Here is a 144,179-nt window from a genome sequence, read left to right as displayed (position 1 = left end):
CTTCTGATGCAACCGGAAAGGCTTAGTGCTGGTTGGTCTCCTCTCTCTCTCCTTGTCAATCAGCGAGACCTAACACCAACTGGGCCTTCTCCCTCTTCCTCTGTCGGTCGGTGAGACCCAGTGCCGGTGGGTCTTCTCTCTTTTCTTCTACCAGTCAGTGAGACCTAACGTCGACTAGTTTTCTCTCTCTTCCTCTCTCAGTCAAAGAGATCTAGCATCGACTGGTTTTCTCTCTCTTCCTCTGTCAGTCAGTGAGACCTCAAGCCGATTGGTTTTCTCTCCTTTCCTCTGCCAATCGGCGAGACCTAACATCTGTTGGTCTTCTCTCTCTTCTTTTATCAATCTGTGAGACTTAGCACCGACTTGTTTTCTCTCTCTTCCTGTTTTAGTCGACGTGACCTAATGTTGACTGAGTTTCTCTCTCTTCCTCTGTTAGTAGGCGTGACCTAACGTCGACTGGTTTTTTCTCTCTTCCTCTGTCAGTCAACGAGACCTAACGTCGACTGGTTTTCTCTCTCTTCCTTTATCAATCGATGAGAACTAGCCCCGATTGAGTTTCTCTCTCTTCCTTTATTAGTCAGTGAAAACTAACGTCGATTGGTTTTATCTCTCTTCCTCTGTCAATCGATGAGACCTAGAGCCGACTAGTTTTCTCTCTCTCTTCTTCTGACAGTCAGGGAGACCTAGCGCCGACTGGTTTTCTCTCTTCCTTTTTCAGTCGGTGAGACCTCATGCCGATTGGGTTTCTCTCTCTTCCTCTATCAGTCAGCGAGACCTAGTGCCGACTGGTTTGGTCTCTCTTCCTCTGTTAGTTGGGGAGACCTCGTGCCGATTATTTTTCTCTTTCTTTCTTTGTCAGTCTGTGAGACCTAATGCCGATTGGTTTTCTCTCTCTTCTTCTGTCAGTTGGCGAGACTTAGCACCGATAGCTTCCTCTCTCTCTCACCTCCTGAAACAATCGGCAATGTCTAGCGCGTACTGCATCTTCTCTCCCTTCTTCTCCCTCCTCTCTTCCTTCTTCCCTCTCCTTCTATCTATTCCCTTCTTTTCTTCAACCATTTCTCTGCTATTGTTGCGTTCGACCAAGAGGGATTGAGGTTAGCATCTCATGGCAGGCCTATCGTCTTGCCATATTGTTGTTGTGTCAGGATCACTTGGCCCGCTTTACTTCCACGACAGACCGACCATCGTGCTTAGCTAGTCGATACTAGTAATAACCTCTAATGGTGATTCTGTGAGCCGGTCTTCGTTATCAAGCCCGTTTTGTTACCATGTTAGGCCAATTATCATCCAGCATAGTCACTGCTCTGATCTTCTCACTTGGTCAAATTCTTCTCTCCCCCCATCTTTCTTTCTTCTTTTTAAATGCGCATGCTTGTGTACATTCATCAGAGAGGAAAAGGGTGAGGTCTGACCCCCCTATCCCATAACCTTTTCCATATACGTGTGATGACAGAAAAGTAGAAAATAAGAAAAATACGAGCCAAGGGAGGTGATTCCGAGCCAGTTTTATTATTGGGGGCTTTCTTCATGATCTAAGAGGGCGCTCACATGAGTCAGCCTGAGTAAGTCTTGAACCCACCTTTAAAATTCCTCTCTCATGGTTGGTAACACCGGCCCCCATTATCGAACAAGGTTCCCAGAGAGCGATCTCATAAACGTCCCCGGTCTCCCCTGAAACCCTAGACGTGCACCGCCCGATCCTCCAGGATCCGGAGGGCGAGATCGAGGCACCTAACTAGCAGGGACTGACCTTATGATGGATAGTAGTGAGGCGCCTACTTTTGGCGTATTGCAGGGCTTGACCTATGTTTATGTGTGTGTCAACTAGTTGGCAATGGTAAAATGGAATGATGGAATATCTGAAATGCTAAGGCATCTGAGTGATTAGTGCACGACACTGTGTGTAAGATATAAAGTATAGACCATGTGATTTCTGGAGATGAAGCTATAGATAATTGTATGAGACAGTTGTGGATGTGTGGGTGCCCTCCCCTGACTGTTGGGTTTCATAAGTATGATTTTAAGGATAAAATCCCCTTTTAGGGGGGGATGATATAATGACCCAAATTTCTTGAGCATGGTGAGCACATACGGCTACGAGAAGAAGAGATAAACATCATGCACTGAAGAAGTCTCTGCCGAGAGTGAAGCGAGAGGTGCACCGCACATGAATTAGGCCATTGCTGGCTGAGAAGTGAGCTATCGCCAGCTGAGAAATGGACTAGTGTCGGTTGTATTGTGTGTAGCACCGGCTGTATTGAGTGTGTAACGCCGGCTGTGTCGTGTGTAGCGACGGCTGTGTCAGGTGTAGCACCGGCTATGTTGAGTGTGTAGCGTCGGTTGTGTCGGGTGTAGCACCGGTTGTGTTGTGTGTAGCGCCGGCTGTTTTGTGTAGCGCCTGTTGTGTTGCGTATAGTGCTAGCTGTGTTGTATGTGTAACACCGGTTGTGTTGTGTGTAGTGTCAACTGTGTTGTGCGTGTAGCGCCGGCTGTACTGATTGATGAGCATGTGGCCACATGCTGGTGGTGTATAGTAGTCTAGGGAGTTTCTTCTCTCTCATGTGTGCTAAGTGGCAAAGGTTGTTGTTCCCACAATGATGCTTATCTCCCATGCTTGCTGAGTCCATAATAATGATGTCCCCCATGCTTGCCCTTCTCTGTCTCCCCTTGCATACCACTTGTTATTTGTGTTTTGTCACTTGTCCCATGCTACCACCACTTGTCCATTGCATGCTGGCACCATATGTGATTATTTATACACCCCACCACCCATGAAATGGGGTATCTAGCTTCACCTCTCCTCCCTTTGTCATTTGACCTCTCTAAGCCTTGTCCCTTAAGCTTGGACCTAAGCCTTTGGAGCTGGGCAGTCAAGGTGAAGTTGGAGGAAGACTTTGGAGTTTCATTTACAGTAGGTAAGTGGATCTATCTTCCATGTTTTCCTACTGTGTTTTTATGCACGCTATTTAGATCATCAAAGTGTGAAGTCTAAGCATGAATATGGATGTGATCGTAAGTATGTGTGTAAATGTGTGACATTGAGATCTGGCTGGAATGTGCTCTGCATTATCCATAACTGTTACTCTTATTCATGTGATAAGTAGAGTATTTAAAGTATCTATGATGGTAATGAAATTTCCTGGGAAAGAACCTCTGTGAATCTATTTTAAATTGGAAAAGACCTTGTTTTAATATCTATTTTAGTTTGGATGTTAGTAGTCATTTTCACAAGTATGCCAAAACTGCTCCATTTCATGGAATTTACATACTTTTGTGATGAAATTTTGACTAAGAAAATGATATCCAATTGGTCTCAAATTGCCACCATGTGAAGAACCTATGAGTATACTTTCAGTTTGGTGTTTATGACTAGCTGAAATTATTGATAGTTTGAAAGATATAGCTTGTTTTATGCATGTATGTCACTGTTAGCGGACTGTGTTAATTTCCAGGAATATTACTTCTGTTGTTATGAGAGTTTGACTAAAAATTTGGAGTTCAAATGACACAAAATCACCACCATTCGAAAGATTTCTGATTCTATTTTAATATTCATGTTCATATCTTGCTTTGATTATTTATTTATGTAAAGTTATACTCTAAAACATGCTAGTAGATCACTGTGGACAATTTCGGTAAAACACAAAATTTATGTCTCTGATGTCCATGGTTTTGAGGTACAGATTCTTCCAAACCATAGCCGTTTGAAATATTTTTTAGTAAGCTTGAGATCACATGTTTAGCACTTTTCGAAATTCTCCTTAATTTGAGTGTTATATGATTAATTATAACAATATGTCACTGTGGACAGCTTTTATAAAACTCAGAATTTATACCTCTGTCGCCAAGGATTTTGGCTAACCAAAATGGATCCATTTTCATCCAAACAACTGCCATTTGAACGGTTCATGAGTAAGATTAAATTTACATATTGAGTACTTTTTGGAATTTCTTCTTGATTGTGAGTTATGGAGTAAATTTTCAAGGTATATCACTACCTTCATTGGACAACAGATTTCAGATTAAATATCTTCATTCTTTTGAACTTTTGAGGGGCTAAATAGGGTCCAATTGTTTTGAAAGATAGGTGTGTCTAGTGTAAAATTGGTTTTGGAACCGTCTTAAAATTCCAAACGAATCAAAATTTATGACTCTATTTATGACCAGATCTCACGGCTTGAAATTGAAGCCGTAACATCTACTCTGTGATATAGGCACCGTCATTCAGTGATCTACTTACTGGGCTTTTTAGCTCATTCCTTTGCTTCCACCCTTATAGATTGACGGCTGCAAGTTGAAGTCAGGCGGGCAGTGATCGTGTTTGGTGCATTGAAGGCCTGAGCCAGACTAAAAGATCTCCTTGTTTTAGTAGGTGTTAGCTAGCCATCGGCCGTACTGTGTTGTTTGTGAAGATTTGTAATCTTGTTAATAGGCCTTGGTGTGTTGGTTGCATTGTAATATTCTAGATATTGTTGATGACCTTGGATATTGTATATGAATAATTTAATGGTTTTAATTTATTTCAGTTTTTAGTGCTTGGTGGATGCGTTTTATTGATTTATCATGGTTTTCCTTGATTCTGCAATTATGACACGCATTGATGCCACTCCCACCTGAATGACGTACGCGATCTTTGTGATTGCGATCCCGCATTCAGTATCCCTCCGGTATGGGACGACATGGATCAGGGGGTGGGGTCGTGACAAGCAGTCAGTGCATGTAGATCACAAACCGCATTGAAGTGCGACGCGTTCCTAAAAGTTTCCAGGCATTAATGCTTTGCAACATTGAGTTGGTAATCCTCTAATGATCATCAGATAAGGCGAAACTTGATGCACATGATAGAGCTCGGGTTGGATGAGAATATGCTCACATTTGTCAAGTTCATACTTGTTTATGTGCTTGAGAGTTAAGTTTGATTGTTGTTGTATTTCCTTCTAATAAAGGTATCTTAGACTTTGCTTGACAGAGTCTCAAACTGTATTTAGAGTCTTCTATGTTCTTTGTTCATCATAGAATTCAGTGCATACAACCCATCGTCACCTTGGTTAATGTGTTGGGGGAATAAGCTTGGCGTGGAAAATATTTTGCATGGAATCCTAATGGTAGGCATAATCCTTATTGAATGGTGTCGAGATGCCTAAATCGGCATAGCTCTCATATTATCTTTGGAACCCATAAGGTCTCACTCGTGTGCTTCTAAAGCGTAGCTCATATTAACACACATGAGATCTAAATGGCTTGATATTGATCCATGCTCTTGTGCTTTTGAGGCTCACATTGACCTGCATATGTTTGAGTAGCCCATTGAGCCCTAAACCGATATTGATCTGTATAACTGTTTTATGTGACACATCATTGGATGTGACAATTGGACCAACTAAGTTTTGTTAGGATTTAAGAACCCTCTAAGATGTGGAAACAAGATCCTACCAAGATCGTGTACTTATCCAGCTAGAAAAAAAAAAATCGAGAGCATGAGCCATAAAACGTGAAATAAAGCATAAAACAAACACACCCCAAAAGATCACGAAACAAAATAGGCGAGAGCACGAGCTATAATGAGAGAAATAAAGTATAAAACATACACACCACAAGAACATCACGATTTACGTTGTTCTCCCAAAGAGGGCTACATTCATGGGCACAACATACTGAAATCCACTATACCAATGAAACTTACATTAAAAATTTTGGAACAGAGAGTTACCTCTCTAACCCTCGACAAAACCCAGTCGAGCAAACCCATTTAGATTTGCTCTTCTAACCGGCACAACCCGATGATCTCTCATCTCTATTCCATAGCGAAATCACTGTCCAGGAAAAGACTATCACCATTCCATAAGTAAACCACTGTCCAAGAGGAGAACCTTAAGAGCAACCGATACTTTCTCTCACTAAAAGCGGAAGCCGCCCATAATCTTCATGGGAATTTCTTCACAACAAGAAACTACCCTCTCAATCTACTTGAGGCACAACACAGAGTTTCTCTCCATAGGAAGCTCTCTTTCCTCTAAGGGGAGGCTTTGCCTCTCATGTGGATGAGGCCATGCCTCTCTCTCTAGAGGAAACCACATTTCCCATATGGTGACTCAAATAGGGCATACAAATGCTCTTTACTTTCATACCATATGTATAAAGTTAGGAGCCCACACCAAATAGGAAACTTCCTATAGATGTTACACATCAAGAACAAGAGATATATCCATGGCTCCTAATCTTTTTGTATTTTTATTTCCTTTAGAAAACTGATCAATATCAATATCAAATCCCACATAATATGGGATTTTCTAATGTTGGGTGATTTTGGATAATCATCATATCCAACAATATCTACCTTAATCTCAAAATCACCTACTCCTCATGCCAACATCCATTGTATAGCTTTATGAATTCTTCATCATTTGCCATATAAATTCTTTCACCATTCTTGCAGTAAAATAGTGCCTGCCATCATATTTCTCCAGCTCAAATAAAATGCTCGCATACTTTGCCTTGTACTTTTCTTTAACCGAATGCACAAACACTAGCTTTGTACTAAACCATGCGCGCTGATACCACTTGTTAAGATTTAAGAACCCTCTTAGATGTGGAAATAGGAATCCAAAATATTGGATCCTACCAAGACCGTGTACTTATCCAGCTTGAAATAAAATATGCAAGAGTACGAGCCATAATACGATAAATAAAACATAAAACACACACACCACAAGAACATGAAACAAAATAAGAAATATCATGAGCCATTATATTAGAAATAAATTATAAAATATACACACCACAAGAACACAAAGATTTATCTGGTTCACCCCAAGCGGTCTATATCCATGGGTATGGGAATATGAAATCCACTATATCAATGAAAATTACATTACAAATTTTTGAATAGAGAGTTACATCTCTAGCCCTACCCAGTCCAACAAAACCTTTTAGATCTGCTCTTCCAATCGGCACTACCCACTGATCTCTCATCTCTATTCCAAAGCTAAACCAATGTCCAGGAAGAGACCATCTCCATTCCACAGCTAAACCACTGTCTAGGAGGAAAAGCTTAAGAGAAACCGAGACTTCCTCTCACTAAAAGGGAAAACCATCTAAAATCTTCATGAGAACCACTTCACTACAAGAAACCACCCTCTCAACCAACCGGAGGCACAACATAGTGTTTCTCTCCATAGAAACTTGTCTTGTCTCAAGGGGAGGCTTTGACTCTCATGCACAAGAGGCCCTGCCTCTATCTCTAAAGGAAACCATCTTTCCAATATGGTGACCCAAATAGGGCTTACAAATTCTGTGCACTTTCATACCATATATATATATATATATATAAGAAAAGTCTTTCCAACACTTTTAGGTGAAAATGAACAGTGATTTCACGTACTCTCATCACCGTCCAAAGTTCATCGTACGGTCACGATTATCTGGTAGTGATTTATTTTTCATTTTTTGTCTACAAATCAAAATGATTTGAAATTTAGAGTGTGAGTACATATTTGTAATACGCACCCAATAAAAATAAAAAAATAATAATTCGTGAAAAAATATTGACAAAAATATCCTTAAAGCATTTCTAGGGTATTTTGGTTAATTTATTTCATGTAAAATACTTTTTTGATATTTTTCCTAGATTTGTCTATTTTTTATGAACATACGGTTTAAATTTCAGAGTATTTTGATTTGTAGAAAATAAAAAAAAATAAAATACTACCAAAAAATTGTGACCATGAGATGAACTTTGGACGACGATGAGGATAGGCGAAATCACTGTTCAGTTTCGCCTACAGTATTTTGTAGTATCTTCCATATATATATATATATATATATATATATATATGGAAAAGTCTTCCCAAAGCCTATAGGTGAAAATGAATAATGATTTTGTCTACCTTCACCACCATCCAAAGTTCATCGCAAGGTCACGATTATCTGATAGTATTTTATTTTTCATTTTTTTCACATATAAGAATGATCTAAAATTTGGAACATGTGTACATCATAGGGAGACACACCTAATAAAAATATTAAAATATTAATTCATGAAAAATAAATTGACCAAAATACTGCCAAAATTTATCGGGAGTATTTTGGTCAATGTTTTCATATAAAATATTTTTTGATATATTTCATATATTCATTTATTTTTTATGAACATACGCATCAAATTTCAGGTCATTCTGATTTGTAGAAAAAAAATGAAAAATAAAATACTACCTGACAATCAATACCTTGTGATGAACTTTGGATGGTGATGAGGGTAGGCGAAATCACTGTTCATTTTTTCCTAGGAAACCTATCAATATCACTCCCAATCTCACATAATATGAGATTTTCTTATGTTGGGTGATTTTGGATAATCACCATATCCAACGATCTCTACCTTGATATCAAAATCATCTGCTCACCATGTCAACATGCATCGGATAGCTTTATGAATTCTTCATCTTTTGCCAAATAAGTTCTTTCACCATTCTTGCAGGAAAATAGTTCTTACCGTCATATTTTGCACCTTAAATAAAATGCTTGCATACTTTGCCTTGCGCTTTTCTTCAAACAAATGCACAAACACTTGCCTTATACTAAACCTTGTGCTCTGACACTGCTTGTTTAGATTTAAGAGCCCTCTTAGATGCAGAAATAGGAATCCCAAATATTGGATCATACCAAGATCGTGTACTTATCCTGCTAGAAACAAAAAAAGTGAGAGCACGAGCTATAATACGAGAAATAAAACATAAAACACACACATCATAAGAGCAAGAAAAAAAATAAGCGAGAGCACGAGCCATAATACAAGAAATAAAGCATAAAACGAACACATTGTAAGAACACAAAGACTTACATGGTTCAAATCAAGAGGGCTACATCCAAGGACACGACAAACTGGAATCCATTATACCAATTAAAGTTACATCACAGATTTTGGAATAGAGTTACCTCTCTAACCCTCAACAAAATCCAATCGAGCGAACCCTTTTGAACCTGCTCTCCGACAGGCACAACCCATCGATCTTTGATCTCTATTCCATAGGTAAACCACTGTCTAGGAAGTGAACATCTTCATTCCACAACTAAACCACTGTCCAGGAGGAGAACCTTAAGAGCAACCAAGACTTTCTCTAACTAAAAGGGAAACTGCTCAAATATTCATGGGAACCGCTTTAGTACAAGAAACAACCCTCTCAATCTATAGGAGGCACATCGCGGAGTTTTTCTCCATAGGAAGCTCTCTTTTCTTTCAGAGGAGGTTTTGCCTTTCAAGCACAAGAGGCCATGCCTCTCTTTCTAGAGGAAACCACCTTTCTCATATGGTGACCCAAATAGGGCACACAAATTCTTTACACTTTCATATCATATATATATAAAATTAGGAGTCCATACTAAATAGGAAACTTCCTATATATGTTACATATATCTCAAAAACCAAGAGATATATCCAGGAGTCCTAATCCTTTTGGATTTCTATTTTCTTTAAGAAACTTATCAATATAAATCTCATTCCCACATAATATGAGATTTTCTTATGTCGGGTGATTTTGGATAATGACCATGTCCTACAAATTTTGGTATCTGTGATTGAGCCCACTCTCTCACTATGATTTACTCCCACTTATGTAGTCATATTGTGGTCCATTGATGTATTGCAATTGAGGCACTTGATTGTGCATGTGGTCAATTGTTTATTATCCGAGTGAATGGCTTCCAATTTGAATAGATATCCTGCGCCCCATTTTGTGCCATTGATAGTGGGTGATAACAAGGGTTGGACTGAGACCAAAGATGTAATCTTTAGCACCCTGATATTTGGAAATTGGCTTCCCATTTCTTCTAAGTTCAGCAGCTGCATATTTCTCTCACTTTTCTTAGTTGATAAATGTTGTACTAATATCTTCTGATTTTCGCAAATCTACAATTCTCTCATTCTGGCTATGTAATAAAGTTTGTATAATGTTCGAATTAAAAGCTTCAAGTTGAGAGAACAATTCGGTGAGATATTGTAGTGAGAATAGAGCTATACTTTATCTCTTTTTCTGACTAACGTTTTTGTAAGGGGCTTCATGAGTACTTGTTATTTTTTATGGGATTTGTAAGTTATTTTGCTCCATGGATATTAAAAAGCTATGTTGTGTATAGGAAAAGTTATGAAATTTTTTTAATATTCTCTTCTATTGGCACACTCGATACATATCATATCTCACGCAAGCCCAATCTAGTATTTGATGACCATGCCTGATCAGTCAAAGTGTTTGCCTAAATAGGTGTTACTCCTAGTGGACTTTTATATTACCTATGTCCCCACAAAAGGCCATCAAAGGACAAGCTCGAGAAGATTTTATTGCCATATTGATTTAGGAAACTTCAGAGAGTGTGCATCAGTAAATTTTGATGCAACATCTATAAACCTATAAGGCAAAGCCCATAATGACTCATCAAGATCTTGTCGGGTGGCGACCAATTCGCTAATAGTCATTGGTCATTGTCTGTTCCCACGATATTGCTAGACTAAATGTCAAAACAGTTCATCCGAGAGTTTGATCCAGGTATTTATTATCCGTCTCTCGAAAGCAAGTTAGTCGTCATCTAGAGAGGGTATGCTGAAACATCACCTTGAGTCAGTGAGGTCTATTTTCAAGAGATGGAACAAATAAAAAGCAACTGGTGACATAATTTTGAAGGTCACCCTTCCAACTAAGCTTGTTTTTTCATTGGGCAAATTTGAAACCCGATGGGAGGGGTTCCACATCCCAAGAATGTCCTTGAAATATGGTCTAGGTGGGAGAATATCAAGGACTCCCACTTTTTCCATGGTTTGTTTAAATGTGGTCAATTCGCCTTTCAGTTGGGCGAGCTCAGTTGACTGAGAGGTCTTAGGCTTATTGGCCTATTAGTTGCTTGATGTTGATGGCATAGGGTGTGTCAGTGAGGCAACTGACGTGGGCTATACAAGAGTAAAAGAGGGAGCAGGCTGAGCTTTTGAAGTAGCCGGAGCTGGATAGAAAGGTGGCACAGATCAAAGGGGCCTGAGTTAGAGTGTGGCATGAACAAGTCTGAGGAATGACTTGGCCTGATGGAGCTAGGGATTGGTAAGCCAAGTCCAGTGGCTGGAAATGGACTTGCTAGATAGAGTCTCCTTCATCAAGTGAGAAGAGAATGAAGAGAAGGCACATGATGGTGAAGACATGGGGTCCCGATGGTACTAGGCATCGCCACCCACAACCATGGAGGAGCAATGTCACGACCCTTGGATGGCGCTAGACACTACTGCTCATGACTGGAGGGTGAGCAGTGAAATATAGGCGGCGCTAGGCATCGTCGTTGGCAACATGTGAGGGCAGCACATCCCTTAGCAAGCAGCAATAGCTTCTTGTGAAGTGTACGGTGATAGCCACTTATGAAGCGTGTGATGACAGTTCCTTCTGAGGCACACGATGATAAGCGTGGAATGTAAGAGAAACCTACAGACGACAATAGGCACCGAGCACCCGAAGGAAGCTTGCGGACAGCGATAGGCACCGAGCTCAAGGAAAGAGCTTGCGGACGATGATAGTGTAGCCGCGACCTTTCGCGGGCGACGATAGGCATCACCGTCTACGATAGGTGTGCAACAGGAGAAGTTCCCTGCGGGTGGCAATAGTCTTCGCTATCTGTGCTCCTCGCTGAGACATCGAGGACACATCTGCGGAAGGCGATAAGAACCGCCGTCTACGAGCCTTATTGAGAGATAGAGATGAATGAAAAGAAGGGGAAAGAAGCTCGAGCATAACACTACCATTGCCATGCACAACCTGTGAAACCACAGGAGGGGGAAAAAGAAAAGAAAGAGGCATGCACGGCACTGGCACTGCAGTGCATGGTCTCTGAGGGAAGCTCAGACGAAGAAGAAGAAGAAGAAAGAGAAGAAGAGAGAGAAGAAGAAAGAGAGGAGGAAAAAAAAAGAAAAGATAGAAAGATTTACCTTGAGCCTAGGGCTACCGCCCAAAAGTTTATTTCTCCTTCCCCTCTCTCCAAACGAGACCCAACAACATGAAGAAATAGATTGAAAATTTTCTAATTAGGTATGAAAATAAATTTTAAGATAATATTAAGAATTTTTTATAACAAAATTACATGTTATGATAAAATTTCAAGTGCGCCTTAATTGGATTTTTTAAGGCTGCTTCCTTATAGAAATTGCACCCTTTAAGTTATTTATCTCTTGTTTTATTTTTATTTGACATAGATTAAGTTTTAATTCCTTATGTTTAATTTATCCTTGTCTTGCCAGTTAAATTATGACATTTTTAAATTTTTTATCTCTTGTTTTCTCTGTATATATAAATATATTAGATTTTAAATTATTTATCTTCTATTTTATCTTTACATGAGATAGGTTAAGTTTTAATTCCTTGTGTTTGCTTTATCCTTATTTTCCCATTAATTATGCTGTAGCTCCTTATCTATTTGTTAAATCTTCATCCGATTAGATTAGTTTAAATCTTTATTTGTTTGTGTTGATTTTATCTGATTAGATTTGGACTTTTCATCCTTATATTTCCCTAATATATCTTTATCTTTTGCATTAGTAGAATACACTGAGTGCATGTGCCTGCTTGATCATACCACTTATATCCACCACTATTGTTGATTTACCACACATTTTCCACACACATTCTGATATAACCAACAAAGTTTTCAAATTTTTTGAACCTCTCTATACTGAAGCTGAAGTCGTGCGACCACCTAGTTTTGTAGCGGGACAATTGGTAGTATGTTAGAAAATAAGCGTGTACCCCTTTATGGAACTCCTGACCATAAAACAAACCCACAATAATAAAGCTAAACCTCTCGCACGTGAATTATAGATAAGCCTTACATGGGTACCTGTCAAACGTATCCGAGTTTTTAGCATTTTCCTTAGTTAAGACCTCATGGCCAGATCTAGCATACATATAGTCCTAGGACAAATTGTTTTCAAATGCTTTTCATGTGCCTGGATTTGAGATAGTTCAAGTCTAGAACTAAGCTAGGTTCGAGTCTAAGTCTAATCAAATTCCAGTAAGGTCTAGCCCATTGTAAGTCTTGATCCATCCAGGTTCTAGTCTAGGTTTACTTGGGTTTGAGTTTAGGTTGTAAACTAAGTGCAAATCTAGATCCATGTCCAAGTCTAGGTCTAGCCAAGTTCGAGTCTAGGTCTAGCTAAGTCCAAGTATAGCTAAGTCCAAGTCTAGGCAAGTGAGGTTTGAATTTAGGTTCACCTGGGTTTGAGTGTCGGTCTAGTAAGGTTTGAATCTAAGCCTAGTTAAGTTTGAGTCTTGGTTAAGTCTAGGTCTCTAGCCCTAGGTCTAAATCTAAAGGTCTAAACCTGGACCCACACTTAGGTCCATATTTAAGGCTCAGTCCAGTCCAAAGTCTAGGCTAGGCCTACTCTAGGTTAAGGCCCAAGTTCTAAGCATAGGCTGGTCATAAGCTATATATCTAGGTTCAAATTAAGTCCAGGTACATTCTAAGTGAGGTTCAACCTTTTATCCAAGAGTCATGGCTCCAGACCAGATCAATATGTGGTTTAACACTTTCCATCATTGGTTTAAGGAGCTAGGTCAGTCTTGGGGGCATCACTAAGGTGCATCCCCAAATCATAAGACCCATGATAGTAAGTCTAATCAGAACCCACATTGAGCCACATCTAGTCACCTAGGTTTCCAAGCTATCAGTTATCCTTCTCATAGCAGGAACTAGGGGCCACCAAGTTAGTAAGGTCCATAACAACCCAAATGATAAACTCATCAGGCAGGCTAACCTGCAAGATCCAGAGTATTGTAAAAAATTAAGTTGACATGACCAAGGTAGTCGAAAGTTAAAACCCTAAATCCCTTAGGTCAGTTGACTAGAACTAGGTTACTATTGGTGCCCAACCGCCTTCTAAATATAGTTATCAGTTGGTACAATGTCAACACTCTCAGGAAAAAAATTTAGGCCAACAGGGTTAGGGCTTGTCTAAGACCCAATCTAGAGGCTGTAAGAGTCAGAACCCGAGCCACCACAACTCATCTAGTGCTGGCATGCACCCCGAGCTACTAAGGCATGACCTTGACCACAACTTTAATTTTTATGAGTTATTGTCTACCAAACATCTTAGGGATCAGCCCTAGGTCAGAGCCTTCTTTCAACACACTAGCTTTGTTGAACCCCATGACATATCTCGCGCCTCAGGTATGCGTCTGAGTCAAGGCCAGGGGACCTCTTCTGCCCTTAATCAACACAATCAGGTCTATTCCACCCTGTTAGCAAGCCGGCCTCGCCAGACCATCTTACCTTAATCTCTTGTCGGGCCAGCTCAACCACGAAACCATTTACCTTGCAACCTTCCATCCAGGCTTGACCCACCTCAGGCTTCACACCATCACCACCGATGTAGTCTTTTCTGGATGCCTCAGTTCTATACTATCACCCACAGGCAACGTACTCAGCTCTTGCGCCACTTTATTATCCATCTGCCCAGCCGTACTTGCTGGCTCAATCATTTCTTGTTGCACCTCTGACCTACAGCCCACCGTGGTAGCTACCATAGTGGTCTTGCTGTCAAGCAGTATTGTTATCGTGCTGGTTTTGAGTACCGTGCCTATATCGCTGCGACACCAGATTAGGAAAGTCATATCGGCCTTGGTTTTGAGTGGTATTATCGTCGTGCTGGTCTTGAGTACCATGCCCGTCTTGTTACCACGCTGAGTCAGTTACTGATCCAGCTATCATGCTAGTCTCGTCCCCTTATCAAGTTCTATTTTCTGCCTTTATTCGAACTTTCCACTTCAGAATCCTCCCTTCTGAACGTGCATTGCCCTAAGACAAGGCTGGGTCCTTCAGCCCACTTGTCCTGCAAGTTAACCATGATAATGTTGTGTAGAAAACAAGGTAATCACAAGTCAAGGGAGGCGATTGCGAACCAGCTAAAGCAGCTGGGGGGCTTTCCGTCATGATCTAAGAGGACGTTCATGAGAGCCTGCCCGAGTAAGTCCAAAACCCACCTTAAATTCATCTCTCATCAGTTGGTATACCTGCCCTTGTTCTTGAGCAAGATTCCTGAGAGAGCGATCTCAAGTCCCGAGTTGCCTAAAAACCCGAGACACGTGCTGCCAGATCATCTAGATCCAGAGGGCATGATCGAGGCACCTAACTAGCATGACGACTCCACTGGGGACTTATTACCCTCGATTTGCTCTTGTTTGATCAGTATCATCTTTTATTTTCTGCATCGCATTTCATGGCATCTGGGTTATTCAACCTGTTTATCTGAGTTGGGGATTTTCTCATCCTCACACTCATGACCGTCCCAGGGAAGCGAGCCTCTCAAGATTCATTCCCTACATTCCTCTTGAGTCAGGACTAACAGATCGGCTCCCAGGTCCTTTCTTGGATTAGCGCGAGAAGGGACACAAGGGTCCCTAACTCCCCACTTCTTAATTCTGACAGACCTTCCACCAAGGCCTCTCACATTGGTAGCACGCCTACTGCCCATGTCACGCACCCTGCTACTGGCAACTCCCTTGTCAGTAACATTATTTAGGTACACTGGAAGGCTGCCCTGCCCTCTTTTGCGAAAAGCAAGCAGGCAGACATCGCTTTTGAGGGTCACAATAAGGCCACCCCCATATCCCTTCACCACGTCTAGCTCCTATTCTTAGAAGCTCGACACACCAAGGCGTAGACTTTGGGGCCTCCACCTATTGCACACATCCAAAGGCCTGTGGTCCACCCACTCGAGCCACACCTCAGGGCAATGCTCATGCTGCGCTGAGCTTGCCTCTAAGGCTAGGCTTTCTCAGCTCAAACCCTGCACACGCCATGCATCTACATCCCACAGGTCGGGGAAACACTAGTCTTGCGCCAGCTGGAGCACATGAGGGTCCATCACTTCGTTCTCCCTCTCAGGACACACAACATCACCCCGTGAGAGACAGGTTCTTACTCGTTCCCACACATAAACAAGCTCATAGGTCCTCGGCCTCCTAAGGTCGAACCAGCTGATCGAGCCCGGGTTGACCCCCAAGTCAGACGGATAGCTACCTCTAAGGGTGCACACGAACAAACTTTGCAGGTTCCTGCCTGACCCCGACTCAAGCGGAGTCACGAGCCAGCACCTTCTCCTGTCACCCTTCCTTCACCAGGAAAACACCTCGAGACCTGATACTCAAAGGTTTTCCTTAAGAGTACCATCTTGAGTCAGCCGCCCCAACTCAGGTATGCACCCGGACCCCACAAAGGTACTCGGGGCAAGGCTCTATGGCAGATAGAGGCCTACAGCCTCTAAGGAAGCAGCCCAGATTGCCTTCTATCCCTAGACCACACTCTCTTCCTCAGCTGCTAGACATGGCCCTCACATGCTCAAGAAGGACGGGGCAATCTAGATATCGGGCTCAATTCTGGAGCAGATTTTATTGCAGCCGTAGGATCAAGCAGAAGAGAGGCATGTAGCTCCTGACTATGGAGGCCTCTAAGGCAGTAGAGGTTACTGCTCTCGATAGCCTCTTGTCCTACAATCCCTTTTCCCCTCTTTAGCTTCGAGAACCTAAACCAGAAGTCAAAGAGTATTGCTCTGACCACCACAGGGAAGGACCGAGTTACCAAGAAGGCACGATCCCAAGACCGTCAAGAACCAGTTCTCATACAAGACCCAAGTCCAGTTGAGGCATTCTAAGCCCTTACAGACCGACTTGCCACAGACAACTCGCTAACCTTGGCAGTCCATTACCCCACCTGGCTCTAACCCTTCAGAAGAGACGGTCAGCATCATGGTGATCGACGACCAGTTTGATACTCAAGAGGAGGAGATGAATAGGTTCGAGGTGATGATGCAATCCATCCTCGAGAAGATGGATCATCTAGAAGCATCACGATCCCCTTCTCCTCACCATGCCCGCCTGCTGAGGACACAGCTCCCAAGCAAGCTTCTCCACCGACCTCTTAAGACAGCATATAGCACACTTGTTCAACGGTACTACGTCCCCACAGTAGCATATAGCACACTTCCAAGCGGCATGTCAAGAAACAACATCTAACGAGTGACTCATGCTTCATCTGTTTGTCGAAACTCTCGAAGGGCTAGCCTTTCGTGGTATGCTAGGCTACCTCCAAGATAGATATGCACATGGAGAGAAATGGAGAAGTTGTTCTACCAGTGTTTCTACAAGGTCTAGAGAAATGTGGAAACCATTGAGCTCCTTACCCTGACTCAAGATCCTGGTGAACTAGTGAACAAGTTCATTGCTCGATGGAGAGAGTTGGCAACCTATCACGCCACTCCTATGACTGAAAAAGAGGCGGTTCAAACCTGCATAAGAAATATGTTGCCTGAGATCGCTCTACATATCGAGGCTTCCAATCCAACCTCCATGTCAGAGATCATCTCTAAAGCAGTTCGTATTGAAGGTCTGTCCAAGCACCATTGAGGATCCTGTCAACAACACCATTGAGGATCCTGTCAACAACCTTCTAATTCGGGAAATGGTCAGGGCAATAGCAATTCTCGCTCCAACAATCGGGGCAACCAGCAAAAAGGGGTGATTAGAGCAACCGTTATCATGACTGATACCAAGAAAGCCTCCCCTCAAACCTTGGACCTCTCTAAAGCGGTAGTCACGACAAAGACACAAGCAGCATAGTAGTCCTATAACAAGGTCCCATCCCTTAAAAATCTAAATCGAAGTGGCTACTGGGTCCAGCACCAAAACAAGGTGTATCGCTTCAAGAAGGAGTGGGTCCTTGTGCTGCTTCGATTTCTGTTGGAGCATAACATGATCCAACTGACGAAAGTCAAATCCCCAGAGCAGGCTGGACATGAAACACATGAGAAATATTGTGCCTATCACAGGAGTGTAGGCCACCCCACTCAAGAATGTTATATGCTCAAGGACATTATCGAAGCCCTCATCAGCAAAGGCCAGATAAAGCTCGAAGAGCTAAAGAAAGCATTCAGGGCAACTGAGGCCTCCCACATAGTGACAATCTAAGAGGATGACGAAGCACCCACCATCCTCCGTGCACTATTCTCCATAATGCTTGAAGAAGTCTCATCATGCCAAAGCCAGCAAGGCAGCCCAAGGTGCCACCCCCATGAACTGAGAACCTCTGGTGTCTGTATCATCTTATATGAGGTCATGATATGAGTGAATGCACTGGCTTCCACGAGATCCTAGTAAATAAGATGCAGCAATGCTAAGAAGTTCATGGCAACCCAGGAACTCACCCTCAGATCCCCCTCCACTAGCACAAGAAGATCTCTCGGCACAAGCTCAGGAAAGTGTTGACCCTAACCCTTTGCAAGACCTCTTCGAGGCAATGCTCCAACAAGGTCTTGTTACTCTCAAACCCTCTAGGCAACCGAGGCGTCTTGCCCAGGCTACCGAAAATCTCTGGTGCCCATATCACCAGGTACAAGGCCACGAGCTAAGGGAATGCTCTGGCTTCAAAGTTGTAGTCACGAAAAAGGTGCAAAGAGGTCATATTGTTTATGTCATCCACCTAGAACATTTCCAAGCCACCACTTGCATCCAAAAGGAAGTGTCGATACGAGTCCCCTACGAGGATACCCTAGACCCTTCTGAGCCCTCAACCTCTCAAGCATGGGAAGTCTACCATGGATGAAGCAAGCTCAAATCCCTAAAGCGTGAGGCAGTCCGTCAAGCCTGGGCTACTCATCAGCCCATCATGATAGAACATTCACCTCCCAAGGGATCCAAAAGGAGACGGCACCCAGGTCGGCTCGCCGAAGAAACCACATCCCTCAACCACCAGTTGAGGAAGCATTTCTTGGGCCCCTTCCTCCACTGCAAACCTTGCAGGATTTCATCCCAAGCACAACTAACATTATCCCATTGTCCAATAAGGTGACGATGTTAAAAGCACCCCCCAATGGTCGGAGCCTAGGCACGACCTAAAATACCCCCTCCACTCATCCAATATGGGTGATGATGTTAAAAGTACCCCCCAAGGGTCATAGTCAGGGAAAGACCTAAAATACCCCCTGCATTCGTCCAATACGGGTGATGATGTTAAAAGCACCCCCCAAATGTCGGAGTCAGGGCAAGACCTAAAATCCCCTCTGCACACATCCAATTTTGGTGACGACGTAAAAAGCTTCCCAAAGCATTCTAACTCTTCTTATTCTCCTCCCTCCTCTTCTATTTCTTTCGCAGGTGTAGCTCGAGAGTGCGTAGACTTCGACGCTCTAAATAGAGAGCTCGAAGGCACCAACATCAGCAGATCGCATCGAAAACACCTAATAAAGATGCTTGCCTAGGCAATTGCCTTCATAACAGTCACCGACGCCCTGACATCCCATGCTAAGATCGAGCCAACTTCAAGCTACCATTCCAAAGTGGCCTCCTCCCACATGGTGTAGACCTTGGAAGTGTCATCCAACAAAGGGAAAATGAGCCTAAGATATGGGTGAGAAAGAAACTGTACCCACGTTCAAGGTCATGGCAAGCAGTCAAAAGAGGAAGCAAGGAGTGGGCTATCCTTTTTTGTCTCACACAGTAAAAGGGTAGAAGTAATCATAAAGAGAAGGAAGAGTAAAGGACATGCCTCACAAAGAAAGAGAAAATAACTATTTCATTCATCAAAGAGACTATTACAAGCTGACAAGAAAAGAGAAAGAAGGCATCGTCAAAATCGATCAATTGCTTCATTGATCTTCCCCTTTTATGTTGCAGCTGATACCTTCGCCCGCTCGATTTCTCCCCTCAACTCTGCCACCAGCTCCGCCTCATGCTCCATCAAGGTGGTCCCTTCTCCCAAGGAATATTCGAGAGCCAAAATATTATCAACAAGCATCTTGTTCTTCGTTTCCCATGTCGCAGTCTCCTTCTCCAACTTGTCAAGATGTTGCATCAGTTGTAATATCTCCTCCTTCAGGGTCATCACCTTGTTGTGGCGGGCAACTACCTCTTCAGCAAGGTTGGATCTCAGGGAGACTGCGGCATCCTTCTTCTTCAATTGGGTTTCTACTAGTTTGCGGTTGCGCAAAAGTGAGGACTCCAAAGGGGTTAACTGCGAGCTTTTCAGCTGTTGCGTATGCAAGGCCTTTGTTCTCCACCCTTCTAGTTCATTTACAACACCATCAAAGTAAGGGATGATCTTTGGTACTCCCCCTGCAATGGCGACCTGCCTCAACTGCTAGATTGCACCATCAAGTTCCTTTAGCCTCTGCACGCCTAAATGAAGCATGTTCATCATTATGTTGGACATCCCATCCCACTCAAGCTAGCCTTAGGAAGTGTTGTTGAGACCACTGCGACAAAAGGAGTATCAGCCCAGGCTCTCATCAGTTGTAGGTTCAGAGGGGGGCATAATTTCAACCTACTCGGCCCTCGCAGCCTCCTCACTTGGCTTGTCAGCCTCATCATTAGTAAGCTTGATCCCTCCAAGGCCAACCTCCTCTCCTTGACCCTCATTTTTTGTTGCAGTCGCAGCATGTTCCAAAGCAGCTTCAGACCCTGCAGGGCCAACTCCTTCTCCCTCCTCCCGAACTGCCATCTCCGCCCTAGCAAGTTAGACACCTTCCTCCTTTTCTTCATCGCCCTTGTCCTCCACGACATCTATTTTAGCTACAAGCTCTCCCATAGGGATCGCCTCCTCTACAGCCAATGGTACCGCCTCTAGGCCCTCAAAGTCTGACCCTGAGGATGTCCTTCCTCTTCATCCCCTACAGTTACATCACCGAGGCAGCAACTTCTTACAGCTCGGGTGGCCCCTCTTTAGTCCCTGGGGCTTCATCGTCTTCTATGACCACAAGCTCTACTGGAGCACCCCTTTCCTCGGTAGGCATAGCAACCTCCTGAGTTCCAAAGGCCCTCTTTGCCTCTACCGTCTCATCAAAGCCGACCTCACCAACCCCGTTCACCTCCATTGAGACTGGACCCTCCCCTTCAGCGACGGATGTCACTTCCTGGTTTGAAACAATTTCGATCAGGGCAGTGGGATCTAAGACATCAGCCTAAGCCTTTGAAGGGTCAAAAGAAGGTTCAAGAGTTGGAGACGGTGAATCCTCCAGGGCAGAGGGTGAGTTTGAAAAGATCGGAGACACGTAGTCCTTTGAAGAAGCCGAGGGTGAGGAACTGTCCTCTGGCTCGCAGACCACTGGAATCTTAGGCCCCTTACGTCTACGAGCCTTGGTTGCCTTCTTAGCTAGAGTGTGGGGAGCCGCTGATCTAGCTCGCTTCCTCTTCTTCCATTTCACCTGCTCAGGTGTAACAGCCTTGGAGGTGCCGGTTTTGGAGGAACTGGTGACTAGCTTGCTATGTGGGCCGCTCCCTATGAGTTCATTCAGGTCCTGGACCGGGCGCATCTTGAACCCGGGAACCTGGCGACCTTCATTCCATTGAAAGATCACAGAGAGATTGTTATAAATACTCCCGGTCTACTTCTCCATAATGAGAAATCTGGGCATGGACTTGTCTCCGGCAATTTGACGCAGTCACCCAATCTTGCACCAGTCATGAGGGAAGCCAAGAGTGAATATCTCGCCTAGGGTAGGAGTCATCGCCATCTTCCACTGCCTCGTTTCTTGACTCCAATGGCTACTCTCCCCCTTTCAAGGATGGTCCACGTCCCAATACCCCTTATTGGTGATCCGCCACTAGCATTCTTGGGCTTCTGTCTCGCGCACTGTTGCAACACATAGTTGTTGATTTTGGTAGCCTCTAAGCATGTGGCCTAAGTAATGCGAATATACCTTGGGAGCCAAGTCTCACTGTGGGTTCTCAACTGGTCCTTCTTTCAGTGAGCAGCCTTGCTATGTCGCTTCTCGAAGAACACTAAGAATGGGCATCCTTGATCGAGCCTATGCTGCCGGGCGAATTGATGACAGAAGTATCCCTCAAGCTTCGTGTTATGGATGGTGCGGTAGGCAAGGACTCCACCCCTCACGCTCAGCATAAACATCAGCTCTTTTGGGCTGGTGAAATCACTGTCTAAATGGTGGCCCAGCTCATCAATGAATGCACTCTCTGTAAGGCCTTTGACTCGAAATGCAAGTCGGGTCATGTGAAGATGGTTGTTATAGAGCAAGCTGCGCGCATGACCAGGTGTGTGGAAATTTTCCCTCTACCGGATAATCTTCAAAAGGAATGGGCACATGGTATCTTCCAACACCTTATTTTTGAGAGAGCTGTCGAGGAAGTAAGCTCCTAGCCAGCCATAAACATAATGGATTGGGAAAGGGATTTTTAAATCCCTTGGGAAGGCCTCACCATCTACTATGTCATTCCCTCCTTCCTCTCCTTGATACAGTCTCCCCCTAAAAATGAGTCTTAGGCCATAATAGATGTTGCACAGGAGTAGTTGTGCGAGTACATACTCTTTTCCCTGCGTTATGTCACAGGCCATATAGAACGTGTCTAGACAAATGATGTCTGCCCCTCCAGGCAGAGAAAACTTGCATAAGAAAAGTACTAGGTAAGCTACAAGGAAGATATGCCCATTCTCCTTCTGCAGCTCAAAGACTGGAGGGGCTTCCTTTAGGGGCGCCTTCTTCTGTAGTACTGAACCAACTTCATCTGTGCAGTCGCCGTAGATAAATGCTATCCATTCGGCGAAGGAGACCCATCCACTTTTGAGCTCATCGTAGAGTTGCTGGTAGATCTCAAACAGTTCTTGAAACTCGACCGGTGGGGCTTCTTTCCCTACTTTTTTCCCTCCAAAGATGACTGAGTTCGGGGGTACAAACTCGTCATACATAGTGCCGAGGAGCAGAAGCCCACTAATGAAGTGCAGGTCCATCAGAGATATTCCCACCTCCCCATGACCAAATAGTCACATATTTCTAACATCGCTTCAAGTTTTCAGCAATACTTTGACTGTGTTTGAGCAACAATCATAATAGCCTGCCGAGCATTGGATGGTGGCTAGTAGGGAAGCCTGTCTCAAAGTGGCCTTGAAATGGACTTTCATAGTCCATGATGAGTAACCCTTCAAATACTGGTACTCCTCTTGCACCCGCAAACCAGCAGAGGACAATTTCATGCATGTGGTTTTCACCATCCTCTTGCCTAAAGTCAGCAAGTCCCCGTTCGAGGCTATATTCTGGTGTAGGCAATGCAAGGGGCCTACCCCTTTCTCTACCCTCAAATTGTCGTCGTTATCTTCTCTCACCCCAAATCGGATGGGGTCGCTTACAAAAGTGACGCTCAAAGGCTACCTTAGTTCACATAAAGCCTTGGTGAGCCAGATTGGCTCACCTCTTACTAAGTTTTCACAGGTGAATTCGTCGGCTCCTTTGCTCGTGGGAGGTTCTTCAAGTCTGGAATAGCACCTGAAGGCTGGGCCATTAGAAGAAATGCTTCATTGCCAAAGGACGCTAAGGGGCCATGTAAAACTGCGCTCACAAGGGCATTGACTGATAACTTAAGGGGTAACACTGTCAGGATATCACCGTCAGCCCCCTGAGATGGTATCTTCGTGCGAAGTAGTTAGTGTTATCGCTGTCTGTTGAAGTAAAGAACTTGACATCGCCTGTGCTCCAGCTATTCGCACATTCGAGACATGCCACGTCCCTCAAAATCTGGGTACGCCACCTGACAATCGCGACGTGGCCTATCACCGCACGTGCAGAGGGTGACTATTTGCCGTCTCACAACGCTTCTCCTCCCTGATTGTTGCAGGTCCACAACACCTCGAGTTCTCACCGGCGTTTGCTCTTCTCGCCGAGAAACCCATCCTTGTATGTTCCCTCTCCTCCACCGGTGACCAAGCTATCGTAAAACCACCAGAATTCCTGTGGAAGTTGCCTTGCGACCCTGTGGGTTTCCTTTCTCCCTTCATCGCACTCCCATGTCTGTTGAAAACAAAAAAATCATAGAGTTTCGAGCAGAGAGCCTTCTCCTTCCTTGTCGCTGAACACTAGACCGTTAGAGTCCCTGGACCTCTCTGCAACTTGATGGCCACCACAGAACTATCGAAAAAACACTGGAGTTCCGGCAGAGCACCACTTCGACTCTTGCAGTTTTACCGAAAATGTCTCAGCAAAACATTGAGTAGCCCCTATTCCCAACTCAGAAAGTCGTGGCACTATCCAAAAAACACTCGCAATCACAATGCGAAGGCCCACGACCTGCTCACGCTCGTTAGAAACTCCTGAAGGCTTGTATCCTACGAGTATTGGCCAGGAAACTCTTTCTAGAAGTCTCTTGGTGGAAGCCCTGTCTCTCTCTCTAAAAAACTCTCTTTCACTATTTTACCTTTTGGTGAAATAGTAAAATGGGGTTTTCCCCCCTTTAATACACAGCAGTGCTGCAAACTGCCCCTCACAAGTTTGAAATGGTACTGTAGTCCTCGTATTCACACAGCGAAGCAACCAGGCCGGGTCGGGTCAGCCCGAGACCCGAGCGCAAGTTACAGCTGCCCAACACCGTGAGCTTCTCTAAGCGAATTATCGTCGCTCGCTCCTTTGAAGGACTATCATTGCGCGCTCCTTTAAAAGGGCTATCGTCGCGCACTTCACTGGGGACTTTCGCCGTGAGCCTCGTTAAAGAGCTATCATCGCACGCCTCTCTAGTGACTAATGACATGTGCCTGTATTGTGCTTCTGCCTAAGCTGGCGGTGGTCCTCTTCAGCTGCCCCAGGCCGTGACCAGTAACCCCTAATGAAGTAGGGAAGCCGGCCTCCACCATATATCCCCAGGGAGTCCCATTTTTTTTCTAAGATAACACCAAAGTCGTCATATCCCCAAGGGGTCAATCCACCAGCTACGGTCCGACTTCCCTTGGAATCACACCATGGTCCATACTGTGTGACCTTAAACTGCAAAGCCATGACCCGTGTTGTATGACCTTAAACTACACAGTCATCCGTGCTGCGTTAAACTGCACAGCCATGGTCTAAGTGCACGACCCTAAACTACATGATCCAAGCTATATGACCTAAAACTATAGCGGAGGTCAAGTTGCACGACCTTAAACTACATAGTCCTCATTGCATGACTTTAAACTGCATAACCGTGGTCCAAACTGTATGACCTTAAACTATAGCGCACGTCCTGGCAGAATGACGTTAAAACACTTAGCACTATGGTCCGAACTACATGACTTTAAACTGTAGCTTGCACAACCTTAAACTGTATGGTCCTAACTGCATGACTTTAAACTGCATAGCTATGGTCTGAGCTACCAGACCTTAAAAATGTAATGCATGTCCCTATAGTAAGACGTTAAACTGCGGACATTTAGTCTGTTCGCATGACTATAAACTGCTTCCTGTGCTTATGTGGCTCTATGGGGTTATCAGATGACACCCTTCTACATATCCCCTATTATATCCTTCTTCACAAGCCCTCGGGGAAAAGACACCACCCCTTCAAGGTATCCTCCCAAATCAAGGTGTACCTTGATCGTGACTGCGAGGCTTCGAAGCAGAGCGCGCACTTCAAAGCATGATCCTTAGCATACAACCTTCAAGGCATGCACTCGCCTCTACAAAGTAATATCTCAAAGAGGTGTACCGCAGTCTCAACTGTATATCCCTACACCTGATAAGGCGCTTTCACCACCCATTGTACCCATTCCACTCACCTCAAGACTCTCCTGGCCTCCATTCTCCCAGTTGAGTCACACCACTCATTACCCCCTTAAGCCTCCATCATATTGCCTATGACCCCACTTCTTGTCATGCTAGACCCCGTTACCGTTGAGCGTGTTCTACCACTATCCCCACTGGGGGGTTATACCTATGTTCCGACTTGTCATCCCAAATGGAGTCAGGAGCAGGCCCCTACCCCTCATCCCTAGTAGGAGTCACATCCGTATTGCAGCCCATTATCCCCAGTCGAGTTAGGGTTATGCTTATCTCTTCAATACTCAGTAGGGGTGCATTTGTGCTCCGGCCTGTCAATCTCAGCGGAGTTACACACAAACCATTGCCCATTATCTCCGTGGAGTCATGCTTATCCCTTCAATCCCTTAAGGGTTAGTCGCACACCAAGCTATCCTATCCTCAAGAGTCGGGTTACTTTCCATAAGCCATGGAGTTCCATCTCTCACCTTAGAGAGTCATACTTGTCCCCTAATTCCCAATGAATTCTGCTTCTCCATCTAAACCTCTTACTGGTCCTAGCCATTTTATCCTCAAGGGAGTCGAATTGTTATCCATAGACATATTTCCCATGGAGCCGCACCTACATGGCGACCCACACCATGGTCCATGCTACATTGTCACGACCTCGCCCCCTGACCCCCACCGGAGAGCGACAGAGTGCGGGATCGCAGCCAGAGGTCATGTATGTCACTCAGGTGTAAAAGGCATCAACACATATTAAAAGTGTATAATCAAAGCAAACCACAAAAAGAAGATAAAACTCATTCAACAAGCACTGGAAACTGAATAAATTAAAACCATTCACTTCATTCATCCTCAAAGGTCTTTACAATAAAGTTTAAGGCTTACAAGCCTAATATTCATCTCAAAATATTACATCAAAAAGAATAACACGTGGCAACATCACCAGACACCTACAAAACCAAAAGAAGCCCTGGACCCTTTTGAACTCTGAAAACCTGCTATCACTGGTGAGCTGCTCGCCACAAGCGGTCAACTACTAACACTCTACACAGATGAAATAAGTTAAGTGACCAATAAGACCAGTAAGTAGATCACTTCCCTAGCATTTTCGACTATCAGTAAATACATAATAACATGCTCATTGTCCATCAGATATCGCATTTGTCACACAGAGTATGGTCAAACATCAGAGTACATATAATTGCTGTGTAAAGAGGGTAAGATTCAATTATTGGAACATTACTTGTTCTCAAGATGGCATTCACCTTTATGAATATCATAGTTATAGTCAAATGTTCATATAGAATATTGAATTCAAACAAACAGACTAGATTAAGATACTCCTAAAGTAGAAGCCACATCGATCAGGCTAGGCCATTCCAGAACTTGGGACTTCTACCCTCATTCAGGAGGGAGGACAATGACAAGTAGTTCGCAATGTCCTCACTTACGCACACAATCCCTAGCGCATTTGGGGGTTTTTGATAGACTGCGGCCTTGCAAGACACGACCCTCCTTATGCCCTCAGGAGGGAGGGTGTTACACTACCATTGGAGAACCCAATGCATAGTGCCTATGACAATTGGGGGGCACTATTTGAATACATTTTTCAGCACCTTGGTCCCCAATGTGGAATAAAGAGGAAGTAGGTCAATAAAGGCAACAAAACAGTGTAAATTTTGGTAGTCTTAGAATGGCCCCAGAATTGGTCAACATCTTCATCAGCACTCCAAACGACAAGATACCACGTTTCATCATGATCAAACATTTCTAAGGCAGTGAACGCAAAGAAACAATTTTGGCGAAATCAGCCTCTAGCAACCTGAAATGGACCCCATAACTAGAACTATATTTTCAGTGTGTCAACCAGCTATAAGACTACCTCCATTGGATCTGACACGGTCAAAAACACTTTTGGATAACATTTCAGCTTAATCGGGAACTCCAAGACAAAGTTATGGGTAAAATATAAAAAAGGGCTAAGCCGCACACTATTCCTTTGTAGCCACCTTGCACCAAAACACCATTAAAGGTGGCTAGTTTTATTATCACGGGCAGTGACTTTTGAGGCCCATATCTCACTCATTTTGAGTCGGAAGCTTGAGCCAGGAGAAAAGCTAGAGAGAAGTTGCTGATCCATGAAGAAAGTTGCAGAAAATTCAATAGCAGCACGCCTCACTCGAGCCACCAAATAACGATGCTCACGTACCCGATCGACATGAAACCAATTGCATTATGTGCGTAAGGTCTGTGGCTACCTCCGGTCTTAACCTTGCATACGATGAATGGTTGGATTTCACACATGTAGGTGTCAAAATTTCATGTAAATTTCGGCCATCGAATTTCAAGATTTCGGCCAACTCATGATTGCAAAATCTTTATCCAGACACAAAATTGAGTTGCGCTTGTTGCAACATGATCATGACAACATGATTAGTGTCATTCAGTAAAGAAACGAAAGAAAACATCAAGGAACGAGGATACAATTGATCCAAAGTTTTCAAGATTCATCCAAAATTTAAGTCTCATGATCATGGCTAAAAAACATGATTCATGGCTCGAAATTGGTATCAAATCAATCATCATGCTGAGTCCTCTAAGAAAATATTCATCTTTGGATCAAATGGGTATCAGAGCAATCCCAAATAAGTCATGAAAGATCACACAAGTTCTCGGGCAACAGCAGGGACTGTTCTGAAATTCTACACATTATTAGGCAGGAGCAAAATAGTCCTTTTGCACCTATTTTTAGAATTTCTTTTAATTCAATTAAATTTTAATTATCTTTAATTTTAGGTAGTTTTTTGGCATCCACTCATGTTTGGGCCTAATTCTATGTAAACATGCAAAGCCAATTTGTAAAGGACCTTCGGTTCATTTTACAGAAGCACAAATAAAGGTTCACCGCTTGTTGATTCCTCATTTTCCAAGACTCCTTGTTTTAAGGGGCCTAAGCCATTTTGCCTCCTCAAGGGTTGCACGATTTCTAATGAACCGTCACCACCTACGACGGTCCACCTCTTGTGACCATCCGTTTCCCTATACCCTTCAGTTTCCCTCCGGAACTCCCTTAACACTGCCAAAAAACATATCCAAACGCTTCCAAGTTACCTGAAAACCGTCAAAAAATCCCTCGAAAAATTCCCAAAACTAACAGGAATGGCCATTGTTGTAGTTCCCACCTCTTTTACCCTTAAAAACCACGGCCAAAACTCCTTATCGTCCAAGAAAACTCCTCGTTGAATTCCGTTTGCTTGCTCCCTTCCTGCAACTTCACCAATACCCTGCAAACTTCTCCTAAGTTTGCCGAAGCCTTCCCTGCAAATCATGTCTGGACACCCACTATTTACCGGAGCTTCCATCGGGAACCCTCTTCTCACCTTAAATGTTTTTTTCTTAAGTCCTTTTTACCTTCAGTGGAAAGTAGTGGAAAAGGGGTTTTACCCCCTTTATCTAGCCGAGATTTCCCTCAAATGTCCCTAGCAAACTGAGAATTTCAACCACGTCTTAGAAAGCCAAGCGACAAGCAAGCCAGACCAGGTCAGGCTTTGACCCGTTGCCCAAGTAAAGTTTCATTATCGCCTCATCAAATGCCACATGACATAGACCAGGACTGGGTTGGACTCAGGTCATGGCTCGAGTATCAATCCCTCCCCAGCACCGGCCACGTGGTCCAAGTTACCTAGCACCGGCTGCATTTCAACAACCCTAGCATTGGTTGTGTGCTTGGCAACTTAGCGTCGGCTGTGTTCACGCGATAACACGAGCCGTCCACAGCGCCGACTATGTTTTTAACAAATTTAGTTTTATCTTAGTTTTGTTGATTGGCACCTCTCTTTACATAAAAAATAGTTTTGATGAATGTGCTAGCATGAATTTTTGTTGCAATGGTCCATGCCATAACATTTAGGTTTTCTCTTGTGGTTGCAAATTGTCTTAGTCCAATTGTAAGTTTAATTGCCCATGGAATACAAAATCAATAATTGATTAATTTGATGAGCGAGGGTTTAGATTACCATTGATTTAGTGATTCAGCTTATCAATTTATCCCTTATCATGTATAGTAAAGGTTGAATTTTTCTTTTAGTGTGTATTGTTGATCAGAGAATGGTAGATGGTAGGACAAAGATCATGGATACCATGGACCTACAAATAGCTGTTGAAGAATCTGTTGTGCATGCACAGGATCAGCCCCCGTGCGCGTGAGATGCCATTATGCGTGCACAGGATCAGCCACCGGGCACATGAGATGCCGTCGTGAGTGTAACGATCAGCCACTGTGCACGTGAGATGTTGCCGTGAGTGTAAGGATCAGCCGCCATGCGCGTGAGATGCCGCCGTGCGTGCACAGGATCAGTCGTCGTGAGTGTTTTGCCGTGAGTGAATGCCTGAAGGGGGATTGCTAATAAGTGCCTTGTGGCCCATGTTAGCCACTTGGACATCGGTAGAGACAATCTCTTTTTTATTGGCTTGAACAAGATTAGGGTTTCTTAGGGTTTTCCTTAGCTTATCTCTTCTTGTGAGATTGAACGTAGACCGTCGATCAAGAGTGACTTGTGGGGTGAGAGATATGAGCCATCCATTCCATAGATGGGCCATCAACATTATGGAAGGCGCATGGACCATTATGCCCCTTTTCTTAACCATTTTCTCATCAATAAAAAGTAGATAAATTAAATCTAATTAAAATATTATGCATTCCATAATTCTTCATAAAATATTCCAAAGATATATCAAGTCAATATACACTTTCAATATTTGGTCAATATATGGTCAAAATATTCCCTATCTTATTTGACCACATGTCATAACATAATATTACCAAAACATGAAATAACTTAAACTCCAAGAAAGAATCCAATGGGTGGGGTGTGTCACCCATGTGAGGCACATGTGAGCCCCACCCACTTGACACATGGTGGGCCCATGTGCACTATGGGCCCCTCCATGATATTTTATATAATTTTAAATTATAAAAAAAAATTCTAAAACATTATTTGAATTTTATAATTTTGTAAAATCAATATTTTCATTTTTATAAGTCCAAAAACAAATTATAAATAAAATATCAAATGACTCATGAAAATTTAAATAATAATTCTAGAATAATTTCTATCATAAAACAAACATAATTAAATTAACTTGATGCAAAATGGATCCATATGGTTGATGAATTTAATCTACAATCATGGGGCACTCTACTTTAAACTCTGGACTACAGACTACATTTGCCTTATCGAACCGGCTCAGTGTTTTCCATGACCCATAGTCCAAGCAATGGCTCATAAGCGGGTCACCAAAGTCTGGCGGATGAGCCAAGGGGTCGCAATCTCAGTCTGTGGACTACAGGTCCTCCCCTAGAGACAAGTCAAGGTCACCAAGACCTTATGCGACCACAACTCTATAGTGCATAGGGGTATCTCTCGCACATGCATACGCTTCACCCTAAAAGGTGGATTTCCAAGAAACTGCACCCCCTCTAAGCATGAACACATATCCAGATGTAGACTTCGCATTATCTGGATCTGTGAGATATCTTGCACCTGTATATCTGAATATCCAAGTAGCTAAAAAAACGTGGGACTGTAGCAGCTTCCACTCAATTATTGCACATACAACATATACATTCTCAACATTCTTATGCATATATCATGAGGTAGCATATCAAGTTTCATGCAAGATGTAATTCAATACCCATTGGTTTCACAATATGCAAAAACCTTCATTAACCACAAATGTTCAACCACACTAGACATCTTGGTAGTAAATTCATACAAATAAAGTTATCTAATCAACATAATATGTATCAAGAAAGCCCAGCATGATGGCATTCCTACAACATTCTCTATGGTTCAAAGTCTTAGGTAATCGAGGATTCTAAATAACAAGAAACATGGGTCAAGGCATATAGGTATTTAAAAAAAAAACAGTGCATGATAGTTTTCTCCCACTTTTATAAATACCTTCAAGACATAATGTTTTTCTTTTTAATGAAAAAAAAATTGACTTGGTGTATATATAGATGCATTCATAAGCAATAGTTATATAATAGTAAGACGGTTTTAAATGATTTTCATAAAAGACTTAATGGACCTTGCAAGACATTGTGGTTTTCTCAAAACCATATTTCTAGACTTAGGCTTTTCTTAAATCATCCAATTTAATTATAAAATACATGCTTAGCTTTCATAAATCATTTTACCTTATTCACCTTTAATTTCTTACCAAGTCAAGTTCATGGCCACAAAAACAAATCATATATACCATCTTATAATTTTATCCAAAATAAAGCACGACTAAATATTGTCTATTAAAGCCTTGACAAAATACTTCCTTTTTGGTAATTATAGAGAATTTCTCAAGAGATCATCATCACATGCAACACATCATATTATAGACATTATTGAGAGGATGGTCACCAAGACCGAGTTCCATCAAAACACTCCTTTTGTGCTTACATATTTGAATGAGCCACACCCATCTCTCGTGTTTCTTCTTTAAGGCTGAAAGCCCTTGATCAAATCACATCTCCATGTGTATCACTATCTTAAGTAGTTCATATTCAAGCACAAGGAGGCACAAAAATACAAGGTATTCAAAACCGACAGTTTCAAATTTGTTAGCACTTATCACTTAATGTCTATACACTCCATACATATTCATAAAACAATTAGCCAAAATATAACAAAAACACATTAAACAAAGTTATTGATCATCTTTCCCTATATGACATTTCCCTATATGATCTTACCATATAATGTGGGATAGATTTCATACCTCAAAACCATGTAGTGTGGTATCTGGGATTTCTTGATTCATCGTTTTTACTTGTTTGACAAGCGTTTGTGATCTTGAAAGTGCACACAACTGATAGAGAATATATTGGTCATTGGTTTCACATATCATGAAGTGTCCATCTCTTTGGCCCTTGGATTCTCCTATCTTACACCATGAAGAAAATATCTTCTTCATCTCATTATTTCAAATATCACAATTTCGATTCTCTCATTGATCTTTAGCGTTTCTATGGTACCACCAAGTCTCTCTATATATTCCTTCATTCGAAGAAACAAAGATGTTTTTATAGGTATTGTGTTTCTTCTTCTTTCTGCTATTCCCATATCGAATACTATTCACATAGAGTGTCATATCTTGTCAACTCTGTATTACCTCTCTCTGAAGTTTTATTATAGTAAACTATACTCATAGCACACTATAAAACCTTTTTAAATGAGCCTTAAAAAATGTCTTCATAATTAGGATTCCAAAGATGTGTCTTAACATGCCACATCTTTTTTATTTACTGCATAATAGAGCTTGAGCATCCCATGATAAAAATATGATATCTCTCAACTCATAAAGAGTTAATCTTAGAATCATTTTGAGTATTGAAATAGACTAAAAAAAATATAAAATAGTGCTCAGCTCCATCCCTAAATCATACTATTTAGTGAATATTCATTTTAGTAACATTTATATTACCATGCAATTTTTTCAATTGAAAATCAGGTCGAGCACATCTTAATAAAAAATTTGTTTCTCTCAATCCTCAAATAATTTCTTCTTGAAATCTTTTGTGTTGAAAATTAGACTCAAAACCAAATTATAACATCATAATTTGAATCCCAAATAATATTTTCCTTTAGAGAAATAAGTAAACGACATTCACCTCACAAAAGAAATCATATTAAAGAATTCCAGGATGAACACTATCTAGTAAAATTGTTTTTTCTCTCTGCCACCATGGAGTTTCTCTTTCAAATCAATTTTATTTGAAATCAGACACATAATAGTAACACATATATTTTCACAAGCCTTATATCACTATGGTAAGTAGGCTTGATAAATATAGTTATTCATGTCTTTAATAAAGGACGCATCAAATTACAGAAAATTAAGGATGACCTCTCTTCAATCCAAAATTTTTATTCCTCTTTTTCCATAGATATTTCTCTCTTAAATAAATTTTACTACAAATTAGACTCAGAATGGAAGTATAAAAACTTAGTGTGAACCATAAAACATTCTGTCAATAATAGAAATTAAACCTTAACTTCCAAGTCATGAAAATAATTTTCATTTCAGAAAACAAGACTTGCACATCCTTCAATAAATTGATCTTATCTTTCAAACCACAACAAATTTCTTAATGAAACGTTTTTTGTTTGAAATTAGACTCCATTTTATGAGTCACAGTCCAATTTCAGTTAGAAAAAAAATCATATGATAGGTGGGAAAAATCACGGAACTCAATGGATAGTTCCTGAATTTTGCATGATCAGAACTGATACTCTTCATTGTTGAGTCCATAACTCTCAAATCCTATAGGATCTCCAATTGAAATTTTGTAGGTAAATCCTACTCTTAAATACACAAATATCGTTATAGTATGTAATAAAAAAATAGCTCATTATAGTCTTCATATCACTACTCCAAAATAGCCCAGAATACTCATTATGCAAAGTACTTTTTCGGTGTTGAAATATTTCAATAATTCTTGACCGTGGGTATATTTCTTGATCACAAAGGTCATTAATTTTCTTATCTCATTCTCAAGCTTGATCTCAACTCAATAAAGAGAAAAAATAACTAATGACATCAAGTATCAATAGCTCTAACACCAACGAAAGAAAGACCTATGTGATCTTTTACAGGGGAATACATTTATTATTTTTTTTCTTCACCTCTTTCTTTTGGCAAAAGATCACTTACATGTAGTCTTTATTATAATAAGATAAATTTTGAAATAAAATCAACATAACAATAAAAACAAGATCTTAACAACTTGATGCCATTGAAACAACTATATACTATGCTTGAGAATAAAAAATAAGATTGCAAGAAACAAAAGGAAGAGTGTCGGAGATTACCTCAACCGAGTCACCACCATCAGATGGTGAGCGAACAACAGTCTAGCTTCAATCTCAAACCGGAAAAGCAAATTTGGGCCAAGCCACACCAATGGAACAAGAATCCCTTTGATCACAAACTCAAACCCTAGGTGAATTCTCTTAGCAACCTAGTTTGAGAGAGATAGATTCTCTTTTGCTTAAACCCTAAAATCCTTAGCCATAAATCTATATTTGATAGATAGGAGAGAGAAGATCTCCATAACCTAAACCCTTAGGTTCTTTCTCAATGTGGTAGAGAGAGATCAAACATGAGAGAGAGAGAAACTTTCTTAAGAGAGAGATAGAAAGATAAGGTGTACTTGAGTAAAGACAATCCCTTTTTTATAGGCTTGAATAAGATTATGATTTTTTTTAGCTTGCCTCTTCTTGTGAGATTGAACGTGGACCGTCGATCAATGGTGACTTGTAAAGTGAGAGATCAGATCCTTCTATTCCGTAGATGAGCCATCAATATTATGGAAGGTGCATAGACCATTATCTCCCTTTTCTTAACCATTTTCCCATCAATAGAAATTAGATAAATTAAATCTAATTAAAATATTATGCATTTCATAATCTTTCACAAAATATTCTAAAGATATATCAAGTTAATATACACTTTCAATATTTTGTCAATATATGGTCAAAATATTCCATATCTTATTTGATTACTTGCCATAACATAATATTACCAAAACATGAAATAACTTAAACTCCAAGAAAGAATCTAATGAGTGGGGCATGCTACCCATGTGTGGCACATGTGGGCCCCACCCACTTGACACATGGTGAGCCCATGTGCACTATGGGCCCCTCCATGATATTTTATATAATTTTAAATTATCAAAAAACTATGCTAAAAAAAATTAGGGGTTTCTTATTCGATGGTGTTGTACTTTTCTTCTTGATCCCTATGAGCCTCTATTTGTTAAATTGCACAGAATAAGTTCATAGATTGGCTTTGTTGGATCTCTTGAACAACATGCGGCACATTCTTTGAACAATATGCGACATATTCTTTGAACAATCCATACAGTTTCAATCGAATTTATCTCATATTCTTCTTTTAGTTTTATTTTTTTTATTTTTTTTGGCTTCATGTGATCTTCCTGGTTGCATTTTTTTTTATGAGGTTATAATTTCTAAAGTGTACCATCATAAACAATAATTGTTTAAAGAAACAAAATTTAAATTTCAGAGTCTAATTAAATTTATAAATTTAAGAACTATTTTTACTCAAGATGAAATTATTATTTTTAATAATGCAAAATCTTAATGTGTATTTTAATTTCAAAATTAGAATCCCATTATAATTTTGAGGAATAAAATTTATGGTGTTCGAATGATTGATTATCTCTAATTAGGACAAAGTCTCTATGCACCTAAGGATACAAATCACTTGATAGTTGCATGGGCACCTACTATTTAATCGATATATGGTCATATGATACTTTTAACATATTACCATCATATTTATTTACTTAGTATACATAAAACTTTATCCGCACCAATATCCAAACCTTATAAGCTTCAATTTTCTAATATAAAATGGTTCAGAACTTGAAGTTTACTCTATTGAATCTATTTGTCACTAAAAGTATTTAAAATTTTGAGATTAATTTTTATGTTAATCGATAGTATTACTCAATTATACACTTTTAATTATAATCATAAATTTAAATTTATTGCTAATCTCTCTCACTATTTTTATATGAATATTTTTCTTCATAGTAAATCAATAGAATTTTTAGAGTGGCCATCTATTTTTATGCATGAAAAATGTATGATGGCACTCACATATCCTTTTAAAGTAAATTATGACCATCATACAATATGAAGTAGAGACCTAAAATTTTGGGATCTTCTAACATTGTATAGCTAATCGGCTTACTACGATTTTTAAAGATCGTTTGTAAATATTAATCTTAAGTAAACTACTTCTTAGAGTAATGCAGGGTGTTATGTTTGTGGTGTTACTACTTTTGATCATCATATTTGTGTCATGAATTTAGGTGTCAACTCTAACTAGCTAGTTATTAAAGGTACTTATGGATTTGAATTTGTTTTTGTATATAAATATTAATCAATAATATTTTGAGAAAATTATAAAAAAACCCCAATATACACTATGTATGCCATTTACCCCCATCCAACTTTTTTCTCTCACTTTTTTCCCCACAATAACCTTTCTTAGGAAAAAGCCCCCCAACCCAAAAGGAATAAGAAAAAAGACTAAACCACCTTTTTTTTCACATGCCCTTCTCTCTCATGTTTCCCATTTTTTAATATACCCAATGGGCTCCTGCAGTACAAAGACGCGCTTCGACAGTACAATTTATGGAGATGACGCGCTCCGGCAATCCCAAAGAACGCTCAGGCAGTATATGAACGGGCTCCGGTGGTACACCTTCTGGAGACATTTCACTCCAGCAGTCTATAAAGGCACTCCGGCAATAGAGGCTCTGGAGCCACAACACTTCGGCAGTGTAATAGCACTCTTCGATAGTGTATTCAATGCTCCGGTAGTATATGAACACGCTCTGACAGTGCATACGACGCTCTGGCAATCGTTACAAAGCGCTTTGGTGCTCGATACATACATGCTCCGACAGTATGTTCTAGACAATTCACTACGACAGTTGTTTACTGCGCTCCGGCAATACACAACTTGGGACCGATAGTCAGCGCCAATTGATTTTTTTTGTACGAGAAGGGCATTTATGTCCAAAAAATAATGACTATTTACCTTGGAGGGTTTTTGCGAAGAAAAGTTGTTGTAGGGAAAAAAAGGAGAGAAAAAGTTTGGATGGGGGGCAAGTTGCATAGATAATGTATATTGGGGGGTTGTTATAATTTTTCCTAATATTTTTTATTTTTATAATACTTAAAATCTAGATTTATTAATCAAAATTTTTAAAAAATGAAATTTTAAAATTATGCCTATAGAATAAAATTATTCTAATTATGACTTAAATTTCCAAGAATTAACTTTTTCTTTAAATTTTTAGCCTCTAAAGTAAAATATTGCTAAACAAATTAAGTCTTGTTTTTTACTATATAATTCAAATTTATTTCACTGTATGTTGTTTTTAAAGAAATTATGACAATGGTAATATATTATTTAAATCGATAAAGGGCTATGTTGTCATTTAGTATTTAAATAGTCATACTTTTGGAAAAAAGCAAATTGTTAGATTGTAGGACCGTGGTGGGACTATTGTTCGCAAAATCGCCCGATCTAACCGCTAACCGCCGGGTTAGATCGGAAGCGGCCACTGACTGGTTCTAGTTTTGGGCGGTTAGAGTGATCAACCGGTATGTTTAAAAAAAAAGTATATAAATTGTAAAAAATAATGAATTTGGTTTGTTAATACATTTTTAAATATTCTTTACATTATGGTAAGGATTAAAAATTGTTTTGGTCATTAATACTCACTTTTACATTTTCCCATCTTTTTTAAAAAAAATTTAGAAATAGCCTTTGAAAAATATAAAATTGGTTAAAATCTATTTTTTTTCATTAATTTTGAACTTCATTTGAATGTGTTTTGTTTTAATCATTCTTTATATGCTCTTCATATTTTAGTAGATTTTTTTTGTATCTTTTTTATTGTTTTAATACTTTTTTGACTGCCCAGGACTTGACCAGTTAGAGCGATTGAATCGACCGGTTTACCGGTTAGGCTGGTTAAACCACTTCTAGGTCCATGTCCAGTTAACCATTCCGGTTTGATTTAACAAACACTGGGTGGGACAATAAATGCATGTGATAAAAATGCATGTAATACTTGGTGGTCGTCAGAATAACAAAAATGTTGTATATATTCTCCCGTGGGAGCAAATTGTATCCCTCAAGATAACGACCTATTAAGTTTTTTTTTTTTTTTTTATAGAAAGTCTAACCATCTTCTCTAAGAATGTATTCAAGAAATAAAAATGAAATTTAAAATTTTAAAATAGATAAAATATGATATTTATTTGAAGGAACATATACCTGATGGATCATAAAATCTCTCGACTTTTTGATGTAGGGCATTACTGATTTAAATTTTTTTTTTTAAATTTTTTTTAAGACTATCCAAGTTATTGGTCTTCCTAATCAACCTCCAGCCGATGATGAAAAAAGCCTCAATCCTTTTAAAGCGCTCTTGCTCTCTCGGATTCAAAGCAGAGGATCCCTCTCTCTCTCCAGCCCTCTTTCTTTGCCCCAAATCCCTCTCTCTCTCGACTCTATTTCTCTCCCACAAATCCATTTGTCTTTCTCCCCATCTCTACCCCAAATTCAGCGCTCGTATTAAATATTAAATATATAAGTAGTATATATCAAAAAAAAATTATTACATAAATCTATCCATTAAATACTTTAGAAAACATCACACCTACTTATTACGTATCAAAAAATAAATATATTATATAAATTTATTCATTAAATACTTAAACATCATCTTAGTAGGTACAAAAATATACGATTTTTATTTTCTCGTTACAATGATTTAACTATGGTATAAAAAAAAAATGCTTTGTTTTCTCGTTACGATGATTTATGGCCATTCCATAATTAGGGTGATTTTTGTTTTTTCATTACAATGATTTATGTCACTCCATAATTTTGGTTAAAGGTTTATAAATTTTTTTAAGTGAAAAGAGGCTCGTGGGTTTCAGAGCTGGTTTACCCTTTAGAGATAGAAAAGGAGGAAGAAGGAAGAGAAGAAAATAGGGCTGGGCTCATCGCCATTAGGGCGCTCATAGAGAGAAGAAGGAACAAGGAATTTGGGTTTCACATCTCTGTGTTTACGGTTTAGAGAGAGAAAATGAGGAAGGAAGAGAAGAAAGTAGGGCTGGGTTCATTGCATTAGGGTTTATAGAGAGAAGAAGGAAGAAGGAAGAGGTCATCGGCTTCACAAACCCTAATGGAAGAGGCTCTAATTGATTTTTAGAGAGAGACAAGGAAGATGGGATGCTGATTTGGGATAGTTTGAAGAGTTTTTTCTCTCTGATTTGGGATGTTGTTTTGAGAGAAAACCTTAACTATACTGATATGTGAAGAGGCCCTCACTGATTTTTAGAGAGAGAAAAGGAAGAGGGTTTTTCATTTTCTGGAGAAAACAGGTAAGCAGAGCTGTAGGATTAGGTTTGGGGAACTAATCCGTACCTTGCTTCTGTAAGTTTACAGTTTACACTATGTTGTTTATCTTTGTTATCACATTATGAAAAATAAAATATTGATTACTTGGTCCTGTAGTCACACTCTCTGCTTCTCATTCCTCAGTAAAAGACAATGTTTTGAGCTCTAATTTGCGCCATAAACAGTACTTTCATAAAAACAATTATCACAAATAATCACATAAATCTGCATGTATAAGATTTAATGAATTACTTTACAAAATGATTTGCTATAAACAGTATTTCATTTACACAATGATTTTCCATAATGACAACTGAAATCTGCATCTAGTTGTTTAAGTTCAAAAAAAAGGGAAAAAAAAATATTCATGCCTTCAATATGCAACTGTGGCTTTGAAGAAGACAGTGGGCATAAAATTTTCTATTTTAGGTTTTTTTTTAAATAATATTTTTTTTTCAAAAGCATGAAAGTAGCAATGGCTGCAATCTTGCAATTTTTTTTTTCACCTTTTTACCCATTTCAACTCAAGGGAGAAATCTTTGTCTTTCAAAGAGAAAGGTTTGACAGGTTACAAGACCGGTGCGCCGTGACCTCTGAAACAATGGAAAGCCCCCAATTTGATGAAGAAGATATGCATTTTATGGTATTTTTTTTCTTATTTTCTATTTTTGGTATTTTTAATTCATTTTAGTTGGAAATCTCTCTCTCTCTCTCTCTACGGTCTTCTGGTTTAATTTTCTTAAAACTTGTTGTGGTTATCTCTCTTGCTCGGATGAGGAAGAATCTCTCTCTCTCTATCTGCGTAATGCTTATTGACTTCTAGTTGAATATCTCTGAAATTGATTGGATTTCTCTCTCTTGATAGCATGTGAAGAATAAATAGCTAAATACCATTGTCATGTTCTTCTTACTCCTCTTCTGTCTCTGTGCTTATGTGCTTATTTCCTTTGTCTTAATATCTATTAAAATTATGGGTTTCTCTCTCTTAACAGGATGGTGAGGAATACCTTTTCTCTTCACCAAAATTGGGTAAGTATTTATTTTCCTGAACTTCCTTTATTTTTTTATTTGTACTCTTGTCAAATTGGAAGAACTCAGCATAGTTAAATTGAATTGGGTTTTTTTGTGCAGATAAAAGTGAGGCTAGAAAGGGGAAGACTTCGAAGAAATCACGATCTGAATCTGAAGAACACAAGAAACAATTAGAGAGACTGAAAGAAAAGGTGAGTTTTTTGAAGCGTGAATTGCTTAAAATGATCATCTTTGGTTTGTAAAACAATGTACTGTGTGCTTTTGCATAAGCATTCCAAATGAAGTACAAAAATTATACATAATATATGGATGTGGTTGTTGACATTGTGTATGATTAATATTACTAAAACTTAAAGGTACTTCTGAGGAGAATTCAGGAACTTTTACTCACAAGGAAGAATGCAATTTGTGTAAACTTATGGAAAAGAATTGTGTATTTGTATCAATTTTACAGTTTGTCAATTTTTTAATCTTATTTTTGTATTTGATTGTCCTTGTTTTAGTTTTGGCTGTGGTGTCTTATTTTAATCTTCCCTCCAATTTTCCATATATATTTCTTTGTTCTATGATGAATATTTTGATCATGAGAGATTAAAGGCATCTTGGTTGGTTGTGGTATTTACCGAGGCAATTAATTTTTGAACACTAGGAAGTATGATGGCTTTGTGAAGGTTGACTGGAAGTAGGGAGATCTATTTTGCTGGTGTAGTAGGGTGTCTACTCTGTCTATATTGCAAATGGTTACGACTAAGATCTTCTCAACTACTACAACAACAAACTAGTTTAACACCGCTACTTATGGGGGTCTAACGAGCACTCCTAGTTTGCCCCCTAGGAAACTTGACACTAGTAGTAACTTGTAATGATGTCCTCTAGTCTCCTCTTCGCAATTGGTTGCTTGGTATTTGGGCTTTTAGTCTCCTCAAGACTTTCAAACCTATACTTGGTAGTTGGGCACTTTCCACCAACATTAAGATATGGGCGACCCATTTTATATGAGAATATTAAATAGTTATTATACTTCGGATAAAAGAAATGAAATTCTCATCATGCTTTGGTGTTCTTTTTATTCTTATGTATGTTCTTATTTTAGGGATACACAAGATAATTGAGTATGATGAACCATCTGAGAGTTGCTCATTCTAAAATCACATTTATGTTTGTAGTGAATATATATTTGTATTTAATATACCAATTGGAGTTATTTATTAATTCTGTTATATGGTGTTTTTGAAATTGCGATATTTGATTCCTCTGTGTGGCTCATATTGTACTCCTGTCTGATGTTCTGTATTTGAAGATGAGGTTGTTGGACTCATAATTTTTTCACTCAGGACTAGGACTTACGCTATTTAAATAGAGATTTTATTTCCTGATACCCACATATTTGAATTTTTTTTAGTCTTGTTATTGAGATTATTATGCCATTTTCATTTAGCTTGTTCCCACCTGTAGGATCCAGAGTTCTATAAGTTCTTGGCAAGTCATGACAAGGAGCTTTTGAAATTCAGTGATGAAGATGCAGATGGGGATGTGGATGAGACAGTATGTACATTTGTATAAGCTATCATATCTCTCTACTCTTTGCTGTGAATGTTCTATACACCTCGTTTTTGCATTTTATGTGTTCCTTTCCAGGAGGATGCTGAAATTGATGAAGTCAGTCAACGGCCTGGAGCACTTGCAGAAATGGCTGAGAAACCATCTGTCAAGATTATCACAACTGCAATGGTTGATTCTTGGTGTAAAGTTATTCAGGAAGAAAAAGGTATAAGGCCTCTTCGTATGCTCATTCAAGCTTTCAGATCTGCATGCCATTATGGTGATGGCGATGATGACTCTTCCTCAAAGCTTCGCATCATGTCGAGCAGTGTATTCAATAAAATAATGGTGTTTGTTCTAAGTGAGATTGATGGCATTTTCCGATCACTTTTTATACTTCCTAGTTCGGGTGGGAAGAAGGAGACCATTGTAGAATTGATGGCTCAAAAGGCTTGGAAGAGTTATGGATCTTTAGTGAAATCATATCTTGGAAATGCCCTTCATGTACTGAACCAAATGACGGACGGGCAGATGATCTTGTTCACATTTAAGAATCTTAGACATTCAGCCATATTCTTGACAGCATTTCCAAACCTCTTGAGGAAGTATATTAAGGTAATGCAGATTTTGTAGTTAATAGAGCAGACTGGCGGACCAGGATTCGTGTAGCTTAACCCAAATTATTGAGAAAAGGCAATGATGATGATGATGATGATATTTCGTAGTTAACTTTTTGGAATGGAGTAGATAAAGATAAAAATATCTTGATTGCTATTATCTCTTACTTATCTTTTGCTGATGTAGATTTCACAGTTACTATGAGCTAGCATAATTGCTAGAAACATTATATTTTCTTTGGTCAATTTGTTATTCAAATTTTAAACTTCTGAAATTTAACACCATTGAATGTGCCCCGTAGTGATTTGTTTTGCTATGATATTATGTGATATCATGGACGAGGGTTGTCTATCTTGTGCCGTGCTGCCATGCATTGAGAGGAGCTAATATGCATGAGAAATTATCTTTCAAGGAGATAGTCATGGTGATTATTTTGTTTTGTTTTTCATTTTTTTGGGAATTAAATGTGGGGATTCTCACATAGTTGGGGTCTCTTTTCTGCTCACATGAGCTTCTTCATCTGGTCTTTTGTTTCTTTTTCCTTTATTTTCTTCCTTATGTTCTTTTTTCTGTTAAGTTTCTCTGGTTTTTATGCTCATTTCATTTTTAATCTAACCATCCTACGTGACCATTAAAAAATGCAATTGTCTTACTGATTGTCAGAGAGAATGAGTTTTTCGTTCACTTTGTATCTTTAGGTTGCGCTTCATTTTTGGAGCACTGAAGAAGGAGCTCTTTCAGTTGTTTCTTTCCTGTTTCTACGAGATTTATGTATTCGGATTGGTTCAGATTGTATGGAACCATGCTTGAAAGGCATATACAAGGCCTATGTCTTGAATTGCCGATTTGTTAATGCGACAAGATTGCCTCATATTCATTTTCTTGGGAACTGTGTGATTGAGCTTTATGGTTTGGACACATCAAGTGCGTATCAGCATGCCTTTATGTTTATCCGTCAACTGGCGATGATTTTGCGAGATGCGCTCACTGTCAAGACTAAGGTAATCTGTTTTCTCCTTTGATAGGATAAGGCGATGGTAATATTTGGTAAATTTTGCATCAATTTCTGGTAATCTTTGGATAAGAATGTATATGATTCTAGTAACTATTCCCTGTGAGTTACGAGGACTCTCTTGGGTGGACTGAAAGCTAGCTGCCAATCACTATCACTCTTGCATAGGTACAGCTTGCATTGAGCATCATAAGTTGGGATATTATGCGAAGATTCAATAGATTGGACAAAATTTGTCCATTGGGTGATCTATGAACCTTTTATACACATTTGTCATTACTCGCAGGGTAAAACATCATGTAGTTGGGATGTTATGCTACAATTCAATGGACTGTGGAAGATTCGTTATATATATGGGTGATTGCAAACTTTCTATACAGAGATTTGCCTAGACTAGCTATGGAAAACAACTCTGTGTGTGTTTGTGTGTGTGTGTGTGTGTGAGAGAGAGAGAGAGAGAGAGAGAGAGAGAGCATCAATCTACCAACGTGTATAAGGTTATGAGCATCAAATTCCCTTTGTTTAACAGGAGGCGTTTCGGAAGGTTTATGAGTGGAAGTACATGAATTGCCTTGAACTTTGGACTAGAGCTGTCTCCACATACAAGGCGGAGCATGAATTCGGGCCCTTGGCTTACCCACTGATGCAAATAATATTTGGGGTGGGACGTTTGGTTCCAACTGCTCGATATTTTCCTTTGCGCTTGCAGTGTACTAGAATGCTTAATCGTATTGCAATTGCCACTGGGACTTTTCTTCCTGTTTCATTTCTTCTCTTGGATATGCTGGAATTTAAAGAGCTGAACAGAGCTCCAACTGGAGGTGTTGGAAATGCAGTAGACTTTCGTACCACATTGAAGGCATGTTCATCTCTCTCTCTCTCCCCACACACACATACAAAAAAAAAAAAAAAAAAGGAAGAAAGAGTAACTCCCTAGGAAATGACCAAGCCACTGAGGGCTCATGTATTGCAGGTTACCAAACAGATGGTGAAGACACGCCCTTTCCAGGAGGAATGTGTCTTCTCTGTAGTCCAAGAACTCTCTGAGCATTTGGCTCAGTGGAGCTATTCTATGGCCTTCTTTGAATTGGCATTTATTCCTCTCGCTCGTTTGCGATGCTTTAGTAAATCTACCAGGATTGAGAGGTTCCGACGAGAAGTAAAGCAGCTTGTAAAGCAGGTATATATGTGTGTGTGTGAGAGAGAGAGTAAATGCAACTATGAGAGAGAGAGTATCTCAGTGTGGCCTTTCCTTGTCACAGGTGGAATCTAATGTTGAGTTTATAAGTTCTAGACGATCAAATATCAATTTTTTTCCAAACGACCCCGCTGCCATTGGTCCATCTTCTGAGGTTTGGCTGAATGTTTTTGATATTTTTGCTTTTTATTTGTTGAAAAGATGAAGAAACACTTTTTAAGTGTTTGCTTTTTGTGATAGGTTGAGGAGGAGTTTGGAGTGAGCCCTTTGTCTAAATATGTTGACAGTTTGCGGCAAAGAGAACAGCAGCGAAAAGCTTCAATGGTGGGATCCAGGTGGGTTTTACCCCTTCCTCAATTTATGAAAGTAACTGACTTGTGTCCTTTTGCTTCTAATTGTTATTTGAAACTTAGTATGGAGGAAATTAGTCCTAAGATTCAAAAAGCAGAACTTCTTTATTTACCGCACTCTGACTGAATTCAAACTTGTCCTTAAACTACCTATCAGTTATCAATTCCCCACATGTTTGACTTGCTTCACATTTTAGCATCAGTGCAATGAATGTTTGAAACTACCTTATGTAAGGTGGACAATGTGATTGGGTAAGTCAATACCATTTAAAATTTTTCTACTATTTTATTCGTATTGCCACCCGGATCACTTACAAGTGTCCAAGATACAATTTTAACTCAATGAAATAGCTAAAACTTCTCACTTGCATGCCATTAAAAGAAAGTTTGCATTCATAATGTAGAACTGAAAATTACATAAGGAAGCAATAGAAGCAACAGAAACACGAAATATGAAATACTACGTACCTTGCCTCAAGTTACCCCCAAGAACTTCGTACAACCCAAACCGGGTCTCCTTCACCGTTGGCACACAGGATTTTGGTTCAAGAACACACCTCACAATTAGGGAAGCCTAGGTAAAACCCTCAGAGAGCATCACATGCGATTTCCTTAATCAAGGCTCAACACATGAGCATGAGGCAAGGACCTAGGGCTAGGCTTGTGTGGCTTGGGCGTGCCACCCTTTAGGGTTAACTCTTTCCTAAACCCTAATTTGGATGAGTGAAGAAGAGAGAGAAGGCTTGAGTGGGGCATGCCCCCTTTGGTTGCACACACAGAGAGAGAGAGAGAGAGAGAGAGAGAGAGAGAGATGAAATAGAATCCCCATAGCTAGTATTTATAGACAAGAGGCTAGGTTTCCTAGGGTTAGGGTTTTACCATCATTATGAGGTTTAATCTTAAACTTTGATCTTGGAGACATATGGGGTGAAGAGATTTCAACCATTCATTCCTTAAATCAGCCATCATGATTAAAGGAATGATGTGAAACCTTATCCCTCAGTTTCCATAACTCCATTCCCATCAAATATTTTGTGTAGAGAAAATATTTAATTCATACTATTTAATATCTTACACTTTTCTATCTTGATTCAATTCAAATCTCGACACCTTAATTTTCCATACACTTTAAATCATCACAAGCCTTAGAAGATACATAACACAACAAGGAAAGTTGTGTGGGGTGGGGCACACCACCCATGTGATGTCCATGTGGGCCCCATGCTCCACACAATGGTGGGCCCATTGAACCCCATTGGGCCCTCAATACATTAATATTAATTTTTAGATATTAAAACAAATTTTACAAAATAAATTCAGAAAATTGATTTTTCCTTATATAAAAATCATTCTAAAGAGATCTAAAAATTCATTTTAATTATCTATAAAATAATTAGAACTTATTTAAACATATTGAAGAAGATTTGATGGGAATTGGATACATAGATTTAGGATTATGACAAATATACTGAGGACTCCATCCTCTCTAGAGACTGCATCTCACTGCACATTTTCAAACTGACCCAATAGATCCCATGACCCACAACTCATCGTAGGGTTTCATGATTGGACCATCAAAGTCAGCCAATAAGTGGAGATGATTATTAGACCATGGATTACAGGTTTCTCCATGAGGACGAGTACAGGGCCCATTGCAGCAGTATATTCCATGGGTCCTTCCAATACAATCCAATGTTGCAGGGAGTTATCTTTTTCGCACATGTACACGTTACAACTCTTATTCAATGGCTTCCCGGATGGCTATCTAGTGTGCATACCATGTGATGGTAATGATGAGGATTTAAGCCCTTGTCCTCTCGGGCCATCCATCACACACAGGGGTCAAATCCATGTCCCCTAGTCAACTGTCTCAGGCACATCTCCGACTTCATCTAGGGATAGCCCCACATCGAAACCCTTATCGGTTGTGCTTATATGATGCCCAGGACTATGGGTTTTTGACTTTCACATTGAGTCATTGCCAGTCAAAACTCATGTGAGTCTTAAGACATTATCAATGCCCTACAGTCCAAGCTAGACCATACTCCCACTGGAGCAATGTTCGCAAAATCGAACTAGAACGGTTAACCGGACAATGGGCTTGGAAGCGGTATAATCGGCCTAACCGGTCAACTGGCCGATTCAACCGCTCTAACCAAGCAAGTCCTGTGCGGTCAAAAAAGTGTTGAAAAAAAATAAAAAAATACAAAAAGAAAATCTACTAAAATATGAAAAGCATATAAAGAATGATTAAAACAAAACACATTCAAATGAAGTTGAAAATTAATGAAAAAAATGGATTTTAACTCATTTTATATTTTTCAAGGGCTATTTTTAAAAATTTTCAAAAAAGATGGGAAAATTAAAGGTGAGCATTAATGACCAAAACAATTTTTAATCTTGACCATAATGTAAAGAATATTTAAAAAAGCATTACAAATCAAATTCCTCATTTCTGAGAATTTATATACATTTATTTGATTTTTTTTTTTTAAATACCGGTTGATCACCCTAACCGCCCAAAACCGGAACCTGCTGCCGGCCGGTTCCGATCTAACCGGGTGGTTAGCGGTTAGATCGGGTGATTTTGCGAACATTGCATTGGAGTCGATAATTCATTATATATTTTCCATATATGCTCTCATATGGCCTTTAAATGGCCACAGAAACCCAACCATTTTAGCATCAGTGCAATGAATGTTGGAAACTACCTATGGGCACCTGCTGGAGAGAGAGAGAGAGAGAGAGAGAGAGAGAGACAGAGAGGTAGTAGTCTTCTCGAGAGAGAGAGAGAGGTAGTAGTCTTCTCTGGCAATACCAATGCAATAAACCTTTTTTTACTTTATGAGTTGTACTAATGCAATTAATCGTTATCAGGTGCTGACAGCTTTTGTGTTTTCAGTGTTCTTGTAGGTGAGACTGGAGCATCATTTTCTTCCAAAGAGATCACGAAACTGGAGGAGGAAGATAAGGGGATGGGGAAAGAAGAAGGTGCCGCAGTTTTCAGCTCATCATGGTTGCCAGGAGGGAAACCTCAGTAAGATTCTTGGGCCCAATGCTCTGTGTGTGTGTGCGCGTGTGCGCGCAGGGGCGCACTTGCACGCATTTGTGTGATTTTATAAAACAACTGGCATATATGATAACTAAGCCTGTTGGATTTATGTTTCTTTTTTCTGTTCGACCCCAAAAGGTGGATGTATGCTCTAATCGTCCCGGTGATCGAATTAGAAAAAAAAAAGACAAGAAAATAAAAATTCACACTTTGGAAATGGTCGAAATGAGCCTTGCCACGAAGAGTGACACACACTGTCCACTCCATGGATGGTCGATCTAGATCTTTAGGTATTCAAATTATTATTGTTACGTGTTTTTTTTCTTGTTTTTTAAGAATCTCTCATTTGTTGAATCATTTAAGTACAAACTTCTGGGTCAAAAAAATTATTTAGGTGTTTTGACCTTCGAATTACAGTGCAGCTATAAGCTTGTTAGCTTGCAGAATCTTTTCCTCTGTATTTGTGTATGTGTGTGTTTGGCAATGGAGCTATAAAATGACTCATGTTTAAAAAATTATAACCTGAATGACTCGTGCTTTGAGTATTTTACTGAACTACCATTGGTTTTGGAAGCTTGAAGAAAACAGAAAGATGTAGAGCTCTCTACTCCTATCTTAGCGTATGCATGCATGTGCACCATTCAACACACATGAACAATGTGTGTGTGCATGAGAGAGAGAGTGAGACCTGCACACACACTCTTTGAGAGAGCATCGGCCAGAATTACTCAGTTGTCTAATTCCAATAGACAGTTTCCCCTTGTAGAACCTATGCAGTGAATGGAGCCATATTTCTTTCTGTAACAAGTGGCCATCGTCGGGATATACCCCATTTTGATATTTTCCTTTCTTTTTCAGTGATCTAATTTTCTCTCATTTAGTAGTAGGATGATAAACGAAGAAATATGTTTATCCCTCTGACTAATACGAATCTACTAAAAGAAAACCTAATCTTCTATCACGACAGGCGCAAAAGTTCAAAACCCAAACATTTGGAGTATGAACAAGTGCAGAACGCTGATGAGGACTTGGTCTCAGAGTTGGAGCTCTCTTCAGATGATGAAGAAGAAAACACGCCAGAGCTCGAACCACGCTCTGCCTCTGAAGAGCCGGAAGACAAGATGACTCCAAGAACTAAAGGCAAGAAACGAAAACCTGAGTCCCTAATTTCCAAACAAAAATCTCGAAAACCCAATGCCGGTGGGAGGAGGAAGAAGATGAAGAAGAGCGCAAGGTGATTTTTAATGAGCTTTGTGATATTGTAACATGGGTTGTACAATTTTCATGAAAATTTTGTAGTGTTTTGCTTTGTTTTTGCAATTTTGGTGTTTGTTCCTTCTCCCATTTTGATTTTCTTTTTGCTTGATGTCCTTATGGTTTCTCTATCCTTGGCCCTTTGATTTTTTATATATATTGGTTTTAGTGAAACATGGTTTTCACAATTCAAGAAGAAGACTCATTATCAGTTTTAGTGACATATGGTTTTCACAATTCTAATTCTGTTTGTAATATTTTTGGGTGCCTGCGTGCCCTCGCACCGGAAATCTGATTTCTCCGAGGGTCTGGAGCACCAATTTCAATGACCTGGCTGTAACCAGCTATTGTTTCTCTTGAAGTTAGTGGTCGTTATGTAACGGCCATGGTGACAGTAATGTGGTGCTGATGTTAAAGCCTTGCATTTGCCTGTTAACAGTCTTAAGACTCTTTTTAAGTTCAGGATGAATAAGGTAATCTCTCTTATTTAATGGACGGATGAGAGGCAAATTTATATAATGTATAGATGCCAAACATTGATAGAGACAGAACTGGATTCATATAGCCAGACTCTAAATAGCTAGGATAAGGTTGATGAGGATGGATGCCAAATATTTTTACCCAGTATGCTCCCAAGAATTCCCCTTCTAATGACTCTCTCTCTCTCTCTCTTTGCAAAATCTTCTTACCCCCTGTCTCCCTGCAAAAGTTTCTTACCCCCTCTTTGTCTTCCTGCAAAATTTTCTTACCAACTCTCTCTTTCACACCCAGTATGCTCCCTAGATAGAGGTGGCAATGGGCTGGACCTGGCCTAAGCCCGACCCTAGTCCCTGTAGGGTTGGGCCAGTTTAGACTTGGCCCTAGTACCTATTAGTGCCGTGCTAAATAAAATAAAATAAAAAAACAAAACGAAAAACAAATAAAAAGAGGGCTGGGCTGGCCTTAGCCGATCCTAGGCTGGCTGCACTATTGGGCAGTGATTGCTCGCCGTACTCTTGGCCCGTAATTGCCCGGCCCTAGCCCATCTCTCAAGCCACATTACATGGCCCGTGCCTTAGTTTTAGGGCTTGGCCGACCAGGCCAAGCGGTCGGCCCAGGCACCTAGCCCATTGCCACCCTTATCCCGGGTTTCCCCTTCTGATGGCTCTCTCCCCCTCTCTTTCTCTCTCAGCAAAACCTTCTTGCCCACCAAGCTTCCTAGAACTACCTGGTTTGATGATATTCACTCTCTCTTCAATATTATTCATGACCTTTGGGGTAGCTTTTGATTCTCTTTTCGTTTGTCTAAACTATGTTTAAAGTTACTTGGCTTTATTGTTAATTTCCCAAGCTGTATTTGTAATTTGTGGTAGTCCATTTGGTTGATTCACTTTTTTGGTGCTGTGGGTTGGTTGGGTGATTTGTTTTTTTAAGTCTTTCCGTTGGATCTCTCTACAAGGTTTTTTCAAATTGTTAGATGTGAAATTAGGTGACAAGATGTAAAGTTGAGTGGTCAGGAGTACGTCATTAATTGTGCTGCAAGTGCAAATAACATATTCTCAATTTTGTGTGGAGAAAAGGCATACCTCTGATTTCACATCTACAAGGAGGGGGAAGAAATGACTTTGATATATCAAAGATAAATAGTCCTTTGCTATAGGTATCTCAACATGTTTAATTGCAAATTAAAATTGACGATGATGCAAGGTTCCAAGCTCTATAATTAGATTCTAAGAATGACAAAAGCTCTATAATTAGAGTGTAAGGATGACAATGGCCTTGGAGCCTACCTTTGAAATACTAGGGCCTGAGACACAAAATGTGGCCAGACAGTTGGAGGCCTGTGTGCGGGCCAAGGCCATGATAGGGCTAGCCTGGCCTAACTCCAATGTTTTTTATTCTTTTTTTTGTTTGTTTTGTTTAAATCTATTAGGATAGGTAGTATTTTTCCATTCCTTTTTTTGTTTTGTTTTGTTTGAATCTATTAGGATAGGCACTGCCTGGCCTGAACATGCCTTGGCCCCTTTAGCCCGGTGTGGATGGGGCTCTGTCCAGCCTTAGCCCGGCCCATTGTTTGCCCAAGATACTACATAATAGTTTCTTTGGGAATAGGACTTCAGCTTAGTCGTGTTAGTTGTTGGTGATTCCCAATTGATGATTCCCAAGTTCAATTCCTAGAACTGAATTAAAAAAGGAAAGAAGCAAATCATTAATAGACAAAAGATTGACAAATAGAAGAGAGAATGTCGACAAAAGGATAAAAGGTTTTAGAAAAAGGAAAAAGTTTATACAAGGTTGTAACATGTAGAATTAAAGATGCACCTAAAAAATCCATCGGAAAGGATTGTTTTAATGTTGAAAAGCCCTTTAATTAATCATTTCGACATTGAGATATATATATACGAAAAAAAAAGTTTTGGAGTCCCAGAAATATTGCGTCTTGCAACACATTATCTAGACCGTTCATTTTCAAGATTTTTATATGTTTATAGATCTACTTGATTTTGACTATTTTTGAAGTTTAAAATTTTATAATTAGAAATGAAAATAGATTTTGAGATAATCCTAAGAATATTTTATACCAAAATGACATGTTATGATAAAATTTGGAGGTGCACCTTAATTGGATTGTTTAAAGTTGCAACCTTATAGAAACCACACCCTTTAAATCACCCAATAGATTGGGAATAAGTGGGAACCGACTTGGTTCGTAATTGAAATCAAGAATCAAACTGGTTCCCACATATTCATTTGGTTCCCTGAGGACAGGTTTGATAGGGAACCATGCGAGCTAGATCACCTGGTTCTCACGATCTATATTTTTTTTTATGAGAAATTTTGTCAAATTACCATGAGAGATGAACAATTTAACACTTTGCCTGCATTTTTAATTTATTTTCAAAATACACATCAAAACATGGCCTTGTGTTGGAAGTGGACAAAATATAATGCATTCATGGGTATCTAGATAATTTGCCATATTTTATTATGTTTTTATTTTTTATTTTTATTTTTTATTTTTTGTTTTTTTATCGACCGATTCTTTAGGCGAATTCGTTGGATCCTGGGTGCTCGGTTCACCATTGGTTCTAACTCTTAAAACTTTAAACACAAGTAGCACTATTTAAAAGTTTTAACTTTTATAATTACTGATGAAAATATATTTTAAGGTTATCACAAAGATTTTCGGTATTGAAACCATAACGACACGGTTTGAGGGTGCGCTTTAATTTGATTGTTTAGATCCTGGCTCTATTCAAATCGTACCTTTCTCTAATCTACAATTTTTATAATATGTGGTAGAAATAAATTCCAGAGGGTGAGGATTAACTTTTTCTTTATAGGAAAATAGTTTGATAGGGCTGCAACCCTATCAAAATAAGTACTGCATCACGTCATAAATCATCAAAAATTACAATTCAAGCATTGGAAAACCTTTTTATCGATCATCTCAGCTTGAACATATTAGTTGTGAAGACAAAAAGGATTTTAAGCCCTAAAAATCGTGTATATTAACAAATTATCTAGACATTCCATTTCACCATAAAATTAGGTGTTCATAGATCCGCAAGATCTATACCTTTTTTTTAGTTTCAAATTTATTATCGGTATTGGAAATTGATTTAAATCCATCATGCAGATTTTCGTGGCCGAAAGTGCTTTTCAGACAAGGATTTGAGTGGAGGCTTTATTTTGTTTTCATAAAGCCTAAGCCCTATAGAAATTTCATCCTTCTTTGTAAGACATGCCTTTTATATCCGGGATTGTATACTATGAAACCGTTTATCTTTGTTACAAAGGGTTTACAACTACTCTTAATCATTAGATTTCAAATCAGATGGCTTGAATTTTTCACAAAATTCGATAATTTTTTTTTTTAATTTTGAGTCTAGTTAATGGCACTCTTACAACCATCCAATTTGAAATCTGATAGACAATAATAATTGTGACCTCCTTGTATGAAAAGTAAATGGCCTCTTTGTATAAAAACTGCATCATAAGATCAAATTTCGAAGGAAAACTAGCGTAAATTGTTCTTTTTACAGCCCCCAAACCTCTCAATAGCTGTTGATGACGGGTAGCGGTTGCTGAAATGGACAATCAAGATTCAATAACTATTTTGCACCACGTGATCTTGATTGTCAGATGTGCGTCCACCTTCCCTCTCTGCCAACCCAGTGCATCCATGGCGAAGTAGAAAAGCAATCTTTTGCGTTGTGTTTTTGCCCCTCTATAACTAGGGTTTATTTAGCTGGTTTTACCAGATTTTTGTAAATTAGGGTTTTGGAAGCCATAGAAGAGATTCAGAACAAGCAGATGATATTTCGGAACTTCATCACTGGATTGCCCAAAGAGACAGATATGGAATTAAGGACTTTAAAGATTTCGCTGAAAGTTGTAGAGAGTTTCAGAGCATTGATTCTGAAGAATCTGCACCTCTCTTGTGATCCTTATATGAGAGGAAGGATGGAATAATTTATTAAGTCTTACATTCTTCCATTTCAGCCTGGAACTGTAAGGCTTCTATTTCTCTCTTTCTTATTTTTAGCGCATTTTCTCTCTCTACACAGTACTAAACCAGAAACTAAAAACTTGGTACTTCTCTCTACAAAGGAGACCAGAAACTAGACACTATAGACTGGCATGTTGAGGACTCTGTTTGCCTCTTTTCCAATTGATAATGCATTTTCTCTATCAAAAAAGTAAACCAGAATTTAACTAGTTTTTTTTCTCGAAAATTCTTTTTTTTTCTGCTCTAAAATCCCTGTAATCTTTCACCTGAAATTATTTGCTCATTCTCTAAAAACTCGTGAAAAATAATATACATTAAGAGCATTTATCTTTGTACAAGGAAGTCACCTAGAGTCTTGCCCTTTAGATTTCTAATTGGGTGTTTAGGTGCTCAAAATAAATTTCGCAAACTTTATGTTCTCCTGTAGTCATCATGTTTGACATCTTGTACCAAGAGTAAATGATTTTATAATATATATATATATATATATATATATATATATATATATATATATATATATATATATATATAATTCGTAACCCTAATTAGGGGTGGCAACAGGTAAGGTCTGAGTCAAATCCGGCTGGACCTGGAGCCGAATACTCTCGACATTTTGGGTAAAAAATTTGAACCCCTACGTCGACCTGAGGTCGGGTCTACCAGTTGGGTCCATTTCCACCTCTAACTCTAATAAATATTTCATCATAAATCCATAAATCCTGAGAGAGTCCTAACAAAATACAAAATATCAAATTTGTCCTAAACTTTAAAACAACCAATTTCTACAAACTAGTGCATTCTTCCACAATTATGGGAAAAGTGAGTCTAAAGGTTGGCATAGTCTCATCTAGCTACCCAAATTGATATATTATAATAGCAATTTCTTAGTCAATTTTGTTTTTAAAAAGTCACAAATGAATTATATAAATAAGGAAAATTTATCTAAAGAGCTATGATAGATAAACTATTTAGCACACTACTCATATTTTTTATTTAATATCAAAATGGCTATCAAAAGATACATGAGCATAAGTTGGAATAGTTGCAAATATGTAAAATGTTGAACAGTTAAGAGAAATTATCATAAATATATCTTAATTTATGTCGAATTAGAAAAAAAAAACTCTCAACTTTCATAAACCTCGTCCACACCTTTTTTCCTCAATTTTGACATTTGTTTTTACCAAAATATCCTTTATGGTAGTCATATTACCGTAATGACTACTGCATTACGGTACTTTAAGTACTGTAATGATCAGACTAAGCATTACGATACTTTAAATGCCATAATGACCAAACTAAGAATTACGGTACTTGAAGTACCATAATGACCAAGCTAAGCATTATGAAACTTTAAAGACTGTAATTTTCAGATGTGGCAATTGAGGGAGCAAAAGACCCAGTGAGCATTAAGGTAATTAAAGTACTATAATGCTTAGCCTGGTCGTTACGTTACTTAAAGCACAATAATACTTAGCCTGGTCATTACGGTACTGAAGGCATCATAATATGGTAGTCATTATGGTAATACCACTACCATAAAGGCTATTTTGATAAAAAAAATTCCAAATTGAGAAAAAAAATGTGTAGATGAGGGGTTTTTTTTTTCAATTAGGAAAGAATTAAGGTATATTTCTGATAATTTCCCAATAGTTACTCTATGATGGGTATTTTGATTAATTTCCATATAAATACATGTATACATATATAGGACGATATGAAGTATGTGATGTACGGTCTTGTACAGAAGCCTTGTATACGACTTGGCAAAATACAGGTTTGCGAGATGGATTTTTGGAATCTGAGTGTGACAAAGATTCTCTATCCTTATCCTTATAACATAGCATATCACCGACCCAAATAAGAAAATACTTGATTGTCTCAGGTTCTTTTTGAAGGTTATTGAAGGCTTTGGTATATCTAAAGTTGTGGAGAGTGATCACCCTGATTTTCAAGTGGATGACATTGTGACTTACAGTTTGATATAGAAACCGAATCGATTGCGTAAAATAGATCCAAGGGGCCTTCCACTTTCATATTATTTGGGTCATCTTGGTATGTTCCTTCCCTTACAGAGATTCATTGATAGCTCAAGAAAATACTCCTTTTGCTCCTTAAACACAATATTAGTTGATACTTTTGCGCATCTCTTTTGATGAAGTCATGTCCTTAACTTCATGTGAGGCTTTCTGCATTAGTTAGAATGTAATCATGATTTAGTTTACCTTAAAGGATAATTTTTACTCTGGTGCATGGTTAGGTTAAAGTAACACATAATATTATTTGGAACTCTCAACATGGTAGAAAATAGTTGATGCCCCAAAAAAAGAAGTCAAGGGAAGATGGGAAAGGAAAATTTCTTGAACTTGCATTTCTTGTTCTTGAAAAAGTAGTTCTTAAATGTTTGACATTACTAAAGTTTTTGGGATAAATGTGTTTCAGCTTTACATTATGAGGCTTCAGAATCATTGAATAGGAATGGCATAAATGTTTATAAATTATGTCTTGAGCCTTCATTTTGTATCAAATTGTATTATTTCATCTTTACTGTGTTACCATGCATGCTCTTTTATTGTTGTTTATCGATACCCTTATTATCACGGGTTGCTTTTATATCTTTATTGGTGTCATTTATAATGCAAGGTCAATGAAATATTTCTATTGAAAGTAGCAATTATATTTGCCTTATGTCCATGTTTTTCATGTAGTGTATATTCCTTTAAGTATTGAGTAAATGCACTATAAGAAGCTACATTTTTCTTTAAATTTATAGGTATACCTGGATTCACGGCGTATGCCGGGTTTTATGGGGTATTCTCGCTTAAAAAGGGTGAGTTTGTTTTTGTCTCTACTGCATCAGTTGGTCAGCTTCTTGTGCAGTTAGCCAAGTTACATGGCTGTTATGTTGTTGGGAGTGCAGGATAAAAGAAGAATGGTTGTTATTTTAGACAGTAGAGCACAAACTCAAGAGAAGAATGATTTAACATCTAATCTATTTCCTTTGATTTAATTTTAAAAAATCCCATGAAAAGATACTAATTACAAGTTAGTACGGTTGTTACTTTAGATATGTCTTGTCAAATAATAGATAGCATTTGTGGTTTCTGATAAATTTGCCCATTTGTGAATTGAATTACTCTCTCCCACTCTTTCCGTGGAAAGAGAATTGTAAACGTGCACTACGCATATTTTCCTGCATCAAACAGTGTCTAGTTGAGAGATTTTTGCCCCTAACGATTTGGAGATCAATGGTTTTCCCAAAAGGTGCAGTTGGCATACGAATGCATCTGTAGCTGTAGACGTAAGGTGCACCTTCAACATTTATCATCGTATATGATTTTGATGTAAAATGTTTTTAGGATTATTTCAAAATCTATTTTTATATCTAATTATAAAATTTTAAATTTAAAAAATGGTTAAAATCAAGTAGAGATTATAAACACATGAAAATCTTGAAAATGGACAGTGTAGATTATATGTTGTAAAATGCACTATTTTCGAGACTTAAAATCTTTTTATTTTTCATGGTCATGCATCTCGATGTCGATATGATCAATCAAAGGGTTTTTGAACATTAAAACTACCTTTTTTGATGGATTTTTGAGGTGCATCTGTAGTTCTACAATATAAGGTTGCATCCTTATATAAACTTTTTCCATAATTTTATAGAACAAAATCAATGGGTTGGACATTAATGGAGGGAGAGTACATTTCATGAATTCATTGATACATCCCACTCTCCCGCTATCACCATCCTACTCATTGATTGGATGATGATGATGATACTTATGACCAGGGTTTTAAAAAACGCTGCGTCGAACCGGACTCGTCCGGTTCGACTCGAGAATCGACACGGGACGTGCCAGTTCTGGCATAATACACGGAATCACCCTGTTCCAAAGAGAACCGAGCGATTCTGTATAGTGACTCGCCGATTCACTGTACAGAATCAGCGAGTCCCGTGAAGAACACGGGCTGCACAGTGTTCTTCACCGGTTTCTTCAAATTTTGTCATTTTTTTATCATTTTTCTTCTTTTTTTTTCCATGTGATCGAATATTCAGGCTTTATGCAGCTTTTTTCAGCCTTTTCATGGATTAAATGGTGGAGAAATTTCATGTTTTTAGATCATGAAAGTTGCGGGTTTTAGGGTTTCCGCTTTTCCTTTTGTTTCATGCCAATAGGGCATGAATCTGTGAAAATTTTGAGGCATATTGATCGTAAATGTGTTCATCAAAAAATTCTGTTACGAATTTGTGATAATCTTTGAGCAAAATAGAGTAATTTGGATATTGAAGCCATGGGTTCACGAAACCAGGTAAGAACTCTGCGTTTTTTTTTTTTTTTCCTCCATTTGATCAATTTTAGTCCATATTTTGAAAATAAATAGTTAGATTTGTACGGTTTTAAATCTTTATCGTGTCTTTTATTATTTACTATATTCAATTTTATTTAATTTACTCAATTACAGCCTGCTTTTTTAGAAGAACACAGTGATGTCTGCGAAAAAAATTTCTACTGTTTTTTTTTCCGCCTTTCGACCTATTGTTCACGATATATTACAAATAATGTGTTAGATTTCTAGGGTTTTTAATTGTTATAGTCTTGTTTATAATCAGATGTATTCAATTTGATCTGATTTATTCAATTTGAGCTTCATTTTTTAGATTCAATGACTGTTGTCTGTGAAGAACTGCGTTTTTTTTTTTTTGCTCAATTTAATCGATTTGATTTGATTTATTGATGATAATGTGTTCGTAATTTAGGGTTTTGATTCCTTATATTGTTGTTTGTGAAACAATGTACTCAATTGGATGTAATTTATTTGTTTGGAGGTGGACTTTTGGGTTGAAATTTGTGATTTTCCAAAAAGATGTGAAAATCGTGACAAGGTTTTGATTATCATGAGGTATTAAACCATATTTTTAATTTTTATTGTTTGAGTTTGCTGTTTTTTTTTCTTTTCTTTTTTTATCCATGATTGAATTTTTTGAAAAATGATGATTTTCTGAAAAGATGTGAAAATCGTGACCAGGTTTTGATTATTATGAGGTATTAAACCATATTCTTAATGTTTATTGTTAAAGTTTTTGTTGAAAAAATTGTATGTTGATAGATTATTTATGCAAATAAATGCATGTTATTATATTTTTAATGCAAAACTGTATTTTTTTAATTTGTTGTTAATCCATTTTTGAGTTGGAATGACTGATGTTAGGTGGCTCTGTGAAGAATTGCTTTTTTTTGCTTTTTTTTTTTAATACATGATCGATTTTTTTTGAAAAATCGTGATTTTCCGAAAAGATGTGAAAATAGTGACCAGGTTTTGATTATCATGAGGTATTAAACCATATTTTTAATTTTTATTGTTAAAGTTTTTGTTAAAAAAGTTGTATGTTGATAGATTATTTATGCAAATAAATGCATGTTATTATATTTTTTAATGCAAAACTGTATTTTTTTAATTTGTTGTTAATGCATTTTTGAGTTTGAATGACTGATGTTAGGTGGCTCTGTGAAGATTTGTTTTTTTTTGTTTTTTTTTTTAGTACATGATTGATTTTTTTTGAAAAATCGTGATTTTTTGAAAAGATGTAAGATAGTGACCAGGTTTTGATTATCATGAGGTATTAAACCATATTTTTAATTTTTGTTGTTAAAGTTTTTTTTGAAAAAATTGCATGTTGATAGAATATTTATGCAAAAACATACATGTTATTATATTTCTAATGCAAAACTGTATTATATTTTTAATGTAGTTTTGCATTAAAAATGTATTTTCAATATTTAAAATTTTGAACGCAAAAAATATATGTTGTTAAATTGTATTATCGTAAGGAATTAAAGTGAATATCATTGTAAAAAAATCGTGGCACTAGCGTCACCAAGAAGAAAAACGACGTCGTCTGCCATTTTATTTTTAGATCGTATGTTATTAATTGTATGCTTTATTGTAGTCCATGTATGTTGATATACTTATTCCATGATAATTCTATGTTTATCCTTTTGTGTGATGTAAATTAAATGGTAATTAGTCAGGGAAAGAACATATCAATATTCGCATATTCATGAAAAGAAATGAAATTTCTTAATGGAGTACCCTCATTTCTTATTGAATTCCTCCAAAACAATATTTATAGTAAATTTTAATAATTTTTTTAGATTTTTTTGAAGCTTTAATCTAACCGATTTAGCCGATTCTCGATCCGGATCACCGATTCGCCGATCCGGATCGGTTTTTGAGGTGCCCGATCCAGGTCATCGATCCGCTTTTTACACCATTGCTTATGACCATATTGTTCCCATAGTCATATATGAATCATAGTTTACTTTCCTATAAGATTGAATAAAAAGATTTGTAAAAGAAAAATGAAACATCATCGTTAGAGCATTTTTCCAATTATTTGTGGTCAACTATTCCTGTAAACTTTTGGTAAAGTTTTATTTTGGCAGCCTACCTAACACAACCACCTCCTTTATCCGAGTTTGAAATGGGTTAAGGGAAAATTTAAGGTCCTCCCCCTTCTTAGACCATAAAAGAAAAATAAGTCAATGGTTTAATAGGTCATGTTTGTGTGTAGAACATGACTCCTGAATTTACAATCAAATTTCAGGTTGATCTTTTGAAGAACAAATTTGGTTTTGATGAAGCTTTCAATTACAAAGTGGAGTCGGAACTTAACACTGCCTTGAGAAGGTCTGTCCTTGCGCTTGACATTTTCTGTTACAGTGGAGTTGCCTGTGACTCTTGGGAGATGACATGAGATGGGTGTACTCCGAAATTCTGATACTTATTTAATGAATATTTAGATTATTAATACAAATACCCAAGGTTAAAAAATTAATTTTCCAATTCATGGAACGGATTTAACAAAATACTAAGGTTATTATGGCTTTTCTACTGGCTCATGCTGCATCTTAGCAATTTCAAAATAATGGAAAACATTGCTAATTTTGTGTGTAAGTGGGTATGTGAGAGAGAGAGAGGGAGGGTTAAATCACGTTTCTTTTGCATGAGCAAATGTTGATATAAGAAACAGTAGTTGCAAAATAGAGTATTGTCGTTACTTCTACAGATCCAGTTGAACTTTCTTCTTATTGCTTGAAAGGCAAAATCATCCTTCTAGCTTTCAATCATTGAATTAACACCACATTACAACACCAGGAAAGCTCTAACAAGTTTACCTCTCTAAAATTTTCAGGTACTTCCCTCAAGGCATTGACATCTACTTTGATAATATGGGTGGAGACATGCTCGACGTCGCCCTGCTAAACATTCAAGTCCATGGCCGGATTGCTATTTGTGGGATGATCGCTCAGCAATCTCTTTTTTCAATAGAGGGAATCCATAACTTGTATTCCCTCATTATGAGGCGCATTAAGATGCAAGACCTGTTACAATCTGATTATCTGCATTTATATCCTCAGTTTACTGAGAGGTTATTATCAATTACTATAAGGAATGTAAAATTGTTTACGTAGAAGACATGAATGAAGGCCTCGAGAGCCGACCTTCGGCCTTTGTCGGGTTGTTCTCGGGAAAGAATGTCGGCAAGCAGGTTGTTCGGGTTGCTCATGAACGACTGTGTGTGTGTTTGCGAGTATTTCTCTTTTGTATTTGCATTGTACTAAAAATTTCCAAATGAGAAAGTTCTGAGCTTTTTTTACTTTCCTTGCTAATTCCCCATAAAATAGAAATATGAAATTATCTTTTGCTTGACTTTGAAGCCAAAAAATAAAATTACCACAAAAATGCGAAAATCTTGTTTGGTTACAGAAAAACAAGTAAGCGATAAGAGCATATGAATTTTCACGTGCGAGTTGTTGTTGACTAAAGAAAGTGAAAATCATAAACTTTTCTTTTAACATAATGTTAAATACTGATAAGGTTATGAATCAATTTCCTTGCCCTTAATTAGGGCTGCCGATGGGTTGGGCTAGATAGAAATGAAATTTTTAGGTTTGGCTGAAAGTAAACAACTGGGCTTAGGCCCAATCCGATTGAGGTCAAAGAGAAGCTTTGCCATGCTAGAAAAATGTATTGAACATGTTCAAAGTCGGGCTTATCAGAAGAAAAAAATTTCAAAATTGAGTTTTCTAATACTTGGGTCTCGGTCTCAAAAAATTAGACGGTTTGTGTCCAATTGCAAGACAATATTTTTTGCAAGTATATATAGAGTGTAAGTAGGAGATTTTTTTATTGGGATTATCATATACCTTGAGGAGGCCATATTCCCAAAATTTAAGATCCTAAAGTTAATTCCAAATTGAATCTTATCCAAAGGAGTAAATAAATAGTATACTCCCGATATGTTTTTAGTTTTACATAGTAAATAAATAGTATACTCCTACAGTAAATAAATAATATCCTCCCCCAATCAAAAAGTAAACCTTTTACATACTAAACTACGCTCCCTTCCCCTCTCTTTCTCTCTCTTCACTGCCCCCTCCTTCTCTCTACGCACCCTCTATCTTTTGCGATGCGGCACAAAAATGTGCCAAAAACGTGTCATCGGCCTTTGGATTTCCAAAGGGCTGGAATCAGTCCGGCACAACCTCGCTAGACCGAAACTTTTTAGGTCCGTCTTATGGGACATCTAACAAGTCCAGGGAGAGAGAAGTTGGATAGAGAGAGAAAAAGAGAGGGCATGTAGTGAGAGAGAAAAAAGGGAAGGGTATTTTATTTTTTAAAAGATTTACTTTTTGACTAAGGGTGAACACAAGAAAGACAATGACTAGGTTAAGTATGTAATGCTAAAAATATTTGGTGTAGAATGCCTACAAAGTTCATTTTAGCGTATTCATAATTTTTTTTTTTACTTATGTGTGTGGTTTGTGTAAGGTTGAGGCCATAAATAATCAAAATAAGATACACCACTAAATAGTATCAAAATATGATTTTTCAGTAGCAAAAATATTTGTGATGACCTAGAAATTTATTTTCATCTCTAATTATAAATTATAAAGCTTAAAAAATAGTGTAGATCAAACAAATCTATAAACATTTGAAAAATGTTGAAAATTTACGGCCAAGATAATGCATTATAAGATGCACCACTCCCCAGACTTGAAATCCATTTTTTTGTTTTTCAAATCTATATATCTCGAGGTTAAGATGATCAATTTTAGGGTTTTTCGACATCAAAGCAGCATCTTCTAATTTTTTTTTTGAAGTGCACCTTAATTTGATTATTTAGAGCCTCAACTTTATATATTCCCTATTCACTCATGTTCTCCCATTCTTCTTCTTCTCGCCTCATCCATCACTCAACTCTCCTGCACGATGTGCCACAAACAACTGGGACAAAAGAGAGAGAAAAAAGTTTATACAGGGCCGAGGCTCTAAACAATCAAATTACAGCCCACCTCCAAAATTTCATTAGAAGTTGTTTTGATGCCCAAATATCTTCAAATTGATCATCTCGATATCAAGACGCATGGACATGAGAAAAAAAATAGATTTTAAGTTTTGGAAATAGTGCATCTTGTAACGCATATTTTCAAGTTTTTATAAATATGCTCGATCTACACTATTTTTGAAGTTTTAAATGTTATAATTAAAGATGAAAATATATTTTAAGGCTATAACAAAGATTTCCAGTATTGAAACCATATTTTCCAATACTATTTGAAAGTGCACTTTATTTTGATTGTTTAGAGCCTCAGCTTTATAGAAATTGAACCCGAAAAAAAAATAAAAAAAGTAAAAAAATAAAATAAAAAAAGAAGATGAAGCCCATATAGTTGACGAAAAGTTGGCATTAGTTGTCTCTGTCGCCCAGTAATTTATATGTGAGATTATTGTCCTTTCTCTGCAAATTGTTAAACAGAGAATGAGAATATGTATATCTCTCGAGTTTGAGCACGTGTCATTGTTTGATGAATTTCAGTTCATTTTAAGTAGTGGCTCCTTTGAGTTACCTTATTGTTTTATGGAGGCTAATGTTGTAGTTGACGTACTAACAAAGGGTGCCATAGTTGGTGGTTACACCATTTTTTTTTTTACCCTTATTTGTAATTTTTTTTTAGTGAATGAAATTCAAAGTAATTGTTTTAAAATATAGGAAAAATATCTTCATACTTTTTAGTTTTAAGTTTCATTTCATAATAGACCCAAGGTTTTAAAAGATATTTTGAAGCATAAAAATTATGGAATTTATTTTTTCTAACCCTTGAGCTAATTTAAACCTGTTGTTTTAGGTCAAACAAATCTAAAAAAACATACCTATTTCAAAATCCATAATTCCAATCTTGTAGTGAGAGAAAAGGAATTCATGGAAGTGAGAGGTTATCGTGAGGAGAGAGAGGTGTTTGGAGAAACATGGGAGGAGAGAGAGAGAGAGACACATACACAGAGAAAAAGAAAGAAGTTTGAGATATATAAGTGAAGAGAGAGAAAGGGATGGGTTTAGAAAGAGTATGTCTTTCTCATATTTGTTTAGGTTAAACAATTGGTTTAAAATGGCTAGGGGGCTAGAAGATATTGTTTGAAATCTTGGGTTTATGAAGAAATGAAACCTAAAAATAGGGAATCTTGATCGATCTGACGGTCAATGGTCGAGATTGAATCTGGACCGATCTGACTGTCACAACCTCATTTAGTGTTTGAATTTTAATTTTTTTTACAAATTCAAATTACTTGAAATTTTAGGCGTGTGTTCTTCAAAAATAGGTGAATCTAATAAAATATCAAAAAAATATTTTACATAAAATAAATTGACTAAAATACCCTTGAAAAGTTTTTCGGGTATTTTGGTCTATTTTTTGCAAATTATTTTTGTGATATTTTTATTAGGTGCGCCTTGATGAAAAGAACACAAGACTAAAATGTCAAGTGATTTAGATTTGTAAAAAAAAAAATTAAAATTCAAACACAAAATGTAGTCGTGGGCGTCTCGTGACCGTCAGATCGGCCTTGGTAGGCACTCGTCAGCGTACCTAGCATTTTTCAATATATATATATATATATATATATATATATATATATATATATATATATATATATATATATATATATATATATATATATGGAAAAATCTTTCCAATGATTATAGGCAAAAATGAACAATGATTTCGACTACCTTTATCACCATCCAAACTTCATCACACGGTCATAGTTGTCCGACAATGTTTAAATTTTTTTTTTTAATACAAATCAGAATCATCTGAAATTTGGAACGTGTTTACATCTTAGTGAGACACGTCTAATAAAAATATGAAAAACATAATTCACAAAGCATAAATTGACCAAAATACCCTCAAAGTCTCACTAAGATGTACACATGCTCCAAATTTCAAGTAATTTGGATTTGTAGAAAAAAAATGAAAAATGAAAAATAAAACATTGTCAGACAACTATGACCGTGCAATGAAGTTTGATTCGTGATAAGAGTAGGTGAAATAATCACTATTCATTTTCACCTATAGGTGTTGGGAAGAATTTTCCTATATATATATATATTTTACATGAAAAAGATGACCAAAATATCTTTGTAAAGTTTCGAGGGTATTTTGATCAAATTTTTACGTGTTATTTTTAAATATTTTTATTAGGTGTGGCTTGATGAGTAGAATATACGCCTAAAATTTCAGATGATTTGGATTTGTAGAAAAACAATTAAAATTCAACCACTACCGGACATCCGTGATTGGCAGATTGGCTCATATTCAATCTGAACCGTTGGGCTCATTTTTTCTTGTGAGCCCACAGGCTCACAAGATCATTTTCCCTATATATATATATATATATATATATATATATACGGTGACAACGATGTCGGAAAATGAAACATTTGGTGCCTGGGCCGATTCAGAAGAAGACTTTGAAAATTTTAAAGAAAATTAATATTAATAAAAGTATATATTTATATATAACGAATATAAAATTAGAAGAAGTTTAAAAATAAAAATTCAATTAAAAAGGACAATTATATGATCATGTTGAAGAGGCTAAATTGCACCAAAGCATATAATTGTCTTTTTATCTTTTCAAAATACAATTTTGTGTCTCAACTACCGAGGCCAAATTAGATCGAAGTGGGCTGAAGCTTGAAGTAGATGTACTAGAGCTTTGCTTCGCTTCGGACTGGGTCAAAAATCCAAAGACTTCGGCCTCTTCGACCGGAGTCAATATGACAATATTGCCTTGAATGCCTGACTTGTCATAAGTTAGGTCCAATCCCCAACGTAAGGCCGACAAGCTAGGCTGGATCCGGTCCCCAACATATGGCCTTGGCCTCTAGTATACGATCCGATGAGCCCCAATTATATAAAATTTAGGAAAATTGTTTCATAAGTCGGGGGACGCATTTCTACATTTGTGTCCTCCAAGATATAAAGCATTCATTCTAAAGATGGATACACATGGACGGCCCATCTAAAAACAATTGAAAGTAATGGTCCAAATGTTTTATTTATAAAAGCATTGTTTTTAATTATTTAAATTTATTTATTTTTCTACATTCATGATCTCCATGTTAGAGATTATATATACTTAACAATTGGGTCCAAAATTCCATCGCAAAAATAAATTTTTAAGAAGGCACTCATTTCTACATGGACTCATAAAAACCGTGTCCTAAAGTTTATAGTTCAAGAATAGTATAAATGTGCCCCGGCCAAGCCTGCAATCAAGGCACGTTAGTTTAACATGCCGGGCTGGGCCGGACCCGACACACTTTCACGCACTAATTCTTGAGACAAAACACCCCAAAAAATCGAAAGACATGATGGCCGAATGCCTCAACATAATATCCTACCCTCTGTTTATGTATCAAAACAAATAACAAGATAATCTTATCAAAATAAAAATACTACAAATTTTTTATTAATAAATAAAAATAAAAAGGAATAATAGTCAATTAAAAAATTTATATAAGGTTGCAACAATAAAATATAGAATTAGTTTAAAAAATCCATTGGAAAATATTGTTTTAATATTGAAAAACCCTCTAATCGATCATCTTGACCTCGTGATGTATGAATATGAAAAGAAAAAATAAAAATAAAAAGAAAGAAGAATTTGAGTAAAAAAATAATGCATATTGCAACACATTATCTAGACATGTCAATTTTCAAGATTTTCATATATTTATAGATCTATGTGATTTTAACCATTTTTTTAATTTAAAATTTATAATTAGATAAAAAAAATAAATATTTTTAGATAATCCTAATAATTTTTTACACCAAACTCACGTATTCTAGATAAAATTTGAAAGTGCGCCTCAAATGGATTGTTTGAGGTTGCAACTTTATAGAAACTACAACCACTAAAAAGTTCGACCCCGCAATGTGCAGTTTTTGTCGTTTGCAATTATTAACAAACGGGCCCCGAGAAGGTATCATTTATCGAGAAGGTATCATTTAGAGAGAGAGAGAGGATATTGAAATATCATTTAGAGAGAGACAACGAGGAGAGAGAGAAAGGATATTGGGACATCATTTAGAGAGAGAGAAAGAGGATTATCATAGTATATTTGGGCCTCTGCTACAGAGAATAAAAACGTCAGTTTTTTGAGCTTTTATTTGCAGTGAGTTGAGGAATTCTACTTTTAGAGAGAGAGAGTTGAAAGATTGTTTTTCCTAGAGAAAAACTGAACAGAGTTGGGTTCTTTTTGAGAGAGAGAGAGATTGTTTTTCTTGCTGAGAAAATGGCAAGTGGGGAAGAGGTGAGTAACAAGCAGATCATATTGAAGGACTATGTGACTGGTTTTCCCAAAGAAACAGACATGAAAATGGTGTCAAGCTCCATTAAAATCAAGGTACCAGAAGGATCTAAGGCTGTTCTGGTGAAAAATCTCTATCTCTCCTGTGACCCTTACATGAGAAATCTAATGAAAAAGCAAGAGTCTCGGGGCTATTTCGATGCCTACAGGCCTGGTTCTGTAAGTGCCTCTCTCCTTGAGACTGACCTCTTTATTGTTGGAGAATAGGGGCATTTCTATCTTTTGAGGGGAAGATTAGGGGCTTAGGGTTTTTGGGTGCTTTTAGGTGATATTTGTTTTTTTTAGTTTTTTATTTTATTATTTTTTATGCTGGGCACTGATTTTACATGTGCCTCCTGGGTGGAAATCGGGTGGGTTGAATGGTGGGTCTGAAAGGGTATGTGTCAAAATGATTTGGCGCCGGTCCATTTCTAGGTTCGGCTTGGACCATGTCGGTTCGGATATATATAAAATATATAACTATATAAGTTAAATATTATAAAAAATTATTTTTTATTTCTTATTTGTAGTCGCGTACCTGACCTAATCCAGTCAGGTCCAAGTGGCCCGGGTCCATTTTAAATGTAGTAGCAGAGCTCAAACGCTGACATGGACTTAGGTGGGCGGGGTTTAGGCTGCAAAGCGCCTACGCGGCAAACCAGATACTGGTCAGCCTAGGCTCAAAAAGGATAAGTGGTGTCCCATAATTTTATTTTAGGTATATATTTTGTGTAATCCAAATAAAAAAATATTTTAAATGTAGGTTTACATATTGAGCAAGCTCTTTATGTTTCCTCTATATCATAGAACTTATATACTTCCGTTTATCCAACCTTCTAATCTGAATGGACGGGTAAGATTGCCCCAATCACAATGTTACGACTATATACTTTATATTATTTTATTTTAATTTTTTTTGTATAAATTATTTTTATACCAAATTTTATACATCCAATCCTCTATTAAATTCGTACTTGTGAAAAATATATAAAAAAAATATTTTCAATAAAACAAAATGACCAAAATACCCCTAAAAGTTTTAAGAGGTATTTTAGTCATTATATTATATCAAAAAATTATTTTTAATATTTTTTTTAGGTGCTTCCCGATGAGACGATGAGAAAATGTCACGTACCAAATTTCATATTATACAATTTGCATAAAAAACTAAAAATAAAACACTTTGAGACGTCAGATCTAAAGATTAAATGGTGAATGGCTCTCTTGATCAAAATTGGGCGGCTGGATGGTAGGGGAAGCATAGATCTTCTATGTTGCAGGGGAGGTATGGAAACCTTTCCATTTACTAATCATCTTCATTATTTGTGTTCTTGGAGTTTTAGTGCAGGGCCTAGTTTCTTGGAGTTTTTGAGAAGGTACTAGTGTCTTGTGAGTTAGACTTTCTCAATGCCATTTTCAGTTATTAATATACCTTTCAGTCCCTAACATAATCAAAATGGTAATAATAATATAAAAGGGGGATTTATCAAAAATACTTATTAAGAGTTGAAATATTTAATATTTTGTGCATTTACAATTATTAGATAGTTTTTTTATGGGTATTTTGAAATAAAATCAAAAGACATGGATAAAGTGTTAAATTTAATAGTTTTCCCTAAAACTATGCTTTTGTTAAGTTAATATCGTTACAAAATAATATGTTATTTTATTTTAACACTTATATTCTTTTATGGGAAAATTTCGTATAGAACTCTAATTTCTCATATTATTTTATGGTAGACCCTCTTTCTGTTTTTATTTTAAGTGGCATAAGGAAATCCCTAAGAATTTAACCGTACCCCCTCATTTCTTATCTTCCCTTTTTATTGACTTTTGACGTAAAAATTAGCTCCAATAAATCTTTTTATACCATTTGATCCCAAAAACTTTTTGAACCTTCTTTTTCCTTTTCTACCCATAAAAAAGTTTTTGAGTTGAAATGGTATAAAAAGATTTGTTGGGGCCAATTTTTATGATCAAAAGTCAATAAAAGAAGGAGATAGAGATGTGAGGTACGATGAAATTTTTAGGAGTTTTCTTATACTGCTTGAAAGAAAAACGGATGGAGGGTCTACCATAAAATAATACGCCGAATTAGGGTTCTATGCGAAATTTTCTTTTCTTTTATTCAATATAATACTAGGAATGATCATGTGTATTTTCAATACACAAGTGTAAGGTGGTTTTAGGGATCGGCCTTTGGATCAAGACCCATCTCGAGATGAAATCACCGGTTAAACCCATTTAGAAATGGGTGCTGTTTGTATAGAGCCTAGGCTCTAAACAATCAAATTAAAGCCTACCTTCAAATAGTATTGAAAAATGTGGTTTCACTACTGGAAATCTATGTGATAGCCTTAATATAATGTTTAAAGCTTCAAAAATAGTGTAGATTGACATATCTATGAAAATTTGAAAATCTTGAAAATTGACGGTCTAAAAATGCATTACAAAATGGACTATTTACAAAACTTGAAATCCAATTTTTTCTCATGTCTATGCATCTTGATGTCGAGATGATCAATTTGAAGATATTTGAGCATCAAAACAACATGTTCTAATAAAATTTTTGAGATAAGTTCAAATTTGATCGTTTAGAGCCTCGGCTCTATATAAACTTTTCCCTTTAGAAAGTAACCTTCACATTTGCCCCTGAATCTTTTTGGCCAAAACAAATCGTGCTCTTTTCTCTCACACTTTCTTTTTTTGGGTAGCTAACTCTCTCTCTCCATTTCTCTCGTCCCACCCAAACCTACAATCTCTCTCTCTTTCGGTTGGCCTCTCTCTTCCCTCCCAAAACTATAGCCCCTCTCTCTCTAAACTTTTGTTCATTTCTCCTTCTTTCGCCAAATCTGGCGGAGCTCCACTAACGACCACTGAAAAGAGGTCACAACACAAACTTGAGGTTGGGGAGTATGAATAAAAAAGAGGCGCAGTGCTTGTAATTTTTCTCGGATTTTGGAGATTAAGCCAATGGTGTTAAGCAAGTTTTGTTAAGTGGGATTGAGTTTTGAATCACCGATCTTATCTTTTCATTAATGGAGAGCTTAAATATATACAAAGCAAAACAAAATTGTTCCTTTATGATTAGGGATACAAATATTACATGGTTACAACTAAAAAGAGACTCTGTTTGTCTAATTTGAAATTCAAAATCTGGATGTGCCAGGTTTTGTAACTGTAATACTCCCCTTCAAGCTAATATGTGTGACAAAAGAACACCCAACTTGCTTAACAAAAATATAAATTGTTCTTTGCCTGAAGCCTTAGTCAAAATACCAGCAAGTTGATGCTTTGTAAAAGTGGATATGAGACCAGCTTGAATTTTTTCTCTGATGATATGGCAATCAATCTCGATGTGTTTTGTTCTTTCATGATACACAGGGTTGGCTGCCATGTGTAGAGAGGCTTGATTATCACAGTGGAGGTGCATTGGCTGTGGATGGTGAATCCCCAAATCTGAAAATAGAGTTTTTAGCCAAATTAATTCACAAGCAGTGGTTGCCATTGAACGATACTCAGCCTCTGCTGACGACCGAGACACTGTAGATTGTTTCTTTATTCACCAAGAGATCGGGTTGTTCCCAAGATAGGTAATATAACTAGTCGTTGAACGCCGAGTAATAGGGCAACTGGCCCAATCGGAATCACAATATGCAGAAATTTGGAATGAGTTTTTAGATGATAGAATGAACCCTTGGTTTGTTGTGCCTTTGAGGTATCTAAGAAAGCGATGTGCCACTGAAAGGTGTGGCTCTCTTGGTTGATGCATATATTGACTAAGAATGTGGAATGCAAAGTTGATGTTTGGACGGGTTATGGTGAGATATATCAATCTACCAACTAGCCTCCTATAGGATTCTGATTTGCTTAGCAATTTTCCATCTTCGGAGGAAATCTTTAGATTTTGTTCCATTGGAAGATATAAGGGTGTGGTTCCTAGAAAACCCATCCCCTCTAGAATGTCAAGGATATATTTTTGTTGGGTGAGTAGAATTCCTTGAGATGATCTTGCAACTTCAATTCCAAGGAAAAATTTTAACTTTCCTAGATCCTTGATATTGAAGCGTTGCATAAAAAAGTGTTGACTTTTTGTATTTGATTTCCATCATTACCTGTGAGGATGATATCATCAACATTTACCAAGACAATAGTGATGAGATTCCCAGACTTCAAGGTGAATAGGGAGTAGTCGGCAGTTGATTGGTGGAACCCGGCATCTTGAAGGGCAAGAGAGAACTTTTGAAACCAGTTTCTTGAAGCTTGTTTCAGCCCATATAGATATTTCCGTAGACTGCAGACTTTGTTCTCCCCTTCTCGAGAAAGACCCGGTGGAATTTTCATGTATACTTCTTCATGTAAATCGTTGTGCAAGAAGGTGTTGTTGACATCGAGTTGAAAAAGGGGCCATTGCTTAGATGCTGCAACTGCAAGCAAGCCTTTGATGGTAACTAATTTGGCGACGGGTGCAAAAGTTCCATAGTAATCCAATCCCTCAGTTTGGGTATACCCTTTAGCAACTAGGCACGCCTTGTATCGCTCAATGGTTTCGTTTGCCTTATATTTGATCTTAAATACCCATTTGCAACCAATGAGTTTTTTCCCAGGCGGTAGAGATTCTATGGTCTAGGTCTTGTTTAGTTCAAGGGCTTTAATCTCTGCTGCCATAGCTTCACGCCAAAGTGCGTTCTTCACGGCCTGAGAGAAACTTGTGGGTTCCTTGTGAGAACAAATAGTGGACATGAAAGCTTTGTGGGATAAAGAAAAATTGGGTGAAGCAAGATAAGGTTGGATAGGATACCCTTTACCTGAGGGTGGCTTTATAGAAGAAGGTTCTTGCTGTGATGGACTGTAGTCGGCAGTGGAGCAAATGTAATCCTTAAGTTTAGATGGCTGAACATGGGAACATGAAGATTGACAAAGAGAAGATGGAGGCTCTTTGACGGGTTGGTGAAGTCCTTTATCTTTTTCAAGATTGGATGGTGGCAAAACACTTGGAACAATAGTTTCCTCATTTGACAGACTAGGTGTACTGTTGGTGTCAAGTTGTTGTACAGATTTTGGAAGGACAACATGAGTGTTGTTATGCTCGGATGGCATGGTTTTGAAGGAGAACTCTTCCTCGCGAAAAATGACATCTCGATTGGTAAAAATAGTTTTAGTATCTAGATCAAATACCCGATATCCTCGTTGACCCAAAGGATATCCAACAAATATGGACCGTTTTGAGCGTTGAGCAAACTTATGTCGTTGGGTGTCATTGTTGTACACATAACAAAGACACCCAAATACTTTGAGATGCTCATAGGTGGGGGGCTTTTTCATGAGAACTTCATGAGGAGTTTTTCCAGAGAGAATTGGTATTGGCATTCGATTAATGGGGTAACAAGCTGTTAGAATGCATTCACCCCAAAATTTAATGGGTAAATTCGCTTGAAAGCGTAAAGCACGAGTAGTCTCTAAGAGATGGCGGTGCTTGCGTTCAGTGATGTCGTTTTGTTGCGGAGTATGGATGCAAGTTTTTTGGTACATAATGCCACAATTATTGAAAAATTTTTGCATGACATTAGATAAAATTCAGCACCATTATCAGTTCGAATTACGCGAACCTGATAATGAAACTGAGTTTTCACCATGTTAATAAAATGATGAAGGAATTTATAGGTTTCTGACTTATATTTCATCAAATATGTCCATGTGCATCTTGAACAGTCATCAACAATGGTAAGAAAATAATGTGCTCCAGACTGAGAAGCAGTGGAATATGGTCTCCAAATGTCACAATGGATTAACTCAAAAGGAACATCACATTTACTCGAACTAGAGGGAAAAGGAAAGCGAGATTGTTTTGCAATAGTGCAACACATCACAAAAGGGAACATCACATGAAGAAAATGAAGAAAGACAATCATGGCTCAGATGAAAACTAGAAAACTTATTTCGGGATGGATGATCAAGCCTTTTGTGCCAAATGATAGGAGATATGGTAGCTGGCTTTGTCGCTGTAGCAGCAACAGGTGGTTGGGTGAAGTAGTACAATCCATCACGCATTTCCCCCATTCTAATCAGTCTCCTTGAGGTCAAGTCCTGAAGGACACAAAATGTAGGGAAGAAGGTAATTGCCCAATTAAGAGAATTGGTGACTTTGCTCACAAACAATAAGTTGAAAGAAAAATTTGGAACACACAGAACATCTTCTAATTCAATGGAAGGGGACAGAGAACTTTTACCAATATGTGTTACAACAATCTTACATCCATTGGGCAAGCATACTGGCTTGTTTTGATGGCTGGTAATAGGTGACATTGAAGAGGATAGATGGGGTGTGAAATGGTGGGATGCTCCAGAATCTATTACCCATGATTTATGAGTGGTTTTAGAAGCAGAGAGACAGGGTAACATACCTGCAAAATTGCATTGGAAGGCTGGGAATCAATGCTTAGTAAAGAAGTTGTTGTTATTGGCTTGGTGAGAGAGGAGGTAATGGTGGTGTTCCTCCTGACTGTGAAGTGCCGTGACAAGAACTGGCAGCAGAGTTGACATTATTAGCTTGTCTTAAGTTGGCATTATTAGCTTGTCTTCCTCCCTTTTGTTGATGATTTTGACATCCATTTAGATGTTGTTTCAGATTTCCTTCAGGATACCCGTGAATATCATAACACTTGTCACGAGTGTGGCCTGCCTTTTTGCCATGGTCACACTACGGACGCTCTTTGAAGCGGTCTTTCACTTGACTGTTGTGGAAACTATTGACGATGAGAGCAGCAGCCTTGGAGGAAACTAATTGGTTTACTTGCAGGCTCTTGTTCCTTTCTTCTTGAAGGACGAGAGAGTAAACCTTCCCGACATTGGGCAAAGGTTCCATTGAACAGATTTGAGTCCAAATAGTCCCAAAGGATTCATTTAGGCCCATCAAAAATTGATAAACTCTTTCTGTCTGTTGATATTCTTGAAGTTCCTTAAAAGATCCACAAGTACAGGTAGATTTCTTCAAATATGAAGTCAATTCGTCCCATAACACTTTTAGAGAAGAGAAATAAGAAGTAACTAACATACGTTCCTGCTGTTAGGTGGCAATGGAACGCTTGATTTCATAAATACATGGCCTATTCCCTTGGGAGAAACGGTCCTCAAGATCGAGCCAGAGTTCTGGGCCGTCCAGCATAGACTACGCTGTCAGCATGATCTCGCATGTGGCTACTATACAGGCAAGACATAACTGTCAAATTACATCTTTCCCATGCTTGAACTTCAAAAAGTGGAGTAGTTGGTTTGGGAAGAGTACCATCCACAAAACATAACTTGTTTTTTGCTCCAAGAGCAATTTTCATGGCACGTTTCCAAGTGCCAAAATTATCACCAGCAAGAGCTTGTGAGACAAGAACATTACCTGGAGTATCTGACGGATGCAGGTAATAATGTGATGACATATCGGTGATGACGTTTTGATTGTTTTGCTCTTGGTTGTCCATTGTCATGATGGACGACCACAGATAGATGATATGAGACTACAACAGTAGCACTTCTAGAAACACATAGAGAATCTTTAGAGACTCGCGGTTGGCGCTTAGAGAGTGCTATCAAAGTTTGAGCACTGTGTGTGAGAGAAAGTGACAAATCTTTTATTGGATTTTCATTACCAAGATGCCATGGGTCGTCTGGCTGCTTTGAAGAGAAGGTCATATACACTCTAGAGACAGAGAGATCGGGGAGAAAATAGAAAGTGTGTGAGCTCAGAGAGAGAGAGAGAGAGAGAGAGAGAGAGAGAGAGAGAGAGAGAGGAGAGAGTTGCTTGTTGTTGGAGAAGAAATGGTGAGGAGCTTCCCTGTGAGGAAAGCGTATCTCCCAAAAAAAGCTCATATACACTCTAGAGAGAGAGAGATCGGGGAGAAAATAGAAAGTGTGAGAGCCTAGAGAGGATATCAAGGGTTTTTAACCATGATACAGGGAGAGGCAGAGACAAGCTCTGCAGCATCTGGTAATGGAGGTTTCCAGAAACGACAACAATGGCAGCCGTTTCAGAAACTTTATCCGCTCCATTTCAAATCGCGCAAGGACCCTAGAATCGACGATCGAGAAGAAACCATTCGCCCAATCGACGGCCGTGGTGAGGCCAAACCTCTTTCGCTTCCCAAGAATTATGTCACTCTTGTGCAACTTCAAGAAAGGCTGCTGCAATTTGGCCTGGAAAATAAAGGTTCTAGAAAATTTGGCGAAAATGGTGGTTATCGGGTTAAGCAAGAGGAGGAAAAGATGGAGAAAGGAACCCTAACATTGGCCTTAGGGAAGGCCGATAATGAGATTCACAGAGAAGAGGAACCGAACTACTCTGATACCATGTTAAGTGGGATTGAGTTTTGAATCGCCGATCTTATCTTTTCATTAATGGAGAGCTCAAATATATACAAATCTAAAATCAATTAGAGAAATCCTAAGTTCAATTAAAAGAATAGCAACCCATGTGGTTGAAAATGTTATGGTTTAAAAGAAGAGCAACCCATAAGTTCAGTTAAAAGAAGAACAAAATTCTAATTCTAAAATTGGTTGAAAATGTCACCTGATGAAACTCTTGGCTCCCACTTGGGCTAAAAAATGTCAACCTGATGAAGCAGGTCTCTTATGGTTGAAAGCCTCGATTAAGGATGATCCATCCTCCATCGAGACCCAACATTGATAGTTGCAAATGGGATGGTGCGTTTCAATGAAAAAGTTCACTACCACAGGCAAGAAGATGACTCCAATTAAGAATCTCAGGCCCATATCGTTTTCTCAATTGAGAATCTCAGGCCCATAACATTCTCTCTCTCTAAACTTGCTTACCACCATTCGCTTAATCTCAGAAAAATTATAGTAACCTCCCCTCTTTTCTACTCATATAGTCATACTCTCCAACCTCAAGTTTGTGTTGTGCAGGGGCCATAAGTAATCTCTGCCAAGTACCAGATTTGGCAAAGGAAGAAGAAATGAACAAAAGTTGAGAGAGAGAGGCTAAGCTTTGGGAGGGAAGAGAGAAGGAGACGGAAAGAAAAAGAGAGGTAATAGGTTTGGGTGGGAAGATAGAGGGGTAGATAAATAGAAAGAGGCAGTTAGTTACCCAAAACAGAGAGCGTGAGCGAAAAGTGCGGGATTTGTTTTGGGTAAAAATATTTGGGGGCAAATGTGATAAATGTGTATGTGACTTGCTAAAAAAACTCCTAAAAAATATAAAGGAATGTTAAAAACTATAAAAATAAGAAAATACCAGTATATTGGTCAGAAATATCTTTTAGATGAATTTGATAGTTTTCAAGATGCTTTGGGAACTTTCATATTTTTTTTAAATTTTTTTTCTGAAAATATTCAAGATATAAATAAAAAATTTCAATAATCCATCTTTTGTAGATTTTTTTTTCTTCCTGTTCTTTAGTCTTCTGATGATTTCTATTAACTCTTTTAACTTTTTTTTATTTTAAGCAGTTTTTAGATTTTTTTTTTTTACTATACATTTTATAGAGGTATATATAACTTGACCGAATCCACTCGAACTGGCGGAATAGCTTGGCCGAGGCGATCTTATTATTGCTATAAACTATTGTAAAAATTGCGTTACTGCATACAATTTGACATAGTATAACATCATTTTTATGGAACATTAATCGAATATATCTTTTTGGAAATATCTATTCCACCAATTACCAATGACAATTATTTTTGTTGACATAACTTTATACTAAAAGGCAAGACTGTCCAATACAATATTAAGCAATGAAATACTCCAAATTAGTGCAATCATGCATCCACTCCACCTTGGACTTTAAGATTATTATAGTGGATTGTGGATATTGCAATTGACATGGGGGGATATCCTTTACACATGTTACAGTGGTATGAATAATCGCTTGTTGTGTATCTGATGTCTTAATTCTCTGATTTACTTTCTGCATTCATATCAATAGTAGCAAGTAACATTGGTAAAAAAGAAGAAGAGAAAACCCGAAATACTATGCTTTGTTTTTTTTTTTTTCAATTCCTTATGGTATGTTCATTCGATGCTTTTAGTCGGAATAATATGTTCTTTCAGTACATGCATAATTTTATTTTTGTACTACTTATCATAATCTTATTTGTCAAATTTAAACTTTTATTCTTGTACAGGTTCTAAGTGGTTTTGGGGTGTCAAAAATCCTTGATTCCGACCACCCTGATTTCAAGAAAGGTGACCTGGTTTGGGGAATAACTGGATGGGAAGAGTTCAGCTTGATTGCAAGGACAGAAAGACTAAAAATAATCACACACATTGAAGTACCTCTTTCTTACTACACTAGTATTTTAGGTATTTATCTTTTTTACCTTTTATCATTTTTGCCTTCCTTTTTCAGTTTCTCCTATAAGTGAATTGTTTCAGGGTGAGTCTTGATGTACCCATTATCACTAGTAATTCATTGTTTCAATAAAATTAATTCTGATAATGAATTATCTATGGTTTGGTAGTGTCTTTTATTAAGTTGAATGGGATAAACTCATGACATATATCTTTTTAAAAGTTATTGTTTCCTTTTTTCAAAGTAATTTACTGAAAATCATGCATCTTTAGCCAAAAATAGCTAAAAATATCAAAATGGTTATTAAATAATATTATATATAATACAAAGTATGTAACAAAGAACTAGCAAATGTTGTAGGTATATTAATTTCAAATAAGATAATCTATTCTACATAAAATTAATTGCCATGCAAAAAGGCTCTTAGTGGGTCTTATCTAGCTAATATGTCAATTACATTTTCTCTTATGTTAAGAATATGGAAGAGAAAATGCGAACACAAGAATTTACGTGGTTCAGCCGATTAGGCCTACATCCACGAAGGGAGAATTAATATGTATTATTATGACCCTTCTTTGGGTCCCTCTTACAGATTTATAGAATGGTACATGATAATATTCTATATTGAAGAGTCCACAACAGGAAACGGTGATCAGCCTGATTAAGGGAAATCAACGTGATTAAGGAAAGCTGGCTGATATGCAGATATCACTGGGATACACTAGGCTGTCTCAACGCTCCCCCTCAAGTTGCTGCGAAGAGATTGAGCGAGCCCAACTTGTCAAGCACGGATGAATTTTTCCTTGTCAACAACTTTAGTGAAGATATCTGCAAGTTGATTTTCACTGTTAACATGAGGAGTACAAATCGTCTTGGTTTGAACCTTCTCCCTGATAAAATGACAATCAACTTCAATATGTTTAGTTCTTTCATGAAAAACAGGATTAGTTGCAATATGGATCGGCCTGGTTATCACAAATTAATGGTATTGGCTTCATTGACTTGAAACTTAAGTCATTGAGAAAGGATTTATATACCAAGGATGCACCTTAATTTTCCTATTCCTTTGTGAAAGAAACAACCCTTTCTTAGAGTAAGCAACTTATATACCAAGGAAATACCTTAATTTTCCTAAATCTTTACTATCAAATACATTTCGAGATATTTCTTTAGTTGATCAATCCCTTTTATTTGGCTCCTAGGGACTATAATGTCATCAACCTATACCAATACAACAACAATGCTGGCGGAATTCCTTTTAATAAACATAGAATAATCAGCAGCACTTCTAATAAAACCGTTATTTAATAAGGCACTGCTTAACTTGGCATACCAGGCCTTATGAGATTGTTTTAAGCCATATATTGCTCTTTTTGCGCACAAGATCTGAATTTTTTTTTGGGTGTCCATGAGGTATTTCCATATACACCTCTTCTTCTAAATCACCTTGAAGAAAACATTTTTAACATCGAGTTGGAGCAAGGGCCAGTTTTGATTTTTGGCAATTGAAAGAACTCTACAGAGTTCATTTTGGTCACAGGTGCGAAAGTTTCTTTATAGTCTTCACCATAGTTGTGTAAACCCTTTTGCAACTAACCTAACTTTGTGCCTCCCAATTGTACCATCACTCTTGTACTTGATTTTATAAACTCATTTATTTCCAACCATTTTCTTTCCTTTGGGTAACTTGACAAGTTCCCAAGTATAGTTCTTGTCAAGGGCCCGAAGTTCTTATTTCATAGCCTTTTTCCAAACTAACTTGGAAATAGCCTCTTGGAAGTTAGCCGGTTCCATATTGGAAGAAACAGAGCTAAGATAAGAAAAGTAATTTTGAGAGATATGAGAGTAATCGACAAATTGTTCAATAGGATAGGTGGAAGCATTATAGGTATAATAATTATGAAACTTACTTGGGTGACGAGTGGTACGTTAAGGTCGAATAATAGAAGGAGTACAAATCGTCTTGGCTTGAACCTTCTCCCTGACAAAATGACAATCAACGTCAATATGTTTAGTTCTTTCATGAAAAACAGGATTAGTTGCAATATGGATCGGCTTGGTTATCACAAATAATGGTATTGGCGTGGCTGACTTGAAACTTAAGTCATTGAGAAAGGATTTATATACCAAGGAAACACCTTAATTTTCCTATTCCTTTGTGAAAGAAACAACCCTTTCTTAGAGTAAGCAACTTATATACCAAGGAAATACCTTAATTTTCCTAAATCTTTACTATCAAATACATTTTCAATATATTTCTTTAGTTGATCAATCCCTTGCCCCCAGTGACTATAATGTCATCAACATATACCAATACAACAACAATGCTGGCGGAATTGCTTTTAATAAACATAGAATAATCAGCAGCACTTCTAGTAAAACCGTTATTTAATAAGGCACTGCTTAACTTGGCATACCAGGCCTTACAAGATTGTTTTAAGTCATATATTGCTCTCTTTAGTTTGCACACAAGATCTGAATTTTTTTTAGGGTGTCCATGAGGTATTTCCATATACACCTCTTCTTCTAAATCAGCTTGAAGAAAAACATTTTTAACATCGAGTTGGAGCAAGGGCTAGTTTTGATTTTTGGCAATTGAAAGAACTCTACAGAGTTCATTTTGGTCACATGTGCGAAAGTTTCTTTATAGTCTTCAACAGAAGTTTGTGTAAACCCTTTTGCAACCAACCTAACTTTGTGCCTCTCAATTGTACCACCACAGATTACTGGAAAAATTATTAGGAAGGCTACCACTGCTGTGCTTATATGGCTTATTTGGACAGAAACGAATAATAGGATATTTCAAGGATTCTATCAACAGTGGCCTGCACTTCTCCACAAGGTCAAGACCTTGGTAACCTTTTGGGCAACCAATCACAAAGTCTTCGCTGGTACACGTACAAACTTTTTTTTAAGCCAGTGGGATAATATCCTATTTTGCTAGCTGCGGAAAACTCAAAAACCCAATAACTGGCAATCACCATCAAGGGGAACTATCAAACTTAATTTTGACGGTTGCTCAAGGGGCAATCCAGGCCCAGCCGGTGCCGGTGGAGTCTTCCGAGATCATGAGAGGAATATTTTACTCACATTTGCCGAACACCTAGGCCACACGGACTCACAATGCTGAAGTAATGACACTGTTGATGGGGCTCAAGCTCTTTAACCCCGATCTCACTTGATAGTTGAAGGGGACGCATACAATATTATCTCTTGGGCTTTTGGAAAGTCCATACCACCTTGGTACTTAGCTTCAATCTTTGATGAGATTGAATTCATTTGCAGGGATATTAACGTCTCATGGAGGCATATCTTTAGGACGTCCAATGAGTTCGCAGATCTCATGGCGATTGATGGAGCCGATCTTACAAACAGTCTTGGACCTCCTTGAAGTTAGCTGCAGAGTTTCTCTCCCATTTTTGCTCACCACTTGCATTTACGTTGTAAAAAAGGGTGTTTTGTAAACCCCCTCATCGTTCGGCTGCACCAACTTTTTGTTGTCACAGTACTTGATTGTTATCTTTTATTGCTTTTTTTGTAGAGGGATCACCTAGCCTCGTTAGGGCTACGGTAGCTCCCAATTTTTGTATGGGATGCTCCCAAGACTTGTAAATACTACTTTCTTATTTAATGAAATAGTTAACTTTATCAAAAAAAAAAAAGGAAAAAATAAAGGAAGAGCAGGAGAGTAGAACACACGGAGAGCAGAGTTAGCACACAGCGAGAGGGAGTTCTTCCCTGGTTGTTTCAAACGGAGAGGTCACTGAGCAATAATGATGGATCAACTTCGCTTTGATACCATGTTAAGAGTATGGAAGAGAAAATGGGAACACAAGAATTTACGTGGTTAAGCCGATTAGGCCTACATCCAAGAAGGGAGAATTAATCTGTATGGAAGAGAAAATGGGAACACAAGAATTTATGTGGTTCAGCCGATTAGGCCTACATCCACGAAGGAAGAATTAATCTGTATTATTATGACCCTTCTATGGCTCCCTTGTACAGATTTATAGAAATGTACATGATAACATTCTATATAGAAGAGTCCACAATAGGAAACGGTGATCAGCCTGATTAAGGGAAATCAACGTGATTAAGGAAAGCTGGCTGATATGCAGATATCACTGGGATACACTAGTCTGTCTCAACATCTTATTATTGTAACTTATATCATAATGAATTTACAGCTAAATCGATTTTCTAACGTTTCCGGTGTTCTTTGACAAGTTACTCATTTTCTTAATTACACGAAAAAGTAGTAGATGCTATTTGTGTGGACACCTTCTTTGTACAATTATCCTTTTTTTTTTTGGAATTTTAAATTGTAACCTGGTGAAATTGGAACTTTAGATATTATGTTTAGGCATCTGCTGCCTTGACCACCGTCGTCGAATTTGCTTTTATTTCCTTTTAATATTGGAACACAAGAATTCTGAGTTTTATGGCTTGTAATTTTGTACAGGAATGCCTGGGATGACAGCTTATGCCGGAATTTTCGAGGTTTGCTCCCCAAAGAAAGGTGAATATGTATATGTCTCAGCAGCATCTGGAGCAGTTGGTCAACTTGTTGGCCAATATGCTAAATCAGTAGGGTGCTATGTAGTTGGAAGTGTTGGTTCTAAAGAAAAGGTATTATACTCTCTCACTTTAAGCTTTCTTTTATCAATAGATGATGTAAAATTACTTACCCAAAAAAAAAGGATGATGTCAAATTGTACTTTTGATTTTAAATGGAAGCAATATTCTGAATTGCAAGAAAATTCGTGGCTCTTCTAGGTTGATTTATTGAAGACAAAGTTTGGTTTTGATGAAGCTTTCAACTATAAAGAGGAGCAGGACTTGGTTGTCACTTTGGAAAGGTATAATCCTCACATATTACTAATTTAATTGGGGTTGTATCCAAATAACTCTTTCCGATACCGGGGACATTAAAAGTTGTTTAGAAGATAAGGTTTGGGATCGAATCCAAGACATCTTGTGCCAAGTTCTTGCGGTGCACCTCTGCATGAATTACACTTAATTTTGATAAATATAAACCTTTTGTTATATATACATTTAAAATTTATTATTCTGTTATGAAATAAATTGTATAGATATGTCTCCATGTGTCCTATTTTAGGTTGCTAAATCTGACACATAGGGCTCGTTTGGTTCTTATGACAGTTTTTATGAAAAAAATTTCACATGAAAGAAGTCCCCCATGTCAGGAGGTATGAAGGTTTTTTCACTCCAATCGATCCACGGCAAAAAAGTTTACCTCTGTCGTGGGTGTGGAAAAACCTTCACACCAATTGGTCCACAACAAAAAAGTTCACTTCTGCCATGGACTAATTCTTGTGAAAAAGCCTTCATACCTCCTGACATGGGGGAGTTCTTTCATGTGAAATATTTTTTCATACAAACCAAATGAGCCCTTACACATAGGTTGGATTCCGTAACTTTTATCCCTGTCTGGGTGAAATAGTATTCATGTGTAAACCCATTCGTCTGTGTATGAAGCTTGCACTTGTGTTGAATTACCAACACAAGCTCATCATTTTGATTAGGAGTTGCCTGACTCTACTAGTATGCTCTGCTCTTTCCATCACCATCAAACCACTAATTATTAATCAAATGCTTGATTAACCTCAAGATTATGGATTTTTCCATATTCCAAAGGACTATTGTATACTTTCCCATCACTAAAACTCTCTCTCTCTCTCTCTCTCTCGCTCTCTCTCTCGTGTTACATTTTTTCTCCCCATCAGGTACTTTCCTCAAGGCATAGACATCTACTTTGAGAATGTGGGTGGTGCCATGCTTGATGCTGTTATTTTAAATATGAGAGAGCATGGCCGGGTTGCAGTTTGTGGAATGATCTCTCAATACAATAAAGAGAAGCGTGATGGAGTGCAGAACCTCCCTTTGATTGTAGGAAAGAGAATTCATATAAAAGGATTTTCAGTGTTTGATTACTGGCACATGTATCCCCAATTTCTTGAAACCACAATTCAGAGGATCAAAGAGGGGAAGATAGTTTATGCAGAAGACATTGTTGAAGGCCTCGAGAATGCGCCATCGGCTCTCGTTGGACTCTACTATGGTCGAAATGTTGGGAAGCAAGTGGTTCTACTGGCTCATGAATGATGCATTGCAATACTGGAAAACTTGGTGAGTTTGACTCGGACTCACCTAAGTTACTCAGACTCAAAAGGTTGTCGAATTTGAAACAAGATGCTTGGGAACCAGCCGTGTCCCACTGGTTCCCAAGCTGTGTCATTGGTATTTTGACTATTGGTCGGGCCTCTGACAAACTCTACCGAGTCAAGTTGCCTGACTTAGGCTCCCAACCCTAGCTACTCTTGTCTCGAGTCCTTGCTTCCAATAAAAAAAGAAGAAAAAAAAAAGAAAAAGAAATAGAAGGAAAGTAGTTGTTGCGAGTATGTTCCCCCAATTGAGATATGAGCCACGTGAATATGTTAATTTTAATGTTGTTGTGTGTTATATTTTATGTGGTGGTTTAATATATATTAGTCCAAATTCTCTCACCCCATGTTTGATGTAGACTAATTATGGATTGACTTTGGAATTTTCTTTTTTCTTCAAAGTTATTTGCATGCCAAGACAGTTAATGTTTGTTCTGCTCCTCTATTCATGCTAAGGGCTGTTAGAATCAAAGTAAAACACACCTTCAAATGCTGTTGAAAGATATTGTTTCAGTATTGTGAAACTTTGTGATGGCCTAAATCTTTATTTCTATTTGTAATTATAAAACTTAAAACTTAAAAAATAGTGTATATCTAGCATATCCATGAACACTTGAAAATTTTGAAAATTGACGGTCTAAAAAACGCATTACACGACGTATTATTTCCAAGACTAGAAATCTATTTTTTTTTCATGTCCATACCTATTGAGGATAATTGATTTGCCAATTTTTGGGCATAAAAACCTCTTCTAGTGAATTTTTGAGATGCGGCTTTATTTTATTGTTTAGGGTCTTACCTTTATATAAGCTTTTCCTTTTGAGATGCACCTTAATTTGATTATTTAGGGCCTTACGCTTATATAAGCTTTTTTTCCCTACTTTAAGGAGTAGGAATGGCTGTGTTTATATCCATTTATCAATGAAATGGACCTCACCTCTTTAAGAAAGAAAATGATGTTTTAAATACAATTTTGTTAACTATGGTTATAAGTTTGTGATATCAAAAAACGTCACATGGTGGTGTGTGGGCCCTAACAAACATGTGGTTATCACTCACCTCGATCTTGTCCTTTTTAAAGGGAAAAATTATATATAGATATTGCCTCTTGATGGATCAGAATTCATGTCCTCAACCCAAAATAATTGGAAAAAAACTTTGATGATGTTGTTAATGAGCTATTATGCATTAGATATAATGAACAATAAAGGAGTTGTACTCTCATCTGTTGTTTTAGTGATTTGTTCCATCTCTCTCTCTCTCTCAAATTGACAGTCTCGAGCTAATCTTGGAGGGATATGAGATTTAGTGCAATTTTGGATCTCTAAATTAATTTATTTTTCTTTTTTTAAATTGGTTTTGAGGAATTGGTAAAGATAATATAATTTTTTAAAAAAACCTGCCGCCTTTTCTTTAGGTGAGGGACCATTACTCTCACTAGTGATTGCCATTTCTCTTTCCAAATATGAAGCCTTCTTATTGTTTTTATAAGTGTTAAAAATAAAATAAATAAAAATAAAGTTTTTGGCCAAACTTGCATAATTGACTAGTCGACTTCAACCAGAAAAATACAAACTTAGGTTCAAAAGTTTATACAATGTTTAGGAAACTCAAATCATTCTAAAAAGAAGTGAATGGCTCTGTTAAGTGAGAGATTCAGACCGGTCACCGAGCAGTTCCAAGTTGAACCAAGAAAATCAGCTTTGTTTGTCTGATTTTTTAAAACTTCAGTTTTATGAAAGTTGTTCCCAATAGACACAAAGTCCAAAATAGGGATTTGTCACTATTGGATTTCACATTTATTGGTTAAGAGTGATTTTAACCTCATTGTACCAAAAGTGAATAATTTTATACTGTGCAATCCTATGCATAAATTCTATAAGCTTTAAAGATGATATCGGCTGTAGGGCCAAAAGTGTAGTACAAGAGGGGATCGCAGGCAACAAAAATGGAAGACATAATTTACCCCTTAATTTTTTTAGTAAATTTCATAATTTTTTGAGACATTATTAAAATATACTTAATATACGAACTATTTAACATTTTACCCAATGAGTACTTTTATAAATTTCAAACCCCATCTTGATATCATTTGATGGCTATTTCAATTTTGATCTAAAGAACAATAAAGGACATTATAAATAATCTTTTTTCTGAAATTTTAGATGCAAATAACATAAAAAAGGCAATAGGTTACGCCTTTTGATTTCATTAATTCATGTGTGGAGAGAGGTCATGTATGTCACTCCTTGCGTGATGTTGGGGCCAATAGAAAGTTCATATTGTCGACATGGACTTGAGCCCAGCTTACCCATAAACAAGAGAGAAAGAAACGTCAGCGTGCAAGACAAATTTTGGGCGCTTATTTATCCAATTTATTACTTCCTAGTATAAAACCTAAGTAATAGAAACAAAATTCAAAATTTACAATTATTGGAAAGGTCAATATTGCTATTTTGTTTTGAGATGAGAATGTAACCAAGATAAAAGAGTATATTGCATGTAATAAGATAGGAAAGCGTAGAAAAAGAGCCTGGCTTAATTGAATGTATATTGCATGTAGCAAGATAGGAAAGTGTAAAAAAAGAGCCTAGTTTAGTTGGTTAGTGCTTGACTATGTCGTAGGCTCAATTCCTACCAAGGGTCGGTAGGGGCCCTTTCCCCACTGATTTAACCAAAAAAACGAAAAAAGTGTATATTACACCATTGTATTACCATTACATATACAATGGAGATCATGAATATAAATAAATTAATAAATTTTAAAAACTAGAAATAATAATTCTAGTAAGATAACATTTGGACCGTTAGTTTCCATGTTTTTAGATGGAACACCTAGTTGCATCCATCTTTAAGTTGGATGCTTTACACTTTATCGACCACATATGCAGAATTGTGGTCTAACCCGCATGAAACAATTTTCTTTCAATGAAAGAACCACCACAAGAAAAAATTTGAGGCACAATTATTTTCTCAAAGAGTTTCTCTCTCTAAAATTCTATACTAAACGCTATACACTTAGGAGATTTGTGTCTAATCATTCATTAATATTTTTTCTATTTTTTGATATATTAACAGTAGAATAGCGGGTGGGACATTATGTTGAGGTGTCCATAATTTTTTCAGTCTATTCCAAGGTACGCATAAGGTGGTGGAATAAGTCAGATATGAAATGTTTAGGGGCTTAAAATTTCTCTTAACTTTGGTTTAGTTTGATTGAATAAGTAAAGGACACGGTTATCATGCGGTCAGCCCACATATTGTAGAAATGCAGGATTGGCAATAAATTTATTTTCTCAATACAATTTGATATTAATTTTTAGAGAATATATAATCTTTAACATAAAGATCACAAATATGAATAAATAAATAAATTTTTAAAACTAAAAATAATAATTATATTAAGAAAAAATTAGGCCGTTAGTTATAATTGTTTTTAGATGCACCACCTATTTGCATCCATCTTTGAGATGGATACTTTATAACTCTGAACCGCATATTGTAGAAATGTACTGCAGCCTGCATGAAACAATTTTCTATAAGCAAATATACAGTTTGCTCCCACGATAGTATATAAGCTTTTGAGATTCTAGAGTTATAGACAATTGATATGACTCTTTATAGTATTAGGACCCTTTACCAACTCTAAATATAATTCTTGTATTTGTCCTTGAAAATTGGAAAATAGTTTGATAGGGCTGCAGCTCTAACAAAATAAGTAAAGCCTCACTTTCATCAAAAATTGTAATTCAATGTTTGGAAAACCTTTAAATGGATCATCTCATCTTGAACATTATGGTCAGTAAAAACATACGATTTCAAATTTTAAAAATAGTATATATTATAATTAAATTATCTAGATAGTCCATTTTCCCTAAAAATAAGTATTCACATATCCGCAAGATCTGTACTATTTTTTGAGTTTCGAATTTTAGTGTCAACGATGTAAATTGATTTTAGAACCATCATGGGATTTTCGATAACGAATGTACTTTCTCGATAAGGATTTGAGGTGCAGCTTTATTTTGTTTTCATAAAGCCTAAAACTACAGCAACTTCTGAAAGAAAGACTAATGCGATATTGTCGAGGGATATCTTTTTTTTTCTTTTTTTCTTTTCACCAATTTTCTTCTTCTTCTGTCTTTTTTTTTTCTTTTGGCAAAGATCACTTACAAGTAGTCTTATTACAATAACTCTTGTTTCAAAGAAAATAAAACTAACAAATCAAATATCTTAAAAACTTTGATGTCATTAAAGCAATTTTCTTAAAACAAAGAAAATATCCACAATTCTTATGTTTGAGAATATAAAGACAATATAATTAAATATGACAAGAAATAAAACAAAAGTTCCCGAGATTACCTCAACCGTGCTTATTACACCCTACACGTCACCACCATCTAATGACACAAGATTAATGATCAACCTTTAATCTCAACCGGGAAAACAAGTTTATGCCAAACCCTCTAATGGAACTATGAACTCTTTCATCACAAATCTCAAACCTTTAGGTGAATCCCCTTAGCAACCTAGTTTGAGATATATACTTCTCTTTTCTACCACAACTCTATAGTCTAAAATCCGAATGAGAGATGAGAGATCATGAGAGGGTTGAGAGAACCACTATGAGAGAACTATCAAAGATGAGAGAGTAAGGTGTGTCCCTTTGGGTCTCTTGAGGGAGAGAGGGAAACTTTCTTAAGAAATAGAGAGATATATATTCTAAGTGGGTCGTGCCCCCTTTGTAGTATATGAGAGAGAGATGAGAATTATGTGTAAGAGATAAGGAGAGTTTGGATGGAGACAATCCATTTTTATAGGTTTTGAACAAGATTAGGATTTCTTAGGGTTTTTTTTGGTTTGACTCTTCTTGTGAGAATAAATATGGACCATTGATATTGGGTGACTTGTGGGGTGAGAGATTTGAGTCATCTATTCCATAGATGGGTCATTAACATTATGGAAAATGCTAGAACATTTATCCCCCATTCCTAAACCATTTTGCCATCAATAGAAAGTAAATAAAATAATTACATTCATAATATAGTGCTTACCAAAATTATGCACAAGCCTTCTCATGCTTTCCAAAAATCTTTTGAAAACTTCCTCAAGGCAAAATCTTTCCAAAACACTTCAAAGCTTTATCTTCAAGCCAAAGCTTGAACTAACACAATGAAAGTTTCATCAGGGTGGGGTGGGGTGTGCCACCCTAGGTGGTACTTTATGGGCCCCACCTATATGCAATGGTGGACCCATTAATATATTGGGCCTCCCATGCAATATTAAAATTATATTAAAAGTAATTATATGATTTTTAGAAATCCATAAAATCAAATTTGAATATTTAAATCAATCTAAAATCAATATCTCTGCTTTTATAAATCCAAATTTGATAAATAAAATATCCAGAGATTTCGAAATATTCAAATAATAATTCTAAAGTCATATACCATTAAACAAACATAATTAAATTTATTAGATGGGGAAAAAGATCCATAAGGTCTATGAATTAAATAAATAAAAGCTGGGGCACTCCACCTTCAACTGTGGACAACGATCCACACTGGCTTTATCAAACCAACCCAGTATTTTTCAGGACCCACAGTCCATGCAGCGGCTCATTAGTGGGTCACCAAAGTCTGGCCAATGAGCTAAAGGGTTGTAATCCCAATTTTTGGATTTCACGTTCTCCTCTAGAGACGTATCAAGGTCACCTAGACCTAATTCGGCGCAGAGGGGCATCTCACACACATACATAAGGTTCACCCTAAAATGTGGTTTGCTTTATCGAAACGGCTATCATTATGCCATGTGATGGCTTGCGAATGAGGCTTTGGTCCCTGTCTCTGAAGTCTACCATCACACACAAGAGTCACACAATCCCTTGACTCACTCATCCGGGTATACTTCGACGTCATCAAGGGATGACCTATTCGAACCCTTATCAAATAGTTTTTTAGGCCCATGTAACATAGGTGTTTCCCAATCGACTGGCCTAGCTCATTAGGCTCAATCTGGTATCAGCAAACATTGTTTGCTTAGTATAGTCCACAAGGGACCACACTCTCAATGAGTTCATGTTCTACTATATCATTTCATTTTACTAGCACATAAGGCATTTAATGACCACACTCACTCAACAACTTCATCCATTAAAAAATGGAAAATGGCTTGATAGGGCTGCAACCCCATCAGAATAAGTTCATATTCACCTCATAACTCATGTAAAATTGAAATTCAAGCATTAAAAAAACTTTACATCGATCATCTCAACTTGAACATTATGATTGTGAAAAAAGTAGAAGGATTTCAAGCTCTAAAAATAGTGTATATTATAACAAATTATCTAGACCATCTATATTGCCCTAAAAATATTCACAGATCCACAAATCTTACCATTTTTTAAGTTTAAAATTTTATTGTCAGTATTGGAAAATTTTATAGTCATTAGAGAGATTTCCATCATAGAAAGTCCTTTCCATATGAGGATTTTTACTTGGTTATAATCCTGCCATTTAAAATATTGTAAAAGTTTTTTTTTTTTTTTTTTCAAGTAATTCAACGAGGAAGACAGGCCTGACTATTTTTATCAAGTAGATTAGGACAAGCCTGCCTGTTTTATCAAGTAGATTAAGACAGGCCTGCATGTTTTATTAATTAGATTAAGACATGCTTGCCTGTTTTATCAAGTAGATTAAGTGTTAAAACTTTTTGAAGGTGTTAGTGGTGGGAATGAAAACCACAGCGTGGTGACTCGATTGTGGGGTACCTGTTGGGTTTATGTGGCCTTTAAAGGCCTTATGAGTGTGTATCGAAATACTTTCATTATAGTGAAATATAAACTCAGTGGGAGTGTGGTCCCTCGATGACCATACTAAGCAAATGATGTTTGCTTATACCGGATTGTACTTATCAATCTAAGCCAGGCAGTTGGAAAACCCAAGGTACCTGGGCATAAAGAATTAACCGAGGAGGGTTTTGGGTTAGCCCTTGATGAGGTCGAAGCTTATGCCTAGATGAAAGAGTCGAGGGACTGTGTGACCCTTGTGTGTGATGATAGGCCTATTGAGACGGGGGCCAAAACCTCATCCATGTTCCATCACACAGCATGCATATTGATAGATCGTTCGAAAAAGCCAGATATCCACTTTTGGGTGAAGCGTATGTATGTACGAGAGATACCCCTATGCGTCATAGAGTTGTGGTCGCATCAGGTCGTGGTGACCTTAACTCGTCTCTAAGGGAGGACCTGTAATCCACAAACTGGGATTGCAACCCCTTGGCTTATTAGCCAGACTTTGGTGACCCGCTAATGAGCCCCTGCTTGGACTGTGGGTCATGGGAAATACTGGGTCGGTTTGATAAAACAAGTGTGGTCTGTAGTCCACAATTGAAGGTGGAGTACCCCGTGATCGTTGATAGAATTCCTGAACCATATGCATCCACTTCCCATTATATTAATTTAATTGTGTTCATTTTATTATTAAATTATTTTAGATTTATTATTTGAATTTTTATAAGTCATTTGATATTTTATTTCTTATTTTTGGACTTATAAAAATGAAGTTATTAATTTACAAAATTATAATGTTTTAAAATTCATTTTGTTTAATTTTAAAATATTTATTAAAAAAAATACATGGGGGGCCCATAGTGTACATGAGCCCACCATGTGGGTATTAGGTAGGGCCCCACATACCATACATGGGTAGTATGCCCCACCCTTGGATACCTTCTCTTGTTGCTTTGTCGTCAAGTTTATTAAATATGATAACTCTATCTTGTAGCATATGGTCAAATATTGATCAAGAAATATTGACCATATCTTATCTTGATTATTGAAGGAATATCTTGACTTGATATTATTGAAATATTCTTATAGAAAATATGAGATGGAATATGCAATTTATGGTATGCACTATATCTTTAATAGATTTAAATTATTTAAATATATTGACGGGAAAATAGTTTAAGAAAAGGGGGATAATGGTTCATGCACCTTCCATAATGTTGATGACCCATCTATGAAATGGATGACTCAGATCTCTCATCCCACAAGTCACCTTGATCAATGGTTCATATTCAATCTCAAGAAAGAGGTAAACTATGGAAAACCCTAAAGAAACCCTAGACCTAAATTTCACTATAAATAGGGGTGCTCTCCCCCATCTCTACACACCTCTATCTCTCCCATAAACTCTCTCTCTCTCTTCCGTAGGGGCCATGCCCCTCCTCTCTCTACTCTCTGATTTTCTCTCTCTACTCTCTCTCCTAAAAATCCCCAAGGGGGCACGCCCCAACATAGAGACTCTCTCTCTCTCATTATCTAATCTAAGGGTTTGGAAAATTAGGGTTTGAACCTAATTATTTTGGAGTTAGGGTCTTGTAGAGATTTAATGGTAGTTACTTAGTTTGGCCAAAATTAGCTTTCCCGGTTCGAGATTGAAGCTAGACCGCCGATCCCGCGCCATTGGATGTGGTGACTCGGTGTGGGGTGTAAAAAGTCCGGTTGAGGTAATCTCCGGCATCTTTTCTTTTATTTATTATTTCTTTTATTTTGTATTCTCAAGCACAGTATTAGGTTGTATGAATAGCATCAAGTAGTTGAGATTTATTTTATTGATGTGTTAATTTTTTTTTTGGAATTTCTATTGTTTGTAATAAGACCATCTGTGAGTGATATTGTTGCCAAAGTTATAAGGGGTGATTATTATTCAAAAAAAAATTGTATTTCTTCGACAAAAGATCACATAGGTCTTTCTTTCAACACCTCCACACCAACCCATCTCCTTTGCTTGAAGTAGCAAGTCTCAGGATTTGAGCCCTACCCTTTGGTGAGAATGGAGCAAGAGATCTCATCATGGACTCCGTAATACTTTCATCAAGGCCGGAGGCTATTCTCAAATATTGTGAAAGTTTACTCAGTTATAATGCAGTTCCGTTTCAAATTTATCAACAGGACCTTTCAAGGCTGCGAGAAGGTACCTGGGGTAATTCCATTTCAAATTTGTTTGAAATACCCCTTCACGCAGTTCCGTTTCAATTTTTTCCGAAATATATGGGCATTTTTTGCCGTGCTGGTCTTGAAACGTCGCTACAAAAAGCAGCTCGAAAATGCATGGAAAGACAGGAGATTATTGGTTAATTTTGAGAGAAAGAGAGAGATTATAATATAATTGGGCACCCGCTTGAGAGAGAGAGAGGATCAAAAAGTCAGTTTTTGAGCTGGAAGTTGTAGTGAGTTGAGGAATTCTAGTTTTCTAGAGAGAGAAAGAGAGTTGAAATATTGTTTTTCCTAGAGAGAGAACAAGTAAACAGAGTTGGGTTGTTTTTGTATAGAGAGAGAGAGGGGTTTTGAGAGTTTGTTTTTCTGGTTGAAAAAATGGCAAATGGGGAAGAGGTGAGTAACAAACATATCATACTAAAGGACTATATGACTGGTTTTCCCAAAGAAATAGACTTGGAAATGGTGTTAAGCACCATTAAAGTGCCTCTCTCTTTGACAGTGTCTTCTTTATTGTTGGAAAATAAGGGCATTTTTGTCTTTTGAGGGAAAGATTAGGGGCTTAGAGTTTTTGGTATTTTTAGTTGAGTTATTTTTATTTTTGGATTGTAGACCATTTTCCTTTAGGGGCTGTTTGGATACCTAGAAATATATTGTCTCTGAAATATTATTGGCGTAATACATTACCTGTAAATGAATTGTTATTGTTTGGGTAGTATTTAGATTCAACCTGAGAAATACATTGTTATTGTTTGGCTATATCTGAAAGAAATATAGGAAATGCATTACCAACACTTTACTAGCATGTGCCTATAAACTATCATTTCTTTCTTTTTTGTCACAAAATTCCACTAAAATGCAGAATTATCATTTCTTTCTTTTTTGTTACAAAATTCCACTAAAATATGGAATTAAAATCATCATCACACCATTCTAAAAAGATTTCTAATAATAACATCATCACCGTTTCAAAAATATATTTTTAATAATAACTTGTACAGTTTTACAGTCATCATGACATCATTTCCTACATAGTTTACATGCTTTTGACACTTACATGGAATCACATGTCTTCGAACATAACATTGGTTACATGATAAGTCATTGGAACAATATGATTAGAATAACATGATTTTATTATGATAAGCCTTATTTTTTTTTTATAGAAGTCTTTCAAATGTCTCTCTATATAGTTTCAAATAAATAATAAATTTATGATACTAAATTCAAAATCTCTATGGTACGAGTTAAAAAATAGGAAAAGTTTGATTAGTAAACTAGAAGGCTTTGTAATTGCAGTATAAAATTTTGAGGTATTGGAGGAGACAAAATAGGTATGTTATTTCAAGTGAGATTTTAGTAATCTCTTATGAGGATTATGTTGTGTGAAATTTTTTATTATGATTGTATTGTGTAATTTATCATTGATTATTGATTTTTATTTTTATCATTTTTGTTTTATATGACAGCTGATGCCTTCAGATAAGGGGACGAGCTTAAAAAGGGAGGGATCACCTATGCTAGTTATTATGAAGAGAGAGGGTTTACAAGAGATTTTTTTAATCAGGAATAGGGTAAGAAAAAACGCACGCGAAAGATTTCCCAAAATTACCCGTCACTCCCGTAACAGATTTTTCACTTATCACCGCATGGATTTTTTGATGTTTTGGGAAATCTCGCGTAATCTCTTTCCATTTCCTTACGATTAAGTGTAATGCCATATTTCCTTGTAATCTATTGTCATGTAATATTTAATATTTTTCTAGGTACCTAAATGGCCCCTTAGCACACGAAATGTTACAATTACTTATATCCATACAATATGAAATTTGATAGTTTGGGTGTTTCACTAAGTTCGAGAAATTTTTTGTTTGAACTTTGAGCTTTGTCAATGAAATAAATGAAACCGTCCAATTTCACATCCAATTGTCAAGATTTATTGTGACAACTTGTAGTAAAGGGAAATAATCTTATTATATATTTTCCCCCTTATTTTTGGTGATATGTACCCATTTTTTAGGTGGAAATTATCAGATATATGCTTTGAAGTTTTGGATCTTACTGATGGGTATGGTTTGCATAAGGTTGCAATCTTAAATAATCCAATTAAGGCGCACCTCTAAATTTTATCATAAAATGTACTTTTAGAATAAAAAATTCTTTGAATTGCCTGAAAATCTATTTCCAACTCTGATAATAAAATTTTAAGGACCCGGTTTGTATGCGGCCAAGCCCGCATATGTAGAAATGCAGGTTTCTTACTAAATCTATTTTTGAGATGGACTTTCAGACTTAATTTTTAAGGACATGTAATCCCTAACATTGAGATCATGAATATGAAAAAATAAATAAATTTTAAAAACTAAACATAATAATTCTAGTAGGAAAACATTTGGATCGTTAGTTTTTATTGTTTTTAGATGGAACACCTACTTGTATCCATCTTTAAGATGGATGTTATACACTTTCTAGACTGCATATGTAGAATTGCGGTCCAATCTGTATGAAACAAGTTTCCTTTTAAAAACTCCTCCAAAAATAGTTCAGTCAAGGGGATCTATAAACATATGAAAATATTGAAAATGAGCGGTTTGAATAATATGTTGCAAGTGCACTATTTTTGAGACTCGAAATCTTTTTTTTTTTTTTTTTTGTCATATTCATACACCACAGTCATTGCTGATATCCAAGGATAAGAATAGAAAGAAAAAAAGGGGAGGTGAGGCCTCTGGCAGTAGGAGGGGTTAGAAAAAATGAGGATCATGGAATGTGAGGGCTTTAGGCAGTGACCTCAGCTATTAGAACACAGTATAGGAGGAAGAATTGAGATGGTTTCTATCTACAGTAATGTCATTTGAACGGGGGAGCACTTTTCTAAAAGTGTCTTCTCCAACAGAAAATTGATCACTAAAGGTAGTACACTTACTGGACTATGTGAACCCCGTTTCTAAACGAAAGAACTTTTTCCCCGGTCCACTCTGGAAGTTTGGACTGGAAGGGCCTTACAAGTCTATAGCACAAAGCGAGTGCTTGACGGCGATACTTGATGAAATAAGAGCGAGAAGTTCCCCTTTCAAATTGCTCTCGATGTCGAGATGATCAATCAAAGGGTTCTTCAGAGGGTTCTTCAACATTAAAACAACATTTTCCAACGGATTTTTGAGGTGCAACCTTAATTCTACATTTTTAAGGTTACAAACTTTTTTCGTTACGGATATACCAAAACCTCACTTAATATACACTTAACCATTTTTCTTTTTCTTTTTTTCCTATCAATGGCATGCTTATTTTTGCCCTTATTGCGGACTTGATACATCTGTAATATTGCAACCGCTACGCATCTAATGCATCAATAATAGTAGTTTAAAACCACAATGAACTTATTAGGCCTGTGATGATACCCCACAGGCCTAGTTGGCCCATAGAGGGGGTGAATTTGAGGATGCTCTACAGTGGCTTAGGCATCTTTATACTTGCTTTATGCCACGGACCTACAAGGTCCGTGATGGGATCGCCATAGACGCACCAGGTTCGTGGTGGCGTTAAAGGTTCTCATGGGGCAAACAGTCATCAGATGTGTTTGATCCATGGCGGTTTTGTAGCATCACACACGGATCAAATCCGAAACGAGGGCAAAATGAGTATTAATAAAAAGTGGGGAAAATGAGTATGAGTGTAAAATGTGAGATTTCAGTATAATCAATAATATCCAAAATTTTGAGGAATACATCTCATAATTTCCCATTTTTATGTTCTTCATGGGGTGGAGATTGGGTTGACTGGAACTGGGTCCAGGTTCAGGTATTGGACCTAGTAAGTTGGGTTCGGTTCCAAATGACTTGGATTTAGGCTCGAATTTGACCTTATTGGGTCGAGTCAAGTCTGGGCTGTGGTTTCTCAAATATTGGTGTATTATTTTTAAAAAAATTTATATCAAATCGCAATCTCACTCATAGAAGTAAGGCTGTTATAGTCCAAGTCGTCTATATAGATGGAGTAAATTTAGTACTACCTTAGTAATGTCTTAAAAGATATACATTTTTTTAAATAATCTTTAAAAGATGTATCAAGTCTATATCATCTAATTAAAATGAACGATGTAGAATATTGGAACCTTACTTCTGCAAGTAAAGTTGTCACCTTATACAAACCACACCCTTATTATAGTACATTGCTGGATTATTTTTGTTAATAAATTCAAGGATTTTTATAAACAGACTAAGTAAAATTACTGGATTTACCTTTTGAGTCATAAGTTCGATAATTTTACTATGAGGTCCTACTCCCCCTATTTTTATTAATTTTTTTATATTTCGTTTGTAGTATGAGGTTTCAAACATCGATGTGCTTATTTTTTAATTTTTTTTCTTTCCTACTTTTTGGCATTTGTAGCGCAATTTAATATCTAATAAATCAAATTGTCCTAGTCATGAGGCAGTTTGATAAATGCAACATCGGATTGCCACCCTACATTTTTTTGGTCCAAACTCGATTTCTTTTTATGTTATTTTCCTTCCCAGGCCTAGTCATCTGGAATGTTTTACAATTATTTAATATTTGTACATTTACAACTATTCCAACTCAAGATTGTGTAGGCCTTTATCAGTATTTTCAAATAAAATCAAAAGATATGGATAGTGTTAAATTTTTATCTCTTATAAGTAACTTGATAAGGTGAAGTTTGTATAAGGTGTCCACCTCATACTGTATTTAAAAAAAAAACCATATTTTTAAGTATAAATTGTCTCTTTGGACTCGGCCAAGTCCACTTAAAGTCAACTGAGACATCTCGAAGTTGGCCAAGTAACTCAACCTCGCCCTAGTGGTAACATGAGTTGGTTGCCCAACTCGCCAGGCACCAAAAACTACTAAAAAAATATAAAAAAGTGAAAATATGAAAAAAATTAGAAAAACAAATATATTGGTTAGAAATATGTTTTTAGATTATTTCAATAGTTTTTAATGTGATTTGAGAATTGTAATTTTCTTTTTTTTTTTGTAAATATTAAGATTATAAATACAAAATTTTCAATAACTCGGCCAAGTCCACTCAAACTGCACCAATATTAAGATTCTATTCACTCTCTTAACTTTTTTCTTATTTTTTAAAAGCTTTTTACTTTTCTTTTTTGACTTATTACAATTTGTTGGGGTGTACATAACTCGGCCAAGTCCACTCACTGCGCCAAGTTACTCACCTCAGCCAAGGGCCGAGTACCATGGCTAAGGCGATCTTTAAATCATTGCTATAAAATATTGTGGAAACTGCTATTACTCATATGATCTGATATAATATGACATCATCTACTTGGAATATTAATTGTTCTACAAAAACTAATAAATAGCACCACACTGGAAATATCTATTCCACCTCTTACCAATGACAAAATTAATTCTGTTAAAAAAATTTGTAATAAAAGGCAAGATAGTCCAATAAATATTAAGTTAATGAAATACTCCAAAAAGAACAGTGTATTAAAACCTAAAGAATAGACTCTCCCTTTTTTTCCCCATATTTTATGTTCTTTCGATGCTTTTGGTCATAATAATATGTTATTTCAATGCATGTGTAGTTTAGTTTTTGTGCTACTTATCATAATCTTATTTATCAAAATTAAAATTATAAGTCTTAAGTGATTATGGGATGTCAAAGGTCCTTGATTCAGAGCACTCTGATTTCAAAAAAGGTGACTTGGTTTGGGGAAAAACTGGTTGGGAAGAGTTTAGCTTGATTGCAAAGAACAGAAATACTAAAAAAAATCGCACACACAAACTGGTTGGGAAGAGTTTAGCTTGATTGCAAAGAACAGAAATACTAAAAAAAATCGCACACACACCGAAGCACCTCTTTCTTTGTACATTGGTATTTTAGGTATTTATCATTTTTACAATCCTTTTTCATTTTCTGCTACAAGTGAATTGTTTTAAGGCGAGTCTTGATGTACTCAATATCACTAATAATTTATTGTTTTAATCAAATTAATCCTGATGATGAATTATTTGTTGTTTGGTGGTGTCCATTATTAAGTTGAATGAGATAAACTTATAAGCAGTTTAACATATAAATTTGTAGTTTTAAAAGTTGAAGTTTTATTCAAAGTATTTTCTTAAAATCACACAAAAGCTTAAAATGCCAAAAAATAAAATAATTAGATAATATTATATAGGAAAAGTTTATGTAAGGTTGATACCTTAAAGTATAGAATTAAGGTGCATCTCTAAAAACCTTTGAAAATTGATATTTGGATGTTGAAAAAATTTCTAATTGATCATATCAACATCAAGGTATATATTAAATGGTGTAAAAAAGAGATTTCAAGTCCTAAACATAGTACGCCTTGCCACATATTATCCGGACCGTCTGGATTTGAACAATTTTTGGAGTTCAAAATTTTATAATTGGAGATAAAAATAGATTCTCACATCATCTTAAGAATTATCGACACCAGAATTGCACCTCTTGATAGAATGGATCCACAAACCACCCCAAAAATAATACAAACAACTTCTATTGTGCAAAATGCAAAGTATGCTATTCCAGATAGAATCAATTGCCATGCAAGAAAGCTCTCAGTGGGTCTTATCTTGATAGTATGTCAATCACCTTTTCTCATATTATTGTAACTCATATCATAATAAATTTACAGCTAAATCAATTTTCTAGCATTTCTGGTTTTCTCTTACTAGTTACTCATTTTCTTGATAATATTAAAAAAGGAGTAGATGCTTGTTGTATGACACCTTCTTTGGTGCCTTCAGAAACATTTAGGGCCAGTATAGATGGATCCATTGATGGGTCCTGTACGATTATCCTTGTTTTTTATTTTTTTTAACCCATTTTTTATTTTAAATTGGAACTTGGTGAAAATGAAACTCTAGATGTTCTATTAAGGCACCTGCCGACTAGACCATCGTTTTGCCAAATTTGCTTTTAATTCCTTTTCATGTTCGAACAAGAGAATTCTAAGTTTTATGCTTTGTAATTTTCTGTAGAAATGCCTGGGTTGATAGCCTATGCCGTATTTTTTGATGTTTGCTCTACAAAGAAAGGTGAATATGTATATGTCCCAGCAACATCAGGAGCAATTGGTGAATTTGTTGGCCAATATGCTAAATCGATAGGTTGCAATGTAGTTGGTGTAGAAACAAAAAACAATCCACGAAAACAAGAAAGAAGAAACAAACACAATAAAAAGAGACAACCAACCACAATGCAAAGATATATGTGGTTTGGCAACGTGCCTACATCCAAAGAAGATGAGAGCTTCTTTACTGGCAATGGAGAATATGGTTACATTAGCTCTCTTCCTCACGCCTCTCTATTCTTTCTGATTATAAAGAAATCTATGTTTTTACCCTTAACCCTAAATGAACCCCCCCATCGCAACAATATCTATTGAATCGCAACAATGTATATCGAGTCGCAATAATATATATCGAGTCCCAGATAGATGGTACAAATTATCGAAATACCCTAAGTACAGATATATATCGAATCCCAGATATATCGAATCCCCAAGTACGAATCTCAGAAATTTTCTTAGGGGGCCGCCGCCCCTGAATCCCCATAGGGGCCAAGTAAACCAAGTCTACCTACGTTGGACACTTCTCCTGGCCTCAAGTCCTTTTGCCTTCCACCCTCCGAAGTTGTCCTTTTGACTATACTTTGACAGATCTATTTCCTCAAAATACAAGACATCAATCCTCAACAGTTGGAAGTGATGGTTCTAAAGAAAAGGTACTATACATTTTCACTTTAATCTTTCTTTTTTCAATAAATGATGTAAGATTGTAGTTTGGGTTTTAGATGGAAGCAATATGCTGAATTGCAAGAAAATTCATGGCCCTTCTAGGTTGATTTATTGAAGACAAAGTTTGGTTTTGATGAAGCTTTCAACTATAAAGAGGAGCAAGGCTTGGTGGGCACTTTGAAAAGGTATAATCTTCACATATTAATACTTTTAACCCCTGGACACCTCATTTTTGGGGTTGTATCAAAATGAGACTTTCTGACACCGGAGACATGAGAAGTTTGTTCAGAAGACAAGGTTTGGGATCGAATCCAAGACATCTTGTGCCACGTTCTTGATGTGCACCTCTACATCAATTGCACTTAATTGTGATAAATATAAGAAAAAATATCTCCATACCCCCTATTTTTAAGTTTAATTTCACAATAGACTTGTTAAATATCTTTGGGCATAAAAAATGTAGATTTTATTTTTTTCTAACCCCCTGAGCTAATTTAAACTGTTTTTTAGGTCAAACAAATTTAAAAAGACATGCATTTTCTAAAAGCCATCCTCTCAAACTTATCTCTCTTTCTCTCTCTCCTTGTACCCTTCTCTCTGTCTTTCCCATCTCTCTCCCCTCACTCTCTCTCTTCATGTTTCCCATCTATCTCCCTTCACTCTCTCTCCTCCTAAATTTACCTTTGGAAAATGGTTTGATCCCTATCAAAATAAGTAAAGCCTCACTTTATAACTCATCAAAAATTGCAATTCTAGCATTGAAAAACCATTGCATCGATACTTCAGCTTGAACACTATGGTTGTAAAATAATAAAAAAAAGGACTTCAAGCTCATTGTAACAAATTGTCTAGACCGTTCATTTTGCCCCAAAAAATAAATGTTAAAAAATCCGTAAAATCTACATCATTTTCTGAGTTTCAAATTTTATTGTTGGTTTTGAAAATTGATTTTAGAACCGTGATGGAGATTATTACCACATAGGATTTGATCTTTAAATCATGGAAAAAGTTTATATAAGGGCGAGGCCCTAAATAATTAAATTAAGGTGTACCTCAAAAAATCATTAGATTTCAATGCTAAAAAATCATCATATTGATCATCTCAACCTCAAGATGAATGGACGTAAAAAAAATGGATTTCAAGTCTTGGAAATAGGTCATCTTGTAATGCATTTTTGGACCATTAATTTTCAATATTTTTAAATTTTTATTGATCTACTTGATCTACCCTATTTTTTAAGTTTTAAATTTTAAAATTAGATATGAAATAAATTTAAGGCCATCACAAAGATTTCCAATATTGAAACGTCTTTCGACACTATATGAAGCTGTCTTACTTTGATGATTTATATCATTGCTATAAACTATTATGGAAACCGATATTACCGCAGAGGATCTGATATAGTATGACATCATCTACGTGGAACTTTAATTGTTCTACAAAAATTGATAAATAGCACTACACTTTATTAGAAATATCTATTTTACCTCTTACCAATGACAAAATTAGTCTATCCAATAAATATTAAGTTAATGAAATACTCCAAAGAGAATAGCCTATTAATACCTAAATAATGGACACTTTTTCTTCTTTCTTTCCCCCTTATTTTGTGTTCTTTCAACGCTTTTAGTCATAATAATATGTTCTTTCATTGCATGCATAATTTTATTTTTGTGCTACTTATCATAATCTTATTTGTCAAAACTTTAGTTTTATTCTTTCACAGGTCCTACATGGTTATGAGTTGTCAAAGGTCCTTGATTCAGGGTACCTTGAATTCAAGAAAAGTCACTCAGTTTGGGAAATAGCTGGATGGGAAGAGTTCAACTTGATTACAAAGACATAAACACTAAAAAAAAATCACGCACTAAAGTACATGTTTCTTACTGCACTGGTAGTTTAGGTATTTATCATTTTTACCATCCTTTTTCATTTTCTCCTAACAAGTGAATTGTGTTATAGTCTTGATCTACTCAATATCACTAATAATTTATTGTTCTAATAAAATTAATCATGACAGTGAATTATTTGTTGTTTGGTGGTGTCTATTATTAGGTTTTATGAGATAAACTTATAGGTATAAGTCTGTCTTTTTTAAAGTTAAATTATTTTGAATAAAATAACTCGCTTAAAATCACACTTTTTTATCCAGAAATAGCGAAAAAGTATAAAAAATAATAATAATTGAATAATACTATATAGGAAAAAGTTTATATAAGGTTGACACATTAAAATGTAGAATTAAGGTGCATCTAATCCTTTGAAAAATGTTGTTTGGATGTTGGATAAAGATCTCATTGATCATCTCAACATCAAGGTATATGGTTATGGAGGGAAAAAAAAAGAAGATTTCAAGTCTTAAAAATAGTACTTCTTGCGACACATTATCCGGATCATCTTGATTTGAACTAGTTTTGGTGTTTAAATTTTTACAATTAGATATAAAAATAGATTCTCACATCATTCTAAGAACTTCCGACACCAAAATTTCATCTCATGACAAAGATTGGAGCGCACCTTAATTTATTTGTTCAAGGTTGCAACCTTATGCGAACCACACCCTATTATACATAAGGAAAATTGTTTCATGTGGGCTAGACCACATTTCGATATATGCGGTGCAAAATGGGTAAAGCGCAAGTAGATGTTCCATTTAAAAACAATGGAAACTAACGGTCCAAATGTTTTTTTAATAGAATTATTATTTTTGGTTTTTAAAAATCTATTTATTTTTTAGTAATCATGATCTCAATGTTAGAGAGTACATGTCCTTAAAAATTAAGTTTTAAAATCCATCTAAAAAATATATTTATTAAGAGGCCCGAATTTTAACATATGCGATCTCGCTCGCATAGAAACCAGGTCCCATGTATAATACAAAGTATGTAATAAACGGCTAGCAAATGTTTTCCAAAGTATATTAATTTCAAATAAGATAGTCTGCTCCAGATAAAAGTAATTGTCATGTGAAAAGGCTCTTCGTGGGTCTTATCTAGCTAATATATCAATTACCCTTTATCTTATTATTGTAACTTATATCATAATGAATTTATAGCTAAATCAGTTTTCTAGAATATCTGGTTTTCTCTTACAAGTTACTCACTTTCTTAATTACACAAAAAATGAGTAAATGCTAGTTGTATGACACCTTATTTGGTTCCTTCATAAATATTTAGGGCCAGTATGCATGGAACCTTGATGGGTCCTATACAATTACCTTCATTTTTTTTTTTCCCACTTTTGAATTTTAAATTGGAACTTGGTGAAAATGGAACTTTAGATGATCTATTAAGGCACCTGTTGACTCAACCACCTTTGCTGAATTTGCTTGTATTTCCTTTTTATATTGAAACACAAGAATGCAAAGTTTTATCGTTTGTAATTTTATGTAGGAATGCCGGGGATGACAGTCTATGTTGGATTTTTTGAGGTTTGCTCACCAAAAAAAGGTGAATATGTGTATGTCTCAATAGCATCAAGGGCAGTTGGCCAACTTGTTGGCCAATATGCTAAATTAGTAGGTCGCTATGTAGTTAGAAGCGCTGGTTCTAAAGAAATGGTATTACACACTCTCACTTAGCTCATTTTTTTTATCAGTAAATGATGTAATATTGTAGTTTTAGTTTTAGATGGAAGCAATAAGCTGGCTTGCAAGAAAATTCATGGCCCTTCTATGTTGATTTATTGAAGACAAAGTTTGGTTTTGATGAAGCTTTCAACTGTAAAGAGGAGAATGACTTGGTGGCCACTTTGAAAAGGTATAATCTTCACATGTTACCAATTTAACACCTAAACATTCCATTTTCAGGGCTGGATTGACACTTTCCGACACATGGGACATTAAATGTTGGGGATTGAATCTAAGACCTCTTGTACAAGTTCTTATAGGGCACCTCTGCATCAATTACAGTTACTTGTAATAAATATAAATTTTTTGTCATGTAGTCATTTAAAATTTATTATCCTATTATAAAATAAAATCGTATAGATATGTCTCCTTGTGTCCTATTTTAGGTGCCAAATCTGACACCTACACATATCGGATTCGGGAACTTTTTATCTGTCTAGTATTCATGCGTAAGGCCATTCGTCTATGTATGAGGTTTTCACTTCTGTTAAATTTTCGATACAGGCTCATCATTTTGATTTGGAGCTGCCAAAACATGAAATGACTCTAATAGTATGCATTGTGCCCTACTGTTTCCATCACCATCCAACCATCGATTATTAATTGAATTCTGATTAACCGCAAGATTCTGGATTTTTTCATATTCCGAACTATCATAGTATAACTTCCCGTCTCTGAAATTATACTCCATGACACAATCTTTTGTCTCTCTAACGTGTTACTTTATTTATCTCCATCAGGTACTTCCCTCACGGCATAGACATCTACTTTGAGAATATGGGGGGTGCCATGCATGATGCAGTTCTTTTAAATATGAGAGAACATGGCCGGATTGCAGCTTGTGGAATGATAGAGCAAAGAGAATTCATGTAAAAGGATTTACAGTGTTTGGTTATTGGCATATGTATCTTCAGTTTCTGGAGACCACAATTAAGAGCATCAAAGAGGGGAAGATGGCTTATGTGAAAGACATTGTTGAAGGCCTCGAGAATGCACCCTCGGCTCTCGTTGGACTCTTATCTGGTAGAAATGTTGGGAAGCAAGTAGTTTTGGTGGCTCGTGAATGATGCATTGCAATACTTGAAAACTCGGTGAGTCTGTCCTGAACTCCCTTGAGATACTCAGACTGAGTAGGTTGCCAAGTTGGAAACAAGATCCTTGGGTACTAGCCGTTTTCCCAAGCTTTGTCGTTGATTTTTTTAACACTGTGCAATCCGCAGACAGATTCAGCCGAGTAGGGTTGTAAGTCAAGCTCCCAACCCTAGCTATTCCTATCTCGAGCCCTTGCTTCGAAACCCTTAAGCATGGTATTACTACTCTCAATCAACATCCCAAAAAAAAAAAAGTTGTACAAGTTGCTACAATGTCTCGTCCAGTCGAGATATGAGCTATTTGAATATGTTAATGTTATATGTGTGTAACTTTATGTGGTGATTTTATCCCCGACTTAAGAGCTTTCTTATTATGTCCAAAGTATCACTCCCTTGTGTTTATATATATATATTTTTTTTGGTAATTCAATGGGGAAGAGAGACCCCTAGCCATTTTTTTCAAATAATATAAAAGTTAATTTTTGAAAGTGATAGTGGGGTGGAGTCAATGAGAATAAAAATGACCACGTGATGACTAAGGTATGGGGGGCTATCATCACCACCGAGCCCCTTTTCCAAACTGAGCCTTGACTTTTCAAACGATTGAAAGGAAAGTGATGTCTTAAAACGCATTTTTGTTCGCTATGGTTATGAGTTTATGATATCAGAAAACGTCATAATTTGGTTGAGTGTTTGGCCAACAAACATGTGGTAATTGTACCTAAATCAATCAACCTCAATCATAACTTTAGTATATGGAAAATATATGGATACTGCCTATACAACACTCAAAAGTGAGTTGCTATGCATTAGATACTCTGAACAGTGAAAAGTAACTAGAAGATGATCTTTTAGTTTATTCAAAACCTAGAGTTGTTTATCGCTTCATCTCTCAAATGGAGGGTCCAGAGCCATTCTTTGAGGGGGATTCTATTTGGAGCAATTTTGGACCTCTAGATTAAAAATTTTAAATTTTAAATTATTCTTAGGAATGAGTAAAGATGACATGAAAATTTGCATAAAAAAGGGAATTGTATTAAATTAAAAAACATGGACTTGTTTATCTCTTCATCTCACAAATGGAGGGTTCAGAGCCATTCTTTGAGGGGCGGATTCTATTTTGAGCAATTTTGGACCTCTGGATTAATTTTTTAAAATTTTAAATTATTTTTTGGAATGAGTAAAGATGACATGAAAAATTACATAAAAAAGGGAAATGTATTAAATTACCTGCAATAGATGGACAATTGAACACTGTACGTATTTCTTTTTATTTAATTTTATAATATCTATAAAAACACATGGTCTAGAATACAAGTTGGCAAAATGTTAAATAGTACATCTCTATGAATATTTTGATAAATTTCCTAGAAAAAAAAATAGCCTGACTTAGGTAAGAGACCATGTGAAGTGGTAGTCTTGCGAGACCACTCGTATCTTGAGGTTGTGATGATCAATTTGAGGACGTTTGAGCATCAAAACAACCTCTTCTAGTAAAAATTTTAAGGTGCACCTTAATATGATTGTTTAAAGCCTCGACCTTATATAAAGTTTTCCTTTCCAAAAGGTATCAGAGTTGTCGAGTCTAGATTGTCCATTATCCTCCATCCTTTGTTTATGAGCAAAATAATCAATTTTTGATCCACCCCACCATTCATGGGCAAGGGCCATTTCTTGTGCCTGCTTACATAATACTAGGGGTGGCAACCAGTTGAGTCCAGGTCCAGGTCCGACACTAGACCTAATCGGACTTGATCTAACCCAAAAATTAAATTCTCTATACATTTAACTACATTTAAATATATTTCATATATTGGGAGGCGAAAATATTGCTAGAACCAGACCCAAGAGGACTCCGATCCGCACCGAATAGTATTCGGGTCTAAGATTTGAATGTCAGGTCCAATTTTTGGACCCATACCAGACCAAATCAGATTTATCCCTGGGGTCCGGGTCCATTGCCACCCCTACATAAAACCTTAGCTCACTGATTCAAAAGGATTTGGAAGTGCTCGTGTTTATGAGTAACAATAGAAATACAAGAACATCCAAAGTGGACCTAAAATTTTTCAAAAGCACTCACACTTTTTCTTTTTCTTCTTTTTTTTCTTTTTTTCTTTTTTTTTTTAATAAAAAACTCATTTTCGATAGCTATGCTTATGGGCTTATGAATTATGATACCAAAAAAAGTCATAGGGTGGACAGTTGGTCCCACCAAACATGTGATAATTGTACGTAATTCGTTCAACGACACCAATTCCCTTCCACTAAAGGTAGAATGCACTATCTCAATCTCATTGTGCATTATTGAAGTTAGAAAGTGATATGATCTCATGGATCATATTATGTGTTTATTCCCACGGTAAAATCTTTTCACATAAACTTTTAAAGTTGAAAAAAAGTTTATAGAAAATTGCAACCTTATATTATAGAGTTTTTTCCAATTATTTGGGGCCAACTACATGAATTTTGGTTTACTATACTGTAGAAGTAAGGTGCACCTCGAAAATCGCTTTCTTGCGTGACTCGTAGAACGACCACTATGCTCAATTTAGTAGGGCGGAGAGGTCCTGTGTTCTTTCTGACTGGAAGGCTTTTTCTTTTGCGGTTAGGTTGCCGAAGGGGTCTCGGGTGGACAAGAGTAGAGAAGAGCCATCAAGATTGAACATGTGTGTAGGGCAAGGGGCATAGCCGAGTAAGGTGAGCATCACAGGTGAACATACTAACGTAAAGAAAGTCAAGCAATTGAGTGAGGTGCTGGTAGAAAAGGGTGTTTCGAAATTGGAAAACTTTTTCAATTAATCATCTTGACCTCGATATATATGTGTAAAGAAAAAAAAACAGTCGAATCCTAAAAAATAGTTCATCCTGTGACAAGTTATTTAGATCGTCAATTTTTAAGATTTTAAAGTATTTAAAGATCTTCTGCATTATTTTGGGAATTTCAAATTTCTTAATCATGGTTGAACATGGATTTTCAAGTCATCGGAAGGTTTCGCACCGGAACCAAGGTAAAACAAATCGAACCGGAATGGTTAACTAGACATGGAGTTGGAAGCGGTTCAATCGGCCTAACCTGGCAAGTCTTGGGCAGTCAAAAAATTGTTAAGAAAATAAACATATATATAAAAAATATAATAAAATATGAAAATTATATGTAAAGCATGGTCAAACAAATCATTTCCAAATTAAGTTAATTAAAAACTTTGATTTTAAGGAATTGATTTGTGCCCAAAAGTATTTTTGAAATTTTTCAAAAAAGAGAGCAAAATGTAAAAATTAGTACTAGTAGCCAAAACAATTCAAATCTTTGCCAAAATTATGAAAACTTGAAAAAATGCATTACAAACAAAATCCTTTATTTTTTGGGATTTTATATAGTTATTTTTAAATTTTTTTAAAAATACCTGGCCGGTTCACCAAAACCGATCGAAACCAGAACCGGACAGTTTCGATCTAACCGGGTCTCACCTCACTGTTAGAATTTGAATCACCCGATTTTTTCTACACTGAATGGAACTACATCCCCCAAAAAAATTTTAGAGGTGCGCTTTGCTTGTGCACTATAAGATCCGCACCTTATACAGACCGCGCCCTTTAAAATTGTTGGATGTTGCCATCTCAAGCTTGGCCACTAATTTTAATAAAATAAAATTCATTTTCACCTCATATGTGCCTGAATGTTCGAAGATTGTCCAATTTTGGATAGTCGGGTCTAATGTTCAGAATCCAAAAATCAATATTTTTTCTTAAAATTATAATCTCGTGATTTTTAAAATAAGTTAGATTTGAATAAGTTTTCTTCTTTAGGGAGTAAGTGTACGACATACTCCCCTAGGAGCATACCATACACGCTCTTTTAGAATGCCCTCGAAGGACATGGTAAAAAAAAAAAAAACAAAACAAAAAATATATATCTCAAATAGGAAAGTTTATATAGAGTTGAAGCTCTAAACAATCAAATTAGAGCCTACCTCAAAATTTTCACTAGAAGAGGTTGTTGTGATGCTTATATATTCTCAAATTGATCATCTCCACATCAAGATGTATGAACATGAGAAAAAAAATTGATTTAAAATTTTGGAAACAGTGTATTTTGTAACGCATTTATGGACCATCAATTTTCATTTTTCATAGATATGTCGATCTACACTATTTTTAAAAGCTTGAAACTTTATAGATAAAAATGAAAATATATTTTGAGTCTATCACAAATATTTCCAGTATTGAAACCACATTTCTCGACACTATTTGAAGGTAGGCTCTAATTTTATTGTTTAGAGCCCAGGTTCTATACAAACCGCACCCCTCAAAATAGTGGAGTAAGGAAGTTACATAAATAATGGAGCAAGGAAGGTAACACATGGGCTAAGGAAGTTCCCTAAATAATGGAGCAGAAAAAGTGACATAGTAAACAGCCCATATGGCGTGCTCCCATGGGAGATTAGTATAAGCATGTTTCCTCAAGCAAAAGAGCTACCCATGATCCAAGTCGAACACAGACCCAATCCACCGAGTTAGGTTGGGTTTTGGTCTATAAATTTTAAAAAAGAAGTACAAAAAGTTGTTTTATATATTTTATAGCATATTGTTAAATATTATTTATATATATTTTCTACTAATATATAATTATATACTAGGTCGATCTCGAGCTGGACAGAACCCTACTTATAGGATCCAAGCTGATCACAGGTCCAACAACGGTCAGGTCAAAGTCAAGGTCAAGTGGACCTAAACCCAACCCATTGGATCCAATGTCTAGGTCCAGACCCTGAGCCGGTTGGGTCGACCCTTGGGTCCACATGTCGACCAGACCCATTTATCAACTCAAGTTACTAGGTTGAGGATGTTACTGTAGGAAATGGGGGGGTGAAATGGGGCAAAAGAAACAAAAGATGTTATAATTTCTCTAAGCCTAGGCATGATATACGTTTTTTCAAGCCAATATTTGTTCCTTACTAATAAGATTCAATATGAATCTAAGTTTTTACTCGGTAAATTTGTCTTCGGGATACATAAACAAATGATTAAGAAAATTATCTTACCAATATAAATGAACAAATATCGTGAGTTCTAGAACACTAGAGTTGCCTCTTTACATAGAGAAAACTCTTACAAAACAACACTTTGTAAAGAAAGAAAATTTTGTATTTTAAACTTGTACCCGAACTGGAGGAAACAAGTTCTTATTTATAGTAAGATAAACTGTTTTTTCACCATTACGTCTTTCAAATTCTCAACCCATCTACTGGGGCACATTTTGTGCTACACAACAATCCACCAAATCTATGCAAGTTGACCTGAGGGGCACATTATTGGGATGTTACTGTAATCCACAGTTGGCTATGCTTGTTGCGGTAAGTTATAATAAAGCCACGAGCTTAACCTGCACATGTACTTAAGTGCCTTATGCACCGATCACCTTTTCACAAACACACATGGGTCCGCACGCTACTTTTGTATAGGCCTTTTCCCCATTTGGTGCTTAGAACACAATAAAGAGGATATCATCCACGTCTTCGATATGCCGTAAGTAAACACATTACTTTTTTCTCTACAAATAAGATAAAACATACTTCTTAACATATTGCACTTTCCAAAACACTATAAAATAAAAGGGATTGTCTACTATGATTTTTGGCATAAGGAGGCCACAATCATTTTTAGTCATTGGGTGTGAAATCTAATAGATAAAAGTGTGTCATAATACCTGAGAAATTTTGTTTGAGACTTTATGCCTCAACAATATCACATCCTCAACCATTCGATTTCAAATTTAATGGTCAATGATGATTGTGACCTCCTTGTATAAAAAATAAGTCGTCTCATTATATATAATTTCGAAATAAAAAAGACATTGTTTTGATGTAACACAAGGTATTCTCCAAAGCAAATTACGACAGTCATCTGCAAAATTTGAATCCTCAATGTTCTCCTACATAAAATTTTACCTGAGGGAGTAAACAAAAATTACGCATGCTCCCACCAGAGCATACAATCCCTTTACAACACTAAAACCAGATCTAATACCTCTTTTTGGTTGTTGAGTGGTTCAAAAATTGGTGTAAAGTTAATTGGGCCAAGACTCTGAAAATATCATAGATTTTTCACATTTGATGAGTAAATCATTCACCACCACAAAGATAACCGAAGTAGTATCCACACATTGTGCCTTAAAAGCGAAGCATGCCAAATCGGTGGTCGGTCAAGAAAATGTACTGATGTGCGCTTTGATTGGTTAGATGTTGGTCACTGCGAAACTGCATCTGTAATCCAATTCCTACCGCTGAACTACCCAAGAAAGAATCAATGAGAGCCATATATATGGTAGGCATAGGCCGATAGGCGTCGTCTCCGAGTGCGAGAGAGAGAGAGAGAGATGAACTACCCAAGAAAGAATGGACTCGACTGATAAATAGTAAGCGCAGGCTTGGAGGTTGTCTGAGAGAGAGAGAGAGATAGAGGTCCCCTTGGAGGTCAGTGTTTTGCTCTTTGGAGAGAGAATAAAAAATTTGCCCAAGTTGGTTTTTTTTTCAGAAAAAATGGCAATTGGAGAAGAGGTGAGTAACAAGCAGATCATATTCAAGGACTTTGTGACTAGTTTCCCCAAAGAAACAGATATGGAAATGGCGTCAAGCACCATCAAACTGAAGGTATCAGAAGGCTCCAAGGCCATTCTGGTAAGGAACCTCTATTTCTCATGTGACCCTTACATGAGGCTTCAGATGTCAAAACCAGGCCCACAAAGCTATTTCCCTTGCTTTATACCTGGTTCTGTAAGTCCTTCTCATTAACATACATTTTCCTCTCTTTCCTTTAATTACAGTGACATTATCATCATTGAGGTGAATATTTTAGACTGTTTTTTATGGATGATGACTAGCTTTTTAGGGAGAAAGTTTATCAGTCTGAAATGTACAAAGGAAGTTGTTGTAGAAAATGGGAAGTGACTATGCACAAAGCTGAATTTTGTATGTTTAATAATAGGAAAAAGTTTATGTAAGGATGCAACCTTATAATGTAGAACTACAGATACACCTCAAAAATCCATCCGAAAAGGTAGTTTTAATGTTAAAAAACCCTTTGATTGATCATCTCAACATCGAGATGTATGACCATGAAAAATAAAAAGATTTTAAGTCTCAGAAATAGTGCATTTTACAATATATTATCTACACTGTTTATTTTCAAGATTTGATCTCCTTGATTTTAACCATTTTTTAAATTTAAAATTTTATAATTAGATATAAAAATATATTGTGAGATAATCCTAAGAATATTTTACATCAAAATTATATACCATGATAAAATTTGAAGGTGCACCTTACCTCTATAGCTACGGATGCATCTATATGCTAACTGCACCATTTATAATAAAGAAAAGAGAGATGGGGCATGTAATAGTTGTCAGTATTTTTTATTTGGAAAATTACTTAGTGATTTTAAAATAATTTTTTTCAAAACTATAATTTTTAGAAAAATTTATTTTGTTTTACCCGTAGAGACAGAATTAGAGGGTTTTAGTTCTAGATTTAGGAGTTAGGAGAGAGTGAAGTTTATATAAAGAAAAACCCTCTTCCTTTATGTTCATGGATCAAAGGAGAGAGAAGCCCATGTGGAGCATGAGATGCATGATTAGAAGAGTAGTTGAGGTGTGCAGATGCATCCTTAAGCCATGTATAAGAGCGAGTCGGGCGGGTGGAACCGGCAAGTTTTTAGGATGGCTCACTACAATTAACCAGAGTGATCGAGCTAGTGAGTACTTCGGTAGGTCAAAGTGATCGACAAAACTGGTGCAACCGAACCGACCGGCCCAAGCGATGTAGCCACGCAGCCGAAGTAGTGTCACATGATGAGCACAAAGGAACAAAACAATGTGCTCCTTTGGCCAACATGACAATTACAACCATTGACACCATTGGAAATTCAACCATGACTAAAATTGCAGTTGGAAATTCAACTATTATGACTAAAATTGTTTCATGTGAGCTAGAGTCTAAAAAGTGTAAAGCATCTATTTTAAATATGGATACAAGTAGGTGTTCCATCTAGAAACAATGAAAACTAACGATCCAAATGTTTTCTTACTATAATTATTATTTTAGTTTATAAAATTTATTTATTTATTCATATTCATGATCTCCATTTTAGAGCTTATATGTATTAAAAAATTAAGTCCAAAAATCCATCTCAAAAATAGAATTATTAATTGGCCTGCATTTCTACATTATCGGGCTTGGCTGCATAGAATCCAGGTCCTTATGACTATTGACAATCTAGTTACGTTGGAGTTCTAACGAATCGATTTTCGCAGGCCGTCAACAACAAAAAATGGGGGAAACATCATCCGAATTGATTTAATTTTTCAGAATCTGTTTTGTACTTGTTATTTGAATTGTAAAAACTTGTTATTTGAATTGTATTTAACATATTCTCTTTGTTATTTTTATAGGTCGTAAAAGGTTTAGGGGTATCTAAAGTCCTGGACTCCGGGCACCGTGATTACCAAGAGGGTGACTTGATTTGGGGCATCACTGGATGGGAAGAGTTCAGCTTGATAACAATGACCGATATGGTCACTAAGATAATATCCACTGATCTACCTCTTTCTTACTACACTGGAATTTTAGGTTTTTCTCCTTTCAGCGCTCCTTTTTCCCTCTTCACCATTACAGAGTCAGAGAGACAACAATGTTATGTCAACACTCCTATAGCGAGAGGGAAAGAGCGGTAGATCTTACGTTAACACATATAAACACACCGACACACACATATACAAACACACAAAGAGCGAGAGGTCTTATGCAGTGTAGGAAAAATCGATCTGGAAAGGTTGACCGGACATGGAGTCGGAAGTGGTTCTCGCTACTAATTGGTTAACTGGTTGGTTCAACAGACCTAACTGGGCAAGTCCCAGGCGGTTAAAAAAGTACTAAAAAAAAAAAAATCTAATAAAATATGAAAAATATATTTTAAAAATGATTAAACAAATAGGGAAAAGTTTATATAGAGTCGAGGCTCTAAACAATCAAATTTGAACCTGCCTCAAAAATTTCACCAGAAGAGGTTGCTTTGATGCCTAATTATCTTCAAATTGGTCATCTCGACATCAAGATGCACGATATGAGAAAAACTTGGATTTCAAGTTTTGGAACTAGTGTATTTTGTAATGCACTTTTGGACCTTCAATTTTAAAGATTTTCAAGTTTTTGTATATCTCTCGATCTACACTATTTTTGAAGCTTTAAACTTTATAAATAAAAATGAAAATGTATTTTAAGGCTATAAAAAAGATTTCCAGTATCAAAACCACATTTCTCGACACTATTTGAAGGTAGGCTCTAGTTTGATTATTTAAAGCCTAGCCTCTGTACAAGCCGCACCCTTGCCAATATGATGAAAATATTTAAAAAATGCATTACAATTTTTATATAATTTTTTCAATTTTTTTTAAAATACCCAAACGGTTCATCAAAACCAACTGAAACCATAACTGGCCAATGGCGGGTTCTAATCTAACCAGGTGGTTAGAATGTGAACCGCTCGATTTTTCCTACATTGGTCTTATGTTGTCATTCAGAGAGCAAGGGAGGTCTATGTTAACACACTCGCACACAGAGGAATTTGATGTTAGCATTTATAGAGAGAGAGATAGAGAAGCTGAAAAAGAGCCCTATTTTGCTTGTAGGTATGCCCGGATTAACAGCCTATGTAGGATTTTTTGAGGTCTGCTCCCCAAAGAAAGGAGAATGTGTGCATGTTTCAACAGCTTCTGGGGCAGATGGCCAACTTGTTGGCCAATTTGCCAAGTCAATTGGTTGCTATGTAGTTGGTAGTGCTGGTTCTAAAGAAAAGGTCATATACATTTTCACTTTGTTTCAATTTTTTGTGTCGTATAATATAAAATATGAGATTGTATACCATAAGACCATTTACTTTCAGTATAAAATCACAATTAGTCATCTGCTGTGAAATTTGACATCTTGGAATGTCACAAAATAAAAAAAAATTCCTTTTTCAAGTTTTTAGCCAAGGAAATAGAATACCCGCAACAGTCAGGTTTCATATGTAACAGCCAAAATTGATTGTAACCTCCTTGCAACAAAGACAAACAATTTTATTATAATTTTTTTATTGAAATTTTGTGCTTTTAATCTCACAATGGGTTCTTATACCAAGCCTATTGCCCATCTAGGTTGATTTATTGAAGACCAGATTTGGGTTTGATAAAGCTTTCAATTATAAAGAAGAGCAGGATATGACAACTGCATTGAAAGGGTGGGTTCTCTTAATGTGCAAGTTAACTCATTTGATACCATGTCATTGTCCTCTCTTTAAAGCTTGTAGTGTCCACATAATTATGCTAAGCTACTAACATAGGCTTATTAGTTGTTGACTTGCTTAAGTAGAGGCATTAAAAGGCTTTAAGTAGGAGTATCCAGTGGTAGTTTTCCCTAGTTTTAAACTCGCGATTCTCGTGGCTAATTAGGAGATATTCATATATTATTTTCATATTATAAACAATTTTAAAAATATTTCAAAAGTAAATTTGTTCGATTGATGACGATTCGGTAAATATTTATCCATGAGAGACTTGCCTAGTTTTGTGATAGAACTGGGAGTCCCTCTAACCCGAGAGACGCGCCTCCTTGCCAATATTACTATTTTTGGTTTTTTAACATGTATTTCAAAATAACATTATATTATTTTATGTGGTCTTTCTAAACTTTATTTTATAGAAAGAGAAAGGTGTGGGTTTTTAGTCCTACATTGAAGAGGAGAGTATGGATTTGAGTGGTATTTGTGGAAACGAAAAGCAATCCATGAAAACAAGAAAGAAGAAACAAACACAAAAGAAAGAGACAACCAACCACAACGCAAAGATATATGTGGTTCGGCAACGTGCCTACTTCCACGGGAGATTAGAGCTTCTTTACTGACCAATGGAGAATAGGGTTACAATTCGCTCTCTTCCTCACGCCTCTCTGTTTTTATCTTTATCTAATTACAAAGAGATCTACGTTTTTTCCCTTAACCCTTAACTTTGGATGAACCCCCAATGGCAACGATATATATCGAGTCTCAGATAGATGATACAAATTACCGAAATACCCTGGTACGGATATATATATAAAGTCCCAGATATATCGAATCCCATGTACATTTCCTCATAATACAAGACATCAATCCTCAACAATCTCCATCTTGGCTTGAATTCTGTCGAGCTACCCTGAAGATGTCTTCATCCCCGTACTTCCTTAAAGGTACGCTATTGTACCCCACCTCCCATGGGGTGCTTCCCTCACTCTCAACAATGAGAGACATTAAGCAAGTCCAAACAAAACTTGAACTTCTCCCTAGTGACGGGCTTTGTAAGCATATCTACTTGGTTGTCATTAGTATGAACTTTCTTCAGATAAATGAATCTTTCTGACACAAGCTCCATGATCTTGTGATATCTCACATCAATGTGTTTTGCCCTTATATGAAACACTTGATTCTTTGCAAGATTTATGGCACTCTGACTATCATAATGCAATACAGTACGTTCTTGCTCCAACCCCAACTCACGAGCCAAACCAGTCTACCAGATCGCCTCCTTTGCAGCCTCAACTGCTGCCATGTACTCTGCCTCTATCGTAGACAAGGCAATTGTGGGCTGAAGAATTGCCTTCCATGAAATAGGTCCACCCGCTATTGTGAAGACATACCCTATAGTAGACATTCGCTTGTCTAAATAACCAGCATAGTCGGAATCGACATATCCCACCAGTTCTGTAGAGCTTATCTTCGAACTAAACATAATTTCGAAATCTGACATCCCGCTCAGATATCTGAAATCCACTTAATAGCATTTCAATGCTCCCTTCCAAGATTACTCATGTATCAACTGCCAACACTGACAGCATGAGATAAATCCAGCCTGCTACAAACCATAGCATACATGAGGCTTTCGACTGAGCTGACGTAGGGCACTGGAGACATCTGCTTTATCTCCTCATCTGTAGTAAGACACTGCCGTTCAGATAACTTGAAGTAACTCGCCAATGGAGTGCTAATTGACTTAGCCTTTTCCATGTTGAAACGCTCCAGCACCTTTTCAACATACCTTTTCTGAGTTACCTAGAGTTTACTTGCACTTCTATCTCTATGAATCTCCACACCAAGGATCATATCAGCAGCCCCTAGGTCTTTTCTTATCAAACTCAGAACTTAACATAGACTTGAGAGAAGTTATGTTACAAGCATTCTTGGCAGCGATGAGCATGTCGTCAACATAAAGCATCAAGAGAATAAGGGAATTATCATCAAGAACTTTAAAATAAACACAACAATCATACTCACTTCTTGAATAGCCAATCCGCACCATGAAAGAGTCGAAGTGCTTGTACCACTGCCTAAGAGATTGCTTAAGATCATAAAGCGATCTCTTGAGTAAGCAAACTTGATCTTCCTTTCTATGCACCTTGAAGCCTTAATATTGCTCCATAAAGATTTGTTCCTCCAAATCACCATGAAGAAACGTTGTCTTCATGTCAAGCTATTCTAGTTCCAAATCAAACATGGCTATTAAAGCAAGTAATAGCCTTATTGAAGTGTGTTTGACAACCAGAGAGAATATTTCATTGTAGTCCACTCCCTCCTTCTCAGCGTAGCCCTTTGCTACGAGTCTAGCCTTGAATCTGTCACATTCTATTTCTATTGCTGCCTCTTTCTTCCGAAAGATCTACTTGCACCTAATCACTTTCCTTCCCTTGGGCCTCTTGACAAGCTCTCAAGTCTTGTTCTTTTTCAAAGACTCCATCTCCTCCATCATGGTTGTCATCCATTTATCATTCTTTGCATCACTTAGAGCATCTTCGAATGAGTCCATTTCTCCAGTACCAACAGTTAAAGCAAATGCTACCATGTCCTCAAAGCGGCATCTCACAGGGGCTTTGTGAACACTTTTTTTTCTGCTTTTTTCCAAACTGTAGGGTTCACCATGTGATTGTTGCTGTTCTGGTATGCTGTTAGATGATTTTTCCTCTTCTGGCGTTTCAGACTCTTCTAACTCCATTTGGACTGCCGATCTTTCTTCATCACTTCCATCTACTAGCACTTTGACATCTTGCATGTTGATTGACTTCATCATGTGAGATTCATCAAACACAACATCCCTGCTAAGCACAACCTTATGTGAAGTAGGATCCCAAAGCTTGAATCCCTTCACTCCCTTCTCAAAACCGAGAAAGATGCATTGTTTAGACTTAGAGTCTAATTTGAAACGTTTCCCACTTTACATATGGACATAGGCTGGACATTTGAAGATCCTCAGCATAGAGTAATCTACCGGCTTTCCTGTCCACATCTCCTTTGGAATTTTACAATCAATTGTTGTAGATGGTGACCTATTAACGATGAAACATATCATGTTAACTGCTTCTGCCTAGAAACTTTTCTTCAAATCTGCATTCAATCTCATACTATGAGCTCTTTCCAAAAAAGTCTTGTTCATCCTCTCAGCCACACCATTTTGCTGAGGAGTTTCTGGTGTAGTAAAGTGAAGTACAATCCCCTCTTCTTCACAGAATTCTTGAAATTATTTAGACTTGTACTCCCCTCCATTATCTGATCTCAAGCATTTCAATTTCTTTCCTGTCTTCTTTTCTACCTATGTTTTCTATTGTTTAAACTTCATGAATGCTTCACTTTTGTGTTTCATGAAGTAGATCCATACATTTCTTGAGTAATCATCAATGAAGGTAATGAAGTATTATACCTCACCCTTGGATTTGATTGGTGAAAGCCCCCATATATTAGTGTGTACATAGTCTAGTATATCCTTGCTCGTATGAATTGCAGTTTTGAATCTAATTTTGCAATGTTTACTGAAAACACAGTACTTACAGAAATCCAGTTTACAGGCTCTGACACCCTTCAACAATTTTCTTTTATGAAGTTCCATCATACGTCATTCACTCATATGCCCTAAACGCATATGCCACAGATTTGTGTCATCTGTTGGACTCAACATCTGTGGTTATAGAAGCTCCACCTGTAACTGTATTCCTTATCAACCTGTATAGGTTCTTAGTCATCTGACCTTTCATGACAACCATATATCTCTTACTAACTTTGAGGACTCCACCTGTTGCTGTATACTTGCAACCATTCAAATCAAGAGCCCCCAGAGATATTAAGTTTTTTCTTTAATTGTGAGACATGCTTCACACATGATAAGTTTCGTACTATCCCATCAAACATCTTGATTTTGATAGTTCTTATTCCAATGGTCTTGCATACCGCATCATTCCCCATTAGAACAGACTCACCACTATATGATTTGTAGGTTTCGAATCAGTTTCTATTTGGACACATATGAAAAGAACAATCAGAATCTAAAATCCAAGAATCAGTAAATTGATTCTTACCTAAAGATATAGAGAGGAGATCTTCATCATCTCCGTCAGAGCTATAGACTACGCTAGCTTCATCAGATGTTTTTCCTATTTATATCCTCCTTTCTTTTCAGGAAGTTTCTCTTTGTATGACCTTCCTTTTTGCAATAATAGCAAATAAATTTACCCTTCCCTTTCGGTTTTGACTGACTTTTGCTTCTAGACCTCCTTTGATTTAATCTGCCCCTTTCATGACTTTCTTTGTGTTTTTTAAAGAAACTCTATCCTTGAGATTTAATACTGCTAGTTTTCATTATTGTCTCGTTTGATATAAGAGTAGCCGTGACTTCGTCTGTCTCAAGAGTCTCCTTCCCGTACAATAGTGTCGTAACCAAGTGATCGTATGATCCTAAAAGCGAAGCCACCAGAAGTAGGGCCTTGTCTTCATCCTCGATTTTGAACTCAAGGCTTGTTAACTGGCTTTTGATATGGTTGAACTCACTGAGATATTCAAGCAGATTTGTACCTTCTTCCATCTGAAGAGAATACAACTGTTTCTTCAAGAACAACTTGTTCGTCAGAGATTTCGTCATGTATACTCTCGAGTTTTGTCCAAACCTCCGGAGCAGTTTCAAGATCCACCACATAACGCAAGGCATCATCTGAGAGATTCAGACGAATCACACTTACCGCCTTTTCCTCCATCTCTTGCCATTCTTCATCGTCCATCTTTGCTAGTTTCTTCGATTTCCCTAGCAAAGCCTTAGCCAGACCTTGTTATATCCAAATATTATTCATCCTTCGTCGCCAAAGGGTGAAATTGTTCTTTCTATTGAACCTCTCAATATCATACTTGACGCTTGAGCCATTTCCTATCATCGTGGTAGCAAACCCTAGAGCGCGGAATAACCTTGTTGGCTCTGATACCCATTTGTGGAAACGAAAAATAATCCACAAAAACAAGAAAAAAGTAACAAACACAAAAGAAAGAGACAATCAATCACAACGCAAAGATATACGTGGTTCGGCAACGTGCCTACGTCCACGGGAGATTAAAGCTTCTTTACTGACAATGAAAAATAAGGTTACAATTCGCTCTCTTCCTCACACCTCTATGTTTTTATCTTTATCTAATTACAAAGAGATCTGTGTTTTTTCCCTTAACCATTAACTTTAGATGAACCCCCAATCGCAATGATATATATCGAATCCCAGATAGATGGTACAAATTACCAAAATACCTTTATACGTATATATATATATCAAGTCCCAGATATATCGAATCCCATGTACAAATATATCTGAACCTTAACAGATATATTTCCTCATAATACAATACATCAATCATCAACAATATTTAAGTACAAACATTCTCATGCATTATACTTTTAGAACAAATGTGAGAATGATGATGCATATGCGGAACATGCGAAGTGTACGGGTAGGTGCAAAGGTGCTTGATGGCTCACTTGGTATGCTCTCATCGGCATAGCCTCTTGGAGCTCTATAAAAATGGTCTTTTTTCTCATAGGAGATACACACTTTCTCACACGTAGGGGTGGCAACAGATTGCATCCTGGTTCAGTAGGATTTGGATCCAATCGTACCCAAATTCACCAGACCCGACCTAAAAATTAAGATATATATGTATTTAACTATACTTAAATATATTTTATATATTGGGGTCTGAAAAATATTACCAGACCCGAACAATGTTCTTGGACCCGGACCTATCCCGTCGGGTCAAAGTTTTGGACCCATACCTGGACCCAGATCGGGTATATCCCTTGGGTCCTGGGATGGGTCTAGGCCCATTGACACCCTTACTCACACCAGTCTCACTACAATTTTCTAGAAAATAGAGCACTCACCCCTCTCTCTCTATCTCTTTGTTTTTCATTTCTCTCTCTCTCTCTAAAAACATAAGACTCTAGCTCAGGTGCATAGAGCTTTGAAACATCAAAAGAGACATTTTTGTTTTCTTATATCCCGAGGATGAATTGTCATGCATATGCACATCTTATACTGATCTGAAAGGGGGACAACTATAGTCTTGAAAAAGCACTATGCGTGCCCAAAAACAATAAAGGAGTTTGATTAATTTGTTATTAATGTTTGCCCCCTTTATCACCCAATCAATTTCCAACAACCAAAAGGCTTTCACATCTACTCTAGTAATATAAGTGGCTCTCTCTCTCAAATATGGTGTTATATTTCCATGTATTAGGTAATTTCCAAAAGGCATAGACATCTACTTTGAGAATGTAGGTGGCCCCATGCTTGATGCAGTGCTCTTAAACATGAGAGACCATGGCCGAATCTCTATATGTGGAATGATCTCACAATACAATAGAGATAAACCAGAGGGGGCACCCAACCTCTTTTCCTTGGTAACGAAGCAAAATTCGCATGGAAGGATTCTTAGTATTTGATCGCAAGCACTTATACCTGCAGTTTCTGGAGACATTGTTGAAGGCCTTGAGAACGCACCCACGTCCCTTATTGGACTTTTCTCGGGTCGAAACGTCGGTAAACAAGTGGTTGTACTTGCTCATGAATAAAAATTTTTTTTTTCCTTATTTTCGAATGTCGTGAATGATGCATGTTGCTACTTGTTCTTGACTGGTGGGGAGGAATGTGGAAGGCCTCGAGAATGCGTCGTATGCCCTTATCGGAGTCTTCTCGTGTTTAGATGTCGAGAAACAAGTGGCTTTGCTTGCTCGTAAATGAAAATTTTTTTTTTTTTAAACATTGTGAATGATGCATGTTGTTACATGCTCTTAACCAGCAAAGTACTAAGTTCTTGGCTCTTCATGCAGAGGGCTCTTCATATGAATGATTGAGGTATTGTTCTCTAAGTAGATTTCTATGGTGTTTTATGTTTCAATATTATGGTATTTATGTGTGATTGTTAAGACTATGATGATGATGGTGTGTGATTGTTGTTGGTTGTTATGGACATTGTTTAAAGAGAGTGATTGTCTACAAATAGGTCATTTATCTTTTTTACATAGAGGTCACAAATCATTCACATTCATTAAATGTCAAAATAGATGACTTCAGATGAGTCAGGACCGAGAATTTGTTTTGTAGAACTTTGTATCTATTCTATGTTACTCTTACAACCTCCTATTTTGAAATTTAAGGGACAAGAATAATTGTGACTTCCATGTACAAAAGACAAATGATATCTTTGTAGACAATCTCTTAGGGCGTGTTTGTTTGGTTGAAAGATTTTTTCAGAAAAAAATCTTTCCAATTTGATAAAAGTTATGTGTTTGACAAGCAAAAACTTTTATTTCTTTCTAAAAGATATCTTTCAACAAAGTTTCCATTTCTTTGTTAAAACATAAAAGTTTAAGTTCTTAAAAAGGGATAGAAGCAAACGTTTTTTCACTATTCATTATTAACTATCTACAACATAATTTATTATATTATATATTTATATTTATGTTATTAATGTAATTTGTATTATATAGTATATATTGATTATATATTATATATAATAGATAATATTAATATAAATATATATATATATTTATGATATCATATATAATGTATAAATATAATATATAATATAATATATAAAATATAGGGAAAGTATACAATGAGGCCATTTACCTTTAGTACAATGTGGTCACAATTAATCTTGAACATTGGATGTGAAATTGGGTGGTTACATTTATTTCATTGACCAAGCTTAAAGTTCAAAAGAAATTTTCTCAAACTTTGTGACATATCCATGCTATCAGATTTCACATGGGATAGTTGTAAATTATAGTGAACTCCCTATACCAAAGGTAAATGGTCTCATTGTATACAATCCCATATAATAAATAGGGTGTGGTTTGTATAGAGCCTAGGCTCTAAACTATCAAATTAGAGCCTACCTTCAAATAGTATTGAGAAATGTGTTTCAATATTGAAAATTTTTGTAATAGCCTTAAAATATATTTTTATGTTTATTTATAAAATTTAAAGCTTAAAAAATAATGCAAATCGACAGATCTATGAAAATTTGGAAATCTTGACGATCCAAAAATGCGTTACAAAATACACTATTTCCAAAACTTGAAATCCATTTTTTTCTCATGCCCATGCTTTTTGATGTCGAGATGATCAATTTGAAGATATTTGAGCATCAAAACAATATCTGCTAGTTAAGTTTTTTAGGTAGGTTCAAATTTGATTGTTTAAAGCCTCGGCTCTATATAAACTTTTCCCTAACAAATATGGGTGTGGTTTGTATAGAACCGAGGCTCTAAATAATCAAATTGGAGCCTACCTTCAAATAGTATCGAAAAATATAGTTTCAATACTTGAAAGTTTTGTGATAGCCTTAAATTATGTTTTCATCTTTAGCTATAAAATTTAAAGCTTAAAAAAATAGTGTAGAACAAGCAAATCTATGAAAACTTGAAAATCTTGTAAATTGACCGTCCAAAAATGCGTTACAAGATGCACTATTTTCAAAACTTAAAATCCGTTTTTTTCATGTCCATGCATCTTGATGCCGAGATAATCAATTTGATGATATTTGAGCATCAAAACAACCTCTTCTAATGAAAATTTTGAGATAGGCTCTAATTTAGCTCTATCCGAACTTTTCCCAATAAATATTGGACAGCTCTATGGATGAGAGAAAGTGAAAGCAATCAATTTGGAGAGAGAATGATTCACATTCAGATTTAAGGGAGAGAAAATTATCAATTAGAATTTCACGCATTAGATTATTGGCTATGGAGTTTTTTGGAAAGCAAAAAATAGGAGCCCCAAAAGGATGAGAGAGATGAGAGCATGCAATGTAGAGAGAGAACGATTTCATATTGAAGAGAAAATTATGAATTCGAAATTCACAGATTTGAATCATGGAGTTTTCTTGAAACAAAAAAAAAGTAGGAAAGTCCACATTTTAAAAAACCTAGGATCCATAGATCTTAGACCTTTTAAAGAACAAAACAAAAGCCTTTGGGTCAATTGTATCCATAAATTACGGGAGAAGATACCAATTCCCATGAAAATAGATCCCTCCCCCAATGATAACGCCCTCTCTCTCCCCCCTTGCCCCTCCAAGATCGGATTTGGGTCCCTCTATCTCTCCCCTTCCCCGAAAGGTCACGCCCATTTAAAAACTTTCGATATCACTTGCTCTGTACTATTTCTATAGAGTAGAGTTCTTTTTTATTTATTTATTCATGTATCCACCTCTGCTAAAGGGAAAGGTTAGTATACTGCCAAACTGAGGGTCAATCCGACCATCACTGTTGTATTTTATATTTTAATTTTAATATTTTTTATAATATTCAAATCACTTAAAAATTTAGAGGTGAGTTATCTAAAAATAAAAAATCTAATAAAAATATCAAAACAAAATTTATAAAAAAATAAATAGATCAAAATACTTCAAAACTTTTGAAAGGTATTTTGGTCAATTTATATTTTATGAATTATTTTTTAATACTTTTATTAGGTGCACCTAATGAGAAAAATAAATACCTAAAATTTCATTTATTTGTATTTATAGAAAAAATTTAAAATTAAATATGAAATGAAGTCGTGACTGTCAGATCGGTCCAGATTTAAGCATCGTAGTTGTGTGTTAGTGGGCCTATGCTATAATTTTCCATAGATAAATTCGGCACCTTAAATTATAGAATTAAGATGCACCTAAAATATCATCGGAAAAGTCTATTGTGATGTTAAAAAACTATCTAATTGATCATCTCGACATCAAGATGTTAAAAAAATGATTTCAAAATTCAAAAGTACATTTGCAACACATTATCTAGACCATCTATTTTCAAGATTTACATGAATTTATAAACCTACTTGATTTTAATTATTTTTAGAATTTAAAATTTAATAATTAAAGATAAAAATAGATTTTAAGATCATTCGGTGTGATTTGTATAGAGCTTAGGCTCTAAACAATCAAATTAGAGCTTACCTTCAAATAGTATCGAGAAATGTGATTTCAATATTGAAAATCTTTGTTATAGCTTTGAAATATATTTTTATATTTATTTATAAAATTTAAAGTTTTAAACAGCGTTTTAAAAAACGCCGAGTCGAACCGGACTCGCCCGGTTCGACTCGGAAATCGTGAAAAGGGGACCGGATCGCCCAAAAACGGAAATCTTCCGGTTCTAGAGAGAACCGGATGATTCTGTACAGTGAATCTCCGATTCACTGTACGGAATCGGCGAGTCCGAACAGTGAATCGGCGATTCCGTATGGAATTTTTTTTTTTTTTTTTTTTTTTTTGTTTGTTTTGTAATCCATGATAGATTTTTTTGTAATACTTGATCGATTTTTTTGTAATCCATGATCGAATTGTTTTTGTTTTTTTGTAATCCATGATCGAATTTTTTGGTTTTTTGTAACCCATAATAGAATTTTTTGTAATCCATGATCGAAATGTTTGTTTTCTTTTCTTGTAATCCATGATCGATTTTTTTGTTTTTTTTTTTTTTTTGTAACCCATGATAGAATTTTTTGTAATCCATGATCGAATGTTTTGTAATACATGATCGAAATGTTTGTTTTTTTTTTGTAATCCATGATCGAAATGTTTATTTTTTTTTTTGTAATCCATGATTGAATTTTTTGTAATCCATAAGCGAACTATTTTTTTCTTTTTTTGTAATCCACAATTGAATTTTTTGTTTTTTTTTGTTTGTTTTTTTTGTTTGTTTTGTTTTGTAATCCATGATCGAATTTTATGTAATCCATGATCGAATTCTATGTAATCCATGATAGAATTTTATGTAATCCATGATTGAATTTTTTGAAAATTTGTGATTTTTTTTGTTTAATCCATGATCGAATTTTTTTTTGTAATCCATGATAGAATTTTTTGAAAATTTGTGATTTTTTTTTTAATCCATGATCGATTTTTTTGAAAATTTGTTTTTTTTTTTTTTAATCCATATTATTCAAAGAGAAAACGAGAGAGATGATGATTCTGAGGCCACCCTATCCCAGCCATATTATTCACATATTGAGTCCCAACAGCAACAGTGTAGGGATGAGCACGAAATACTGTAAATTAAATGCTGAATGGCGGTTCATGCAGGGAAAGAACATATCAATATTCGCATATTCATTCAAAAACATGAAAATTCTTAATGGAGTACCCTCATTTTTTATTGAATTCCTAAAAAACAATATTTATAATGAATTTTAATAATTTTTTTGAATTTTTTTTAAGCTTTATTCTGATCAATTCACCCGATTCCCGATTCGGATCGCCGATTCGCCGATCCGGATCGGTTTTTTAAAAGCCCGATCCTGGTCACCGATCCATTTTTTAAACCATTGGTTTTAAAAATAATATAGATCAATAAAATTATGAAAACTTGAAAATCTTGAAAATTGACTGTCAAAAAATGTGTTACAAAATAAATTATTTTCAAAACTTGAAATCTTTTTTTTTTTTTCATGTCCATGTCGAGATGATACGATTTGAAGATATTTTGGGATCAAAATAACCTCTTCTAGTGAAATTTTCCAGATAGGCTCAAATTTGGTTACTTAGAGCCTCCGTATGAACTTTTTCCTTCTGAAAATTTCGACACTAAATTTAGTAAAGTTTGGATGTGCACATTATTTTAATCGTTTAAAGTTGCAACCATATTCAAACCTCACTTTATCTTTTAGAGAAAATATAAGGGCAGGGTCTCCATTTGTAGGCCTCAGCTCCATTAATGGACCTCAGCGTATTTCTCAAGGGATATCTGTGGGCACGTTATGCAAGTTGACTAGGTGACAGTAATGCAAGTATGGAGGCCGCAGAATAGAAAAGAAAAAAAATGGAGGCAAGAGAGAGAGTGGTTTTAGAGAGAGGGAGGGAGGGGAGGAGTGAAGAACTCGAGGTGTATTTAAAATGGAGAGAGGAGAGAGGGAGAAGAATCGCCGATGTCATTTGCAGAAAGAGATAAGGCTCTGAGATCCTGGGTATTCCTCTTTAGAGAGAGAATCACAAAGCCCATATAAGTGTTTTCTCTGGTAGAGAGAGATAGGGATCAAAAGTGTTCGTTCTTTTTGCTCTCAGAGAATGGCGTTAGGAGAGGTGGTGAAGAACATGCAGATCATATTGAAAAACTATGTGACTGGTTCTCCAAAAAAGACGGACTTCGAAATGGTGCCAAGGTCTCTGAAACTGAAGGTACCAGAAGGGTCTAGGGGAGTTTTGGTGAAGAATCTCTACCTCTCTTGTGACCCTTACCTGAGGTTTAGCATGTCGAAACCGAAAACCCCAAGCTATTCCTCTGATTCCAAGCCTGGCTCTGTAAGTGCCATCTACTTAACTATTTCCTCTGCTTTCATCGCTTACAGTTCGATTTTTATTTTAATTTTTATTTTGTTATCGTGTGCGTTGATCTCATTAGCAATTGTGTGTGTTTTAATGGATTACAGTGAAGCTGGCTTTTGTTTAGTTTTTTTATTGTTTTATGTGCTAGTTTCTTCCTTGATTTCCTCTGTTTTAATTGCCATTTTGAAACCCATCTGGATTGTGAATTGCCCAAGAACGATCCTGTTCTTTGGGTGATTTGTTGGGGGTTTCGAGCGGTGGTTTTAAAAAACGGATTGGTGCTCCGGATCGAGCACTCCAAAAACCCATCCGGATCGGTGAATCGGAGATTAGGAGATCGGGAATAGGTCGAATTGGTCGGATTTAGCCTTAAAAAAATCTGAAAAAATTATTAAAATTCATTATAAATGTTGTTTTTTAAGAATCCAATAAAATATGAGCTATTCTATTAAAACTTTCATGTTTTTCATTAATATACAAATATTGAAATGTTCTTTTACCTGCACGAACTATTGATAACCATTAAATTTACATCACACAAAATGATAAGCATAAAATTATAGTTTATCATCATACATGGACTACAATAAGGAATGTATTAAATCGATGAAAAAAAGGCCACCAAAATCTTGAATTAGCAGAAACCCTAATCCACTAAAAAAATCAAATTATTACAACCTAACTAATGCTAATTCAAAATTATTATAGCCTATAACTATAATATTATATATTTAAATTAAAATTGTTGGTTTATATTTTATAATTATTTTACTATACAAATAATAACAAATCCAAAATATCTTATAATATCATCTAATTTAAACTATATTATTGACAACTCTAAGAAAAAATAGTACATTGCATAATTTATAATGCAATTTTTTTTTCAAAAATCTAGTTTTTTAGGTTTCTAGAATAAATTCAATGGAAGAGATTGTTAGTAGAGAGAGATTTCAAATAGCCTCATTGTATGAACCCTATATTTAAATTAATATTCTTAAATTCATGTTAAAAACCATCATGTTATAAAAATAAAAAATATAATTAGACCATTTATGCCTAAGTAAAAAACTAATAACCTAATAATAGGCATTCATATATGAGAAAAAAAAAAACAGCTAACATGCCTTTAAGCCTATATTGTATTTCCTTTACCTATCTAATTTAAGCTTACGATAATCACAGCTCAATGCGTGCTTGAAAACATAATACTTGTTGTATAACCTTTTATTTATTTTTTGACAAGAAATACTTGTTGTATTACCCTTTCTTTTTTTGACAAAAAAATAAGAACATAGTGTTGTCTAGGTACCTTTTATTCTATTTTTTTTGACAAAAAAGAATTTGTTTTTTAGAAGAAAAATAAGAAGATGGTATCTTTTATTTTATTTTTTGACAAAAAGAATTTGTTTTTGACAAGGAAAATAAGAAGATTGTACGTTTTATTTATTTATTAACAAAAAAAAGGCTGCCCAGGTTTTTATTTTTTTGACAAAAAAGAATTTTTTTTTTACAAGAAAAATAAGAAGCTGGTACCTTTTATTTTATTTTTTGACAAAAAGAATTTGTTTTTGACAAGAAAAATAAGAAGATGGTACATTATATTTATTTTTGACAAAAACAAATTTGTTTTTTACAAGAAAAATAAGAAGATGGTACCTTTTATTTTATTTTTTGACAAAAAGAGTTTGGTTTTGACAAGAAAAATAAGATGGTACGTTTTATTTATTTTTTAACAAAAAGAATGCTGCCCAGGTTTTTATTTTTTTGTCAAAAAAGAATTTGTTTTTTACAAGAAAAATAAGAAGATCGTACCTTTTATTTTAATTTTTGACAAAAAAGAATTTGTTTTTTACAAGAAAAATAAGAAGATCATACCTTTTATTTTATTTTTTGACAAAAAAGAATTTGTTTTTGACAAGAAAAATAAGAAGATGGTACGTTTTATTTACTTTTTGACAAAAAGAATTTGTTTTTTACAAGAAACATAAGAAGATGGTACATTTTATTTTATTTTTTGACAACAAGAATTTGTTTTTGACAAGAAAAATAAAAAAATGGTACGTTTTATTTACTTTTTAACAAAAAGGAATGCATGTAAGCATGTAAGAGAGACATGATAACCACTACACCACAACGCCACTTTGTGTATTAACTTTCATAATAAAAGGCTACATTACCTTTTCAAGCTGTTACAGTGGGAATTGTCCCACATCGAAAACTTCAAGGAAAATTAACATGTATAAAAGACTTGAGGACCATCACATTAATAACTATTGAATGGGGCATAGGGTCTCGTGATGGTCAGATGTGGTGACATCAGATAGAGTTCCCCTATTTTGAAAAAAAATCGAAAACAAATGTAGATTTAAAAAATATCCCAATTACCTTTCTAAAAAAAATTGAAATTGTAGATTTAACCAATTACCTTTGCAAAAAAAAAAAATCCCAATTACCTTTTCAAAAAAATTGAAAACAAATGTAGATTTAAAAAAAATCCCAATTACCTTTGCAAAAAAAATTGAAATTGAAAACAAATTTAGATTTAAAAAATATCCCAATTACCTTTGCAAAAAAAATTGAAAACAATTGTTTTTAAAAACACCGAGTCGTGATGTCACTCGGGCAGTTCACTGTGGAGACTTGCCGATTCTTCTCTAGAACTTAAAAACCGAGTCGTGATGTCACTCGGGCGGTTCACTATGGAGACTTGCCGGTTCTTCTCTAGAACCGGGCGATACTGCGAAATTTATTGGAATCGACATGGGGTGACCAATTCCTGTGTCGACTCGCCCGAGTCTGTGCTGTCTTGGCAATTTTTAAATCACTGGTTTTGAGCGCTCGTGGATTTGATTGACGTGATTGCACTTAGTTTTTATAATATTGTTACTCCTTTCTCTCTTGGTTATGAATGATCTTTGTAAAGTCAATTTATTGGAGATTATTTTAGGTGATGTCAGAAAAATCTAAAAGTTTTGGTACTCTGCAGTTGAATTTTAATGGTAGCTAGAAGGTCAACTATTTTAGATCATTTGTAGTGTCTCAACTGTGGAGTATTTCCATTCTTCTCACTAAATCTTATGAAAGGAAAAACTTGCAACATAAGAAACTTATCTACAAAATAATAAAGCAACAAATACAAATAAAAATCTGCACAACATTGAAAAGTTTTCTCCAAAAGTTCTACCCATTACAATGTTTATCATTTGAAAGCCAGATTGAGTCAACTGCATATTGCAGTTAATGGTTATGATCAAGATAAATGGTCTCTTTGTAGACAATCCAAATATATAACATATAACTAACAGCCCATTTTGAAATTCTTGTGTGCTTTCGTGGAGTGGTGTAGCATTTTCTCAATATGGGTAATGACGATGATAGATTTTGGGGTTATTTTAAAATTGTCATTTGTTTTACTTAAAATTGCAGATTATAAATGTGATCAACTTAGTCAATCTGATATAATCTAACCCCTAAGCTAAGCGGACTGGTATCACATAGATATCTATCTATGTCATACTAGATAGATTCAGGTAGATGCTGGGATCGATTATAGCTGATCAGACTTAAGGATGCAATTCAGAACATAATGATACATTCCTATGGTTCCCTTTGTAAAGGGGGGAGAGGGGATGAAAAAAGGAAGAATGAATATCGACCCTTGCACTATTCCAGATCGGGCGAGAGAAATGAGAGGAGGAGAGGAAGATATATGTGACATGGAGATTCTATATCCATCTATGATGCTATACTGAATTGGAGATGCATCAATGATAGAATCATTAATCATTTCTGATTGAATCAAATACTGCTTCGATAGAAATGCTAGTATGTTTGCTATTTATTAAACTGATTTTGATAGGCTACTGGAATTATGATAAGCATAATGCTGAAGTTTTTATCTTTTAGGATGTTCTGTGGCTAAAGTGGAGATGTTTATTAGGATATGGAATAATGGAATATGTAATTCTGCTCTTTCTTTTGCATTTCCGTTTGATTTATTGAGAGTCTTGAGACTGGATAGTATACTCACTGGATAAAGCAATATTTTTGCACCATATACATTAAATTAACAGCATAAGGGTACCAAATATGCCAACATATGTATTTGGAAAGTAGTCTAAGTCTGTCTATTCTCTGGTTTTAATTTTCTTATACGAGCTGGAAACTAAGTGGATATCTTCAAAGTCTTTATGCATCTTTGTTTGGTTTTTTTCCATAGATTTCTAGTAATTAGTAGGCTATTAATAATAGAAGGTGGAGAAATCATTCTCCAAGTTTATTTACTTTTGTAATTTATTTTATCTAACACATTTTCTATGCATTCTTTGCAAGATCATGAGTAGTTTTGGAGTATCTAAAGTCCTGGATTCCAGGCATCCTGCTTTTAAGGAAGGTGACTTGGTTTGGGGAATTACCAGATGGGAAGAGTTCAGCTTGATGACAGAGACTGAAACACTGAGAAAAATCACCTACACTGATGTACCTCTTTCCTACTACACTGGCATTTTAGGTATTTGTCTTTTGCCTGTTCCATCTTTCTTTTTTCCATGTGTGTGTGTGTGTGTGTGACACACACATGGAGAGAGAGAGAGAGAGAGAGAGAGAGAGAGAGAGAGAGGGGTATGTCGATTCAGTTTCTTATTCTTTTTGGGTAGTCAAGCATTTTCATAGTTGGAGACAAGAATATTGAAGATCTTTCATTGTTGCACATTGTCTTTAGGTGTATGCCTGGGCTGACAGCCTATGCAGGATTTTTTGAGGTTTGCTCCCCTAAGAAAGGAGAGCGTGTATTTATCTCAGCAGCTTCAGGAGCAGTTGGCCAACTTGTCGGCCAATTTGCTAAGTAGATAGGCTGCTATGTTGTTGGTAGCGCTGGTTCCAAAGATAAGGTAAGCTGATATCAAAATTTATCTCCTCTACCATTAAAATGGGATATAATTTTACTCGTAATCTTGGATGGGAGTCAGAATGTGCATCATATATGAAATCTATGGCTCTTCTAGGTTAATATGTTGAAGACGAAGTTTGGGTTTGATGAAGCTTTCAATTATAAAGAAGAGCATGACTTGGCTGCTGCATTGAAAAGGTACGCAAACTTTTTCACAATTGAACTCATTTGAGACACTGGCAAAGTCCTGTCTTCAGGTTTGAAGTTTAAACTATTCTTTGTTACAAGGTGGTAGGCTTTACAGTTGACTGGGTGATTACTTAGATGCATTTCGAGAGCTCCTTATTTAGTTGTACTTTAATAGTTCTTAATACTCTTTTCCCTCACTTTCTAGGGCGATCTTTGTCATTTATCAGTGGCAAATGAAACATTATTCCATTCCATTGTATGGGTATGGGGGTTATTTGTATGGGTTCACTTACATTTTCTGTGTTGATAGCACTTCTTCTGGACCATAAATCTATGCCAGCCCCTATGTTACTTAGATATGGGCACAAGTCTCCGAATCCCACGCATGTCTAAGTCTCTAGTGCTTTAACCCAAAAGACCAATACGGCTACACATGTCAATATGTTTATTATTTTGTAATAAAATAATAGACTTTGAATTTATATATAATAAAATGTTCATATTTATTACACTTGATGTTGGTGTTGTGGTACCATAGAAAATTTTCACAGGACATCTTGGGTTCAAACTCTTGTGCTCCATTTTTTTAAGGGCAAAGTTTATGTAGAGCTAAGGCTCTAAACAATCAAATTAGAGCCTACCTCAAAAATTTCACTAGAAGAAGTTGTTTTGATGCCCAAATATCGTCAAATTGATCATCTCGACATCAAGATGTGTGGACATGAAAAAAAATAGATTTCAAGTTTTGGAAATAGTGTATTTTGTAACTCATTTTTGGACTGTCAATTTTTTAAATTTTCAAGCTTTCATATATCTATCAATCTACACTATTTTTGAAGTTTTAAACTTTATAAATAAAGATAAAAGTATATTTTAAGGCTATCACAAAGATTTTCAGTATTAAAATCACATTTCTCAACGCTATTTGAAGGTATGCTCTAATTTGATTGTTTAGAGCCTAGGCTTTATACAAACCGCACCCCTTTTTTTAATATCCTCATCTCTAACTGGAAATGTCGACACTGTGTCTAAGTGTATGGAAAAAGCTGGGATTAGCCCACTAGCTTATATGAACATATGAGCCCAACGGTTCAGATTGAATCTGGGCCGATCTGACAATCACAGATGTCCGAGAGCGTTTGCATTTTCATTTTTTTTCTACAAATCCAAATCACTTAAAATTTTAGGTTTATGTTCTTCTCATCAAGGTGCACCTAATAAAAATATAAAAAAAATTATTCGCAAAAATAAAAATGATCAAAATACCTCCTGAAACTTTTCAGGGGTATTTTGGTCAATTTAATTCTTCGATGTGTTTTACATCTCAAAATTCTCCTGTTTACTGGTTTCTTATTTGGAAGTCACATCTTTTTTTCACTAAATCTTTCATTGCCTTTGCAATTTTATTTGTTTTAGTTTTTGTGTTTCACTCTTTAGGGTGGTTGGGTGACCCAGATTAGTATTATGCTTTGTTTCCCTTCATTGTTCTTTATGATTTTGGGTATTGGCATTCAAAAGAATGATCGTTAGTTTAAAGTTAAGTTTTGAGTGATTTTAGAGTAAATCACTCAAAAATACCTATTTGAAGCCTTGAGGTAGCACCCCAAAATCACTAGCAGGCAAGATGAATTTTTGCCATTGTCCAAGCTGAAAATGGCATCCTTTGCTTCCTCCTTTCTAACCACCTAACTAAAATTATTTTTTTAAAAAATAAAACCAAGAAAAATGAAATACTTAACGAAATTTAAAAGTAAACAAGAGCCTCAAAAGGATCACACCCTTGGAAAGCAAATTTGATCTTCCTTGAAACTTAACTATTCTCTCTCATCTATTTCGGGAGAGCATGATGAGCTTCCCTTGTATTGGTAAGCATGAGATTTGAGTCGACAACCTTAAGAAGTAGGACTGGATATGACCCTAATACTCTCTCTCTCTCTCTCTCTCTCTTTCTCTCCATTAGATACCAAAAAATCAGTTCCCATTGTGAATCTCTGTCAGGTACTTTCCTGAAGGCATAGACATCTACTTTGAGAACAGACATCTACTTTGAGAACGTCGGTGGAGCCATGCTTGAAGCTGTGCTTTTAAACATGAGATACCATGGCCGAATCGCAGTTTGTGGAATGATCTCTGAATACAACCAAGTGGAGCCAGCAGGTGTACGCAACCTATTAAACATTATGTCGAAACGCATTCGAATGGAAGGGTTTGTAATATTCGATTATTGGCACTTGTACCCTCAGTTCCTAGAGAGGACTACTAAGGGCATCAAAGAAGGGAAGATAGTTTATATTGAAGACATTACAGAAGGTCTCGAGAATGCGCCCTCGGCTTTCATTAAACTCTTCACTGGTGAGAATGTTGGCAAAGTAGTAGTTGCAGTTGCTCGCGAATAATTTATATTGTTACATAATGTTTGATACTATAGCTCCTAAAATAAATGCTTAAACATTGATATTATGCTTTTGTAATTTTGGTTTAAAGCTTGGATTTGAGACTCTTTTATGTGTTGGATTTGTGCTAGTGTTGAAGGCCTATTAAATTGTACTAGAGAAGAAGCCATCTTTTTTACCCTGAAGTTTGAATTTGGGCCTAAAGTTGGTATAATTTGGGATTTTCTTCATATCGTTTTTGTTTTAGAGTCATCAGTCTATGTGCCCGAATTATATCAAAATTAGGACATGAAATTTGTCTAAATCTTCATTATCCATTTTAAAGGTAATTTTTTAATTGTGATTTTCTAGCCAATTTCAATCCAAAATCCAAGATTTCCATTCTGCCAAACAAAAACGGAGACAAAAGTTCGTCCTCTTTTTTAGTTATTTTTCTTCAATTTGAGGTCTTGTCTATCAATAAATTGTTTGATGAATGAGAACCCCGTTATTCTTTGTGGACATTGAACGGTCACGGAGTGTTAGGAAAAAGTAGGAAACCCAAATCATGACATGCTATTTGTGTGCTTAGTGTTGGGTTTATGTGGTATTTAAAAGCCTAATGAGAGCTTGTATAAGCATTTTATATAGTGAAACATAAACTCAATGGGAGTGTAGTCTTTTCGTGGATCATACTAGGCAAATGTTATTTGTTGATATTCAGACTAAGCTCGACGAGTTAGGCCAGCTGAGGTTTGGAAAACCCAAGATATTTGGGTATAGGGATCTACCGATAAAGGTTTAGTGGGATTATCCCTTAATGACGTCAGAGTATGTTCAGATGAGAGTCAAGGTACTGTGTGGCTCTTGCGTGTGATGAATAGCCTTTAGAGACGGGGCTAAAACCTTATCGTTATATCATCACACGACATGTACATAGATAGCCGTTTTGAGATTCACCAATGAGCGTGAAGGGTGTACATGTGTGAGAGATTATCCTTATGTACCATATAGTCATGGTTCCATCATGGTCTGAAGGACCATGATTTTTGTCTCTAGGGGAGAACCTGAAATCCATAAATTGGGCTTGCATCCCTTAGTCTATTGGGTGATTTTGGTGGTCCAATCATGAATCCCTGCAGTGGATTGTGGGTCATAAGAACTGTTAGGTCAGTTTGAGAAAACTAGGCGGACCGTGATTCCCAGTTGAATGTGGAGTGCTCTCATATATTGATATTTTCTTAGATCTATTGTATCCGATTCCCATCAAAATTAATTAATTTTATGTTATGTGATTTTTAAAATGTTTATTTGAATTTTTGTGAATCTTATGATATTTTATTTTTGCCATTTAGATTTATAAATTAAGAGAAATTAATTTTTCAATGTTTTAAATAAAATATAAGGTTTAAAAATTCTAAATATGAAATGAAATATTTTTTAAAAATATATGGGACCTCTAAAAAATATGAGGCCCAAAATTTAAATACATGTGGATTAGGTGTGGATTAGGTGGGACCAACACGGGTGGCACGTCCTACTCATTCACGTATTCTTCTTGGGATGAATGTTTATCCCTTGTTGGCTTATCTTTTGAGTATAGCCATGATAAGATTGAATATTTAAAATATTTATTAAATCTTTGAATCAAGATTGGTTGATCCAATAATTAAGGATTTGATATTTTAAAATATAAGCTTTTCTTATTTGATGGGAATAGATATAGGAAATGGATGAGAATAGATATAGGAAAGGGAAGATAAGGGTCTAGCTCATCTCTTTGAATATTGATGGTGGATCAAAGAGATTTATGGCTCAAATCTCTCACCGCACTAGTCTCTTTAAATCGACGGTTGAGATTTGACCTTATGAATTGATGCAACATCTATGGCATAGAATATCTATAAAAAGAGGTCTCCTCATGAGATATGATTCTCTTCTATCTCTTTAACAATCCTCTTTCCCTACTCAAAATTGAGCTCTCTTCCAAAGGGGAGGCACGTCTTAATTTTCTCTCTCTCTCTCTCTCTCTCTCTCTCTCTCTCTCTCTAAGTTGCATCATATCTCTTTCCAAATTGTACTATGTTTTTGATGGCATACACCACCTCTGTTCTTTGTGGGTGGCAAATGGATAGAACCCCTCTCCGTCTCTCTTCATATTTATCTCTCCTCGCTTTAAAATCAAGCTAAGAGGCTTGATAACGATTAAGTCATTGAGTAGATTTTTGCCATAGTAGAGAAATCAACATACCGATCATAGATCCCGAGCACCATCGGAAGGAGGAGACTCGTCATGGGGTATACTAAGCCCGGTTGAAGTAATCTCCAGCAATTTTACCTTTTTAAATATTTACTTCTCTTCCCATAAAACAATAAATTCTAGTTTTGTTTCTTGAATAAATAATTGTATTTGAAGAGGTAGTAATTGAGAACCGATTTTCTTTTTATTTATTTCAAGAGTGGTTTGATTATAATTGGATATTGTAACTGATATTGCCGGTGTAGGGGTAAAGAATTTTTTAAAATATATATACACCGTGTTTTATCCTAAAGTCCTTTCATTGGTATCAGAGCAATATTGATATTTGAAACTATTCGATGTTTTTTTTCCTTTCATTGAGTCGAGATAAAGCTTGGGAATGAGATGTAAGCAAAATACTAATCTTTGTGGTCAAGTAATACACCTCGGTTAAGAATTATTGAAATATTCAAAACACCAAGAAAGACACTTTGCATAATGAGTATTCTGTGCTATTTTGAGGCAGTTATATGAAGACAATAATGATGTATTTCTTTGTTGTATACTCAAGTGATTTTGTGTGTCTTTGAGAGTAGGATCTACCTACAAAATTTCATTAGGAGATCTTAAGGGAATTGAGAGTTATGGATTCATGATTGAAGGGTGTAAGTTTTGATCCCGTAAAATCCAAGAATTGTCTATTGAGTTCCATTTCTTGCTGAAATTTTAATGTGAATCATAAAATCGAGTCTACTTTCAAACAAAAAAAAAATTCAAGAGAAATTATTTGTGATTTGAAAGATATGATCGATTTATTGAAGGGTGAGCAAGTGTTGTTTTTTGCAACAAAAATTATTTCTATGACTTGGAAGTCAAGATTTTATTTATATTCTTAACATAATATCAAGTCTACTTAACATAGTGATATGAGGCTTGTGGAAATATTTGTGTCATCATTATGTGTTTGCTTTTAAACAAAATTAGTTTGAAAGAAAAACTCCACATGAATAAAGATAAAATACAATTTTACTAGACAATGTTTATTCTGGAATTCCGCAGTACAAGTTATTTTGTGATGTGTATGTCACCTTATGTATTTAGCTGAAGGAAGATATTATTTGGGATTCACACCATGATGTTATGATTAGGTTTTGAGTCTAATTTTCAACATATGAGATTCAAGAAGAAATTATTTGAGGTTTGAAAGAAACAATTTTTTATTGAGAGATACTTAGCCTGATTTTCTGCTGAGAAAATTACATTATGACGTAAAAAGTCACTAAAAGGTAGACTCCCTAAATGGTGTGCTTTAGGGATGGAACTGAGCACTATTTTATATTTTTGAGTCTATTTCAGTACGCAAAAGGATTTGAAAAGAATTCTTTATGAGTTGAGAGATATCATATTTTTATCATGGGATGCTCATGTTTTATTCTGCAGTAAATTAAAAGATGTGGCATGTTAATGCACATCTTTGGATTCCCAGTAATGGAGACATTTTTAGGGCTCATTTAACAGGGGTTTTATAATGTACCATGCATATGGTTTATTATAATAAAACTTCAGACATAGATAATACATAGCTGGTAAGGTACAACACACTATATGAAGCGTGTTCGATCTGAGAACAACAAAAGGAAGAAGAAACACAATACCTACAATAACTTCTTGGTTTCTTCGAAATGAAATGATACATAGAGAAGCTTGGAGGTAGCAAATAAAAGTTAAATATCAGTGGGAGGATCAAATTTGTGATATTTGAAATGAGAATCCAATTGCCGAAGAGATGGATTCATCGTGGCATGTGAAATCGGAGACTAATATAGTTTTCATCAATTATGTGATCTTCCAACATTGCCAAACGATTGTAAAAGCAATGAATCAAGAAAGCCTAGGTATCACACTACATGGTTTTGAGGCATTAAATATATCACACATTACATGATAAGGTCATATAGAGAAAGAGGATTCAGTTACTCTTTATATACTTTGGTTATATTTTGGCCAATTGTTTTATGAATATGTATGGAGTGGACATTGAGTGATATGTGCCGACAAATTTGACAGAGCCTATTTATGAATATCATATGTTATAGTGCCTCTTTGTGCTAATAGTACGAACTACTTAAGGTAGTAATACACATGAAGATGTGATTTGATCAAGGGCTTTGAGTCCTAAGTATGAAATATGAGCGATGGGTATGACTCATTCAAATATGTAAGCACGGAGGGAGTGTTATGATGGAACTCGGTCTTAGTGACCATCCTCCCGATAATGTCCAGTAATATGATGTGTTGCATGTGATGATAATCTCTTCATAAAGTCTCTATTTTTGACAAAAAGAAATTTTTGTTAAGATTTTTATATCCATTCTTTAGTCATGTTTTATTTTAGATAAAATTGTAATATGGAATTTATGACTTGTTTTTGTAGCTGTAAACATGACTTGGTACGTGAAATGTGGTAAAATAATTTTTGAAGACTAAACATAATTATAATATTAAATTGGATGTTTTGAGAAAACCTTATAATCATGTTAGATCCACTAATTCTTTATGAAAAATCATTTTATACTGTCATACTATTATCTAACCATTGCTTGTGTATATTAAGTCAACTTTTTTTAAAAATGGAGAAAACCATTATGCCTTAAAGGTATTTATAAAATTGAGAGAAAGACTGTCATGCATGGGTTTTTTTTAAATACTTATATGCCTTGACTCATATTTGTAGTTATTTAAAATCCTCGATTACCTAAGATCTTGAACCATATGAAATGTTGTAGGAAGGCTATCTTGTTAGGATTCATTGACACATGCTATATTGATAGATAACTTAGTTTGTATGGATTTACTATCAAGATGACTAGTGTGGTTGAACATTTGTGGTTTATAAGGTTTTATATATTATGAAACCAATGGGCATTGAATTACTTATTGCATGAGACTTGCTATGCTACCTCATGATATAGATATAAGAATGTTGAAAATGTATATCTTATATGTGTAATAATTGGGTGGGAGCTGCTACAGTCCCATGTCTTTTTTTTAGCTGCTTGGATATTCAGATATATAGATGCAAGATATCTCAAGAATTCAGATGATGTGAAGTCTACATCTGGATATGTGTTCACGCTTGGAGGGAGAACAACTTAATGGAAATCAAAAAAACAGGATGCGGTGGCATTGTCCATCTTAGAGGCAGAATACATGGCATACTATTTGGCGGCCAAGGAGGCCGTATGGATTAAGAAATTTCTTAATCAACTTAACTTTTCAACCCTCGCGTTGGGAGGGCAATGAGGATTTTCTGCGACAACACGGATGCATGTAAAAGGGAGCCACGATTCCATAATAACTCTAAACGTATAAAACTAAATATTCCAGTGGGAGCAGCTAGTGTTTGACAGGTTAGTTGGAACAATAGACTATGGTGTTGTTTACCTATGAAACCCAGATGTGTGGCGTTGGTTGTATGGCTACAAAAAAAAAGCGGTTTGTTTAAAGAGTTCTTTTAAGCCAATGAAGATACGATCCCATACGATGAGGATACGTGATGGATTTTTGTGATAACATATCCATGATTCGCGATGCGATATAAAAGATGGACTACGACTATTTTCGAGATGAGATCCGAGCAGCAAAGAGAAAAGAGACGTTGCCTCTATGAGTCCTTTTGTGAAATGATTGATGGCGAAGCCATGATTAATGTATTGAGAGAGATTGTTATTGGAAGAGACAGATGGGGATGAGAGAAAGTGAGAAAGAGAGAATGTAAGGCCTTCAAAGGCCAAGTGGGAGATGTTGGGTTTTTGTGGCCTTTAAAAGCCTTATGAAAGCTTGTATGAGCATTTTATATAGTGGAACATAAACTCAGTGGGAGTGTAGTCCTTTTGTTGACCATACTAGGCAAATGTTATTTGCTGATACTCGGACTAGGCTCAACGAGCTAGGCCAGTCGAGGTTTGAAAAAATCCAAGATACCTAGGCATAGGGATCTACCTAGAAGGGTTTAGTGAGTTATCCCTTGATGAGATTAGAGTATGTCCAGATGAGAGCCAAGGGACTGTGTAGCTAATGCAAGAGATGAATAACCTTTAGAGACATGGTTGAAACCTCATCGTTATATCATCACACGACATGTATATAGATAGCCGTTTTGAGATTCACCAATGAGGGTGAAGTATGTACATGTGCGAGATATTACTCTTATGTACCATAGAGTCATGGTTGCATCATGGTCTGGAGGACTATGATTTTTGTCTCTAAGGGAGAACCTGAAATCCATAAAATGAGATTGCGTCCCCTAGTCTATTAGCTAACTTTGGTGGTCCAATCTTGAACCCCTGCAGTGGACTGTGGGTCATGGGAACTGCTGGGTCAGTTTACGAAAGCTAGGCGGATTGTGATTCGCAGTTGAAGGTAGAGTGCTCCCATATATTGATATTTTCCTTGATCTACCGGATCCGATTCCCATCAAAATTAATTAATTTTATGTTATGTGACTTTTAGAATGTTTATTTGAATTTTTTTGAATCTTATGATATTTTATTTTTGTCATTTGGATTTATGAATTAAGAGAAATTTGTTTTTCAATGTTTTAAATAAAATATAAGATTTAAAAATTCTAAATATGAAATAAAATATTTTTAAAAATATATTGGATCTCTATAAAATATGGGGCCCAAAATTTAAATGCATGTGGATTAGGTGGGGCCCACACTGGTGGCACGCCCTACCTTTTCACATATTCTTCTTAAGAAGAATGTTTATCCCTTGTTGGCTTATCTTTTGGGTTTAGCCATGATAAAGTTGAATATCTGAGATATTTACTAAATCTTTAAATCAAGATGGGTTAATCTAATAATTAAGGATTTGATTTATTAAAATATAAGCTTTTCTTATTTGATGGGAAGAGATATAAGAAAGGGATGATAAGGCTCTAACTCATCTCTTTGAATCTTGATGGTGAATCAAATAGATTGATGGCTCAAGTCTCTCACTTCACAAGTCTCTTTAGATCGACGGTTGAGATTTGACCCTAAGAATTGATGCAACATCTATGGTATAAAATATCTATAAAAAGCGGTCTCCCCATGAGATATGATTCTCTTCTATCTCTTTAACAATCCTCTCTCTCCTTACCCAAAATTGAGCTCTCTTCTAAAGGGGAGGCACACCCCAATTTTTAATCTCTATCTCTAAGTTGCACCATACCACTCTTCCAGTTGTACCATGTTTTTGGGGGCATGTACCACCTCTGTTATTTGTGGGTGGCAAAGGGATAGAACCCCTTTCCCTCTCTCTTCATATTCATCTCTCATCTCTCTAAAATCAAACTAAGAGGCTTGATGAAGATTAAGTCATTGAGTGAATTTTGCCATAGTAGGGAAATCAACGTACCTATCATAAATCCCGAACACCATAGGAAGGAGGAGACTCAGCGTGGGGTGTATTAAGCCCGATTGAAGTAATCTTCGACAATTTTACCTTTTTAAATATTTACTTTTCTTTTCATAAAGCAATAAATTCTAGTTTTGTTTCTTGAATAAATAATTGTATTTGAAGATGTAGCAATTGAGAACCGATTTTATTTTTATTTTATTTATTTCAAGAGTGATTTGATTATAATTGGACATTGTAAGTGATATTATTGGTGTAGAGGTAAAGAATTTTTTAAATGTATATACACCGTGTTTTATCCTAAAGTCCCTTCACTTAGCACTTGTTTTGAACTACATTGTAGTTTGCATCTTTGTTACCATGTGACTATAACCACCTGAAATTCTTAATGGATTTTATTATATTTTCGTCTATTTCACATAGATATGAAGGTCTTTTAACAATTATCAAAAGGGAAGGTGTATTTCACATAGATATGAAGGTATGTTAACAGAAATGCTATAATGAAAAGGGAAATGTTTCTATAGAGCTGAGGCTCTAAACAATCAAATTAGATCCCACTTCAAAAATTTCACTAAAAGAGGTTGTTTTGATACCCAAATATCATCAAATTGATCATCTCGACATCAA

General features: G+C 36.3%; 3 protein-coding genes, 1 non-coding gene and 2 pseudogenes across 11 annotated transcripts; all 6 read left to right on the top strand.

The window, feature by feature from the left end:
* The first annotated feature begins 39,237 nt into the window (after positions 1 to 39,237).
* LOC18440020 (Noc2p family) lies at positions 39,238 to 49,823 on the top strand. 6 transcript variants are annotated; one of them, XR_016058221.1, is made up of 13 exons: positions 39,238 to 39,528; positions 40,097 to 40,187; positions 40,537 to 40,573; positions 40,676 to 40,767; positions 42,032 to 42,121; positions 42,215 to 42,733; positions 43,435 to 43,916; positions 44,035 to 44,607; positions 44,722 to 44,928; positions 45,011 to 45,100; positions 45,187 to 45,281; positions 48,199 to 48,333; positions 49,316 to 49,668. XR_016058221.1 is itself a non-coding variant. In XM_020670913.2 (13 exons), exons 2-13 carry the CDS (start codon positions 40,146 to 40,148, stop codon positions 49,584 to 49,586), a joined length of 2,211 nt encoding a protein of 736 aa, XP_020526572.1. In that variant the 5' UTR covers positions 39,238 to 39,528; positions 40,097 to 40,145; the 3' UTR covers positions 49,587 to 49,823. The 6 variants fall into 6 exon arrangements, 4 of the variants coding, with proteins under 4 accessions (XP_020526572.1, XP_020526573.1, XP_088726547.1 ...); XM_020670913.2 differs by having other exon boundaries at positions 43,435 to 43,737; positions 44,278 to 44,607; positions 49,316 to 49,823; XM_020670914.2 differs by having other exon boundaries at positions 39,238 to 39,580; positions 43,435 to 43,737; positions 44,278 to 44,607; positions 49,316 to 49,823.
* Positions 49,824 to 53,767: 3,944 nt separating this feature from the next.
* On the top strand, positions 53,768 to 61,877 carry LOC18440021 (2-alkenal reductase (NADP(+)-dependent)-like; annotated as a pseudogene).
* Positions 61,878 to 67,467: 5,590 nt separating this feature from the next.
* On the top strand, positions 67,468 to 84,627 carry LOC18440022 (2-alkenal reductase (NADP(+)-dependent)). Its single transcript, XM_006850179.4, has 5 exons — positions 67,468 to 67,979; positions 77,934 to 78,111; positions 82,563 to 82,729; positions 82,877 to 82,959; positions 83,848 to 84,627. Exons 1-5 carry the CDS (start codon positions 67,746 to 67,748, stop codon positions 84,224 to 84,226), a joined length of 1,041 nt encoding a protein of 346 aa, XP_006850242.1. The 5' UTR covers positions 67,468 to 67,745; the 3' UTR covers positions 84,227 to 84,627.
* A 19,473-nt stretch (positions 84,628 to 104,100) lies between these two features.
* Positions 104,101 to 105,992, top strand: LOC18440028 (2-alkenal reductase (NADP(+)-dependent)). The gene is made up of 3 exons (XR_016058219.1): positions 104,101 to 104,600; positions 104,732 to 104,799; positions 105,410 to 105,992. It is a non-coding gene; the product is annotated as a 2-alkenal reductase (NADP(+)-dependent) (transcript).
* A 6,310-nt stretch (positions 105,993 to 112,302) lies between these two features.
* On the top strand, positions 112,303 to 122,702 carry LOC18440029 (2-alkenal reductase (NADP(+)-dependent)-like; annotated as a pseudogene).
* A 4,916-nt stretch (positions 122,703 to 127,618) lies between these two features.
* Positions 127,619 to 136,085, top strand: LOC105421925 (2-alkenal reductase (NADP(+)-dependent)-like). 3 transcript variants are annotated; one of them, XM_088870412.1, is made up of 5 exons: positions 127,619 to 128,431; positions 132,791 to 132,968; positions 133,179 to 133,347; positions 133,462 to 133,544; positions 135,534 to 136,085. In XM_088870412.1, exons 1-3 carry the CDS (start codon positions 128,198 to 128,200, stop codon positions 133,193 to 133,195), a joined length of 429 nt encoding a protein of 142 aa, XP_088726538.1. In that variant the 5' UTR covers positions 127,619 to 128,197; the 3' UTR covers positions 133,196 to 133,347; positions 133,462 to 133,544; positions 135,534 to 136,085. The 3 variants fall into 3 exon arrangements, with proteins under 3 accessions (XP_088726538.1, XP_088726537.1, XP_088726536.1); XM_088870411.1 differs by having other exon boundaries at positions 127,786 to 128,431; positions 132,791 to 132,972; positions 133,185 to 133,347; XM_088870410.1 differs by lacking the exon at positions 127,619 to 128,431 and having other exon boundaries at positions 132,900 to 132,972; positions 133,185 to 133,347.
* The last annotated feature ends 8,094 nt before the right edge of the window (positions 136,086 to 144,179 follow it).

The sequence above is a fragment of the Amborella trichopoda genome, chromosome 6 (genome assembly GCF_054954075.1).
Source record: "Amborella trichopoda isolate Santa Cruz 75 chromosome 6, AtrichopodaSantaCruz75HAP2 v2.0, whole genome shotgun sequence".
In the NCBI taxonomy this organism is placed as follows: Eukaryota; Viridiplantae; Streptophyta; class Magnoliopsida; order Amborellales; family Amborellaceae; genus Amborella; species Amborella trichopoda.
Note: the sequence above shows the minus strand (reverse complement) of the source record. Positions and strands in the feature narration are given on the sequence as shown.

Bases quoted from the DNA above. Each gene is read 5' to 3' on its own strand.
- LOC18440020 (XM_006850177.4), top strand. From the start codon at position 40,008: ATGAAAGTAGCAATGGCTGCAATCTTGCAATTTTTTTTTTCACCTTTT. The intron at 40,574-40,675 runs GTAAGTATTTAT...TTTTTTGTGCAG, and splicing joins TTTCTCTTCACCAAAATTGG to ATAAAAGTGAGGCTAGAAAG. The intron at 40,768-42,031 runs GTGAGTTTTTTG...TCCCACCTGTAG, and splicing joins TAGAGAGACTGAAAGAAAAG to GATCCAGAGTTCTATAAGTT.
- LOC18440022 (XM_006850179.4), top strand. From the start codon at position 67,746: ATGGCAAGTGGGGAAGAGGTGAGTAACAAGCAGATCATATTGAAGGAC. The intron at 67,980-77,933 runs GTAAGTGCCTCT...ATTCTTGTACAG, and splicing joins ATGCCTACAGGCCTGGTTCT to GTTCTAAGTGGTTTTGGGGT. The intron at 82,730-82,876 runs GTATTATACTCT...TGGCTCTTCTAG, and splicing joins GTGTTGGTTCTAAAGAAAAG to GTTGATTTATTGAAGACAAA.
- LOC105421925 (XM_088870411.1), top strand. From the start codon at position 128,198: ATGGCGTTAGGAGAGGTGGTGAAGAACATGCAGATCATATTGAAAAAC. The intron at 128,432-132,790 runs GTAAGTGCCATC...ATTCTTTGCAAG, and splicing joins CTGATTCCAAGCCTGGCTCT to ATCATGAGTAGTTTTGGAGT. The intron at 132,973-133,184 runs TTGTCTTTTGCC...CTTTAGGTGTAT, and splicing joins TACACTGGCATTTTAGGTAT to GCCTGGGCTGACAGCCTATG.